This window comes from Phodopus roborovskii, unplaced genomic scaffold, assembly GCF_943737965.1.
Source record: "Phodopus roborovskii unplaced genomic scaffold, PHOROB, whole genome shotgun sequence".
NCBI classification, from domain to species: Eukaryota; Metazoa; Chordata; class Mammalia; order Rodentia; family Cricetidae; genus Phodopus; species Phodopus roborovskii.
Genome location: NW_026126434.1, coordinates 26,247,900 through 26,369,795, shown reverse-complemented (window position 1 = coordinate 26,369,795; position 121,896 = coordinate 26,247,900). Strand labels below are relative to the sequence as shown.

Genomic DNA, 121,896 nt, shown 5'->3' with positions numbered 1-121,896 from the left:
AGCCTTAAATGTCATCAACCAAGCAGGTTTCTGAGTCAGGCAAGCACATTTAAACAACCTTTGACAAGCCAGTAGAAGAAAACATGAATTGCTTTTGTGCCACGAAGAAGTCTGCAGGCCATCCTGAAAATATGTCTTGAAGCACTTTCTTGGGCGGAAGGCAGAGATATTTACTTTAACTGAAATAAAAAGAATGAAAGAAAAAGAAAATTCACTCCACGGACATTATTAGAAAAGGAATTTTATTGATGTGTTGGCTTCTCTGGAAGAGTCTTTTAACCATAAGACTGAGTTTAAGCTTTCAACTCAATGTTATGAAGTCAAGATTATAGATGCTCCTGGAAGATATTAAAACATTCTCTGCCAAGTGGTCGATAAGGAAGGAACTGGAAAATATGCCTTTTTAATATACAATTCTGGCATTTTTCTTTGAAAATTCTGGAAATATCTGGAACACCTCAGAAGTCTTTCAAAGCTGTTTTCACCTTGATGCTTCTTAAGTTGAACCATGGTTATGCAATCCACTTTGTTCTTATATAAAGGAAATTCAAAGTTCTTAAAGATATTGACTCGACTGATGGTGAATTCTTAATCTTAAGAGAAAAGAAATGCAACCGGCCTACAAAGATCCTGGAGAATTACTGTATTTCTTGATAAAAACAAAAACAAAAACCCCTAGAAGTTTTAATTCTACCTGTACAGTGTTATTTTTGAATTTGCCAAAGAGATCCCTACTTGTGACTATTGAAACAAATAAAAAATTAAATGTCAGGGTTAGAGAGATAGCTCAGTAGTCAAGAGTACTTGAGTTTGGTCCTCTGCAACCCACATTAGGCTGCTCACAAGTGTAACTCCTCCAGCTCCAGCCGATCTGATGTCCCCTTCCAGCCTTCATGAGCAATCACACTCATGTGTGCACGTACCCAGACAGACATATTCATACAAAAAAAATAAAATATTTCTAACTATATTGCTGGGCAGTGGTACTATACACCTTTAGTCCAGGCACTCGGAGGCAGAACAGTCTGTAGAGATTGTTGTCACCAGCAAAGTGGTTCCAGTTGCCAACTTGACATAAACTATCTAGATCCAGTGTCCATGGGGGACTGTCAGATTGTCTTGATGTTCATTGATGTGGGAAGACCCAGCCCACTGTGGGTGGCACAGTTCCCTAGGCTGGTGTTCTGGCTGTGTAAGTGTAGAGGGTGAACTAAGCATTAAGAAGCATGCATACATATATTCCTCCCTGCTCTTGACTTGGGTGTCATGTGACCAGTTGCTTCAAGTTCCTGATGCTTTGGCTGATCCCCAAGATGATGCACTGTACCTTTATGAACTAAAGTAAGCCCTTTCTCCCCTAAGTTGTTTGTTTTTGCCAGAGTATTTTATGATAGTAACAGAAAAGAAACTAAAGCAAGATAAAAAAAAAACAATTATTCATTTATTATGTATATAGTGTTCTGTGTTAGTATTCAGGCATCTGTAGAGGTCTGCCCTTGGGTTCTGACAGGATTCGCCCTCAGCTGCAGCCACCTGTGCACATTCACTATGTTCCCTTTTAGAAGGGCTTTCCTGCCCCCTCCCCACTCACTCTCTCACTGCTCCCCAGAGGCCGGTCTCCCCTCTCCCCCTTTTATGACACCTTTCCCTATGTGGTGCCATCTTTCTCCCCTTTTTAAAAAAATACAACATTCAGTCTTCATGCACGTCAGAAGAGGGCGCCAGATCTCATTACAGATACTTGGGAGTCATCATGTAATCTCTGGGAATTGAACTCAGGACCTCTAGAAAGACCAGCTAGTGTTCTTAACTACTGTGCCATCTCTCTAGCCCCTGGACCTCAAGTTTTTAAAAGACTCTTACAAAGAAAACTTTGAATACAATTTCTTTAGTAGATACAGGCCTATTCAGTTTCTCTATTTTGATGTGGGTAAATTACAGTAATTTGTAGCTGTTAAGGAACTGACCTAATCCTTTTGTGTATACAGGATCTCAGAATGCCCCTATTAAGGCATTAGCATTGCCCGGGCTGTAAAGATGCCCCATTGCATCCTGATATGGTAATTTGTAACCTTTTGTTGTCGTTTGTTAGGTGTTACACAGGGTCTGGTGTGGCCTAGGGTGGGGTAACACTTGCTCACAATGATGAATTTAAATTCTTGATCCTTCTTTCTGTGTCTTCCAAGTCACACCTGCTTTCCTCTTTGTTCCTTTACCTTCCTCTGTTAGAATCTCCCTGAGAATTACATCTCCAAACATAGAAAACCCTATCAGACATTGTTATATTTGCTTTCAACATACATACATACATACATACATATATATATATATATATATTTTTTTTTTTTTTGAGATGGGTTTCTCTGTATTGCTTTGGAGCCTGTCCTGGAACTCGCTCTGTAGACCAGGCTGGCCTCGAACTCACAGAGATCTGCCTGCCTCTGCCTCCCAAGTGCTGGGATTAGAGGTGTGCACCACCAATACCCAGCCATTATGTATATTTTTAAGAATTTGGAAGTATGAAAAATGACCCACTTTATGTCTAACTAGCTGGGGCATGTATGGTTTATTATTATTATTATTATTATTATTATTATTATTATTATTGACAGGGTCTTACAATGTAACTCTGGCAGGCCTTGAACTTGATATATAAACCAGACTGGTCTTGAATTCACAGAAGTTTTTCTGCCTGTCTCCCAATTGCTGGGATTAAAAATGTGACTCCTCCCATCATTTTAGGCAGACTTTCATTTTGTAGACCAGGTTGGTCCTGAACTCAATATGTAGCCCTGTGCTGCCTTAGACTTGCAGCAATCCAAGGCTACATAGCAAGACCCTGTTTAAAAAATTTTTTTTTTCTGCACCAGACACTTTTTTTCTTTTTCTTTTCTCCTGGGACTCTAATGTTAAATCTTTTAGTTTTGTTTTCTGGGGCTTTATTTTTGCCTGTCATGTTTCCCCGTCTAAACTTGAGTCTATATTTGGCTTTTGCTGCTCCATGCATAGTTAATTGTAACCTATCTTGATGCATAAAGAAATGTGGTGAAACCTGCGATAGCACCCAAGAAACTGATCTCAACCGGTCAGAGCAGCTGAATCCTCCACCAATCACAGACTGAAGGCTTCAAAACAAGTCCATGTGAATCGAACTTGGATAGTCCGCCAACTGAGTAATTTTGTGTGCCTTTTCTCCTTTTTCAGGGGACAATACAGCTTCTCCTGCTGTTGGTGGAGGCTTCCAGAACCATCTTCAGCCTGGAATGCTGTCTCACTCTAGAATAGTTTTCTTCCTTCCTTCCTTCCTTCCTTCTTTCCTTTTTGGTTTTTCCAGACAGGGTTTCTCTTCGTAACCCTGACTCTCCTAGAACTCAGAGAGATCCACCTGCCTCTGCCTCCCAAATGCTAGGATTAAAGGTGTGTGCTACCACTGTCTGGCATCAAAGGTGTTTTCTAGCAATACTCTTCACTGATGGAATCTTCAAGTTTGTGACTCTTCTGTCATCTTTCTTCTGCTGTCAAGCTCATTTTGTGAAAGTCTTTATTATTGTTTCCTTTCTCTCTCTTTTTTCTTTTTGAGATAGGTCTCACTTGCTGGCCTAGAACTCAACTATCTAGATCAGGCTAGACTAGAGCTCAGATCCACCTGCCTCTGCCTCCCAAATGCTAGGATTAAAGGTGTGTGCCACCACACCTAGCAGTTACTGTGTTTTCCAGTGATTAATTTCTCAATCCATTTATTTTTATATCTTCTGTTTCTTGGCCGACCTTGACTCTATTCATTCTAAGATTCTTTAAGGGTTTTTGCAATGGCTCTGAGGGTACTGGCCTTGCTGCCAAGTCTAATAACCTGAGATTCTTTTGAGAGCCATATGGTGGGAGGAGTACCCAGTGCCCAATAGCTTTCCTAAGCAGAGGTGGTGCTAATTAACTCTTGTGAAGTCAGGAAAGGTTTCCAAAGAGGAGAGTGCTAAATCCAGACCAGAGCAGTAAGTGGACATCAGCACCAAGAGGAGGGATGGTCCAGGCAGGGAGAGGACCCCTTAAAGATAAACTGTATTTGAGATGGACAGGAACAGGGTAATGAGAAGTGAGGGGACTAGTAGAAGAGAGCTCTTTGATACCACCCAGAGAATATTAGCATTGTCCTAATAGCAGATTTTAATCACTGATGGGTTGTAATAGGATCACACATAATACAAAAACAAACAAAAATAACACACTTTAGTTTCAAGGAGAATGGATTAGAAACATCTTGACCGGACACAGACATCATAATTTGGAGATTACTGCAAAAGCTTTGCTGGGGTGGGGGAGGGGAGAGAGAGGAAATTGGGGGGGGGTGTCATAGGAATGTGTGATAGGGCAGGAAGTGTTTATCAGACAAGTAGAAGGCGAACTCAAGTCTCAAGCGTATTGTTGGCTTCAGGGAAATGAAAAGGGAAACTCATCAGACCTCTGGTTGAATAAACAGGATAAATCATATGGTGCCAGACCCTTGGAAAAGGGCTGGAGGCTCAGGAGTTAAGAACACTCACTGTTCTTCCAGAGAATCGGGGTTCAATTCCAGCACCCACTACCATCTGTACTTCCAGTTCCTGGGAATCCGACGTCCTCTTTTGGCCAAGACAGGCACTGCATGCCAGTGGTGCATATACATCATACATGTTGGACACTCATACGCAAAATAAAATCCTTTTAAAAAAAGCACACTGTAGGAGAATGCATGGTGACATTTGAATTCATGGGATTTGAGACAGACACAGCTGAGAATGTCCAACAAAGTTACATTAATTTGAAAATGGGGAGGGAGATTAGAGATGACAGTCTGTCTCTGTCCATATGGTCAAATGCCATCTGTGGCATTCTTTCTGTCTGAGGTATTGGGAATCGAACCTAGGACCCGGTGTGTACCAAGCAAACACTCCTGACACTAGGCTACTCCTAGTCCACTGTCCTTTTTAAGTGTGGCCTGTGTGATGAGAACAATAGCCTCAGACCTCCTCCAGTTTACAGCTTCTCTGACTTTGTTCTTAAGCTATATAATGAAGATGAGATTGTAGTGAGCTACTGAACTATATGCCATCTCGTGAAACCATTCCTAAGAAGACTTTTTTTTTTTGGGGGGGGGGAAGAGGGGGTTGGGTCTCACTATGTACCTTTGGCTGACCTGGAACTAGCTCAGTAGACCAGTCTGGCTTCCGAGTCACAGAGATCCGCCTGTCTCTGCCTCTTGGGTGCTGTGATCAAATGTGTGCGCCACCACTGCCCGGCTCCTAAGAATACTTTTATTGCTGAAACTATCTTGGGTAAAATCTGGTCTCTGATCACTTAGACCAGCCCTAAATTCATATACAAAGCGACTCTAACCTAGAGGTTAACTACCTGATTTAATTGCTGTCTGTCTACTTCTGCAGATAACGCTTGCTTGCTGCAGGTGCCCAAAGCTGCCTTTCTGCGTACATCTCACTGGGGTTTGTTTTCTTTTGTAAGGTCTTTCGGTTCTTTCAGCGTCTGTCCTTCCGCGCAGGCGCCTCTGGCCTGAGGGCGGCTTGACCTGGGCTTTTCCCAGGACCCAAGCCTGAACCCGGCGGGGGCGGGGCTGGCGGGCTCGTGACGTTATCAAGCGGCGCCGCCCGCGGGGCGGAATCCGAGCGCGACCGCGCAGCTGGCCGGCCCTGAGAGGAAACGAAAGTGAGGGAGGAGGAGGAGGTTGCAGGGCCAGGCTCGGCGGCGACAGTGGCGGCCTGACCCCTCGTCTCCGCTCGCCGGCTGCTCGCCCCATCCCCTCAGCGTGAGTGCCGGCGCGCGGCCCGGGGGGAGCGAGCGGGCGGGCGCGCGGGCACAGCATCCTTCCCTTGAGGCGGCGACTCTGCCCGCCTTCTGGTAGCTTCTCTCCGCTCCTGCCCCCCTCTCCCCAGCAACCTCTCTGAGCCCGGGCCGCCTCTGCTGCTGGTCGCTGCGCACACAGTCTCAAACCTGACGTCCCCAAACGAGAAGCTCGGCCGGGGGAGATGGCGTTCCCTTCTATGCCCTCTGCAGACGGGTGGCGGTGCCTTCGAAGCCCAGGCCCGGGCAGAAGGCGTTTGCACCCAGCAGCGGGTAGAAAGCAGGCCTCGGTGCCATGCACTTGCAAGTGCCTGGTCACAGCGCACCTGCCTTTGTAGGTCACTCGATAGCTTTGTGGCCTTCCCCTTGTGGGGAAAAATGACAGGATTGGGTTGGATTTCCCGCGAGGTCCCAATAGAAGGCGAGGTATTCGTATCTGCCGCCTTGCCTTTCACGGAGCTGCTTCCTTTGCTCGCACCGGCCCCCAGCGCATCCCACGCTGAGTTCTCTGTGCTCTCATCCCCCCCCCCCCAGGACGGCTTAAGAGTTAAAAAGGAGCCCCCCTCTTGCGTGCTGTGGCCAGGCGAAGGCTGTGATGAGTTTTCCAACGGCTCACCTGTGGGCCATTTCGGGAGGCCTTGCTTTCTGTTTTAGTCTCCCGGTCTTCCTGCTTTCCTCTGATAGGCCCTGCCTGTGTTGCTTAAGGGATGATTGTACATTGGGTCCACCGGTTCGTACTTGGGCACGGAAAACGTGATCCAGTATTTTGCTAGGTTTCAGGGAAAGGATCACCAACCCCCTTCAAATTCCATTACTTTCTGCTTCAACTGCTGTTGATAGAATCTCGTTCGTTCTTTTTTTTTTTTCTCTCCCCCCAAATGTTTTGAAATAAGCTGTACTAGCTCTGATTTTTATATTACAACTCTGAGTAGTCGACTCACAGTGAAAACATGGTCTTTAAACCACCGTGTGTCTGGCAACATGCTAGACGTCCATTCTTGTATCCCTGCGTTCCCCATCCCCCGCAGGTGTCAGCATCTCTTAACTCTTCTCTCCCTTCTGAGTTGTTTGTGAATACACTACTTTTCCTGAAGATCTCGTAATTATCATAACATCCATTTTTGTAAAGATTATTTGCTTAAGTTGTGTGTATTTGCGTGTGGGTGCCTGCAGAGGTCAGGCAGTGTCTTATTTCCCTGGAGTTGTGAGTTGTCCAGTGTGAGGTCTGAAAATTGAATTCAGGACCTCAACACAGTTGTAACTGTTGAGCCACCTCTCTAGCTCCCCATCCATTTTTTTTTTTTTTTTAACTTTTTGCTTTCATCGTGGTACTGACTAGTGTAGCTTTATCTTCTTTTATTTTCCCCTTTGCAGTGCTGGGCTGGAACCCAGGGCCTTGCACATGCAGGGCAGGGCTTGCCCTGTGAGCTTCATCCCCAAGGTTTTTGCTGCAAGTTCTCTCAAACTCTGGTTTGACTCAAACTCAGACTTTGGAGTGCTGAGACACAGGCATACACCCAGCACTCCAGTCCTTATCATGGAGGCGAATTCCTAGTCTTAAAACTAATGTCAAAAATTTTTTTAAAAAGGAAAAAAATTAATGCCTTAGTGTCCCAGTGCTCCAGCTACCTGTTGTTCAGGGTCTTTCCCACTCTTGACTGTAGCCCAGCTAGTGCTTCCATGCTGTATGTACACTGGTATTTTCATAGATCAAAGCATGAAATAAACGAAACCCTAGCATTTTTGTCATATCATATAATACCTTGATCTGGCAAAAATGTTGAAAAAATAATTCTGTGGTGGTCTGTGGAAATATTGTGGCTATTACTTAGTAGGTCTCATAATTTATTTCCAATATACATTGTCATGAATAGCCACTATTGTCTCAAAAGTATACACTAACACGTACTCAAAGGCCTTTTTTTTCTCCTGTGTCTTGTTGAATTAATCTTTTTGGTATCTGATACCAATGGCCCTTGGGGTCTCTAAGTCTGAGATCACCTCATTTCCTAGTAAAATTAACCATTGTTGCTAAAAGCAGAGCTTGGCTAGCCTCCTTCCTAGACCTTACTGGGAGGAAGAGGCTGTTCAAGTGCTGACACGAGGAGATGCTTGGTGTGGTCCAGTTGCCTCCCACTGGAGGTTGTTAATGCTTCATTCCCAGTAGTTCTAAGAGCTGACTGATGGGATTTATGGTTGTAGTAACAATGAAGAGGAGAACCGACCCAGAATGCACTGCCCCCCTCAAGAAGCAGAAGCGAATTGGGGAATTTGCCCGGCATCTCAGCTCCACATCTGATGATGAACCTCTCTCCTCTGTCAATCATGCAGCAAAAGGTATGCTGGCCTGTGTGATATGAGGCCACTGGCCATCTGCTTGTTTGAATCTTCAGTGCTTGGAGTGAGCAGGGTGTAATTCACTGCTTCTTGGGCAAAATTAGCAAATTTGACAGAAATATGCTACTATTCTACTAAGAGTAGGGAAGCTTGTTTTAAATTTTAAAAAGGGGTGTGTGGGCCTTAGTTCTGTTCCCAGTGACATTCTCACTGCTTAAATCAGGGAGAAGTGGTAACATTGAGTGCTGTGGTTTTAATAGCTATTAATAATTTTAGGGCTCCTTTGTAGATGTGGGGTACAGCTGCCTGGTCTGACTCTGGTCCTTGCACACAGTTTTCTCAGTTCCTGCAGTTGTAATTAGAAACCAGCTGTGGTGGAGCATTGCTCTGATTGCCGTTTATATTCAGTTCAAAGATTTGGTTGGTCTGGTTGAAAGATGCTTTGCCTGTAATTTTAATGTTGTGGACATTCCCAGTGCCTGAATTCACTTCATATACCTGGCAATTAGAGTTACTCTGACAAGCCAGCTCTATTCACTTCTTTTTTTTTCTTCTTCTTCTTTTTTGAAATGGGTCTCACTATGTAATTCTGATTGTTCCTAGAACTCGTTCTGTTGACTAGTCTGGCCTCAAACTCACAGAGATCCACCTGCCTTTGCCTCTGCCTCTGCCTCTGCCTCTGCCTCTGCCTCCTCTGGGATTAAATGTGTGTGCCACTATACTTTGCTTCCATTCATTTCTGAGAGCCGTTCTAGCAACTCCAGTATGCTGCATTGCCTACAGCAGAACTGTGTTCTCCCACACTTCTGGTGGTCTCAACCAGGTTGTCATGTTCCTTATGAAGGCTCTTGGGAAGACACTCCCTTCCTTATTTGTGTAATGTCTGGTGGCTTACTGACAGTCCTTGGTACCATATAGCTCTAGTGGTAGTGTGTCTCTAGTTTTTGCCTCTGCCTTCCTGTGTATCTGTGTCCACATTTCCCTGTTAGGAGGTAGGCAGCCATTGGTTTAGGACTTGTGCCACTTTAGTGTTACCTTATTTTAACTTGATTATATCTGCAGAGACCGTATTTCTAAATAAAATTCCTTCTCAATTTATAAGTGACAGGAATTTTGAAGGGAGACCCACTAGCAGGCTTGCCTTGTCCACACTGGGTGATCACTGGTAAACTGGAAAGAAACATTGTAACAGATTGGTGACTAAAAAGATATGATGATTCCTTTGTGAGTGTTAGTTCATTTTCTAGTGGTGGACTCATGGAAGGACAGCTACACCTTAGCTGTTCCAGTGAAGCTGCCAGACTGGTGGTAAGCCTCATGTATCATGTAGGTATAGTGCAAGTGTGATCTAGGCTGGACAGAGACCCTGCTGCCCTTGCATGTGGAGGTACAGCTGCCTTCAAAGACTCAGTGGTGTTGAGACTGGTTGGTTCCTGTCTGTTTGGGGTGCTGACATCAGAGAGACCAAGTGAGATGAGGAGCTTGAGGCCAGCCTAAGCAATGTTCAAAACCCAATTACAAAGACATCTGAGCAGTAGCTAGGCAGAGGCAGGCTCTGAGTTCAAGGCCAGCCTGGTCCATAGAGTGAGCTTCAGAACAACCAGGGCTACACAGAGAGACTCTGTCTCAATAAACAAAACGAAACAAATCTGAGTGGATTTCAGGGTAGAAGAGAAAGTCTTTATGTGACCAGGGTCAGGAAATAGAAACAAACACTGTGCTGGTGCATAAGTTCCCTTGGTATGGAGAGGACTATGAGGGACAAGGGAGATCGTGCCTAGGGATTAAGTTGCTAGGGCTAAGTGGACTTTTCCTGTCAAATTTGCCATCACCTGAGTTGTATGGGCAGCCCTCGCTGCAGGCTGTTAAAGGGTCCTCCGCCTGCACATACAGTTCAGCTAGATGATTGAGAAATGCCCTTTGGGACAATCAGAAAATAGAAAAACAGTACTGACTATTCCTGTCTGGACCATGTGTTTTCCTCTTTTGCTGGAAGACGTGATGATTCATTAGCACATATAGTCAATCAGTTAGTTTGTTTTACATTATTCACAGGTAGATACATTGCCAACTCAGCATCTTGACATTTAGTTGGGGAAAAGAAGAAAGGAATATTATTCTGGGCATCTTGGCATCACTCTCTTTCAGGTGTTCTGAGAGGAGTTTGAAAGCATTTTCAAGTGTAAATAAACTTTTAGCAACTCAGAGTCAAATAATCTTCTTGAAGTAAGGAGATATAGTTGAGATCATTTTGTTCTTTTTAGTTGCTTCTTATAGGAAAATTGGTCTAGATCCTAAGAAAATGCTTGTTTCTCTTTAGCTATGCATTTTGGTGTGGGCTCATAATCCTCTTGTAGCAAACCAACCAGCACCACATTAAAAGCGCCTTTCCCTCCACCAGGTTTAATTTTTCCCTCAATAGGCTTTTGCCCTGTCTGTCGCTGTCCTGTCTGTCCAGATTCATGACCTTAATAAAAAACTCCCTTTATCAGTATCTGTTTAAGTTTCTCTAATGAGTTACTGTTTGTTTGGAATAAAGGAGAAATAGCATCTTTAAGCAAGAAGGAGTATTCCTCAGGACTTGTTAGGTAGGATGTAGTGTTTATTAAAATTCATAATCTATTCTGTTGGCCAGGATTGGTTGGAGCTGCCTCACCTTGCATTAATTACCACTTTCATTTTTAACCTTGGCATGCTTGTCCTACTGTTCTATTGCCAATGTCTAGAAAGCATGTTCTTTTATAAAGTCTGTCTTCTTTGGAATGACTTAGTAATGATTTCTATCAGGCGGGGAAGAAAGCCTAAGTGAAAATCCTGATAGTGTTTTCTTTGGGCTTTCTGGTAGACCTTAGAAGGAATGCTGCTTGGGAGGTAAATAGGGATGTCACCTAGCTTTGGCAAGTTCTTAATGAAAGTAATGATTTTAATAGACTGCTCTTATTAGTCCTGTTAACATATAGCCATTACTTAATTCTGTGCTCAGTGTTGGTTAAATTCTTACTGATCTTAGGAAGTAAAACCCCTTCAGGTCTACTACAGCCTTGACAGTTCCATTTCATCTGAAAAGGGTGGCCCAGGGGCCCGGGGATAGAAGTGAATAGTGGCTACTGCAGTCTTTGGACATGAGGAGCAATGTCTGAAACATTCTCTTAGGAAATGTTAAGCTAAGAACTGCTTTACGCACTTGAGTAAAAGAAGTAAGACGGGTCAGCCTTTCCATGTTCCTTTTGTCTCACAGGGAATTATGGTTCTTCAGCTTCAATTGCCCTCACTCTGAGAGTCTGCAGGTGTGCTGTCTGTGCAGTAGTTAGAACCTAGGGAGCAGGGGATGGAGTGGAAAGCTCTTCATGCCAGAGTCTGCTGCTAGAGCACTGTCTCTAATCCAGCAGTGATTTTCCCATTGGGTTTTCCACCCAAATTTTACTTTCCCTGTCATTATTTTGCCCAAAGAAGTCATCAAAGGAAAAAGAAACATGACTTTCTCCCAGAGAGCTAAGGGAGTTGAGAACCCTGGACATTTGGCAGTGGGATGTGTGGGACACCACTCTCACTGTTGGGCTCAAGCAAGCCCAATCCCCTTTCAGGATTTTACACTTCTTTCTAGTTCAGGGTAAGCCCATGCATGTCTGCAAGGCTAGTAAAAGGAGCAAGAACTGGTACAATATTGCAGCTTCTAACTAAGCCTGCATCACTAGATGTCCCAGAAGTGCCATAGGGCATAATCCCTGCCCCGCCCTTTCACTACTGAGCGGCGTGGGTTAAAGGAATGGAGTCGACGACCGTAGAAAGAGAACCTGCCCCTTGGAGCACCATTCCTTAGCATGAAGACTGCTGCAGAGCCTCTCTCCATATGGGAAGCAATAGATTGCAGCCTGGGAGCGTCTTGAGCTACTCAGGAGGCCTTGCCTCAGAGCTGCTGCCTGATGATTTCTCTGGAAAGGAACCAATCTCTTCTCAAAGCTTAGAGTGGTAATTCTTTATAGCTGCATGGTTTTTTACCCCAGTTTTCACAGGAAAGTAGAAAACAGAAAATAAATATCGCCTCATCTCTCAGTTTCCATGGTTACTTATTGTTAATGATTTGCTCTTTCCTTCTGAGTAGCACTTTCTGCCTCTGTGACATGTGCTACATTGGTGGATATAAGCGAGATACTTAGGAAGAAAATTGGACAGCCATCTTAATAGGAAGGGGCAGGTTTCATGGCTCTTAAACTAAAATTCCTTCTTGCTATCTGATTGGTTTAGAAAACACACTTTTGAGTCTGTTTCGAGTGGTATTTTTGGTCCACACATTTACTGACCTTTCTTTTGCAAAATGTTATATTCTTTAAAAATGGCTATTTTGCTTATCTGTTACATTTCAAAGTTCCATGACAGTTGTTATTTTTTCATAGAAAGTGTCCTGTTTTACTTACTATGGACCTTTCAGGAACAGATTCTGAACCAAAGGAGTTGTCTGTTCTAGACAAGCAGTGGGCTTTTTTTCCCTAATTAAATAAGCACTAAGGATCCAGTCCAGGCCTTTTGTGTGGCAGGCAGTACTCTACCCCGGCTACATCAGCAGCCCCAGGTGTGTCGGCTTTAGTTAGTAATGTCAGCATTCTGAGTTCCAGTGTCTCATTTCCTCTGGTCTTTACATTTTGTTATAATAATAATTATTTTTACATTTATTTATTTATTGTGGTGTGGTGGTGTTCTATTGTGGTGGGGGTTATGTGATGGCAGGCATGTGGAGGTCAGAGGACAGTCAGTCTGTGGGAGTTGGTTCTCTCCTTCCCCTGGGGTTTCAGTGATGTAACTCAGGTTACCAGGCTCGATAGCTGTCTTATTGGCCTCAGATATACCTATCCCATTTCAATCTTCTGGTGGTGAAATTGGGCTAAATCATGGTTTGAGGAAGGCCACATTCTTTATATAGTGGATTCTGTCCTTATCTTTTGAAGCCAGAACACCTGCCACTTTTTGTACCAGGAAATGGTTTGAGCTGTATACTCAGTAGCTCATCGGAAAAGATGATACTTGGCTGTCTTAAGTAATTTTTACTAAATGGGAAGCCTCACCCTGAGGGTTAGACATTCAAAGTTAGCTGTAGCAAAGTTCCTATTCTCTATGAGTAATCCTGTCCTTGTGGAACTGGCTTTAACTCAGCACAGTGAGGGCTTTGCTGATGGTGGGATGACTCATGTGTTGTACTCAGTGGACAGAAGAACCAGGTAGGCATGATGGGGAAGGTGCAGATGTGTGTCTTGCTGCAAAGGGGTGAGGTTGGTACTGATAAACTTTAGAATCACAATACATGTTTTAAGTTGTAGTTTGACCAATAGTCTGAACACCTGGGCTCAATACAGAGTTGTTATGGGGTCTTCTGCTCCTCTTTGGACTTCCCACAGCATAAGTCTCCTCATCCTCTATGGAGACAGGATCTCTATATGCAGCCCAGGGTCAACTTGAATTGGAGATATTCCTGCCTTAGTCTCTAAGGCCTTGGGATCAAGGGCATGTGCCACAGTGCCTGGATTTGGCCAGTTTCTTTTGTCAGCAACCTTCATTTTTCCTCAAGGATATTGTGCCACATTGCTAACCTAATTTTAAAAAAATGTATATTTTAATAAGTAAAGTGTATTTATGTGGTTCTTATACTTTTAAAAAGTATAAGAAGATAAGGGCGGGAGATAGCTCAGTTAAAAGCCATTTCAGGTGGCTCACAAAGGCCTGCAGCTATTGATCCTGGGAATCTGACTTCTCTTCTGGACTCTGAGAGAACCTGCACTCACATGTGCACATACATATGCCCACACATACACGCATGATTTAAGGATAGATCTTACAAAACCCCAACTACTTCATTTTAGTCTTTGTGATAGGAAACTGTTAGTCAGGTTTCACTTCTTTAGTTTTCTGCAGTCATTTTGGTATTGTTTCCAGGCCCCTGTCCCTGTGTGTGTGCAGAGTCTTTCAGGATAGTCAGTTTCATTGGTTTTATATAGCTTCGCTTTCAAAGCTCAACTATAATACAAGTACAAGAAATAAAAATACATGATTATATTTTTCTCTTACAACCCAAGAGTCAGGATGTTGTATGTATATACATATACACAAATACATACATACATACATACATACATACATACATACATACATACATACATAAGAACAATCCGGATTTGCCTTTTACTATTTTTGCTACTAACAGGGCTTGAACCTTGAACATTATGCGTGCTGGTTAAGCACTCTACCACAGAGTTACAACCCCCCCCAGTGGTTATTATTATTTAAATTTTAAAAGAGATTGATTTTATGTGTTTGAGTGTCTTGCCTACATGTAGTATGTATACTATATCTGCCTTGTGCACATGGAGGTCAGAAGAAGGTGTCAGATCCCCTGGAACTGGGGTTAAAGATGGTTGTGAGCTGCCATGTGGGTGTTGGGAACTGAATCTGCATCCTCTATAAGAGCTGCAAGAGCTTGTAACCACTGAACCATCTCTCCAGTCCCCTTTATAAATGCCCTTTTTAAAAAAAAAAAAAAAAAAAGTTATACTTATACATGATAATAAATTTTGTTATGATAGCTTCATACATGTATATGATGCATTTTGATCATAGTCACATATTCACCCCCCCCATGACTTACTCCTTTCCCACTTCACCTGATCACTACTTGCCCCTTCTACTTTTATGGAGAGACTCAGTGACAAAGACAGACAGACAGACAGACATTGATTACAGGCTCATGGGTGAGGGTTTGTTTACTGTTTGCCAGTGTCCACACCACAGAAGGAATGTCTCTCCCTCTCCCATCGACCATCAGCTGTGCATACATCCTTAGGGTGGGGTCCCATGAACAACCCTGCCTCTTATGATAGATGCCAATGGACCCGATCTTGTGCAGTAATCGCTGCTGTGAGTTCAAGAGTCTCAGCCACCGTCTCAGCATGAAGTCAGTGCTCCACCTCTCCCGCCTTCCTCTGGCTTTTCCATTCTTTCTTCCCCTTCTTCCAGGATACACTCGGAGCTTTCCTATTTATGGTTGATTATAAAAGATTAAAAAATAATTCTCTCTGTGGGTACGTGTGTGTGAGCACAGATTCCCTCTGTGCCTAGAAGACAGTGTTGGGTCCCTCAGAGCTGGAGTTAGAGGAAATCGTGAGCTTCTCTTTGAGGGTTCTGGGAACCTAATTCTGGTCTTCTGGAAGAACAGTGTGTGCTCTTAGCTGCTGGGCCATCTCTAGCCCCATGGCTGAAGTCACTTGTTTTCAGCACTTTGATCTTGTCTGGGCCTCTACTATTTATTACCAATGACCACTGCAGATAGAAGCTTCTCTGGCCAAAGCTGACAGCAATGCTACTCTGTAGGTGTAAACTGTCCTTTTAGCAGATCAGCAGCAACTTCCCCACTGGGGCTTGTGACCTCCCTAGCCATGGGATTTGATGGGGTTCACAGTATTAGGTGTGAATTTCCTCTTGTGGAGTGGGCCTCAACTCTACTGTCTATTATTTTTTTTGACAGTCTTGGTGATCCCTTTCAATGCATATAGCAAGTGTTCTTGGATCCTTACAAGAAACTCAAGTGGTAGTTACACTAACTCTGCGTATGTGAGTGCACATGCATGAGAAATCCATGCTGGGTGGTTTCTTCTTCAGTTGCTTTCCACTTGTTTTGAGATACAGCCTCTCACTAAACCTAGAGCTCATCAATTCAGTTAGACTAGCTGCTAGCTGACTAATAAGCTCCAGGATTTCTCCTGTCCTTCCTGTCCCTGTGCTCCCAATCTCCTTAGTTAACCAGTTACTACTAAGATGTGTGCACTGCTGAGCATTGTCCAACTTCTTTTGTTTAGTATTTGAGACAAGGTCTTACTGTGTAGCCCTAGCTGTCCTGTAAAACTGTATGTAGACCAGGCTGACCTTGAGCTGAGTCCCACCTACCTCTACCTCCTGAGTGCTGGAATCAGAGGTGAGCATCACCATGCCCAGCTCACTGTCCAACCTCTTTTTGTTGTTGTTTGGTTGTTTTATTTTTTCATGATAAGGTTTCTCTGTGTAGCCCTGGCTGTTCTGGAACTCTGTAGACCAGGCTGGCCTTGAACTCAAGATATCTACCTGCTTCTGTTTCCTGAGTGCTGGAATTGCCCACCTTCTTAAACCTTGGGATCAGATTGGACATCACCACCCTTATTGCCTGTTCTCCTAGTTTACTGCTGTTTGTACTATTTTTAGTGGAAATGTAAGAAATTCTTGCCCAAACTTTTGAGAGTATTTCCAGATCCAGGTGGATTTGTCTCAGAAACCGCTTGTGCTGGCTAGTTTCTTTTGTCCGCTTAACACAAGCTAGAGTCATTTGGAAAGAAGGAAGCTCAATTGAGAAAAATGCCTCCATCACACTGGCCTGTAGACCAGCCTGTGTCACATTTTCTTGATTAATGATTGATGTGGTAGGACCCAACCTACTGTGGGCTGTACCACCCTGGCAGGTGGTCTTGGGTTATATAAAAAACAAGGTGAGCAAGCCAGGAGGCAGCTTAAGTCTGTTCTTCTTTCATGCTCTTTGGTGGTCTGTGCTCTGGTTCCTGCCCTGACTCTGCCCTTCATGAAGGGCAGTAAGCTCTAAGATGACATAAACCCATCCTCTCCAGGTTGCTTTTGGTCATTGTGTTTCCTCACAGTTAGAGCTTTGCACCAGGTTCACCGGGTATTTCTATAACTGAGCTGACCATGGTGTTTCGGGGAAGACTGTGGTGGTGCTTAGAAAGCTGTTGAGTGCTCAGTGCTGACCGAACTGTTGTGAGGACCTGGAAGACAGTGCTGAGAGCCGTGCAGATGATGGAGGACCCGGCTTGTGCGGTTTCAGAGGGAAGTGTGAGTCCTTAAAGTCATTGGTGATTCATATGAAATTCAAGTCAAGAATCTGGACTTCTGCTTAGATATGACTGGTTAAGAAGGGGTCAGCACCACCAAGGTGAAACCTTTGCTTTATTGAGACAATTAATGCTGATTCACTGGAACTGAAAAATCAGTTATGATTAACAAGAGACCAGAGGTGAAAACTTCCTTCAGGATCAGCACACAGAAGCAGTGGTTAAGAGGTGTCCAAGGCTACAGCTCATGGTGGCTTTGATAATATGTAAGATTCTGTCACTTGGTACTGGTTTTAAAGACATGAAGGGATCATAGAGCAGCTGAGGTTTGGTACATTTGAGAGGCCAGGAGAGGCCATTGGAGACACCAGTACAATGTCAGTGACCACTGAGGACAGCAGCAGCTGTGGAGGGGAGTGGCCCTGAGCCTATGAGACAAGCTGCTTGTGCTGTGAATGGCAGAGCTAGAGAAACAGTGCTGCCTAGGCCCTTTGAAGCCTAGAGCATCATGAATGGGTCCCAGACACCAAGCTGAACTTTTTACATTGTTGAATTTTGATTTTCATTGTGACTGTGCCTTTGTTCTTTCCTCTTGGAATAAAAAGCATGTAACTTATTTTGATTTTACAGGATCCCACAATTACAAAACTCTCCCTCCACAACCCCAGTCCATCTTCCTCCATCTCCCCCATTTCCCTTCAGAAAAGAGCAGGCTTCCCAGTGATCGCAACTGAACACAAGCTTGGATATTTTTAAGAGACTGAACTTTTAAAGTGTTAGAATTTTTTAAAAGACTGTGAGACTTTTAAAGTTGTGTTTTATATTGTGATACTAATATTAACATGACATTTTAGGGACAAATGAGAAAGGAAAGATTATAGTTGAATAGTGATGTGCTTGTGTGTCAAGTTGACAAGTGGTCAGTTGTGCTAGCTAGGTTTTTGTCAACTTGACACAAGCCAGGGTCATCTGGGAATAAGGAATCTCAACTGAGAAATACCTCCATCACACTGACCTGTAGGGCGTTTTCTTCATTAATGATTGAGGTAGGAGGTGGTGCTATTCCTGGGCAAGTAGTCAGTAGTTTTTGGTTGTTTAAGAAAGCAGGCTGAGCAAGCCATGGAGAGAGAGCAAGCTAATAAATAGCTCTCTTCCCTGGTTTTTGCTTCAGTTCCTAACTGTGGGTTCATGAGTCCTTGGCCTGACTTCTCTGAAAAACAATAAGCTTTAAGATGAGATAAACTCTTTCCCTAGTTGTTGTTGGTCATGGTATTCATCACAGTAGAACACCTCCTGAATAAAAAAATTACTTTGGATGAAGTAGCCTTCAAGTAAGTAGATTCATTAAGTGCATTCAGTAAATATGGATACCCAGACCAAAAAGTATCCCAGCTTGATGAAAGGACGGGGAGCCCATCCTTTCTGGCTGCTGCTGAGTTAGCTCTTACTCGGAGTCATTTGACTAGGTTGGTGGACAGTGGAGAGAAAGGCTTGACCAGCTCAGGTGTCAGCCCCTCCTGTAGCATTTCCTGTCTCTTCTACTGTCTGCTGGAGGCTGTCTTCATCCCTAGCCCTCCTTTCCTCTTTTTCCTTCTCCCTTCCCCTGTAGCAGCCTTTTTCTCTTAGGCCACCAGCCAGCTCCCAAATCATGACACAAGACTTATTATATTAATGATGAAGGCTTGGCCTTAGCTTAGGCTTGTTTCTTGCTAGCCCTTATAGCTTAATCTGTTTCTCTTCATCCACATTTTGCCTTCGGGCCATTTTATCTTCTGTATATTTTACTATCATTGCTTCTCCTATGTGACTGGAGGCTGCCTGGCTTCTGACCTCAGGCATGTTCCTCTCTTTCTCCCTTGCTCTCTCCTTCTCCTTTCTCCTCCTGTTTATTCTCTCTGCCCATCAGCCCTGCCTATCCTTCTCCTGCCTAGCTATTGGCTGGTCACCTTTTGATTAGATCAATCAGGTGCCTTAGACAGGCAAGATGAAACAAATGCAATGTATCTTTACATAGTTAAATAACAGCAGAAACAATGTAACACATCTTTACATTAACAAAGGCAGCAGAAACAATGTAACACATCTTTACACAGTAATATTCTGGGGCAAAGACAAATGTTACACATCTTTATATAGTTATATAACAACACTTACCTCTTTCTCTTTGCTCTTTTTCTCTTCCTATAGCCAGCTTCCGTGAAGACCTACTCTCTTGCCTGAAAGTTTGAAGGACTATGAATGCAAAGAGAACTAACTAGGAGGTTAAGCAATCAGTATTTAGAAATTTGGGCTAGAAAGATGGCTCCACAGGTAAAGGTGTTTGCTGCTGAGTCTGAAAACTTGAATTCAGTCTCCAGTACCCACTTGATAGAAGGAGAGAACCAACTCCTACAAGTTATCTCTGACTTCTACTTATACTCACTCCCCAGTAACTTATACAAACAAACAAAAAAAAAGTGATACAATGAGAAGATCAATTTTTAAAAGAAATAGATGTTAAATACTGAACAGTAGCAGAAAAAAGTAACATCTTTACTATACACATTTCATTTGATAGTGTGCTTTCTCTTCTAGTATTGTAGTTTTTAAGCAGCCTTGTGAGGCTGGTATCACCATCTCAGATGATGCAAAGGTGAGGTAGGAAAATGATTATGTTTGAGTTCCTGCTGTGTTACATACCAGTAGGTGCCAGAGTCCAGCTTCTATAGGGTTATGGTCCCAAAGAGGAGGTGTGGATCTGAGCGTGAATCTGGATGGCTGCCTAATTATTGAAAAAAGGCGACACCTTTTATTCTATGTAATTGCACAAAGGATTAAACGGGAGAATGGGGCTTGTGAGGTGGGGTGTGGCTTGTGATCTCAGATTGAGGAAGCTAGCATTGATCTTGACAAGTTAATAGGCACCAATTATGTGTTAATGGAGGGGTCATAAGTTCCTTTTGCCAGAGAATGACTCCCTTTTTGCCAAGCAGGGACTTTCTTCAAGCCCCTGAGAGAATGGAGACGGTTGTCTAAATGCCTGATTTTGGGAAAAGGACTTTCTTGGGGGACCAGACACTCCATTGTAGAACATTGCAGTCATATTGCAGAATATCCAAGTAGCTAAAGCTTGAAGTAAGCAAAGAGGAATCTGAACAAACATTATTGTGAACCTGAATAGACCTTAGGAATTTATGATTATCAAATATACACCTTACTTATCAAGCATATGCTACTTATCTAAATTTTCTAACAGCGTGGTATTAACTTGTGTGGGAGTAAGCAGAATTACCATGGTGGTAGGAGGATTTTTTCCAAATGATTATTTTGTTTTAAGAGGGGCTGGAGAAATGGCTCAGTGGTTAAGAGTACTGGCTGCTCTTCCAGAGGTCCTGAGTTCAATTCTCAGAGTGTGATGCCCTCTTCTGGCATGCAGGCCTGGATACAGATCAAGCACTCATACATAAATAAATAAAAATTTAAAAAAGAGGCTACCATTGTATACATTCTCATTCTCTATTGAAGCCCACAAGAAAGCTTAATAGTAAGAATCATTAATGATGAAAGTAAAAGGGTGCTGGATAATTGTGATCCTGAAAGTCAAAATGCTGGGACTTCGTCAAGCAGCAATAGTTGCTACGGGGTCTGTACCAAGTAGGAACTTTGGTGATTTGTCCAAGATTATGCAGCTGGTAAGAGTAGAGATTTGACCCTGGGTCATGGCATGAATTCCATTCAGTGCAGACATGTTCTAGACATAAGCTAAATACTTGGAATGTGGATGTATGGAGCAGTTTTGTGACCTGGACTCACCTAAACATTTCTTCTCTTTTCCAGCATCTACTGCAAGCCTTAGTGGATCTGACAGTGAGACCGAGGGGAAACAGCCCTGCTCTGATAGTTTCAAAGATGCCTTCAAAGCAGATTCCCTTGTGGAGGGAACTTCTTCTCGCTATTCCATGTATAATAGTGTTTCCCAGAAGCTTATGGTACGTCATTGTTTAGAATGGATTTCTGCAGCTGCCCAGGAGGGTGAGAGAAAGAGGGGAAGTGTGTATTGGTGTTGGGGTGGGGCACAGTTGGCATAGGCTAGGTTGTATTTGCCTCTACTTTCTGGCTGTTGAAATTTAGTAGAGAGAGTGTCGCCTCCTCTCAGTAGACGTGTTTGTCATGTTGGAATCATCCGTGAAAAGTGCCAGTGTCTGCTGTCCAGCCCAGAACTGGATCATAGTTCAGTACCTTCACTACTTCATCATGCCAGTTACACGCATGTGTGGGTATGCTTCCCTAGACATGGGTGTGTCAGTAGTTGAGGTTCTCTGTTTTGCTGTAGTGAGTACAGCAAAGGATTCAATTCTTGTTGGTTCTGAGGTGCTGAAAATAAGTACAAGTAGCATGGTCTCTGTTCATAGAAGACCCCCTGGTCCCCTCAGCTTTCACATACACTTACAGGTAGCAAGAGGAAAAGGAAAACCTGCTCACTTTCCCCATTAAAATTTAGTGGCCATACAAATTTGAGAGAAGTCCATGTTTGTCTTCTGCCCAGCCTCACCCATATCATGGTTGGCTCCTGAATTTTGTTGGATTAGTTTAAGAATGAGATGTGCTCCTGCACATCAAAGGTCAGGATGTTATTGACGTCTATGGGTTTTGGGTCAGTGGAAGATGGGAAAGCTGATGACTTAGCCTCTGGCCCAGGGAAAGGGCTTGTGGCTACAATCCAGGGTCTGCCCAGTTCATGAGCGGCAGTGGCAGCTTTCAAACAGAATATAGACCTTCTAGGAGGAATTAGACCTTTGCATTAAAGTTCTTTGATTGGCTAAGTTCTTTGATTTGGAATTTGGGTTCCTGATCTTTGAGGTCTTGCCTTTGTCTGGTAACTCTGGAGTTTAGCATGAGCTTATAGACAGGACATTCAAAAAGGCATTTCTGTGCCAGGACCTTAAAGTGTCCTCCCCATCTGTTTTACATGAAGCAAACTTTAAAGTTACTCTCATAATTGCATAGGTTCCTGCAAGCCCACATACCTGGGCCAAGGGTAAGGTAGAAGCTACTGCTTTAAGCTGCTGTGTCCTAAATTAGGTTCTTTTTATCAGCTCTACCCTGGATCTCCTTTCTACTTAATATGTCAAAGTAACTGCAAGGGGGAGCTGTGCAAATGTCCAGTGAGAGTCATTAAGTATTCTGGGTGCTAATTACAGTTGTACTGTCCCCCCCTCTCATGTATCTAGCATCAGGTTGCCCTAGGCTTCACCTGTTGCTAGCCTACAGTGATTATTTATGCTTCTTTTCACCATTAGGCTAAAAGGCAAACCTGAGGCCTCACTCATGTGTTTCTCAGGGTTTATCACAGTCCATGACCTGTGATAGGGACTAAATAAATGTCTATTGATTGAATTAACTGTGCTTTGTTCCCTTTCCAGGCCAAGATGGGCTTCAGGGAAGGGGAAGGATTGGGTAAATACAGCCAGGGTCGGAAGGACATCGTGGAGACCTCCAATCAGAAAGGCCGCCGTGGTTTGGGTCTGACACTGCAGGGCTTTGATCGGGAGCTTAATGTGGACTGGCGGGATGAACCAGAGGTAAACTGAGGAGGGTGGAGGGGCAGCTATTGGTATTTTTGAGTGGCTGGTTCTCTGAAACCATATTTTAACACATTAAAACCCTGGAGAGGCAGTTTGAGCAGGGTGGTTAGAGGGGCACAAAGTTAGCATCTTAAATAGAAGGTGTGCTGGCTAGATTTATGTCAACTTGACCCAAACTACAGTTATTTTAAAAGAGAGAACTTCAATTGAGAAACTGGCTGGCCCTACCAGATTGGGCAAGCCTGTCGCCCATTTTCTTGATATATGATTGATATGGGAGGGTCCAGCTCACCATAGGTAGTGCCACACCTTGGCTAGTGGTCTTCTGTGCTATAAGAATGAATGCATGCATGCTGTGCTGGGTGGTGATGGCACATGCCTTTAATCCCAGCACCTTTGAGACAGAGGCAGACAGATCACTGTATCTCTGTGAGTTCAAGGTCAGCCTAGTCTAAAGAACAAGTTCCAAGACAGAGGGGACTACACAGAGAAACCCTGTCTAGAAAAAAAAAAAGAAAAAGAAAAAAGGAAGAAAGAAAGAAAGCAGCCTGAGCAAGCTATAATGAGCAAACCCATAAGCAGCACCCTCCATGGCCTCTACTTTGGCTCCTGCCTACAGGTTCCTGCCCTGTTTTTGTTCTTGCCCTGACTTCCTTCAATGATGGACTGTGATGTGGAGTATAAGGGGAATAAACACTTTTCTTCCTAAACTGCTTTTTGGTCATGGTGTTTGATCACAGCAATAGAAACCCTAAGACAGAATGAAAAGAACACTTGCAGCAGCATTCAGAGATAGCAGTTTGTTTCTGTTGTTTTCTAGAACTAAGACTATTAGATAGAATATGATAGAAGGAAGACTTAGGTTACACAAAGAACTTCTAATAGCTAATTGGAATATTCCTAGTAGCCTGTTAAACTTCACACACTAGGGAGTTCTCTCTCTGTTAGGAGGGTTCAACAGGTAAATGGGCACCCACTGCCCCTTAAGTATGGGACAGATCAGGAGCCTCTGACATTCTTCCATTTTCACAACTTTTGTTATCCAGGCTCTGAACATTTGTTTGCTTGTGTTCAGTTCTGTTGTTCTACATAGTTGCTTATTACTTGGTTGTTTATGTGGTGAGACAGAAAATTTTTTTGCAGTGTTGAGAATCAAACCAGTTCTCAACATATATCAGGAAAACACATTACCACTGTGTTATATCTTTAGGCTCAAAGAGGCTTTTAAAATTCATTCTTGGGCTGGAGAGATGGCTCAGAGGTTAAGAGCACAGGCTGCTCTTCTAGAGGACCTGAGTTCAATTCCCAGCACCCACATGGTGACTCAAAACCATCCATAATGAGATCTGGTGCTCTCTTCTGCCCTGTAGGTTATGTGCATACAGAACACTGTATATATAATAATACATAGTCAAAAGAATAATTAAAAATTCATTCTCATGCATAGATAGTAATGAAGTTTTATTTATTTTTACCTTATTCTTCAAAGGATTTGAAGTCAGTATAATAGAAATACCCCAAAACAATAAAAATCTGAGACATTAAGGTTACAGAGGTGAGGTTAGGAGAAAGTGTACAGTTGTCTGACTGTCTGTATAGTACCTGGTAAGCAGGTGTGACTCTGAATGCTGGGAAATTGCTACAATTGTGGCTACCTGAAGGCTTTTGCTTTTGGCTACCTGTAGGCTTTTGCTTTAGAGATTTGAGTGTTTTCCTTGTCCTCATTTGTGTGGAAACAAGTACTTAGAGGCTCTGGACCTTTGAGTGGGCCAGGACTTGAGTTCACTGTTATATTTGAAGTAATAAAGTTGATTGCAAAAGTCTCTCTTAAGGAGATAGGCTATTAAACAAAAACCCCCTTTTTTTATGGTGAAGCTGTTGCAGATACCAGTGGCCATAATTCATTTTTCTCAGATGGAAGGTGCCTTGTAAAGGAAGGGTTTGGCTGCACAGCCAGTTGGTAGCTTGTAGACGGAGTTTCTGTCCCACCTGGTCCCACAACTGTTTAGCCCCAATAAACATATGGAGACTTATATTAATTAGAAACTGTTTGGTCAATGGCTCAGGCTTCTTACTGGCTCTCTCTTAATTATTAACCCATTTCTATTAATCTACACACCTCCATGAGCTCTTGGCTTACCTAGTGATGGCCAGACTGCTTGCTTCCTCAGCAGCTACATGGTGTCTCTCTTGCAGCTCACTCTGAGTCCTCTCCCCAGAATTCTCCTCATCTGGTAGGCCTGCCTATACTTCCTGTGGCTACTGGCCAATCAGTGTTTTTATTCATCAACCAATAAGAGAAACATATATACAGAAGAACATCCCCCATTAGTAGCTGCTGCTTTAAGGCAGATGGAGCTGACTGGGCCACAGTGAGAAAGTGCTCAGGGACTCCTGGAGTGCAGTGTGTAAAGTTCAAGGTTTTATATCTCAGGCAAATCCATCGCCTGGGTAGTCTTAATGTCCAGCTTCGATGGGGTGATTGATTTTGGTTTTGTTCAACAAATGAATGTCCAATGTATATATGAGTTTTTTGTTGTGTACAGCTTATAGTTTACATTTGTGCTTAAAGGTGGGGATTTGAATGGGAGGAGAAACCATAACCCACTATCAGATTCACGCACAAAGACTTCAGCAGTTTCTTTTTACTATTCTGTCTTGGTGGTTGGCTTGCCTTTGAGACTTCGCATTGTGATACCATTATATGCCTTTCAGAGCATGTAACATTACCTTTAATCACACTGCTTCCATTTGCAATGGTGAATCACATGCTTGGGAAGCAGTCTGTTTAGCTGACTGGTTAGCTACCTGGATAGGTTTTAGAAGCCACACTTTTCTAGACCAATGGCATTTAGTGTGGAGTCACTGTACAATTCTTTTCAGACAATACGTTCAGTCCCCACATCAGACCAACCTCAACTCTGTGCTCTGAAAAATATTATTCTTTGAAAACTCTGCCAGGGGTGCTAGTATATGGCAGGTAAGAACCCTGTTCCAGTCTGTTTAGGAAAGCACTTGAAAAGCTAAGAGAAAGCAGACATTAGAGATGAATTTGTGCTCACCTACTCTTGTGGTTTAATAAGGATCAGGATAAACAATTAGGCCGAACAGATGTTTATTCAGGGAGAAATAACTCACAACATACACAGGTGAACACCAGCAGGTTCCTGCTTCCAAGAATGCCTCCGGAAGTCCTCCTGTCCCCGTGCGTTCTCCTGGGCCTCCTCTGTCTTAGTACCCCAGGTCACTTCCACCCCTGCCCCCCCAATGGGCGTGGTCAGTGCCACAGAAGGAGACAAAGTGAATATCCTACTACAAGGGAAACTATTTACTGATTTCTGGGTTATTCTGTGAACAACATTGGAGGTGTTAGCATTAGGAGGTAAGGCTAAGTGCTGTTGAGTCTTACCTTTTCAGAGAATTGTATTTATGTGATGCTGACTAGGTATTTCTCTATCCTTATTCTCTTATTAAATAAATGCCTTAGGTCAAAGACATGTCTCATTTTATTCTGCAGTCAGAGTGCCTACAATAGATATTCATCAAATAATACTGGGACAAATGAGAGAAACATTAAAGATTCAGAAATTTTCTTTCTCTCTTCCTCTCTCTCTCTCTCTTACTTTCCCCCCTCCCTCTTTCTCTCCCGCCCTTCTTTATTTCTCCCTCCTACCTACCTTCCTTCCTTTCTTCTGACAGGGTTTCTCTGTGTGGCCCTAGCTACCCTGGAACTCACAAAAGATCCACCTGCCTCTGCCTCCCAAGTGCTGAGATTAAAGGTGTACACCGCTACCAGCCAGCCAGAAATTTTCTAAAGGATTCAAAGGGATTTGGAGCTATCTTTCAGAAGCTGAACTTAAATTCTAGCTTTCATTTCTCATGTCTGACTATTTGTATTTAGCATCACCAATTGAGATCCTTCTTTAGCCTGTCTGAGTGTCTCTAATTGTTTTGGGGAAGCCCTGGTAAACTGGGGCAGAATCCTAAAGGCCTACCTCATTTGACTTCTCCACCTCTTTTTCATTTGTAGCCCAGTGCCTGTGAGCAGGTGTCATGGTTTCCGGAATGTACCACTGAGATTCCTGACTCTCGGGAAATGAGTGACTGGATGGTTGTGGGAAAGGTAGGAGTTCCTGCAAATGTACCCAGTTTCTGCCTTTTCTTTCCCTTGAGTCTAGTGTCTGCTTACTGTAGTTTTGGAAAATGTGGAAGCCATGTCACGGGCATGCCCTAGGAGATGTGGCGTGAAACTTGAAAAATAGAAAAGCCATTCATCTCTGCCCTCTGTGGGGATGTCTTTGGAGTAGCTTGTTACATGTCAGTGTGTGCCTGCATTCAGGTAGGTAAGAGGACACCATTCTGGTCTTCAGAGTGACAAGGGCATTGTCAGCAGAAGCGTTTATTTACTATCATTCTGGAAAACTGAGAATGTGTGTGGTGGTGGCTGATGACCCTTCCAGTGAGGTCTCTAGAAGCAGGATGACTTCAGGAGCTCCAGAAACACAGCTGCCTTCAGACACTGAGTGTTTGTTCTTTTCACTCTGACTTTCTCCATGTGTCTAATGGGGTTTACCAGAGGCCAGTGCCTGCCCTGTGACAGCCAGCTGAAGTGCAAAAGCAAGGCAGGGAACCGAGCCCCCTTCTTACTGCAGAAACTTTCAGAAGTGAAACTACAACTACTTACTAAACTTTGTTTTGGAAATAAAGTTGTTTTAAATAAAACAATTTAGCATATTACTCTTTTGAAGTAAAAAGAAATATTTAAGAATCTCTGTTTTGATTTCTTTGAATAAACTGCTAACTCATACAAACAATAACACCTGGGGGTTTTGTTGGTTTTTTGAGTGTTAGGGATTGAATTTGTACATGCTAGATAAGCACTCTGTACTGGACATAAACCCTCAGCTCCCATAGTGACTTTGAGCCAGCAAGATGACTCAGTTGGTAGAGACATCTGTATGCAAGCCTGAGTGATTTCTGATGTGATCCAACACCACTGTCTGCAGAGAACCAACTCCTGAGATTGTCTTCTGAACACCATGCCATGGCATAGGTGGGCCTGCACATACATGTACGCACACACATACACCCATGGGAAAGGCTGTTTTTGAGGTACTACCACTTGGCTGTGCTGGACCTGATGTCCTACAATGGCTAGTGCTGGGTCCTTGTTTTCTGTAATATTACCAAGTCAATGCCTAGTATCAGGCACTCCTGCCCATCTCAGAGTGGGCTTCCTGGATGAAGGACAGGCTTGTCACATGGGAGAACCCTGACCTTCTGCCTTTGTGCTCTAGGGGCAGACAGCTTGTATGTCTCCTTCCTGTGTGCTTTCCAGCCTCAGCATTTGGGCATGCTGTGACCATATGGTGTTCTACCCAGAGCTCCCAGCAGACTGCTCCATCTCACAGCCATCTGGAACCCAGCCAGAGGGATTTGGAATTGTCTTTTGCTCCTCAAGGATTGATGTTTCTTGGCAGGGACTTAAGCCCCTTCTTGCTCTGAGCACTCAGAACCCTAATCTCCCCACTCTCCAGTAAATAGTCACACTTGGTCAATGTTTATGATTTTCTTCTCCCTGTAGAGAAAGATGGTTATTGAAGATGAAACAGAGTTCTGTGGGGAAGAGCTGCTTCACAGTATGCTGAAGTGTAAGGTGAGGCTGGGCTGGGTAAGGGGAATGGGGCTTTCTAGTTCTTTTTGGTTCCTGGAGATGGGAAGTATCTGTGATGCATATGTCCAGGGTGCTATTTTTCTGATAATTATCTGGCCTTGGCCTGTTGTGCTGTCCATGTGGTCGTCAGCCAGCAAAGGACTCACTCAACCTCAGGGTGTCAGACCCTGCTAATACCTGAGGGGCCTGGTTAAGTGAAAGCTTAGAGTCATTTTTTTTTTTTTAAGCATCAAATAGATCCATATTTGAACCTCATTTCTACAATATTTTTGCTGTGTGACCGTAGGCTTATAGCTTGGGTGCCTCTGAATTTGTCTTCTCTGTAAAATTGTAGAAAGCACTTCTCTGGGTATTGTGAATGTTAAAAGAAGTCAGAAATCAGAGTGTAGCAACACTTGGGGAAGGGTTAGCTTCCCCTCACACCTTCTGGCCTGACTGCAGGTCAGGAAGCACACATGGCTTGGAAGGGATGAAGGCTACTTCACAAAGCCCTCTTCTTTTGGGTGGGGCAGACAGGGTTTATAGTATATTCATAAGGTGACTATATCTCAAGTGTAAGGAGTATGTCTGTTTCTAGAGACACCCCCTCCCGTGTACGTGTGTGTGTAGGAGACCCTGATTTGTTTGTTTATTTATTTATGGAGGCAGGGTTTCTCTGTGTATTCATGACTGTTCTAGAACCTGCTATGTAGACCAGGCTGGCCATGAACTCAGATCTACCTGTCTCTGCCTCCCAAGTGCTAGGATTAAAGACGTGTACCATCATCGACCTGAATGCCAGGACTTAAATCCCTTGGAAGGCTGTGGTGACAAGGGGGAAACAATTTGCTGTGAGAATTAGCTGTGCAGAGTTGGCTTTCTGTATAGCAGTGGTGCTTTTAACCACATTACTGCAGCCTGGCATCTGCTTCGTTAGGATTTTTACCACTTTGTAGGTGAGATAGTTGAGGGCCAGTGATTAAGCAACTTGTCAGGGTTATACAACTGGATAGTTCAGAGCTGAGATGCAGCAGGAAACCACTTCCTTGGGGGGAGGTGAGTCTTTAGACCTTGGTCGTGCCCCAGAGGGCCTGATGTGATGCTCGTTGCAGAGTCTCCTTCTCTTTTGGCAGAGTGTGTTTGACATCTTGGATGGGGAGGAAATGAGGCGAGCTCGAACCAGAGCCAATCCCTATGAGATGATCCGAGGAGTCTTCTTCCTTAACAGGTGAGCTGGACACCCTGCCTGTACCTACTCCACCTTCATCTGGGGCTATTTCTGTACTCGTGGGAATAACCCGTGCTTTCCATCTTGCTTTGTTACAGGGCAGCGATGAAGATGGCTAACATGGACTTTGTGTTTGATCGTATGTTCACAAATCCCCTGGACTCTAATGGGGTGAGATTTTGTGGTACTGAGTGGACTTAAGCTTCAGTAGCTCAGAGACTGCCATTTGTTCAGTACGGGTGTATTCCTGCTATGTGGCAGTGATGTGTTTTGCTCTGCATTCCCCAGATAGAGTCCTTCAGTGCTCCCTGGTCTCAGGAGTGTCCCTGTGTACAGGCCCTAAAGATCTGTGATTTAAACAGGGTCATTTTCTCTTTCTGCTACCCTGGACAAGCTCAGTGTGGGATAATTATTATGAGGCTTTGGTCTTTCTCTAGAAGCGATAGAGCAAAATGATTTTCTGCTCTGCTACATCTCATTTCTCTGAACATTGGCCCTCCATAGTGATAGAGGGAACAAAAAAGGAGATTTCATTCTAGAACTCCCTTTGGGATCAAAGCATTTTTACCCACTCCTAGAAAGCTAGTTTCTTTCACAGTGACAGAGCCAGGGTCCAGCCACCCCCAGACCTGTTTCTACTTCATGAACCCCCATTCTGCTAGACTCCCCCAACCCCATTACCCACTGACTAGAGAAACTTATTTCCAAGTTCCTTCATGTTTCAGTTCCACTTGCCTACTTGCTGCATGCTGGTAAAACAGGCATGTAGACCCTGCAGCCTTCACTCATTTTCCCTTCCAGGGCCCCCTCCCCATGTTCCAGAGCTAGCAGGCAGCACAAAAGCCTCTTGGATTAGCGTCTTGAGAAAATTAGGTTGATACAATGTTGATTTGATTTTTTAAGCTCCCAGTGATTTCAGTCAAAGCCCATGCCTAGCAGAGCTCTGTTAAGCTGATGGGAAGCCACAGCATTGTCTGGGCTTTTGAGTGTGTCTGCCCTCGGCAGCTTGTATCTGGTTATTGTCTTTTGCTGTCATGAGAATGAAGTAGGCACCAGGATTGTACTGTTCAGGTCGAGGGTGGATGTTTGTTACATAGGGAAATGCAGTGTGTTTGGACAGCTTCAGGCAGATTTTTGACCTGAATTGATGGTCAATTCATGAGAATGGCCCTGTCAGAGATGTGTCTTTGCACTCCACGATAAAAACTCGTTTCACTCTAGTGCTATTGCGTACTTGTTTTTCCATGTCCATTTTCCCTGAGGACCTGAGTGGAAGCCAAGCCTAGCAGGCCTGGTGTGTTTTCAGGGAGCGTTTGCCTGCAGAGCTGGAAGTGGCTGGAAGCGTAGGCATGCTGGGGTCTTAGGGATGCTGGGGTCAAGCAAATTATTGCCTACACATTGGAAAAATGGAAGCTTGGGGTGATGTGGAGAAGGAGAGAAGAATTCTGAGGTTTCATAATTGGTCTCTGGTGCTTACAGGTTATGGGAAAAGGCAAAAAGGGACTAGGGGAAAAGGAAGAAATTAGAAGCTATATATGTAATTGGAAGAAACAAGGAAGGAGGAGGGGTTTACATTCTTGAGTTATTATTAAATCACATGAGGGGTTTTGTGCCTGAGGATGTTGTTTAGGTAAGAAAAGCTTGTTTGGAAAATGTGATAGAAGAAAAAGTCAGTGTGGATATTTACTTTTTGGCCTTGATAGTGGAAATATGGCAGCATTGATGGTGACTACTTTATGTGCAATATTGCAGTTGACAGAAAAAAAAAAGGAAAAGACAAGAGTTTTGACTCCAAGGAAGTTGATCTAGTTGAATATAATGCCATCTTATATTTATGACTACTTTATAGTTTTAGAAAGACCTTTGCCACAAGTTGCATTATTTAATCCTATAGCAGCCTTGAGAAATACCTATATTCATCTCAATTATAGTTGAGCAATTGAGCTTCATAGCTTCAGATGTGTGCTTGTCCTTGACTGTACAGTGAGGAAATGGCAGAGCTAAGACCAGCTCTTTTTCTATGAGCAAAGACTCCTTGTTCTTATTTTGTGACAAGGTCTTGCTATGTAACCCAGACTATCATTGAACTCAAAATAATCCTCCTGCATCAGCTTCCAATTGCTGGATGATATATGGACACTTACTGTGCACCAACAAGCCACTGGTTTTGCAATCACAGGATGAGATCACATTTAGGCACCTTATGGAGACCGGATACTTTGAGTCCTTGAGTTTCCTGTTTTCCTTTGGCTAGAGAGGCTGGAACTTGGGGCTTAGGCCCCAGTGCTGAGAAACATTGTTTTCTTTCTGTGCTGCACACCTACTGTGCTGACTGCTGTATATTGGTAACTTTTATCTAAGTCTATACTTATTCCAAAGTAAATTAATTGAAGGACCAAAGGGGAGAAAGGAGCCAGGGAGAGAAGATTGAGGCTGTGGTGGAGGAAGGCAGATCTTGAAGCTGGGAGGTGTAGGCAGTGTTTCTCCTCAGAGAGAGCAGTCCTCTAATGGTCAGACATCTGGACTCTGGACTAGCTTTGTTCTAACTGCTGTGGGCAAGTTGCTTCATGTCTTGGTGTGTCCATCTACAATGTTCTGCTTACCAGGATACAAAAAAGGCACAGTGTAGTGAGGAAATAACCTGAGACATGGAAACAGCGCTCTGATAGGCACAGAGACACTTTCATTAGGAGTCTGTGTTGCCCTGGTTGTACAAAAGGTGTTGAGGATGTTTTGGGTGAGGAAGCTCCAGAAGGCACTGGTGACTGAGGGAAAATATACTGGGTGTTGAGGGCCTGGTGGGAGCTCTGGATCATACTTGTCAATAGTTTGTTTTTTTGTTTTTACCTCCTCTTCCCTGAGTTCTCCTTTCTTTTCCTTACTGAGTCATCTGTTTTTCCTATCTCCTTGTCTTCTACTTCCCTTTGCAGAAGCCACTGGTGAAGGACCGGGACATTGACCTTCTGTACTTTGCTGATGTCTGCGCAGGCCCAGGTGGCTTCTCAGAGTATGTGCTGTGGAGGAAGAAGTGGCATGCAAAGGGCTTTGGGATGACTCTGAAGGGTCCTAATGACTTCAAACTGGAGGACTTCTACTCAGCCTCCAGTGAGCTCTTCGAGCCATACTATGGTAGGGACATGGAGCAGGGTGGGGACTAGGAAACATGAGGGTAGCTTCTGTGTGGTGACTTGAAAACCAAAGCTATTACTACCTGTGCTCTTCCTAGACTATTAACCAGGGTTCACAGCCACTGGCTTGAGGGTCTTGGGTCCCTCTGAAGTGTCTTTTTTACCGAAGACCTGCACTTCTTTAGGCAGCCTCTCATCAAATCCATATTAATTCCTCCTTGTAGGATCGTGGTTCTTGTGTGGTGATGGGGATAATGAAACTGCCTGACTCCTAGCTGAAAAGTGGCAAGGTTATTAACAAACACAGAGCAGCCTGTGTGTGGTATGAACTATACTTGTTAGCAGTCAGCTAAGTAGCTGCTGCAGTCTCCCTGCACTGACAGACAGACCAGTCAGCAAATCCTAAATTCATTCCTAACAGTCCTTACTGGAGCTTGATGTTGACTATTTTTGTCTTGGTTTTGTTTGTTTGTGTAGACAGGGTCATTCTGTATAGCCTTGGCTGGCCTGTAAGTCACTATGTAGATCAGGCTAGTATCAACTCAGAGATCTGCCTGCTTCAGCCTCCCAAGTGCTAGGATTAAAGGTGTGCACCACCGTGCTTAGCTTGGACTTTTTGATGTTTAGAGAAGGGGGTTCTCACTTTGTGTTCCAGGCCAACTTAAAGCTCTCTGTATATCTCAAGTTAGCTTTAAATTTATGGGCAGTTCTCTCTTCAGCTTCCTGAATACGTATAGGCATGAGCCTCCATCACAGGTAATACTGGTTTTTAAGCATAAATACTTTGAAAAGGAATATCTTTTGCTTCAATTGATGACCCTTGGCCTATGAGAGCAGGTCTTGATTCTTGCCAGTCTGTGACCATAGGCAGGATGGGTCCTGGGTCTTGGAACTTACTTGGTATCTGTGCTCACTGTCCCTGAGAGCTCCTGGCCTAGCTCCCAGAAGCAGGTAAACTCATAGGGTTCTTGTGTCTCATCAGGTGAGGGTGGGGTCGATGGAGATGGAGATATCACCCGCCCAGAAAACATCAATGCATTTCGGAATTTTGTCCTGGATAACACAGATCGCAAGGGTGTCCATTTTCTCATGGCAGATGGGGTAGGTAACTGTCTCTATAAAGGTGCCTTAAGGATGTGTTGTCAATTTAGAGGGTTGTTTTTGTTTGCTGTGCTGGAGATTAAACCCCTGGCCTTGGGCATACTAAGTAAGTGTTCTGTTTCTGAGCCCTCCAGAATGCTTTGGTTTTTATTCCTTAGCTCCCACCATAAATGGTAACTTACTATTCATATAGTAGGGATGCACACTTATTAGATACATTGTTTTTCTATACTTTTTGTATAGCCTATACTATCATGGACACTTTGCTTGAGCTTACTTTGTTGACAAAGGCCTTAGTTGCTGAGGAACCGATAGGCATGGACTCCCGCTTAAATCAACTAGGCAAAACTGAATGGGAGGCACACTGCTAATACATGTTGTCTTGGTTGCTGCTGTTGGAGGCTGTTTATATGTAGCCTCCTGAATCTCTCATGCACAGACTTACACAGTAGCAGCAGCAGGGAATCCATGGAGGCCCTTGGCTGGTGGGAATGACTTTTCAGGGGCCTACCTGAGCAGCTACTTGGGATGCAGAGAGCTGACCACCACATGTTGAGCAGAGGCTCTCATCTAGTGATATTATGCCAGAGGTGAACCCTTCTGGTGTGAGCCACCACTGGTTTTGGAGGAAGGACAGACAGTATGCAGTATGCTGTAGGATCACACAGCTGGGGTTGAGAAGGGCCTTGTGAGTTCTTTGTGTATGGAAGGAAAGCAGAGTGTTAGAGGGATCTGATGGTACCCTGGTTCCCTGAAGCCCTGTACACAGTAGGACAGCAGATGGACAGGGTTGGGGCTGGCTAAGAGGAAGGGACTGCCCTGTCATGCAGGTGTGTGGGGTCTGCCAGCTCTGTCTTTCCTTCCTTTACTGCAGTGGGCAGCAAGCAGAGCTGTGTGTAAGCTCTAAGATTTTATGCTTTGGCAGCAGGAGGGCTGGCCTGGCCTTTTGATTTATTTCTATTACTGACTAATTTAAAATTTTCATTTTATATGGTAATGTGTCACACAAGGGTATTGTCATACAAGTGTATATTGTACATTAAACATTCCCACCCCCATCACTTTACCTTTCTCCTTTCTCTTATTTTTACATTTTCGTTTTTTAGGCAATTTCTCAAATAGCTCAGGCTGGCCTCAGATTTACTATATAAGATGAAGCTGGTCTTGACACTTGATCCTCCAGTATCTTTGTTTTTGAATATTTAATTAGCTCTATAGCAACTATTACTTTTATGGACTATATCAGTGAGATCAGCTTACTAGAAGCTAATGCTCTCACTGTCTTCTGTGTATGACAGCATGAACACAATTTGTCTTAAGTGTGCGGTATTACTGCCTGTCTAGTCACTCTGCTGTGCAGCTGGTTTCCAGAACTAAAGAGCAGTCCTTTCTCCCCACTGCTTGCCTCCTTTACTTGAGTGTAAGCTTGGTTTGTGGCTGGTGACTCCCGGCTGAAGGGAGATGTTCTAGGAATCACAACATGCATTCTTGGAGGGAACCCTGGCCTGAGACTGTGACAGCTGGAGGAAAGGGGCTCCTCAGCTAAGGGCAGAAGTGGGTACTGTAAGTAAATCCTTAGTCTATAATTCTCTTTTGTCAGAGCTGGGGGCCTTCGGAGGTCAGTGTGGTGGCAGAGCCCAGCAGAGGGTGCTCCTGACTTTTGCCCCGTCTTCTTAGGACTTAAATGTTTTCTGTCTTGTGGTTGACCAGTGATAAGCCAGTACTTTGCCTCTCTTCTGCCTTATTTGCCTCTGGGTTCCCATGTAAATCTCAAGATTTTCTGGACCATTTCTTTGGAAAAGCATACTTGGTTGTGTGGTTTAGAAATGAATAGGTAGGAAGGTAGCTCACGTTCAGCAGTTAGGGCAGGGTCCTTTGTTTTTGTCTGTAACTGACCACACTGCTTAGACAAAGAAATTGAAATGCGGACAGTCAGATTGTGGCCGTCTGATACCACCACAGGCTCCTGATGAAGATGAAGTCGGGATGTGATTCTGAGCCCTTCCCATTTCTCCGTCCACCCTTGTGTTCTCCTTTCAGGGTTTCTCTGTGGAGGGGCAGGAAAACCTGCAGGAGATCCTCAGTAAGCAGCTGCTGCTGTGCCAGTTCCTCATGGCGCTGTCTGTTGTCCGCACAGGTGACACTTCCTCAGCTCTCTCATCAAGGGCCCACTGCTGGGGCCTATCTAACAGGAGCATGTACAGGGTTGGTTATGAAATTTAAAAAAGAGACAGAGAAAGAAATCCTCTTATTGGGTGGCTGGTGGCTCTATGAATACAGGGAAGAAAAGGCAAGAGTCCCCAAAGTCCTCCCTAGAGTTGATTGTCTCACCTTGATTTTCTAATAGACTAGTCTATCTAAGTCATCTTTTCTGGCTAAGGTGTTTTGCCCCACATCCTGGAGTAGCCACTGATTGCCCTGGATTTTCTTCCCAACCCAGGGGGCCACTTCATCTGCAAAACCTTTGACCTCTTCACACCCTTCAGTGTGGGGCTCATCTACCTGCTGTACTGCTGCTTTGAACGTGTGTGTCTCTTCAAGCCCATCACCAGCCGGCCTGCCAACTCAGAGAGGTAAGGCCTTCCTCTCTTGGTCAGAAGTCAGCAGTAAACCCTGTGCATCTGTCTGGTGTAGACTCTCAAACTGTTGGAAACCTTGACTTTGGAGCTGTGATTCTCCTTGATCTGAGTGCTTCAGATTGCCACTGATAAGCTGTGTTTACCGTACTTCTGTCTGGGATTCTTAGCGTGGCCTAGGAAGAGTGTGACCACTAATGAGACACTTAGAGGGGATTTAAGCTGGGAACAGGCAAGGGGGCTGCCATATAGAGGCACTCAGGCATCCAGGTGCCCATATGTGAGGTAAGAGAAAACAAGCCAATCAGAATTGTCAGGTAGCCTGTTACAGTTTAGATTTCTGTGGAGAATTTGATTCATTACATCTGCAATTAAAAGCCTTCCCAAGTTATGTCTGTCAGTGCAGGGCAGTTGGGAACACCCCCATAGAAGCAGAAACGGTCTTGGGAAGGATTTTATATTTTTATTTTGAGACAGGATTTTATAGTACAGCCCTGGCTAGCTTGGACGTTACTACATAGACCAGGCTGGTCTTGGACTCAAGAGCTCTGTCTATGTCTCCCAAGTAGGATCAGAGGTGAACACCATGAATTCCTGTGAAAGGGAAGGACTAGAAGTGACATTTTTTAAAGCATGGTATACGTTACCCTTTGAGCTCAGACTTAATGTTGAACAGAAAAGCTGTTTAGCTTTGTGACTCTACAGGGTAGAATGAAGGAGTGTGTGGGGAGAAGGCTCTGAGCTTCTTGGAGTGACAGGATGTCTCTTGCAGGTATGTGGTGTGCAAAGGTCTGAAGGTGGGCATAGATGACGTGCGGGAATACCTCTTCTCTGTGAATATTAAACTCAACCAGTTGCGGAACACTGAGTCAGATGTCAACCTCGTAGTTCCCTTGATGGTGATCAAAGGAGACCATGAATTTAATGACTACATGATACGGTCTAATGAGAGGTAAGCCACTGGCTGTGTCTGCTTGTACTGCTGAGGTATGAAGGAAGCCTCAAGAATAAGGACCAATGACCAGCTCTTGGAACATTCTGTCATCTGTGTTTGCTCTGCTGGCTTTAGGACATTCTATGACTTTGAACTACTTTTTGGTTACTCTGTTACATCTGTTAGCATGTCCTGTCCCGAGGAGTTACAAGCAGTTGTGAGCTACTGAACCTGGGTCTTGTGCAGGAGCATTGTGCTTTTTTTTTTTTGGGGGGGGGGAGTTACTCAAGACAGGGTTTCTCTGTGTAACCCTGGCTGTCCTAGAACTTACTATGTAGAACAGGCTGGCCTCTAACTCAGAGGTTGGCCTACCTCTGCCTCCCAAATGCTATGATAAAAATGTGCTCCAGCCACTGCAATGTACATTGTTAACTGCTGAGCTATCTGTCTGGTCACTTCTCCTTTTCAGTAAAGCATTAGTTTTGTTTTTTTAATATTGAATTAAAGGGCTGTCCATGTATTTTGTACATACATACTTTACTAGACTTGGATATGAAATGTCTCCTGCCCTGTGTTTTTTTTTCACTGTATTATGTCCTTTGCACAGAAGTTTTTAACATCCATATGGCCTGGTTTACTCATTTCTTTTATTACTACACTTCTTTGTGAGGCTTCTCCCTGTGGATTTTTTTTGGGGGGGGGGGTAAGGTTTTATAAGTTTAGCCCATGTGTTGAGGTATTTATTTTTAACTATTTTTGGATGTGGCATTAATTAATGGTCCCACTTCATATTTTTTGATATTTTCCAGACTGCCTACTCTATGAAGTAGTCTTGGCGCAGTTTCTAGAACTCTTTTGTTATTTTGTTAGCAATGCTAATTAGTAGTAAATAAGCATTTATTTCTAGGCTTTCTGACTTGTTCCATTGGCATGTCATCTGTGAAGTAAGATAATTTTATTTCCTTTCCAGGTTAAAGATCTCAAATTTTAAATTTTTGATAATGAAGTCCATTTAGGCCTTCTCTTTTTCTGGTGGATGATTTGTTTTCTTTCCAGAAGGTCTTAGTTTGCATGCTCTGTGTAGCCGTGGTTGGTTAGAACTTATTGTCCCCCTGCCTCAGCGATCCTCTTGAGTGTTAGGATTAGTGTCTTACCCTTGTGTTTCTTGACACACTTCTTCCTGGAGAGCCCGGGGCCTGTCTGTAGTCATTCCCCTTCAGTCTGTTTTGTCGACTGGAAACAATACTTTCAGCTTTTGTCTATTTAAAAATGAATTTCTTAGTCAGGCATAGGCAGGAGGATCTTTGTGATTTCCAGGACAGGAAAGGCTACATGTTGAGACCCTGTCTCAAGAGAACAATCTATAAAAACAGACACTCCCCCCCCCCACACACACACTTTAAAAAAAAAAAAAAATCTTATTTTTGAGGAACATTTTAGATACAATTTTTTTGTCTTTTACCACTTTCAAGATAGTCCATGTTTCTCACATCCCCATCTTCTGATGGGAAGTTCACTATTAAAAAATATTATGTTCTTTCCAATTTTGTGTCTATGCATGTGAGTGCCATTGCCTGCAGAGGCCAGAGACATTGGATCCCCTGAAGCTGGAGTTGTAGGTGGTTGTGAGCCATTTGATGTGGGTGCTTTTAACCACTGAGCCATCTCCAACTGCCACTATTAGTTTTGTCATTATTTTCTTGTGTATCATGTGTCTTTTCCTCTGGCGGTTTTCAAGAGGCCAGAGATTGATGTCAGGTGTCTTCCTCAATTGCTCTCTACCTTATGAATTGAGGTAGGGTCTCTCACTTGAACCTAGAGCTCACCTAGTCTAGCTAGCAGGTTTGCTCCAGTGATCCTGCCTCCACCTCCATAGTGCTGGAATCCAGGTGAGCTGCCAGCGCTTGCCCAGCATCATTTAGGTTCTGGGAATCTGAACTCTGGTCCTAATGTTTACAGAGCAAGCATTTTACCTGCTGAGCCATGTCCCCAGCCCCTTAATAGTTTTCAGTCAGTGATCTGTCAGTGCTATTTGCAGTTGAACTGGGTATGGGCTTTGCTGTGGCGTATACCCGGTTCACCACTATTTTTGAATTCTTTAATGGTGGGATAAAAACCTTCCTTTCAGCAGGATTGTGATGCTGCTGAAGGTTCTGTTCTGCTCTGTCTTTGAGCCCCATTTAACTCACTAGTAGCTTCCTCACATATGAATGGTCACTGCTCTGGCTACACTTCTATGCTGATGTCGTGGTTTTTTGTTTTCTCTTAGCCATTGCAGCCTGCAGATCAAAGCTCTGGCCAAAATCCATGCCTTTGTACAAGACACGTGAGTGCTGCCCATTTCTCACCAATTTCAAAGGAGGCCTTTGCTTTTCCCACTAACTCTGTCTCTTTAACAGTGACTTAAATGCCATTCTTGTGGGTTCATTTTGCCTTGTGGGATATTAGCATATCAATGTCTTTGAGAATAGAAGATAAATCAGTATATGCTTGGTGGTGGAAGGAAGGAGGGCATCCAGGTGGTAGTGGCTACAGATGGTGGGAAGGGATTTCAGTCTATGAATCCTGAGCTGTTTTTGGAGATCAGTCCTATATGTACACTCAAATTTTCACTGTTGGAGGTGCCTCTAAGCAGTTGAGAAGGTCACAGGACCCCTTAGAGGTCTTAAATCTTGTTCTGGTTTTGTTTCCCTAGCACCCTGAGTGAACCTAGGCAGGCAGAGATCCGGAAAGAATGCCTCCGACTGTGGGAGGTAAGCAGCCCATTGTCACTCCAGACCAGGAAGCTCGAGATGAGAACAGCATTGTCACCTTAACCCTCCACCTGAAAGGGTGCCCAGTTCCTTGGCTTGTTGCAAGTTACCTTCTTGGCCCCCTTACAGCTTAGTCTGCAGCTGGGTCAAAAGAACACAGGTTGGGGTAGCCTGCATTTTGCCCTGATGGCCCCAAGTAGTAACACACATAGAAGGAAGGACTCAGCTTTGGGTTGTGTTGACCCAGGGTCTTGACAGGGAGTAAATGTTGTACTTCCAGCTCCCTTGCCAGGCATATTTGCTGCACGCCATCTCCTCTTCCCAGCCTAAATATGTCTCCTCACAGTGTGTCAACAGGGAGGGCACTTGAAAACCAAAGCCAGGGCTGGAGAGATGGCTCAGAGGTCAAGAATACTAGCTGCAAACTAGTTTGGTTTGCAGCATGCACATGGTAGCTCACAAACGTCCTGTAACTCCAGTTCCAGAAGATCTGATGCCCTCTTCTAGTCTCTGCAGGCACGCATGTGATGCACAAGCATGTAGGCAGGCAACATACCCACACACATAAAATGGAGGAAAAAAATTAAAACCCATTGGTATCTCTCTCCTTTCAGATCCCAGACCGAGCTCGAGTTGCTCCTTCTTCTTCAGACCCAAAATTCAAGTTTTTTGAGCTAATCAAGGTAAATCTGGCTTCTGTGGCAATATATTAGGGGCCTTTTTCTAGGGGTGGGAACCACCTGACTTCCATTAAGTATTGAGAAGGCATCAATCTTGGAACTAAAGGAGTGGACTAAGGTCTCCATAAGTGAGAGCCTTGCTGTATTATATAGGATTTCCCGAGAATACCTATGGCCAGCAAGAGTCTTACCTTAAGATGGGCTTGGGCCAGCATTCTGCCAACCAAAGGGTATGCTGGCCAAAAAGTTCTCAAAAATTCAGTCATAAGGGATTTGTTTGCACAGGAGAGAGGGAATGACAGATGCAAAGAGCCACAGTGGGTCTAGCCTGAGCTTAGCTTCTCTATCCTGTTTTTAGTGAGCTAGTATTCAGAGGTCTGGCATCAGCTTTTCCTAGGGCATTACTTCAGTGTGGCCTGGTTGTGGTCATTGTGCTGGTTTTGTGAGGTTCAAGATGCTTACACTTTTCTGAATGAGGTAGAGAGATTACTTCTCTACTCTCAGGCCAACTGTTGGGGAATCCTTGCTTTCGGTGTCACTGAATGTGTGGCTGCTCTATTTTGGTGACATTCCCCATAGCTCTGGTATATCCATCTGCACTTGAGAGACAGTGTTCTTTCCTTCCCTAGTTCTCCTAGTAGGTCCTAAAAGGAACACTGGAAAGCAGATGGAAATAGACCCTGTTTACTGATTGGCTAGGTGAAGAAGAGGGTGCAGGAGAGCCTGCTTCAGAGAGCAGATGTATATATTTTCTCTCCACAGGACACTGACATCAACATCTTCAGCTACAAGCCCACACTGCTCACTGCTAAAACCCTGGAGAAGATTCGTCCTGTTTTAGACTATCGTTGCATGGTGTCTGGCAGCGAGCAGAAATTCCTCCTGGGCCTGGGGGTAAGTTAGCAGCTAGCCTCCCATGGCCTTGGGGTGGTGGCAGTGTTCTCTGTGTGAAGGTGTGGACAGTGTCTGGCCACACTCCTGTGTGGGCATTCTGTTGTCATCACAGGTGTTCCTTGAATTGAGCTTGTCAAGTGTGATTCATTTCTTTGTGTGTGTGCTTCTTCCTCACTGCTGATCCTGGGTGGCCAGTTTTCTTCAATCCCACCCCCTGCCACTTCCTGTCTAGAAGATGCCCTTCTCCCTCCTCTGGGCGGGAGGGATTGCCTGTTAAGTTTACATCTTACTTGACAAGCAGATGTTGCTTTTTCCTACCCCTTGTCTTTCCTGAAGTTGACTCTGCCCAGTCACTTGTTTTGGGTCCGTCCTTTGTATTTTTCTCTTCTTCCTGTAATCCCAACCTCCACGTGTACATCAAACTAACCAGTAAGGTGGAACCCATCTCTACTCTCCTCTGGAGGAGAAAAGTGTCACAAACTTCTGCTTATAGTTACAAGTAAAAGCTCTTTTGAGGTTAGAGCCTTCCATCCCTTAGTCTCTATGCTGCCCTTCTTCCTGCCTGCAGAAGTCGCAGATCTACACATGGGATGGCCGGCAGTCAGACCGCTGGGTGAAGCTGGACCTGAAGACAGAGCTGCCACGGGACACACTGCTCTGTGTGGAAATTGTGCATGAGCTAAAAGGGGAGGTCAGAGGGTTTCTATTCATAGATGGCCCTGGGGTGAGAGGGAGACTGGCCTGCCTTCCGCCGTAGTGTTGTTTTCAGGGTGTGATGGAGTAATTTCCTCTATAGCAGCTGCCATGCACTGTAGGAGACACTGGGAAGAGGCAGATGGAAAGTCTCCACAGTCCTGACATCCTGCCAGCTGTTTTTAGTAGCCAATTTAAAGAGACCTGCCATTTTCTGTGAGCTTTGCATTACTATGTAGGGATGGCATTTAGAACATTCCATATGAACAGGCAACACAGTGGAAAGCCAGCCCTGGCTAAAGTAAGCATGGCCACGGTCTCACTGTGAGGTTCATGAGTGTGTGCCTGCCCCTAAAGTCAGTTTTCAAGTCCAAGCTACTCTTTGCTTAGGGTCAGCTGGCAAGGAAGACAGATACCACTTTTCCCCCAGCTCACTATGGATAGATGGAAGCCTGCATGCCACAGTAGGCCAGAGGCTAGTACCTGCACAGTGAAGAACATGTTTGTCCCTTGTAGGGGAAGGCCCAGCGGAAGATCAGTGCAATCCACATCCTTGATGTCCTGGTGTTGAATGGCAGCGATGTCAGAGAGCAGCACTTCAACCAGCGGTGTGCCTGGGCCCTAGGGGAGGGCGGGACTTCCCATGTCCACCACAGGCTGGCCCAAAGGCAGGAGAAGAGGAAAGATGCAGTTTGCTGAGATGTGGGCCTTGGCTGCCAGATTCTAGCACATTTCACCTTGCTACAGTTGCTCAGAATATGAGTAAGGGTGACTTTGTTTGAAGAGGGAGGGTCTCAGTTTGGGTGTCTGAGCCAGGGTGAAAGAACAGATGTGTACAATAACAGTTCTGGAGTCCTAGTGGACTTGAAGCAAAAGGCACACTTTAGTTAAACCAGCTCACAGGTCAGAATGCAGATGACAGACTGGGCTCTAGGGGACAAGAATACTGCCACTTGGAAGTTCTGTGTAGGTCCAGGTTCTCTCACTGATACTGTGAAAAAGCCTTGGGGCACAGGTGCTGGTGAGGTTCCCTGGCTTGCTCTAAGGATTCTGTTTGGATTGTAGAATTCAGCTTGCTGAGAAATTTGTGAAAGCAGTTTCCAAGCCCAGTCGACCTGACATGAATCCTATCAGGTGAGCAGAGCGTGCATCCTCCTCCCAGATGCCTTGGGGCTAGAGCTACACTGCCCTGTTAGTGGTTTGGGGATGCAGCTCCTTGTCCAGTCTGGCAGGATGGGTTAAGGTTTGTTTCCTAGTTTGAGAAGGACATGCCTGCCCTGTAAGTTACCCTTTCAGACTTGAGTATCTTTTGCCAATTGCATGGCCTCCTGGTAAGGAAATAACAAGGGAATGGGGATTTGATTGTGAGAGGAGGATGGCTAAGAGTGAAACTCATGCTTGAGGAGAGAGTGGGGCTTGTCAACAATAGGTAGGGTAAAGTTCAGGCTCAGGGCAAGAGGGAAGGGACAGAGAGAGTAGACTACCTTCTCCAGGTCAGAGGCTGTTACAGACAGCACTGAAGAGTGAGGTGCTTATTAATACATTAGCAGAATCATTGGTAGCGTTCATCTAAATAAACTTAGAAATTAGTCTAGCACTGCAGACACAGGGCAGTCTCAAAGTGAGCTTTGCTTGTGCTGTATGATGTCCTGCCTGCTGCTTTCAACAGGCAGCTCACCCGAGAGCAGTTCCCCAGGCAGATTTGGTGTCCTCAGGTGTGGAGGTCTGGGCCTTAAACTAGAGCCTACAGCCTGTATAGGGGCCTGTGACCTCGAAGTAATGTACTTGCCAGTACTGTTTAGATCTTCCTACAGCTGAATTAGTCTAAAGTCGATGTAGACAGACCCAGGCCTGCTGGGTCTGTCTGGCCTGCTGTGTCAATGAGGGTTACTCTTGGATGAGGGTGTTGTTAGAGAAGTTTGGCTGCTATCTCTTTTTTTACTCTCTCCTGTCTTCAGGAGTCACTGTTGAATCCCAGCTGCTGGTCTGGTACTGCTGCTACAGGCCCAAGGGGCTATGTGGCAGCTCTGAAGCCTAGGTAGCCTGTAGGATAGCAGTGCCACAGGCCCAGTGGCCTCATTTGTGGGCTGCTGGTTGCAGAGAGGGCCTGAGGACAAGGGCAGGTCTAGGGCCTCCTGTCATGCTCTTCACACACATATCCCAGGAAACTCCTCTCTCGTTCCACTCACAGGGTGAAGGAGGTGTACAGGCTGGAAGAGATGGAGAAGATTTTTGTCAGGTGAGTAACTCACCTGGTGTGGTTTAGATTGGTGGTGGGGTGCAGAGCCAGGTCAAGATTCATTCTATTTGCAGGGTGGGTTACAGAACTGGGTCCTGGCACTGCCTCACTCCCTGCCTTCCACTGACTTGCTGCAGTTTAGTCCCAGCTGAGAGCTAGCTCAGCACCTGTCAGGAAGGTACAGGGTAACTCTATGTCAAACAGTACAGACTCATTGATGCTGGAATTGTTAGGGTTGTCCTTTCAAGGGGTGGAGAAGCAAGCTGCTTCAAATACTAAAACAGTGCTGTGAGGAGCCTGGGGTGGGCAGAGGACAGATGTACCAACAGATGAGTCTCACTATGAGAGTGGTCTGTGGTCATCTGATGACCCAGGAACATCCCTGTTTCTAATATTTCTTTGTTGGTGTCACTGTAAAGCCTGCCCTGCACCTACTGCTTGACTGCCCTGGGTGGCTTGGAGCTGTACGCTTAAGGATCTGTGCTTTGGTTTCTTTTGCCAAACCAGGATAGACTACTAGGACTGGTGTCACCTTGAATTACCTAGAGACTAACATTAGCATGTCCCACTCTGTCCCCTGTGCATGTTTCCTGGATGCCCACCTATCTGGGGAACCAGGTTAGAAATGAAGCTTATCAAGGGCTCCGGTGGCACGCCAAAGCTCAGCTACACAGGACGGGATGACCGGCACTTTGTGCCCACAGGCCTCTACATTGTCAGAACTATGAACGGTAGGTTCCCCCTTCCCTGCCAAGGTGACTGGCCCAGACTTCCTTGTTGAGGTGGACAGCAGGAAACTGGCAAATTCTGAGGTATCTGTTGGGAACACTGCACCCCCAGATTAGCCTATTCTGGTCTTTGGCTGGGCAGGAAGAGAAGAAACTGCAGATGCCCACATGGTGTTCTCAGCAGGTAAGCATGGCCTCTCACAGGACCAGGCTAGGCCTTAGGGAGGTAATAATCTGCCACCCTCCTGAGCCATGGAGGCTGGAAGGGACAAGCAGGAGAAAGTTGTTGGCCATGGGTACTGTCCTCAGTGTCTGCCCTTTTCTCTTAGAGCCATGGACCATGGCATTCAGCAAGAGTTTCAAGAGGAAGTTCTTCTACAACAAGAAAACCCAGAGCTCTACCTTTCAGCTCCCTGCAGAGTCCATTGCCCCATTTCAGTAAGTAGCCCTCCACTGGCCTGAAGCCCTTCACTGCCATATAGAAGCTGTCCCAACTATAGGCCTAGGTAGAGAGCTCACTGGCTTGGGGGGTGGGGGTGGGGGAGGGCGGCACCCACAAGAAGGTTTGAGGAACATGTTGCAGGCTCCCAGCCTTGCTCCTTATGACTCAAGGTCCCATTCCTCTTCAGAATGTAGCATGTTGGTCAGACTGCTACTGGACATGGACTTTGGAACAGGCCCCTTTGGGATCTAATATTATCCACCAACACTTGCTTCTATAGCCAGCTAATACTGATCTCTTAGTGAAGCAAGTGAGCTAGAACACAAGTAGAGTTCAGTTGTGGCAGCAAATGTTAGTTCTTGGATGCATAGGAGGTACCTTCTGAGTAGATACCTTTTGGATGCCAGAGAGGGAATTCTTGAGTCATTGATAGAACCCAGTTTAAAAGCACACATCCTTGAAGTCATAGTTGCTAAGGGTGGTCCTGTGCCACCTAGGTACAGTACTCTGACTGACCCCTCCCCTTCCCAGTACCTGCTACTACAGTCGGCTCTTCTGGGAGTGGGGAGATGGCTTCCATATGCGTGACTCCCAGAAGCCCCAGGATCCAGACAAGCTGTCCAAGGAGGATGTCCTTTCTTTCATCCAGAGTCACAATCCTGGAGGATCTTAGGATCTCCACCTGATGAATGTCCTGTCATTCCCAAGGCAGGGCCCTGTGTCTGGTTCCTTCACCTCTTGGAAAGGACTGGGAATGTTCTCCTTGGTCATGAGGGAGATGGGTTTCTCTCCATTCCCAAGGAGCTCAACCAGGCTCTTCAGAGGACATATCCTTGTGGAACTCTGCTGCCTGAGAACTGGCCCCACCAAGAGGCAGCCTGAAAAAGGCAGGTTAGTGCTTAGGACTTGCCAGAGTGGCAGACTTTGGGCTCAGCTATTCCCTCTGGAATTTGTAGACTCTGTTTTCTGAGTTCCACTTAACTGCCCCAAAGGGTAGTCAGGCCCTGTTTTTCCCAACTTTTACCAGGCCAGCCAAGCAAGGAGGCCCACTGTCTTGTGCTGGCCAGAAGCAGCTGCTGTACAAATCAGAGTTTTATTTCTTGTCTTTACCACCCACATCCTGGAGTTCATCCTGGCAGGCCGGGAAGGAGCAAGGGCCCAGCATACCTGACACACTAGAGCCTTGGGTCCTGGGTGTGACTGCCTCTTGAATTGTAGGGTCTTCCAGGGTCCTCCTCTCCAGGTTAGGTGGAGCACCAGCCCTCAGGCAGTTTAGGCCACCTGAAGCTGGTGGCAGAGCTTTGAGCTAGTGCTAGCCCTGGTGTCCCCTCCTCTCCACTAAGAGGTACACACAATGTGGTCACTCCATTTCCTGTCTCTTTAAGAGGGAAGAAGGGCACCTGTGGTTGTTTTTAATGGGAAGTACCTCTCAAGAGATGTTCATACAGGTCCCTAGGGCTCCATGCCAGCATCAGACTGGTTTCCATGGAGATAGGGCACAGAGGCACCTGTGAGGTTGGAATTGACTCCACTGTGAGAGGTCCCTTCTGTCAGCCCCTTACTCCTAAGCCAGCAGCAACTGTGCTAGGAAGCTATATTTCTACCCAAATGTGGGCCTATCAGTGTGTCTTGCAGAATCTTGGATCATTAAACTTATTTTTATTGCTCATGTGGCTCTATGCTAGGCTGCTGTTGTCTACAGGGCTGTGTGGTTGGGGTCTGACTTTAAGAGGAAGGTTTGTGGAATCCAAGCTTCTCCAGCTCCTGGGCTGCTTGCTGCCTGGTAGACAAACGGGTGCGGTTCTGTTTGAAACTGGGGTTGGGGAATGAATGAGTCAACAGCCCCAGGAGGGTTGGGAGGCACCTTCCCTTTTTCACATAAATCACACAGCTCACTCCATGGAGGCACTGTGACAATCCATGATCAGTCTGTGTAAAATAAGAGGTGTCAGACTAATTAGTGTCACTAGACAAGGGACAGGAGAGGAAAGGATGTTTCACTGACCCTGGCCAGTGTTCTGCACTGATGGGATGCTCACCGAGCCTCCATCTGATCTCATCTTCATGTTTCAGACCCTTTACTATGTGTGAATAGAGTTGGGGTAACTTCTTTGTTAGCTGCTCTTGCTCAGCTTCCTTCTGATCAACCCCACCTTATTTACTGGCTGTTGTCACCATCAGTCAGTCTGGTCATTAATAGCTCTTGCTCCCCATGTACTCCTGGAGCCCTCCTTGGCCCTGCCTGTCTCTAGAAGGTGAGTTCATTCAGCATGCCCCTGGGACCTCCACTGCAATCCCAAGTCACCTTTTACCACACATGCTACATCTTCTTCAGTGGTGATCACAGGTCAGGACACTGGCCCCAGGGCACAGAATTTGGAGAAGCGGGTGGCACAATGCTGCCTTCCCAGCTGCCCTTCTCCCTCCTGAATTGTGCACAAGGGAACTTGGGAACACCCCTTCCTCTTTGAGACAAGAGTGCCTCCCTTGCTTCACCTCAGCTAGTCAGCCGGAGATATTTACTCACTAGACAACAGAGCTTGGTGCTCTTTATTGCCCTTCTCCTGAGCAATAGGAGAAGGCAGTGCCATGCCCTGCCGCTACAGCTGCTGGGCACCCATGGGGAAGAGGCCCTCCATCTTGACCTTCAAAGGTTGCTTGGTCCCTGAGTAGGGAGTGGAAGGAAACCTGCACGGCTGAGGATGGCTGACTCACATAGTCCAGTGGGCATAAAGTAGGGCGAGGAGGATGAAGATGGCCACTGAGAGTAGCATGTTCTTCCGATTCTCTTGCCGAAGCAGCTTTAGCTCCTTCTCTGGGAGGAAAAAGATGGGAACAAGACAGAACATTGAGTCCCGCCTAACTGCTTCCTCCTTCCCAGAATGGACACTGATGAAGACAGAAATGTCTCCTTCAGGTCCTTTTGTACCCCAAACCTGGCCCTGTCCTTGATCTGCCTATACCCTCTAATCATTTAGCTAGATTTAGACCTACTAGCAGTCTTGACTTGCTCAGTTCTTTCTCTGTACAGTAGGGTATGTGGCAAGGCCACCACCAAAGGGCTCATCTTTTAGGAGTCTCTTCAGCCAGCTAGAAACTCTGAGGACAGCTAGAGCCTCTTTGAGCTCACACAATTCCTGAATTCCTGCTGTTTGAAGGTACACTAGAAAGAGCCCTGATACTCTTAAGGTACATTCCTAGCCAGTCGTCACTCTGCAAAGGCTAAACTGATGTCCTAGCCACCCATCCCTACCTATGCAATGGACTGGGTGGACTGTCAGCCAGCTCTAGGCAGCCAGACTAATCCTGAGTAGAGAAAGAATGGGACACATCCGAAGGGCGGGCCGTGCAGACCACAGTCATAGCCCCGGGGCAGGGGCTGCTGGGCTCTAACTGGCTCTGCTGCCTGCACCCAGAAGGTGGCAGCATTGCTCCACCCACAGAAGCCCTCTCCTGCCCAAGCAGGAGCTGTCCTCTAACCACCCAGTGTAGGCTGTTCAGGTCGGTGGGGCATGGGATGCAGAACCGGCATCTGTGGATGGGAGACACAAATACTTCAGAGAATACGGACCCTTTGTTTGCTACTGTTTCCTCCCAGGGCTGGCAATGGGAGGGTATTTTCTTACCATACTTGGAGGCTTTGCTCATGAGTGTGGTTTTCTCCTTCTCCAGAGACCTCCTGTGGGGAAGCAGTTTATAGCTCAGACATTTTTTCCAGTCTTAACTAGAGGGGCAGTAGTTCTTATCTGTTTGAATAAAGGGGCCAAACACTAGGATGTTAGAGGGCAGGGGCTAAAGCCCCAAGTTAGGGACCCTTCTGCCTTGGCTCAGTTTAGATAGGGAACCAGGCCAGAGGGGTATGAGGCATTACCTGTCCTCAGGACTCAGTTCTGTCCTGTAGAGCTGGGAGGTCACAGCCTCCAGGTCCTTCCGACACTTAGACAGCTTCTCCTCAAGCCCATCAATCTAAAAGAGACAGGTATAGAGCGCTAAACTTTCCCAGCACTGGCACCCTGGAGGGGCTCACCCCAGGCCCCACCCTACCTCCCTACCCCATGCTTGTATTGGCACCCTGGAGGGGCCCACCCTGTTTGTCCTGGGCAGGGCCCAGCTTTGCTGTTGACAGAGGGCTTCAAATTTTGAACTGCCAGGCTGAGTCCCCGGAAACAAGGAGTGGATGAACCAGGCCTTGCACCCAGCAGAACCTGCCCCATGGTCGATTCAAGAAGGAAATGAGCATTGCAGAGACAGCACAAGGTCCCATATCTCCATGTGGGAGGAGAAGGGGTTAAATGTCAAGGGGCTAAAAAGTGGGGGCATTTTTCTCATAGTCATAATTCATCTTAATAGTGCAGTCTGTGTTGTCACGATAGGCATTTTTTTCTGAGAATCAATAAAAATTGGCGAAACAATGCAACTTAAAACCACTTCTCTTTCTTTCTGATGAGGCCCTTGCGCAGAACTGTTGCCTATCACCAAGGTCAGTGTAATTCGATGGCAAAGTGGCTAAGCTCTCAAAAGGAGGGCTGCCAGCCATGCCTTCTTCCATTTGCTGTCATTTCAGAGATATGTATGACCTTAAAGAAAATACCTGAGTTGTGTAAAATGCTGGGCTGGGCTATCTACACCTGGGGTGCCGATGCTGTGCACTTGGCCTTGACTTGGTCTCCAGGTATCTAAAGTAGCCACTTCTCTGGATCTAAGCTGGCTGGCTAGTGCCTTGCTTATGGTGGCTGGGTGTGTTGAGGGCTCTCTGGAACCCTATAATAGTCCTTTTCTATCTGACTTCAACCCTTACCAAGTCCCCAAGAGAGACAGCCAATGTAGCCAAATGAAAAGCTAGGGTTCCCTAGATGGAGTGGTTTTTCTGAGGAGTCACAAGGACATACTTCTGAGTTCCATTCTTTGTTGGAGCTACCTGGGAGAATCTGGCCTCCTAAGCATGCTGGTGAGAGTATGGATGTCCCAGGCCACTAGCCTGGGGTCAAGAATCAGGAAAGTTGCACTTGAGTCCCTGGGCCTCTGCCTTCTCCCTGGACACAGCAGCCATCTCAGACATTCCTGGAGCAGCCACTTTGGTGGATTGGAATGAAAGGTAACCATTTCCTGTGGCCCAGGAAAAAGGGCTCCATGTGAGGGGACAGCCCTGCAGAGGCAGGAGGTAACTGCATGGCTAACTGTCAGTTCTCTGCTGATAGACACCAGCCTCAGTCAGCAGACTAAGCAATCCCCAGAGAAGCCAGAAGTCTTCCCATAACTGTACTGTAGGGAGGGGAACACTAGAGAGCCAGACTTGGGGACAGCACTCTGATATAGGTACTTTTGACTGTCATGTAGTGTGCCGTTCACAGAATACTACCCAACACAGATGAATCCCTGAGACTGTATCCTCATGTAGCACTGGAGTGACACACAGCCAGAGGCCATGCTGGGGTCTACCTCTTTCTTATGCTCTGGCTGGAGGATATCTGTCCCTTAACTGGCAAAGTCAGCCCTTCCTATACTGCCCCTCCTGTTCAAGCTTTTATCTTTCCAGGCTGAAGCCCACAGACTGGCCAATTCTACTTGTGCCTATGACCTGCTTGGCCTCCAAGAAAGCCCACATCTGCAGCTCCTTAGGCCACCTGCCACAAGGCCTGGTCTCCTGCGTCTTTCTACTTGTGGCTGGAGTGAGCAGCAGCCTAGCATGGGTAGAATGAGGGTGAGGGGCTGGGAACAAATGGTTCAGGTTTATACAACTGATTTCTGAAATCCCTGCACTCACTAAAGGAAAAAAAGCTGTGCTTGCACATAGCTAAAGCAGCTTGCCACAGATGTTCAGTCCAGGCTCAGTTCTTACTGCTGCTTTTTGTGTGGGGGCCCTGGTTTGCAGGCCATGCTGGGGAGGGATCGGGTTAAGGATTTCCATCCCTGAATGCCTCTGGAAGGTGACCAGGTGCCCAGACAAGTGGTAATTGCTCCAGAGCAAGGCCAGGCACACTTGCTGGGCAATGTCTTACAGCTGAGGCTGTGGCCAAGCTGCTCTGCCATCATGCTCTGGACAGAGCCTGAGGGGCTGGCAGTCGGGGGCCTTTATCTGAACAAGCCCAATTTATTTGCAGTTACACTGAATATCCCTACTTTCATTTGCCACTTTTTAATGAGGCTTAAATGGGTGAACACAAATCAAGGTTTTAGGGACTCAGTTCTAACCTCCCTCTATGAATATTTATGTCCTGCTGACAGTTCTGATTCCCTTCTAACTAGCAAGTTCTCTTTACAACTGCCTGATGTGGGTGGGGGTAGGGGAGGCTAAACCAGACTCATCCTTGGAAGGGGACTTGAAGCAGAGGCCACTGTCAGAAACCTGAATAATGGGGCAGGGACTCGGGAACCAGGCTGTAGAGGAGGCAGGAAGGGATGGTCATAGTGCTGCTTTTAGATGTGACATAGAGCTGCAGAACAGAGTTGTCCCAACAAGACAGGTCAAATGGCAAGACAAAACCAGAAAATCGGCCTTATAGAAAGTCCCCAGTTGGAGTCTTCCATCAACTCTCAAGCGCATGGGCTATGACTATACAAGCTACAGGATCAAATCCGAAGGCCTCACTTCTTGCCCTCAGGCCAAATGCAACAGAGAGAGAAAAGCCAGGAGCAGAAGCTATAAGCTTTAGGGTCAGAATAAGGAGCTACATCTCAGGGTCAGAGCCAGGTCAGCTGTCACTTGTGAATGAATGGCAGGCTCATTGTGCCTGCCTATGCCTCAAGTGACATCTCAGAGTTGTGAGGTAATGATGTGCTCAGGACAACACTTCACAACAGCTGGGGTTTAGTAGCAGCTGCTGTTAGAGAATGGTACTCACTGCCTTGGCTAGAGTACACAGCAAGAGCAGCAGGGTTAAGGGTGGCCGGGAAGCCCTGCCTTCAGCAGGCAGCAGTGGGAGAGAGTGCCTCTGGCTGGTCCTGTGTCCATGGAGGGGACACAGGCAGGCAGTGAGTGGGTACAGAAGGTCCTTCACCATGGGTCAGCACATCATTTGGCACAGAACATGGCACACTGGTAAGCTACAGTCTTGAGGGGGATGGTGCTGAGGTGGGTTCAAGTGGCAGAGGCCAGGTATGGGGGAACCCAAGGGTGAGACCAACAGAGCCCTGAACAGAAAACTCAGTTGAGGCCCAGGGAAGCAGTGATCCTCTGAGGAAATGTGGGCAGCTGCTGGGGGAGCCTGGCAGTCAGACTTGTAGGTGTCTAAAGCACGGCTCTAGGGGTCCTGGCAGCCAGCAAGGCTGGGAATTGGCCTGGGTATCCTGGGACTGTGGCAGAGAGAGCTTCAAACAAAGAGACGGGAACTATTATAGTGGAAAGGGAAGGTTGCACTGTGGAAGGTCATGGAGTCACCAAGAGCACCTGTCTGGCAGAAGACTGGCCTGGAGTTAAAGGGGACAGCACGGCCCTGACAGAATAAGAACCATTGCTATGCTTACACTCTAGAATAAGGTGACATCAGAGGGAGACCCACCAGTAGCTGAATCAGGCTTGCAGGCTTCTGGGAGGAGCGGAAGTTTCTGAGTTAGCAAACTTCTGGCACCCTGCATTGAGAAGCTAGGAGGACCATGTAAGCCCCAGTCGTAGAGACTAGCCGGGATCCAGCAGTGGCTAGGCAGTAGCTAAACCTTGGAGAGAAGGGGAGGGCACAACCCTGGGTAAGGTGGAATACCGCAGGCATCCAGGAGCTGGTACTTAGAGAAGCCTGCATGTGAAGCTGGTATTGCAGTCTGGGTAAGAACTGAGGCCTTCCTTCTGCTGTCTGCACCTAAGCAGCACTCAAGTCAGGTGGGTGCCTTGGGGTGTGCTGGAGGTGGCAGCCAGGGATGCCTCAGAGCTTCCCTCCCCAGCCCACAGCTCTGAGCACTACTGTTTGCTCCAGGCCAGTCTGGACATCCCCAGCCCCAGGCCGGTGAGCAGTCCCCTCCCTGACTTGGATGTAGCCTTACTCCCAGAGCTTTAGCCAAGTGTCCCTGGGGTCCTATGCACCATAAAACCACTGTATTAAGAGAAACTGTAAAATTCTTCTGAAATCCCCAGGAGGCATCTTTTCAGAGGATGGTGCCTCCAGAAATCAAAGCCCTGAAGAGGCTCCTCAGAGGCAGGGAACTTATGCCACTTGCATAGACAGCTGCCCCAGCACAGGTCGTCAAGCCCTGCAGGGTGCCAGCTCTAGGGCTGCTGAAGGAGCATGGGCAGCTTTTATACCTCTGACAACAATAGTCAGCAGGAGCCACAGGCTCTTCAGTAGGACAGTGAGACAACTAAACACAGCACTCCCAGAACACCTAGACACCTGTGAGGCAGCTCCTGGTCCAGTCTCAGCCACTGCAGCTACCTTGAGGGCCAGGCTGTCTCCTGGGAAAGGTTCAAGCCCACACAGCCTACTCGTTCTGCTTTCTAGGTTGGCAAGAGGTTCCTGCCTCTCCAGGGCCTTGCTCCTGGGAGCTTCTGGCCAGCAAGTGACAGGATGCTGTCGAGGAAAGGGCTTGCCTGGGGTTAGGGTGGGGGGGGGTCAGGCAGTGATCATGGGGCACACCCCACACCTGTCTAGCCAGGAGCTGGCTGTGTACCAAAGACTTCTAACAATAAGGTATCATGTGTATGGATAAAGGCATGAATCAGGAACCCACAAAGTAGATGTAAAGCTGGAACACAACTGTAGCAATGCCCATGTGCCAGGTTCTGTTCTAGAGAATCCATACAGAGGAGGAGGCAGACAACTAGAGTCCATTTTATAGGCAGACTTTCAGGTCCAGATTGTCTCCTAACCCTGTCCCCAGTGACTCTTAGGCCAGGAGGCAACTTCCACTCTTGTACCCTAGGATGGGCAGCATATGCAGCAATATGACCTCGCAAAGGAGCTGTCACCACTGTGAAGAGAGCTAACTTCTAGCAGAGATGGTTAGAAACTTGGCTAACACAGCTAGGAGGTGGTGAGACTGGGTCCTGGACCATGCACTTTCCTCTGCACCAGTCTTTTCTCCAGCATCCTTTGTGAAAATATCCACAACTAACAAGACTACTGACTTTCAGAAACAAAGTCAAGCAGTGCCAGCTGAGCCTGTGGCAGTCTGTTGGTCTGGCTTCAACAGACCCTCTACTCTGAATGACCTTGTGCCTGGCTCTGCTCGGTCTCTTCTCACATAACAGATGTGGTGCCTGAAAGGGCCTGCCTGGAATCCGTGTGCTGGGAGACACAGGCGCCAAGAGCCCAGCATCTGTCTTCATACTAAGCCCACTCTCGCTTCACAAACACCCTCCCCCACATTGCCACACTGTCAAAGTATCCTCCCAAATGCACACAAAACACATCCAGTTTGGAGAAGGAAGTGTGTGGGCTAGCTGTGCCTGGTAAACCCTTTCCCTCCCCTCTCCAAAGGGCATCAAAGCTTCTTCCTCTTCTAATTCACAGCCTGGGAAGCTGGTCCAGGAAATCCACTCATTTTCACACATCAGGAGCCCTGGGATGTTTACTGTAATGGTCCCTGGCAAGAGCATTGGGACTTTCCATCTGGGGCCTCTAGGCCACATGGCCAAGTCACAGGGGACCATGTACATCATTTCCCAGGTGACCAGCCTTAAACGTAAATGGCTGATCCCCATTACACTGCTTAAGTGATGTTTTTGAATGAAGGAGGATCACAGGAATCTGCAGGGGTAGAAAACAAACCACCATGGCCCCCCCAAATCAATAGGCCTGGTGCAAAGTTTCTCTTCCAGGCAAAGCAGGTGAGGATAACAAGCCTTCCAGTGTCTATCGACAGCCAAGGAGACCACCCATCTGAACATTAAGCCCACCCCAGCTCATGAGGATTAGGTCTGCAGTAGTCCAGGACAGCTGCCAAGGTCAGCACAAAGGAATTATGCAGCTTTGAAAGTCACCTTGCAGGCCAGGCCTTGCCCTAAGCCTTCAGCTGCCCCAGGACAAAATGGTGTCTGGGGTTTGGTTTCTCTTCTTTCTCCCAGATCTATTTTTTGATAAACTGGCAAAAGCGTCTCCATCGCTGAAAGGCTCAAAGCACTTTTCAGGAGTTGGCACCCGCCCCGTGCCTTATGAATTCATTAATTAAGACGCTGGCAAACAGCCACTCCACACATGCTGACATCCAGCAGCGTTAGGTAATGAGGTTTTAGTCTCCTGACCCCCGTTAAGTGGAGCGGTGCCAGATGCGGGGCAGGAAGAATCACCTGCCCGATGGCGACCTGTCGCTCCCACCTGTGCAGGTGAGGCTCATTTAATGGTCAGCAGACCCTGAACAGTTCACATCTGCTAGACTCAGCCCCCAACTACACACCCACTTGGAATCAACAGTGCCTCCTACCACTTAGGCCAACTGGGTAAGTACTTCTTCCTTCCAGCCAAGACATTACCTCTGGCCCTGTTGCAGGAAACTGGGGACTTCCCCACAGCTTATGCAGAGCTCATCCTAGGACTTGTCAGCTGATTAACAGTGTTCACAGTTCATGCTGGCCAAACCATTTCTTTCCGGAAGCTTCCACCTGTCCTGAGTGGCCTTCAGTCTGTCTGTTGATAGTAACTGCTTCCCATGTACTTTTAGCCCTTACAGAAGACACTAGTAGTTGGCCAGTCCAGCACTGACCTCCCAACCCTTCCCCTCAGCTCACCTCCACTGTTACAGATGTTAGAAAACAGTTGACTGTCAAGGTTACAGACAACTCAGCTTTGGGTAATGCGGTGTTCCAGATGTCATCTGAGAGACTTCTAGGAGTTTATGCTTGACTACTAAGAGTCTTGATTTATGGCTAAATGTGATGACTGGAGCTGAGGCAGCTATCTTGTGACTATTGCAGAAACACAGGCCCTGATATTAAGTACTAACTACTGAACAAAGCTGAGCCAATGCAGGAGCTCCTTACCTATCATCCTCTTTGGGGAGAACAACATTCCCATGCACAAAAGTCATGGAGGCCATTCTGAAACTTGTAGACAAAAACTTTGTCAATGGACAGGATTTGTGTACTAAGGACCAAATCTAACCAAGTTATTTCCTTCAGCTGGGGACATGGCTCATCAGCAGAGCCTTCCAAGCACACAGGAGGCACTAGTGCCATAAAAGGGCGGGGGTAGCTAAGACCAATTCTTAATAAGTTAAGGCCAAGCAGTGCAAGCCTGAAGGCCAGCTACAAAAGAAACAAGTCCAGTAAGCACAATCTTATCAGTCCATTTGGGCAGCGATTTTTCATAGGATGATGGTTTGCTCTCATCACTCACAACAAACTTAGAACCTAACAGTGAACTGTTTCTGACTGACTCTCATGGGCCTCTGAAGGAAGCAAAGTTGGGAAGCCAGAAGGGGCCTGGCTGCCCTCGGTGACCACCTGGCACAGCTGGCCCATGGCCACCCTCAGAGTGAGGACCACCTGCTTGGTAATTGTTTCATTAAGACAAGTGAGGGCTGTTTGCAGGTGCTAAGATCTCTCGCTTGTGGGGCTTTTATTGCACTCGTCAGATTAACAAACATTTTTGATTAAATCACCACTTCACTAGCTCTGAGCGCATGACTTTTAATAAGAGGACAATATCTACCACTACAGAGCATTGGTGCACATTCAATACTCAGACCCGCTGGGGGCAACTGAAAAGGAAGCAGAGAAACAGCCAGATGCCAGGCCTTTGCTGAGACCCAGGGATACAGGTTTCAAGTCCTTGAATATCCCAGCAAAAAGTAACCGTAGAGACAAAGACTGCAGATACCCACACACTTATACAGTATTTACCAATATTTTAAATATCCATGCAAACATCTATAAAAGTGCAGTGCTGAGGGGGTGAAAATGGGCTGGGGGCACAGCTCAGTGCTGGACGGCTTGCCTATTGTGCTGGTCTCTCATTAAATCACAGTGGCTTCTTCAGTACCAGCAGACATAGAAAACAGCGTACAGTCAGCCCTGATCAAGTCTTGTCTTTGCTCCGAAACTGCCCATGCCATGCCTCCTCCATCATCTGCATTGCTCTCCGTTACTTTCCAAGCTCCCACAATAGCTCATTACACTTTGATCACTAATGGTATTTCCAGTCCAAGGTTCCAAACACCTCCACAATCCTCCCCAAACAACATGCTCAGGCCTGCCACAGCCCATGAACCCAATACCAAACTCCAATCTAGTTTGCTTTTCTATTGTTGTAAACAACATAACCAATAGCAACTCAAGGAAGAAAGGGTTAGTTGCAACTTAACAGTTTATTGTCCGTCATGAAGGACACTTCGAGGCAGGATCCTAGAGGTACAAACTAAAGCAGAGGCCACAAAGAATGTGAATGCTACTTAGTGGGCGCTCCCCATGGTTTGCTGGGCCTGTTTTCTTACACAATCCTGAACCACCTGCCCAAGTGGCACCACTCAGTTGATTGGGCCCTCCCACACCCAATCATTCATCAAGAAAATGCCCACAGACCAATGTGATGGAGGCAATTTCTTCAAGTCCCTTTTTCCTAGATGACCCTAGTTTGTGTCAACTTGACAAAACACTGACCAGCATCCTACCATGCACAAGGTTGCAAAATGGGTAGATCTGTTCCCATTTAAAGCACTAAAAGAATACATATGGCACTGACTCAAACACTTAACGTTCTGTGCTGAGGTTGAGGGTGTAGTTCAATGCAGAACACTTGCCTGGCAGGCAGATGGACCTGGACGCTAGCCCCACCATAGATAGATAGATGGATGGACAGACAGACAGGAGCTAATCCTTCATGTTACTGATGAGGAAACTAAAGCAAGGAGGGTTTGAACTCAGATTTTCAAAGGCTGAGGAGTGGCTGGCTGTCCTCAGCCACCTTATGCCAGGCACACTCTGGGCACCTGATGGCAACATTGTGAAGAGAGGTGTGATCTGAGGGCGATCTGGTCCCTATCACATGCCAGCTCCTCCTCCCATGTTAACAGGCTGTAGCTAAGCATGTGGCCCACCTGACTGATAAGTCCATTCCCAGGCTGTCCTGGCAGGTAGTGGGGCCATGCACCTCAGTTCTTAAAAATAGAAAAGTGGGTGGTCTGAGCCCAGGTCCTTAATGCAGTGGGTACTTCCTTAACAAAGAACACACCAGTGAGGTGTGTCCTGATCTTGTTGATAAGATGGCAGAACCCCCAGTCCACTAGATCAGAGGCTAGCAATCAAAGGCCTGTGGTCCAAACAGACTCTACTTCTTCTTACTAAGAAAGGGCATTTTGGTTTTTGAGACATTTCTCTCTCTATGCCATCCATAAACTCAAGAGCTTCCTATCTCAGCCTCCTAAGCACACCATTAGCTTCAAATAAGACTTATTGGAGCTGCCACGTTCATATACTGTCCTCGACTGCTTTTCTATTAAGACAGACTGATTACAAGGTAGCTATATTTTTTTGTTTGTGTATTTAAGTCAGGATCATATGTATTGTAGGTTGGGTTATATAATAAGGATGGTCTTGTGGTGATATATTATTTATGATCTAATAAAACTTGCCTGGAGATCAGAATGCAAAGCTAGCTACAGCCACAGAAGCTGGACAGTGGTGTCACATACTTTTAGTCCCAGGATTCAGGAGACAGTGGCAGATGTATCTCTGTGAGTTCAAGACCACCCAGGGCTACATGGGAGTGACTCAGTCTAAAAGAGAAACAGAGTTCACACCTTTAATGCCAGCACTAGAGAGGTATATAAGATACAAGCAGGGCATTCAGTATCAGTACCATGACAAGTAGTCCTCCAGCCACATTGAGGACAAGATTCCCCTTCCAGCCTTGGTAGAGTAAAAGCTCTCTGCTGGCTTGGCTGCTTTGCTTTTCAGATCTTCAGCTTAGACCCCAATATCAGTCTCTGGCTTTATATTATTTGTACTACATGGTCTTGAATTCCTGATCTTCTCTGTTTTCCAAGTGCTGAGATTATAGGCATATGCCACCATAACTGGCCATGATAGTTAATTTTTTTCTCTCAAGAGTTATGTTTTATGAATGTTTTTCTTACATGTTTGTGTACTACATACATTCCTGGTGTCCAAAGAGGCCAAAAAAGGCATCAGATCCCTTGGAACTGGAGATAGAGATTATGAGCTGCCTGCCATGTAGATAGTGGGGAGCAACCCTGGTCCTCTGCAAGAACAGCCAGTGCTCTTAACCATTGAGCCATCTCTCCAGCCCAACATCTGATTAGCAATCCTAAAGTGGGTTGTGTTTCCACAAAGCTGTGGTCAACATTTTCATCAACTAAGCCACACACAATGCTCTCTGATGCATGTTTTGTTAAAAAGATCTTATTTAATAAACAGATGATGATTCATCTGCATTGAACTAACTGGCCAAAGCATTGTGTAGTGCTGGGTTCCATGCCTGAAAGGTGGTTAATCTAACAAACCGACTGTCCTTATAAGGCATATCACAGCCCTGGAACACTAGACAACACTTTAGTGCTGTGCTTAGGGATTCCTTGAAGTAGCAAAATCACCAATAAAGAGCACAAAAATGCAAAAATCATGGCACTAGAAAGCCCATAAAAAGGACATTTGTTATGGCATGACAGCTCAAATAGGGCAGAGCCACACTTACTCAGCCTCAGCAGGAAATGCGCTCAGGTGACTCCAATGCGCTGCTGCTCTCTTTTGCAAACATGCTGGCACTGGCTAGAGGGCAAATTTGCCACAGCCAGGAGGCAAATTTGGAGTCTGTGAATGTCTGAGGAGAGCTGCAACAGAGGCATCCTACTCACAAAGTCTAAACCGGTAGTGTTCGACCTGTTGACCTCTTTTCCAGCTTGTTTAGCTAAGGACAGACAACGCTTTCATCAAAGCCTCTGAGTTTCAGGGTTTCTGTTACAGCAGCTTGCAGTGCTCTGATAGAGGTTATCACGTCTCTGCCCCAGTGCTGCATGCTGCCAGCTTATTTCACCAGGCAAGCTTTAGTCTTTCAGGACATTCACATTTCCAACAATGTCTTTCCCCCTCCTAAGCAGGCCAATACCCGATCACCTGCTCTTGCTAAAATTCTTTTCCAGGGGAGACAGAAGCAATGCCTACCCCTCCTCCTCAGGTCCCAATGGCAAACTGAGGTACAGGTCTGACAAAACTCTACTGAGTTTATGGGGCTTCCTTGGAAAATAAGTGAAGGGTTACTTACCAGGGTGGGGGTGCTCCTCCCCAACAGCCCACACTTGGAAGACCTTTCTTTACCCAACAGGGATGAGGGCTTCCCCATAGTCGCAGAGATGGATCCTCTCAGCTAGCCTAAAGACCTTAGCCCCATCCTGAGTCCAGGTGCACTACAACAGGCCCTGCGTTGCACACAACAGGTGGTATAGGATCACGCTGGACACTCAGGTGAGGATCTTATGACTCTCCTCAATCCTCCACGAGGTGAATGAGCAGTCAACAAGCACATGAGGATGACCCTTTTGCAAGCAGACCCAGCTGAACCTCCCTGGATGTTGCTTGGCTCCAAGGACAGCCATACACAACACCTGCATTAGCATGAATATAGATGGCTTGTTTTAAACATACACTCAGGGCCTACTGAGTTACCTGGCAAGAAATGGTTGTGTCTAGGAGGAGTCATTGAGAATCACCCAGTAGGTAGTAGGAAGCCCCTGGGAGACTTCTGACATTGATACATAATGCTGTCATCTACAAACATGTTGGGTCACACTGCTAGATGTACTGAGACACCTGTGGCTTAATATGCCTGCTATGGTAACCAAAAGGAAATGAGTCACCACTTCCGGGAAGCCCACCTGAGCATCATTCTCTGCTCACCTTCACCATTTCAAGCTGGCTTCCACTTTTTCTTTCCCCTTTTGGGGCACGGCCTTGCCCTGTATCCCAGGCTGGCTTTGAACTCAGTCTTACTACCTTGGCTCTCTGAGTCCTGGGATTATAAACGCACACTACCACCCACTACTTATAACCTCGGTTTCCCTCATCTATACAAACACGACAGGCACGCACTGAGAATGCAAGCGAAAGTACTCAATCAACACACATCAGTTATCTTTCTCTCCGTATTTTAAAGGCCTTCCCTAACACCAGTTCTAGAATCCTTTCCAGATTCCCAAAGATGCTCAAAGTTAATTTCCAAGCCACAAGCTCTGGTACCCCACAGGAAAAAACTCCCCATCTCTGGAGACGCCTGAGCCGCTAGCAATATCCTGGATGACAGACACATCCCTGGGTTCTGGCTTCATGACAGTCACCGCAACTACAGGTCCCTAACAGCTACAGAACCCACTCGTCCCTTAAGGCGACTTCTAAGTGACAAGTCTTCCCGCAGCTTCCGAGTCCCTCCCCTTAGAACGGCCTTTATGTCTTGTCTTCTCCAGGGTTCCCCTTCCATATCTCTTCTTCGGGGATCTCCTGGACTCTCTCTAATCACTCAGTGCCTTCCTCGTCCTGATCCCTCTCCTCGGGGCCTCTTCCCTGGCCCTTTTCCCTGCTCGCCCTCGCAGCCGCCGGGCCGACCCACGCCCCTGCGGCGGAGCACGGCGACCAGCCACGTGGCCCAAAACCGACTTCTCCCCTACCTCCTGAGCGACGCCGAGATTCTCCCGCTTCTTTTTAGTCATCTTGTTCGTCGTGTCCCCCGCACTGGAACCCGCCCATCAAGTCGCACCACGCACGCGCAAGTCCTCGTGCTCCTCTCGCATTGGCCGGCGCGGCAGGAGGAGGCGGGGCTACTGCACTCACCATCTTGTTGAGGGGCGCGTCCATCTTGCCGCCGCCATGTTTGTGAGGGGCGGGCTCTTAGCTGGAGGTCTCGGGATAAGATCTGGAGAGAAGCTGCGACTGGTGCACCCGAGAGTGGAGACCGCGTTACATATTGAGAACTTTTTTCTTTTTCCTCCCTCCCTCCCTCCCTTCCTTCCTTCCCCTTTCTGTTCTTTACTTTTTTAATTTAATTTAATTTCTTACATCTTCCTTCTTGCATCCATCAGTAACATACCTGCACAGTTTTAGGCTAATCTCATTCAAATTCCTGTAAGGCTTTGCTTGCAAGCCCTGCTCCTTCAGTCCTAATTTGAGCCGTTCTGCCCATTGCAATCTAATTATGGCCTTATACTGCTAATCCTCATGGTCTTGTATTCTTAGACATTGCTCTTGTTTTGTGTCGAGACAGAAACAGCCTGCAAATATCACAGAAAACATGTAGAAGGCAAACAGCGTGCAATGTTCACTTTTACTAGCTCCTACCTTTTTCTGCATATTTCTTTACGGGCTCGGTCATGCTTAGTATTTTAAAGTGTTTAGACCCGTGGCCTTTGAGATGTTTTAACTATAACCCACAGAACTGCAATCGAAGTTTTACAATTCAGTATGTTTAGCATCTGTAAAGTGATGTGTGTGTGTGTGTGTGTGTGTGTGTGTGTTTAACTGTCTATTTGGAGGGGGGAAAGACAGGCAATAGTCGAGCATGGTGGGACATACCTATATTCTCAGCTACTTAGGAGAATGAAGTGGGAGCACTATTTAGAGCCTGCAAATTTGGAATCAGCCTGGACAACAGTGAAACCTCAACAATGAAAGGGGGGAAGGACTAGCAAGTAGATGGATGTGTTTTAAAGAGTGGGGTGTGGTTCAAAAAACTACCTTAGGTCTTTTTTCCATGTCTTTGAGATCATGACTATTGATGCCAGCAGGTAATACATCCCATTCTTGTGATGGACATTATTTCATAGGACAGAACCTCTCCATGCATAGGGAACAAAGCAAGCATCTCTGCACACGCAGCTCTGTCGTTCTGTGTTCCTTCCTAAAGATAAATTTGCCCAAGTGGAATTACTAGGTCAAAGATGATGAGACCAGAATCGAAGCTCTGTGTTTCGTAGTTATCTCTGCACCAGATCCTTTTTCTCTGTGTGAATAATAACCCCATCTCTGTGTTTGGAGGAAAAACGTTTTCAGATCTGTGTTTTCTTCTTGATAAAGTCCTTGAGTGATGGGGCTGGAAGGGACCCGAGATTCCATCTCACTTGGCCACCTCACTGTGACCCACGGAGAGAACATGTAGTAAATCCTACCTGGGCAGGGCACAGGCTGTTGAAGTTGTTTAGCGCACTTCTCAGCTTACCACCTGGTGCGGGGAAATCTTACTGAGAACATTGTCTATCAGCTGTCAATCAGCAACACTTATCTTCCAGCACTGGTCCAAGTCCCAGAAAAGCCAGACTCTGCCTCCCAATTATCACAGGCACTGGCTCAGGAGAGGTGAGAAGGGAGGGAAAACACTGTGTTCCTTTAGAAGCGGCTCCTTCTGTGTTTCTCTGGCACCAAGAAAAAGCCACAGAGCTCTGGGTGTGCCTCATGCCAGTCTCATCTTCTCCCAGTCCCCTGCAAAGACAGAAAAGCTCTCAACTCTTTCCCTGAGCAGCCTCATGTTCTTTCAGTGAAGCCTCATCTCCTGGGTCAGGTGACAGGATAAAATATTCAAGATGAGGGGCTGGAAAGAGGGTATCCCAAGAGCATTTTAGCTCTTACACACGACCTGGGTTGCATTCCCGGCATCTATAAGGTGGCTAATAAAGTCTGTAACAGCAGTTTCAGAGGATTTGACCCCCCTTCTGGTCATTTCAGGTACTACATATACATGGTTCACAGATAAACCATACAGGCAAAACACCCAAGCACACAAATAGAAGTAAATCAATGCCACCTGGTCTATAGACTGAGTTCTAGGATAGCCAGGGCCACACAGAGAAATCCTGTCTTAAAGGGGGAAAAACAACCCTCAAAATGGGCTGAAACCAAAGTGAAGCTGTCCTGGATTCCAATCTCACCTTTTGTCATTTAGCAGCTGTACAAAGTAGCAAAGTATTTCAGTTTTCATATCTGCTAAGTGAGTACCTTGTTCCAGGTAGGGGAAGGACCTTATAGGAACAGCTAAGACTTAGCAGCTGCAGAGTAAGTAACCAGGAGAGACGTCAGGACTTAGGACTCACCAGCCTGTGAGGAGGTTTTGTGCACCAGCAGCTGCCATGTGTTTTAAGCCTGGTCTCTGCCAGGCTTCATGTTAGTATAAAGCATTTGTTGTTTGGAGTTAGAGGCAAATACTTGGGGTGTGGAGTTCACTGCAGACAGCAGTTCCAGCATGCACAGATGCTCTCCACAGAGGAATCTGCCCTCTTCTGTCACCACTTGTCAATCACAGTTTGATGTGTCCGGACAGTACAGAATGTGCTGATCCTTGTGAGGGGAGGCTGAAGACACCCCAGTAATCCACTCAGGTCTTTAGTCACCCCACACACCCCACCCTGGCAAGAACAGAGACCTGGCATTGATTCCCACAAGAGCTGTTCACTGAGCTCTTCTACAGCCTGGCCTGGCTATCCTGCCCAGAGCCAGATGGAGTCCTGGGGGATGGTGGTCTGCGTGTGTCTCTTCTTTGTTCCCTAGTGAGCTATGGGACCCAACTGTCTTTTTGATAGTTCTGGGGTAGCTAAGGCAAATAGAGTGTGTACATTGGCAGTTGAGAGAACTGGTTCACTTCTGGAAGGTTCTCATGGCACAACCATGGCCCGGGTCAGCTACAAAATAGATAGAGCAGAGAGAACCTTCCAACTTAGATGCCCCACCATTTGTTGTTTGAAGGGTGCCCAGACATAAGACACTGTGGACAGCTCTAAGGTAGACATATGCTGTAAGATGAACTCATTACCCTCAAGATATCTTTAACCTAGTTAGAAAGACAGACTGACAAAATGAAATAGCGAATTCCAGAGGCCTGGTGCATACTGCTGCTGTGTCAGGGGCTCTGGCAGAAGACAATGCTGGGGGCATCTGGGGCGGCTGGCTCGGCAGAGAGGGCATAGATGAGATGGTGGGGCAGTGATGAGGGGCACCCTGGTTGGCAGGGAATGCCAGGAGGAGCCCTCTCTAACTTTGGGTAACGGTACTTCAGAGGCTGGCCCCAGCCCAAGTTCCAGATGGTCCGTTCTGCCCTTCTCCACTTCCTGGACTCGCCTGAGCTGTGAGACCCAGGCTCTCATCCTCTGCGGTGCCCCCGGGGAGCCTTTTTCAGAGCAGGGGTGAGGGAGAACAGCATCGCTCACTGTCGAGAGCACTTCAGGCAGGAAATGAAGAGTTTCGAAGGTGGTTTAAAAATACAGTGGGAGCTGATTTATGTTTGAATTTTGTTCCAGGGCAGCAGATCACAGCCCGAGTTTTGAGGCAAAGGCAGCGGTGTCTTTATGGTCTGCTTGGATGGGTTTCACGACTTCGTGCTTTTTATGTTTCAGCTAAGCCAAGATGCTAGAACTTTTTTTTTTTTTTTTTTTTTTGTCCACACTGTACTTCGCTGAGGGAATTTCATATATACGGCTTAGATCCAGCTGCACTTTGATTCCATTAAAAAAAAAAAAAAAAGATTATTTTTTGGTCATTTCTTACTTGGTGTCCAGTTTCTAGTCAACTTAAATAATAATAATCAGGGGCAATAGTGAAAATAAAGGAATGGGGGATTGTTGAAGGCACAGAAATCCAGATGATTTGGTCCCACGGTATCCTTTCCTGAAGTTTTCCAAGACAGTCTCATGTAGCACAGGATGGCCTCTGGTTTTCTAGGCAGCTGGAGATGCCCTTGAAACCCTGATCCTCCCACCTCCACCTCCCAAGTGGCGTGCACTACCAAGCCTGATTTTATGCTTCAAACCCAGGGTTTCATGCATGCAAGGCAAACACTTTAGCTACTGAGCTACCTGCCCCCGCCCCAGTCCCTCACTGGCCTCTTCTGCAAATATGGCTGCGTACCCTGTGTGTATCTGGTGCCCTTGGAGGCCAGAAGAGGCATCGGATCCCTTGGAACTGGAGTTCCAAATGGTTGTGAGCTGCAGTGTGGGTACTGGGGACTGAACCTGGGTCTCCTGAAAGAGCAGCCAGTGCTCTTAATGGCTGATCCATCTCTTTAGCCCTACAGTATCTATTTTTAGCCCACAGTATGATGAACATTTTCACTAAGATGCCCAGAATCCTCTTTGGGAAACACAAAGGAATGTGAAGAAATCAATAAATACATCTTGTGTTTCTAAATATGACACCCTGTTCTTCCTAGAGCAGTTTCTGTGTCCATTAGTTCTGTGGGTAAGGACTGTAGAGCTGGCTTAGTCACCCCCATTTTGCAGAAAAAGGAAAGGGGACTTCTGTAAGTAATGTGGCCCGCAGAGAAAGGCAGACCCATTCCTCCTGCATAGGGGACCAGACGGAACCTTCTAAAGATGAAACAACTGATCAGGAGACTTTGAAAACATCTTTTTAAAATGTATTTGGTGTGTGTTCATATATGTGTGTGGGCATGCATGTGGAGGTCAGAAGATAACTTGAAGGAGTCAAATGTTTCTTTTCACCATGTGGGTCCTAGAGCTAGAACCCAGGTTATCACACTTGGTGTCAAGGAGCTTTTACCCACTGAGCCATCTCTCTCAGGCGGCAAACTTAGTGAATGTGGAGGTTGGGGGACGGCAGTAGTAACTTTGGTGCTGTCTGTAGGAAAGTACACAAGCTGGGATGATCTTAGAGACTCCTGAGTCTCAGAACACAGCACCCCACTATCCCACAGGTGGTATTTGACCAGTCTGTCGATCATAGAGCCACAGTTTCTTAGTCAGAGGGAGATCGTATAAACTTAACTGGGCCAATTAGAGGCCTTCCTTGAGAGTTCCCATCCATCTGTAGCTAGGTGAAATTCCTTTCCTGCTTGAGCCACTGAAATAAGATCCTGGAGCCACTCCGGTAGCTCTTGTCACTGGAAAGAGACAAGGTTCTGAGGAGGCAGGTGGCATGTTTGGTTCAATAGTGAGGCAGGGGATGGACAGAGCCCTAGTGACAGTAAAACTCGGGATCCTCATGTCTGCCTGGCCATGGCCTCTTCTACAGTGTACACCAATAAGCCCTCACTCTTATTTTTTGAGACAGGCTTCTCTCATGTAGTCCAGGCTGGCCTTGAACTCAACCATGTAGCTGAGAATGATCTTGAACTTCTGACCCTCCCACTGCCACTTACTGAGTGTTGGATTTTATAGGAGTGTGCCATCATACCAGGTTATGTGGTGCTGGGGATGGAAGCCAGGACTGTCATGCATATCAGGCACATACTTTCCCAATGGAACTACATTCCAAAGCCAATAGTGTGTGTGTGTGTCTGTCTGTCTGTATGTATGTATGGCTGTGTGTGTGTGTGTGTGTGTCTGTCTGTATGTATGTATGTATGGCTGTGTGTGTGTGTGTGTGTGTCTATGTGTGCTGCGCCTGTGCATCCAGAGTACCGAGCTGGCGGAGGGTGTCAGGATTGAAACACTTAAAACATCACCACAAGAAGTGAAGAGGAAGCTGCTGCCGTTTATTACAGAGAGTAATGGGCTTACACACCCAAGCCAGGGGATGGGCTAAGCATAGGAGGAAGTCATGCACCACCCACACCTGGGGTCAAGGCATGGGCACTGCACACCGGAAAGTTATGAGAACTATCTTATTTGATCAACCTTGAGAGCATGGGGGTTCTACAGCTGGGTGGGGAGGAAGAGGACTGTAAGGGACAAGTACTTAAATTTCTCAGTGTGTGTGTGTGTGTGTGTGTGTGTGTGTGTGTGTGTGTGTGTGTCAGTGTGTGTCTGTCTCTGTGTGTGTCTGTATAGTTTTCTAGATCCACAAGCCGGACCTCTGTGTTCAGGTTTCTAGTAGCTTGGACTTTGGGAAGTAACCGTAACAATGGCAGTCATACTTGGGGTGTAGGGGGAGACAGCTGACCCTGCTGTTCCTCAACTGTGTAATGATGAACAAGCCATTTAACCCCTGAGCCTCATTCCTTCATCTGTGAAAGGGGGACATTCAATAAGAGTTATTTAATAAGGTACATTGTGACACTGGGGTTAAAACCCAGAATTTTACCCATTAGGCAAATGCTTTGAGCTACATCCAAAGTCCTATCCGGTCCTTTGAGATGGGGTCTCACTCTGTAGCTAGGCTACCCTCAGACCTGCAATAATGCTTCTGCCTCAGCCTCCACAGTGCTGGCTTTATAGGCATACCACACTGCCTGGCCTTAATAAGGTTCTCGTTAGCATTCAGGATTGTCCAACCTGTGGCCTGTGGGCCATGAGCACCCTGGACTGAAATAGCTTAGAACAAGACCAACATAAAATCTCAAAGCATTAAGAGATATTATATATATATATATATATATATATATGCATTATGAATATATATATATATATATATATATATTCTTTAATCCCAGCACCAGGGAGGCAGAGGCAGACAGCTCTCTGGGAGTTTGAGGTCACCCTGGTCTACAGTGCGAGTTCCAGAACAGCCAGGGCTACACAGAGAAATCCATAGCACTGTGTCATGCTGTCATGACTGCCAATAATCATCACACCACAAATATAGCTCAATTATTTTGCATAACTTTGTGTTTACCCTCTCTCCAGCATCCCCATGAATAAGACAGACTGCATGTGTCTGGCAAAAGAAAGCTGGTGTTCTGCAGGGTTAACGGCCACACCCAAGCAAGGCTGTAAACACAGCCTGAATTGGGGATGTTGGAATCGAACCCAGGGCTGTCTCTTTAGGACTGCACTTCCCAAATGACACCAGGACTGGCTATTGCCAGGAAGTCAGTTTAGCAGCTTATAAAGGGCGCTGTCCCTGGAGGCACAGAGTCCATTAGACAAGCCAAATCCTTTCCGAAGGCTACTGGGTGAAGACAGAGATGGGCTCTGGAAAGCTGCCCAGAGCAAAGCCTGCTTAAGCTGGTGTGCCCGGGCACCTCCAGCCAGCGTCTACCCACCCTCCGCTCTTCCCTCCTGCCAGTTCCCAGCACCCATGTCTTACATACAGGAGTTTCTGGAACCCTGACTATCAGACCCGAGGGAATAACTGAACTTTCTCATCACTCATCCACTGAACACACATTTATTAAGCACCCATTGTGTGCCAGGCACAGCCAATGTAACGGCTTAATAGACATAAATCGAATCTCACACGTACATCTGAGAAAGACTGCTCCCAGGGTTGATGACGACTGCTTTCCGGGAGACTACAGAGGATTAGTAACTTCCTTAAGGAAGCTTCTAGAAAGGTCTGTATCCTCACACTCATCCTGCGCTCCTGAGGCTGATATGAGAACAACTTCCTGGCCACAGCTGATTGGACTAGAAGATAATAATTGACTGAAGCTGGGCCAATCAGGTTTTACCTTCCAGGAATTTGACTCAAGAAGGCGGGAGGGTCAAATATCCTGGGTTGGAGCTGGAGTTACAAGAGGTTGTGAGGCACCTGGTGTGGGTGCTGTGATCCTAACTCAAGTCCATCTGTGTGCACTCTTAACTGCTGAGCCATCTCCAGCCCCTATACATTAAGTTTTGACAGAGTATCTTTATGTAGCCCAGGCTGTTCTGCAACTCACGATCTTCCTGCTTGAGCCTCCTAAGTACTGGGGTTACAGATGTGCACCACTATACACCAGCCTTAAGAATAAGTCAGATAAAACTGCAGTAGCCCATCAGCAGGCAAAGATACTCGCTGACAAGCCTGAAGACCGGAGGTCAATTCCTGGGATTCAAGAGGTAGAAGGAGAGAACAACTCTGGAAGTTGTCCTCTGACCACACAAACACCAAATAAGTAAGTAAAAACAAAACAAAACACTTAGGCCCAACTTGGATTCCACAGAGGATTCCAGGAAGTCCTGTGCTTTTCCATCGTGCTAACTGGGAGGGAAGGTGGCCGCCACAGCAACCTCTCAGAACCTTGTCCCTCTCATACTATTTTTGAGGTGCCAGACATATTCCCGTTATCCAAAGGGATGCTCAGCACTACTGGGATGGGATCTCGGAGATGTGCCGAGTCCCTTAACCTCTAAAGTCATGGCCTAAAAGGTGTAAGTGATGGGCTCCAGGGAGTGGCATGGTGGAGTAGCTAAAGTGGCAGGCCCTTGTGCCATCCTGACCAAGCCAGTCGTTCCAGGGCCACTCACTAGCTATGTATCCTGATGAGGCATCACCCTGAGTCTCCCTCCTCTGGTTCTGGCCACTGGCCTCTGATCGCCTCTGGTTTTTCACAGCCTCCCATATGCAGAGTCCTCAGAGAATCATGAGGGTGATGTCTGTTCTTTTTAGTTAGCATTCACCAGTAGATCTTTGCCAGAGCCTCAGAGGTGAGCTTTCCCTCACATCTCTCTAGCCACTTCCATACTTCCATTCCCCTGAGATCCATCTACCTTGGACTGATCACATTTTTTTTATTCACATAAAAACAGGTTGTATTCAAAGCCTGTGTGGCCAGCCACACATAAAAAGGCGTCTCTGCCTTCGGACAAGCCTTGATGTGTGTGTTGTACCTTTGATGAAGTGTCATGTCTGTTCCAATGCTCCCCCAGGGCAGAGGCTGGGCAGCCGATTGAAGTTCTCATCATACATTCCTTCCTAGTTGTCACCTAAACACCTACTGTGTGCTGAACTCTGCAGTGGGGCAGAGACAAAGGAGCAGTTTGCAGCCAACCAGACAGACAAAGGGCACACAGCCCGCACATGCAGTAAGTCCATGGCAATGGCTGAGGCAGGCATCAAGGATGGAGACTGGGAAACACAAGAAGAAGTTGGACAGGCAATGCAATTTCACACCCATCAGCTCACAGACATCTGACAAATTCAAGTGTTGACAATGATGCGGGGCCATGAAAAGCCTGTGACATGGCTGGTGGAGTGCAAATTAATACAAAACTTTGGAAAACAAATCAGCACTGAAAAGTTGAAGGTACCAGGGCCTGGGGGCATGGCTTGGTTGGTACAGTGCCGGCCCTAGAAACACAAGGATCTAAGTCTGACTTCTAGCATTCACATACAAAGCATACTTGGAATCATGTACTGAGGAGCCAGAGACAGACAGATACCTGGGGCTGGCCAATCAAGGATGAGACACACCCCCACACACACACACCCCTTAACCATCATCACACATGCATCCATCCAAACACACCCATGCAAAACAAACTTGAAGATGCCACTTCATATATTATTCATAGTTGACACATGTAAACATGTTCCAAATTACAATGTCCATTATGTTAGTCAGTACCTAGTGTGATAATGCTGTGATTCAAACAGTCCTGAAGAGCCTCGGTGGCTTACAACAAACGTTCACTTGCCCACTGCATTGCAAGTGAGCTGAGGTGCCTGTGCTCAGGGAAGTAAGAGGGGAAGAAGAGGGAGGGCTGCTTAGGGTGCTGGTTGGTGGTGCTGTTTGGGAAGGTCTAGGAGATGCGGCCTTGCCAGAGGGAGTACATCAATGAGGCCATGTTTGAGGGAGGCCTCAGCCTCTCACCATTCCTGTTTCGCTTTCTCTACTTCCCGCAGTTCAAGATGTGAGCCTCCAGCTTCCGGCTCCAGTCACCATGCCTTTGCCCCATCATCATGGACTCTTATCCGTCTGGAACCCTGAGTCCAAATGAACTCTTCCTTCTGTAAGTTGTCCTGGTCAGCACAGCATTGTCCTGTGTTCCTTCAGAGCCCTGGAAAAGTAACTCAGATGTGTACATTGCGGCCAGTGTGTTCCACACATTATGCCAGATGTCCTAATTTCACTCTTCTTTATGGATAGGAGGGATTCCATGTGGAAGCTCTCTATTGGCCCCAGGAGAATCTTCTGTGCACATTTGGCAAAAAGAGTACAGCTTGTTGGGCACAGCACACTGACCTGTCAGCCCAGAATTGGGGTGACAGAGACAGGAGGATCATTGAAAAGTTAATACCAGCCCAGGCTGTACATTGAGATCTTAAGTCAAACAAGAGAAGTACAGCAAAGCAAAAACAAAAGCTTTGTTTTTACTGTTAGTGGCTGTGGTGGATGAGAGATGGCCCAGAGGTCAAGGTGTTTCTATAAAATCATGGGAACTGGAGTTTGGATCCTAGCACCTGTCTGGCAAACCAGGCATCTCACACATACTTGTAACCCCAGCTCCACAGGAGAGAGGACATAGAAGGATTGCTAGGACTTCCAATGTAGCTGAGAAAATATGAGCCATAGGTTAAGGGAGAGATCTGCTTCAAAGATAGAGGTAGAAAATAATGGCGGACACCTGCTGCCCCCTACTGGCCTTCACATGCATGCACAGCATACACACACACTGATATACACATAAACACTAAATAAGTAAACAACAACAATTAAAATACATTAAGAGCTAGAGAGGTGACTCAGGGATTAAGAGTGTTTGCTGCTCTTTCAGAAGCATACACACACACTGATATACACATAAACACTAAATAAGTAAACAACAACAGCAACAATAAAAATACGTTAAGAGCTAGAGGGGTGACTCAGGGATTAAGAGTGTTTGCTGCTCTTTCAGAGGACCCCCAAATCAGGCAGTTCATAAGCTACTTGTAACTCCGGCTCTAAGGGATTTGAAGCCTTCCTGTGGTCCCCAAGGCCACCTGCATACGCTTATCCATACAAGCAGACAAACACATGCATTCATGATGAATCTTTTTTGAAAATTATATTTATGCTATGTGTGTGTGCCTGCTTGTCTGTATGTGTACCACATGTGTGCATATGCCCTTGGAGTGTTAGATCCTCTAGAATTGGAGCTGGAAACCTCATGATGTGGGTGCTGGGAACTGAACCCAGGTCCTCTGAAAGATCAGCAAGCCCTCTTAACCACTGAGCCCTCTCTCCAGCCTCCCACCTAAATCTTTTAAAGAGAATAAATAACAAAAATAATGCTGCTTGGGAGACATCTTCCTGAAAATGCTTTGGGTCACAGCAACATCACTGGGGGAGTTGAACTGACCTCTGGATTTTTGTGTCCCTTGTTCTGGGAGTGTCAGGGATGCAGCTTAACAAAACTTGCCCCTGCTGTCTCCCACTGGTCACAGGGGAAGGGCTGGGCTCTGGCTCATTAGTGACTGGGAACTTGGGCCACCAGCTGGGCCAGCATGCAATACATGAATCCACTGGCTGCCAGACCTCATTAGTGGTCACCAGGTGGGGGTGAGCCTGTGGGCAGACAGCCCTGTGTGGATGAACTGCTGTCGCTGCACGAGACAGGTCACGTCCCCGTGCACTTGTGAGTCTTTCTGAGAGAGCTGTTTTCTTGTCTCCCCACTTGCTGGTATTGAAGTCTGGGCAGCCTGACAGCCCTGGCCAACAGCCCAGAGGCCAGTGCCCCAGGCAGTCCCTCTCTGCCTTCTCTTTCTGGCTTTGGTGGCCTTGTGCGATTGGGTGGCATTTGAGAGCACAAAAGGGAAGGGCGCCTCGGGCCTCCCCGCTGGAAAACCTCTCTGCTGGTTTATTTTCCGCATGCAGGCATTTTTGTTGAGGTCCTCAGCCTGGCCTTTTGGGCTGTGAAGGGTGGAGTTCCACCTGCCTGGGGACTGGGCTGGCCGCTGGACTGGGCTGGCCGCTAAACTGGCTGGAGAGGGTAAGGAAGAGTGAGGGTAAGGATCTGCCAGGCCTTCCTGCATGCTACCAGCTGCTAGGTGACATCACGGAACTCATCCAGGTACCACCCCAGGCACCTGATGTCCCTGGCCTCCCTCCCTGCTTTGGCAGCCATGCTGAGAACTGTGACTGGGCGCCTGCAACAAAGGCCCAGGTCCCCTGGGACTCCTTCGTCACTAGCCATCCACATCTGTGGGGTGAAGCTCAAAGCCCCACCCCCACGGCTGTTGGAGAGCCAGGGTTTTGGCAGGAGGGCAGCAGACCAGAGAGAGCAGGTAAGGGTGAGGGACAGCTCCAGACAACGGCCTCTGCCCCTGGTTGCTCCCAGCTTCAGCATCTGGAGACCTCTACCTCTACCCTTGCCAACCTGATCTCTGGTCCTAGAAGCCACAGGTTTTGAAAATTCTGTTCAGGAATAATGTCCCGGCTTCCAACATGTCTAGTGGCCTGCATTAAAAATGTTGGTTTTAAATCTGTGAGCCTGCATCTGGAGGCCTGGCCTAGCTCAGCCCCCACAGCAGGCAGCAGTATCTGCGTATCAATTTGTTTATGGATTTAGTAGCCTACATTTGGAGCTGTTCCTGGGAAAAGACCTTGGGGATGAGGCCCTAGCATCCAACCCTCAGCAACACCCCAGCATGGCCTGAAGACGTCACTGGCTGGATCCGATAGGCCCAGGGCCAGCCAAGGTACCTTTGTGCTGAGCTTTGTCACACTGGAGGGCTGAGTTTATATGCACAGGAAAAGCCTCCTTCCTGAGACACAGGGACACCACCGCTCACCAAGGTTTTTAGTCTTCAAAACCCCCAGATTCTAGATGAAGATGGCTTTCCAACGTGCTGGGATTAAGTAAACTGAGAGATACTTCCAGAAGCCGACTCAGCCCTTGCAGAATACTATTACATATTTTAAGACCTCAGAGGATGACTGCTCTGTCGTCTTTTGAAGGCATATGTTGGCTACAGATTGTGGCAGCAGGCTGGGATGGAGAGGGAGAGGAGGGAGGTGGGGGGAGGGAGGCAGCCACAGCTGAACAGAATTCTGTCATTCTGTCACAGATCTGGGAAGATTCCCCAGGGGAGTGGCTGTAGGTCTGAGGCAGCTATAAGTGGGCTTAGGCTGGTGCGGACCTGGATGGATTGAAAACTCCATAGTTGGTGAGCTGGGCAACCCCAGGAGAGGGACTTGCCTTCTCTGGGCCTTCAAGGTAACGGGGATACTAATGGGGAACTAGAAATGGTCCCAAAAAAAAAAAAAAAAAAAAAAAAAAGAAAACACACACACACACACACTCATGTCCTGGATGAAATATGACCCTAGAAATGTGACAGGGGCTCTGAGAAAATCCAGGGACTCCTTTTTAGCATTTTCCCGGTTCTGCCTCCTTGGGGAGCTCTGCCCCCTGGGGTAAAGGTGAAATCCCAGTGTGGTTAACCCTGAGAAGCAGTTTTCTAGATGCTCCACTGGGGACATGGGAGGCCAGGTCAGGTGAAGAGAAAGGGCTGAGGGTGTCCCTGAGAGGCTAGGTAGGGTCTCGGGAACACACAGGCTGAAGTTCCGCTGTCTAGGTTCAGGGTTAGCTCCACTGTCCGCAGCTGTGCAGCCTTGAGCAAATGGCTCATTCTCTGCCCTTGGAAAGGAGACCTGTGCTCAGCTCATGGAGTTGATGTTGAGGTTATGATGTGCCATAGAAGACACCAGGCATCTGGCACACATGCCCATGATTTCCCATGATGCCTCACAAAGCTCTGGTCCCATACTGGAGCCTTACCAGCTGCCCCTGCTACCAAGCCAGAGCCTTGATGTCTTGTCTTTGTGGTTTTATTTTGAGACAGCATCTCCCTACCTAGCCCTGGCTATCCTAGAACTCTATATATGTAGACCAGGCTGGCCTCAAACTCACAGAAATCCACCTGCTTCTTTCTCCTATGTGCCAAGTGCTAGGATTAAAGGCATGCCACCACTCTGGGCCTAAGCCTCAGGGTCTCTGTACCCGCTGACCCCCGCAAGGAGGTCAGCAAGGAGTGCTTCCTCCTAACTCAGGTCCTGTGAGGTCTTTCCATACCACCCAGAGCCTTGCTCCTCCTCCTCCACAGAACCTTCAGTCTCTTGGGACAGAGTTTTTTTTTTTTTTTTTCTCCCTCTCTGGAACATCCTGACACCCAACATATGTCTATTACAGCACAACACCCTCCTTCCCACCCCTCACCATCTTGTAATCCCTCCAGGAATTTGATTCACACAACACTCATTCTAGAAGGCCTGGAAGCCCCCTCCCAGGCAGGCTGTGGGTGCCCTGCTCACTTCTTTTTCCCAGAGTAGTACCCCTGTTGCCTCCTGCCTATTGAGTTGCCTGTCTCCTCGACTGTCTCCCTAGTGCTGTGACAGTATCTGTTGGGAGCCACGTGAACCACACTGATAAGTAGCAACCCCTCAAATGTTGGTTTACACAGTTTAGAAGCTTACTTTCTTTATTTCTTTTAAGTCTACAGCCCAGGGCTGATATGGCAGCCCTGTAGTCCTCTGGGAACTCGTCTCCTGTGTAATGAATGACTTCTATATGACGTCTATGACAAGGTCCCCTCACAGACCGACATAGCTGTTCTGAGTCCAGCCATTTTTATTTCATCCACCTTCTAACCACCTGGAGGAAGAATCCCAGAGGTTTTATCTGGCATTTTCCTTTACATATTGTTGCTCAGAATTTAATAACACAGCTGTTTAGCTGCAAGGGAAGCCAGGAAATATAGTTCTGATTGTGTGTGGCTATGTCTTGAATATGGCTAGAGAAGAGAGTGGGGAGAGACCAGCCAGCTGTGTTGACCTAAGGCCTCTGTAACCCCACCAGATATGGCTGCCCAGTGATGCCTTCCTGAACAGAATGGAGAGACCATACCTGGTCCTTCTGTCCCTTTTACCATCAGATGTCTGTGCTTCCTACTGCCTGGTGCTGTTCTTCATACAGGACACAGCAGTCCTTGCAGAGAGGGGAACCCAGACCTTGGGGACACACTCTGGAATTTCCATGACAGCCAGATGCTGTGCTCCAAGCCTCCCCGACCACCCACTTGCTGAGCTGGTTCAAACTCCCAGAACCTCCGGGCTTTTTGTGTTTTTCTTCTCTCTCTCTCTCTCTCTCTCTCTCTCTCTCTCTCTCTCTCTCTCTCTCTCTCTCTCTCTCTCTCTCTAAGAAGTGATCTCATTATGTAGCTCTGGCTGGCCTGGAACTCACTATGTAGATCACAGAGATCTGCCTGCCTCTGTTCCCCAGTGCTGGGATTAGAGATGTACACCAGACCCAGTATGCATATTTTGGCAAATAAGGAAGCCCAGGCCAGATGGGGCTGGGGGCTGAGTCACACAGTTTCCTAGTGACAGCTCTGAGACTGAAACCTAGGTAGGATGGCTCCTGTGTCTATACTCACCACTAGTGCCATGTGCCCCAGGTTCTGACCAAGATGTGGCTGAGCTCTTTGTGTGATTGTTCGTGTGTGCTGTGTTGTAACTGACTGGGAGGGTGGGGGTCAGACTAAGCTGTTCTGCCACCTAGAAGCAGTAGAGGACGCTGTGTGGCCTTGTTTGTCAGCAGTGGGTCTTTCAGGCTGGTCGGGAGGAGCTGGAGTCAGGAGCCCTCCCTCCTGCCCCCTCCCAGCTGTGACTTTGTCCCCAGCCTGGGAGGCTTGTCGCCAGCCCAGCTCCCTGGCGAGTGCTGAGTCCGTGAGCAACGGAGAGATATGTTTATTTCCTTTTAATATTGTTCAGGGTTCAATTTACCCAGTGGCACGCTAGTAAATAAATAAGAAAACCAAACCTTTGACAGGCGGAAATATGGAGTTTCCCCTCCTATATTCCCCTGTAATATCACAAAGCTTTTGTGACTCACGAGGGTCTGCAGTGTTTGCTAACAGAAAGAAAAGAAAGGGAAAAGGGAAAGAAAACCATCTCGTGTCATATATATTTACAGCAAGTGAAGAAGACTCCATAGAATAGAGCCCACCCCCACCCCAGGCAGACACCTGCTTGCCAAGGTCTGTGGCTGTGTCTGGGCCCATGGAAGTGTAACCTGAATAATCATGTCCCAGCCGAGGGCCCGTGTCCTACTGCCCGGAACCCATTACCCAGCAAATCTCCTGACACTAATCTCCCAGGCTCTGTGATCAGGGCTGGAGGGGTGGGCGGTAATTGTACAAAGCTTGTTCCAACACTCCTGCTCAGAATGCAACAGCCCTCAAGAAAGGCAACCGAGGGAGAGGCTGTAGCCAGCTAATGAAGCAGGGGATGGCGAGCCCAAGGAGGCGAGGGTGACAATTGTGCACACTGTCCCCTGTGTGCCTAGATGCCTGCAGAGACCCTACTCTGCCAGGTGAGGACATCACAGTTATCATTAAGCCCAGCAGTTGTGGCCAGGGCTTGACTGGGTCGATAACTCAGACATTGGCTGAGTACCTGGCCCAAATTGGATGCTGGGTCAAGTGGAGTTACCCTGTCCCCAGCAGCTAGGGTGCCCATCTTATGGAGATTCAGGCTCAAGGAGAGTCTGGTCACAAGGGATAGTTGGGAAGACCAGATAATTTACTTGTTCATTCTTCATTTCATTGTTATTTTTTTTATATACTTTTGCATTTTTGAGGCAGGGGCTCATGATGTAGTCCTGGCTGGCTTGGCAGTTGACTCAGAGATCTGCCTGCCTCAGCCTCCTGACTCCTATAGGCATATGCCACCATGCCTTATTTACCGTTTTGAGACAGGGTCTCAAGGAGCCCAGGCTGGCCTTGAACTCCCTATTTACAAGAGGATGACCTTGTACTCCTGATCCTCCCACCTCTACCTTCCAAGTGCTGAGATTTCAGGCAGGGTCCACCATACCCAGCTCCAACTGGTGAACTTTTAAAAATGGATTTTGAAGTTCAGATTGATGTTGGAGATCACAGGCTTGCCTCCATGCCCATGGGGATGAGAGCCTCCCAGCCAGGGTCCTCCCTGTGCCTCAGAGGGACCAATGGTTAATGTTACCAAGAAACTTAATAACAGGTTTTCAAGGGCAAGTTATCTAGTTTAGTTCACCTGGGGCAGATAAAAGTGTGTGTTGGGGAATAGGGAATATTATGGAGAGGAGAGGGCTCTTTGGGCTCATAATGATAGGGAGAGGGTAATGCAGGCAGATGAGTCGGGTGGGGAGACATCTGGCTACTTGGTCATGACTTCACTGGGCCTGTGGCATGTAGATCAGGAGTGGAGATCCCATGTCCCTCTCTCCAGGCTGTGTACAATTTTGGGGAAGGGATAGATTGGTGGGAGTCATCGAAGACTCTGCATTCTCACAATTAACACCAGGGGCAGCTGGGGTAGGGCGCTTCCCCAGGATCCTCAGTACACAGGCTGCCTCTGAGCATCACCTCCAATTCCCATTATCCCCACGTGGAAAGTATGGGCTTGCAGGCATATGGGGGAGTGCTCGCCATAATTCCAACACTCGGGAGGCAGAGGCTGGGCTACATAGTCTATCCCCCAAATCAGAGGGGTGTACGTGGGGACTGGCTATAATAATAGATACCCTGTACTGGTGTCTAGAATGGTTTGTTTTTAAACCATTTGTTAATGTGTGTATGTACACACATGCCACAGTGTGTGTGGTGGTGGGGGGGGGGTCAGAGGACAACTTGTGGGAGTTGGTTGTCATCTACCATGTGGATCCCAGAGCTCAGATTCTATCATCACACTTGGCAGAAAGAGGCTTTGCCTGTTGAGGCTTTTGCCAGCCCTTACAATTCCAATTACATTTATTTATGTATGTGAGATGGGGGTGGTGGCAACTGAGCCGCAGGGAAATACAGTCCCTCTCCCAGGCCCCCAGCTAGTATGAAGTGAGGACAGAAATCCCAGGAAATCTGGTTTGCTTCTCAGGTATTGTTCTCTACTATCCTGCCTTCCTGTGGGGTCTGTACCAGTTCTTAAGCTGCTGCCCAGATTCCATGGCACTCTGGGTACCTGTGGGGTGACCAAGCAAGTTTTCACATCTGTTTTCTGGGAGGGGGTGTTAGAGTTGGCGAGGTGAAGCACCTGTGGCCAGATTCAGAAAAAGAGGCAGGAATGTCAGGCTCAGGGTAGCCCCGTCACCAGATGTGACAAGACAGCCTTGAGGGGCCAGCAAGATGCTTGCTGCCGAGCTATCAACCTGAATTCAGCATCTGGGCCCCGAACGGTGGAGGAGAGAATGGACTTTCTCAATTTGTTCACTGACTTATACACACATGCACACACACTAAATGTTAAAGAAAAAAAACCTCCAGGGTCTCTGTTCTCCAGTCACAGCCATCAAGGCCCAGTGCAGACACACGGAGGGCACTTGGGAAGTGATATTGAGAGGCAGAGGCAGTGTGGGCACTCCCAGCCCACTTCCCAGCTGTTCTCTCTCTCTCCCTCTCTCTCTCTCATCTATCTATCTATCTATCTATCTATCTATCTATCTATCTATCTATCTATCTACCATCTATCTATATCTGTCCTTCCAACTAAGAGCCGAAGTGAGTTTGTCAGCAGCTTTTTCTGCAGAGCTGTATCACACAGCAGAGCTTGGTGCAGATTTTGCAAACAGCTTGAGATTACTGAATTAATTAGAATAAAATTAATCAAAACACCCACCACAAAGGAACCTGAGCATGTGGAGTGTGACTCGGGTGAGGGGAGGAGGCCCAGCAGAGAGAGGGCCTTGCAGGCTGCAGCTGGCTTCCTGCCCAGAGTCCACTCAGCTGAGATAGGCCAGGAGCTAAGGGGTAGTCTCCAGTCAGCCTGCACTTCTGCATGTCTCCAGGAGAGGACGCTGTCCCTCCATCTATCTGGTATATTCTGTGTAGCTGAAGCAGATGGTGGTGGTTCCAGGTTGAATGGGAGGAGGTGAGTGGGCGGGGCTGAAGCAACAGGCTGGAGGTCTCCATGTTGGAGCTCCAGGCTCCTTACCCTGCTTCCCAGGATGAATGGCTTGGACTTCATCCTCAGCTTGAGTCTTCAAGTCATATACAATGGACATTTGGATCCAGAGCTAGACTATCTAGGTTCAAGGCTTGGTTTTGCCACTTAGCAGCCGTGGAATGTGGAGAACTAACTACATGCTTTGCCTCTCTCTGAGCTTTAGTTTCCTTGCCGCATCCATCGAGCTAAGAGTCATGTCCTCTTGCCTTCAGCTTGCTCTCACATTTCCTTTCCTTCCTGCTGCCACTGCTCAGACAAGCCTTAATCAGTCTATCATTCCATCTATCCATCTACCTATCCCATCTTTCCATCCACCTACCCATCCCATACCCCCACCCATCCTTCCACTTATCAATTCATCCCATCCCATCCATGCACCGACCTACCCATTCATGTACTATCTGACCACCTTATCCCTCCATCCATCTACCCTTCATCCTATCCATTCACCTACCCACCCACACCTATCTCTATCTATCTATCTATCTATCTATCTATCTATCTATCTACCTACCTATCTATCTCTATCATCTATGTTTCTATCTATCCATCCATTATTTCATTCTATTATCCATCTGTGATAGTTTGAATGTAATTGGCCCCCATAAGCTCATAGGGAGTGGTACCATTAGGAGTGTGGCTTTGTTAGAGTAGGTGTGGCCTTGTTAGTGGAAGTGTGTCACTGTGGGGGCGGGCCTTGAGGTTTCCTTTGCTCAAGCTTCACTCAGTGTGACACTCAGACCACTTCCTGTTGCCTGTGGGTCAACATGTAGGGCTCTCAGCTCCTTCTTCATCACCACGACTGCCTGCATGCCACCATGTCCCACCATGATGATAATGGACTAAACCTTTAAAAATGTAAGCCACCCCAATTAAATGTTTTTCTTTATAAGAATTGCTGTGCTCATGGCACAACAACAGCAACCCTAAGGCACCATCCATCTATCCAAATATCTGACACTGGAGTAGTGGAATTTACGGGTGCAAAGATATGACCTAACCCCTGCCTCTAAGAATCCCTGTATGACTGGGGTTGTAATCCTAGTATGTATGTGTGGAAGGGAGCCTCACAGGGAGCTGCAGTACTTGGGGTCTTCACGGTCCTGAAAAGGCACTATGGGCAGGATAAAGTATTAGGAACAGAGTCAGCTTCCTAAATACACACATGATCAGTAAGGCAATCTGTGCCTTGAGAACCTATAACAGACCTGGTAGCTGCAATGGACACAAAGCTCTCTTCTGGGATGTCAGCATCCAGGATCCACCCCACTCAACCCCTTGCTCTTCAAATCGAGCTCCTTGCCTCCTCTAGGCAGAATTACATTAGCATGGTTCTTGGAAGATAATGAGTATATAGCAGGTACTTCACAAACAGCCCTGTCTCCTCCACCAACACACGTAGCTAGGTCTCTCCCTTTGCTTCACACTTGTACATAAGGCAGTAGCAGATAGAGTTCAGCCTCTGATCCCACCAGGATCACCAGGCCCATGTTATATACTGTCTTGGCCCAGGATCACTCTCTGCTTGTCCCTTATCCAGGGCTCTTCCTGATCTTTCCTAATAACAGTGAGATGGCTTTGGAGTTGCTCAATAGGGGGCACTGTGGGCCTTTGGGGAAGAATAATTCTTTGTTATAAGAGATCTTTCCATGAGAGGTAGGACAGTTGAATACCCATCTCCTTCCCTCTAACAAGCACAGGGCAACCAGACCATAGCTTTTGTCACTGTCCCAGATACTCTCTGTGCACCCCAGGGCAGGAAATTTCTCCTTTAAAAAGTTTTCAAAAATTACAAATATGCGTGTACGTGTGTGTGTGTGTGTGTGTGTGTGTGTGTGTGTGTACACATGTGTGCCACAGTGTACATGTGGAAGTTAGAGACCATCTTTCTGAAGTCAGGGTTCTCCTTCCACCACGTGGGGCCCAGGGATTGAACTCAGATCACCGGGCTTGGCTGCAAGCTCCTTTATACACTAAGCCATCTTACTAGCTTCAGAAAACATCTTTGAAAAACCTTTTATGGTCTGTCCCAATTCTGACTTTCACTAATCTCTGACCACTCAATTGTGGGCCTAATACATGCAGAGGACTTTGTTTCCTCCCCAGAGGAGTTTGGTGCACACAGAAGGCAAAGCAGAAGTTCCCGGAAGCAGCGGTATACCGGCTGGGCTCTACAACCACACGGAGGAATTGCACACTTGGCTGTGTGATGATGGGCAAGCTGCTGAACCTCCTGGGACCCTGACACTCAGCTCACCGGTGAAGTGACACCTCATGGTGTCAGTATGGAAGGTAAATGTGGGTGCGTGTAAGGCAGGTAGCCCACAGTCCATGAGATGCAACATTCAGTGGAAGGGCTTGCTGGGCAAAAGTGAATCTCAGGCTCATTGGTTAAAGACACTTCTACCCTTCTTTGGGGGATTGTGAGACTGAAGCTCACCATATTCCATCCTACATGAAACTGGGTTGGCCCTCAGAGTAACATACAACAGGAGTGAGTATAAATTAATCCTCATCTTTCCTCAGAGTCAGACTGTGAATACTCTGTCTCAGCACATTTAACTATAAACACACAGTCTAGGGAATTTTTCTTATAAATACATTTCCAAGGGTGCAGATTTTGTATAAGCAAAGATGGGGAATATCTTAAATTCTCTGCCCACCATGGACACTTACGCCACTCATGGGGCAGAGACACAGTGGAATACTACATAGCTATAAAGAGGAATGAGGGAATTCCCACATACACTCTTATAGAAAGATATATTATCTGCCCCCCCAAAAAGAAGAGGAAGTCTGAATGGTGGCACCTGTGTGCTCATAGCTGCATGGGATATCTCTAGAAAGATCCGTAGCAGCACTCTACCCCTGAGCAATACCCCATACACTAGGGTTTATTCAATCAGCACCAGCAGCAGGTGTCTTCAGGGAGAGTGGAGGGCTTGTGTGGGTTTGGAACTGTGAATATATAAAAGCTATTGGTAAACATAAAACTGCCAGGGACTGTACTCAGCCCCAGTCTGAAGTAAGGTCTCTGTGCTGGGGGATGATAGAACTGTGGCTCCTCCTGGCTTAGGCAGATGGCCCATCACACTTGCCATCAGCACACACTTCCAGGAGCCAAGGGGAAGCTCAGCTGGGGCCCAGGAAGGCACTGCAGCCTTTTGGGGGCCAGGCAGAGACTCAGTCCATCCCTGGCACATTGGGAGGCCTCTTTTCCCCAGTGGTTTTCACATATTGGCACTTAAACCAAGTTATACTGTTTAAATGTCTGATTGCTCTGCTCTGACCAGGGGTGTACCCCACAAGGGTTCTGGAAGCTTCTGAATGACTGGAAAAGAGGATATTTCCCATATGGCCCAGCTCCGTGGCCCTTATCCCTGTGTGAAGTTAAGTAGCTGTTCCGTAGCTCTGCAGGAAGGCACCCAGCGTAGCAGCAGCTCCCAGGCCAGGAGACAACAGAAGCAGAGGAGATGGGATTGCTGTCTGGGTCGCTCCAGAGCTCCGTGTCATTTAGCCTCCGTAGTCCTGTGACTTGGGGATAAGGGAGTGAACTTGGAATATTGTGAGAAAGAATAAAGACGGTGTTTATAAAGCATTCTGTGGCAAGGGCTAAGGAGTGGCCAGATCAGTAGAGTGTGTGCCTCGTAAAAACTTGGTTCTGGGTTTTACTCTAATGCCGCAAATAATACCAACTATGTTGGGGGCTTGGGAAAGTGTTTGGAGGGTGATCTTGAGGTGCAGGGGTAGGATGGGGAGGGAGGCCCTGAAGGGTATACTGACAATCGATTACCTTCCAGGGCCTCAGGCTCAATTCTGCTACATCTCACTTATCCAGGGACCACTCAGAACAAGTGTCACAGTCATTCAATAGAGGGTCAGCTGGGGCAGTATATGCCACCTCCCTACAGTTCCCAGCACCAGTCTGGTGCTGGAGTGAGGGAGGCTGGGGTGACCAGGAACCCCAGAACTCCAGGAGACAGTCAATTGACCATGGGTATGTCTCCTGCCTCCACTTCCCAGGTGCTGGGAATACTGTCGTGTACCACCATGCCTAGGAGACCCCTTCACTTGATGGAGACGCCTTCACTTCTTTTTTTTTTTTTTTAAACCCATGACCAGAGAGGAAAAGAAAGCCACTTAGAGCCTAGCAGCTCCTGAGTGACAGGACTAGAAACCAACCTGAACAATGTTGGCCCTTCTCCACCCAAGGCCCAGTATGTCTCCCAGCTTCCGAAGGGTATCAAGTCTAAGGTGTAACTGGGCGCAGAAGGTGGCTGGCTATAGAGGGCTGGGTGCTGCGGTTTGGAAGCGGGGGGGGGGGGGGGGAGCACTCATTGGCATGGAAGACGGCACGGAACACCGATTATCATCTTCAAGATGCATGCTTTGAATCTCTACATCGGGGAAGGAATCAGGACCTGGAGGAGGCAAGCAGTGCCCATCCCTGCTTTTAACCCCAGGCTGGCATCGAAGAGAACAAGATGAGCTGAGTTCAGTAGGGTGTGAAATTTCCTTTTTGTCTCCTGGGGTGGGGAGGGAGAGATGAGAGATTGCCATGCACCCTGTGTGTAATTAAAGGCTTTGGAATTTCTTGAGGATTATGTCGCTTAAAAGTGACAGTGGGCTCTGGATGGGATAGATGAGCCCAGGCCAGCATGCCTCTCAGTGGACTGAGAAGTGTTGGAGGCCGTGTGTGTGTGTGTGTGTGTGTGTGTGTGTGTGTGTGTGTGTGTGTTAGGGAGAGAGTAAGCAACAGACAAGCCATTACTTAACAAATTAACCCTTGTTGCCTCATTCTCAGAAGAGCCAAAGCAGGGGCTGGCTGGCTTCACTGGGAGTCTACTTTCTAGAAGCTTCACCCTTAGGTTCTTAGGAGCCATCTTTGCCAAACTTTTTAGTGGGTTCTGGCAGGACAAAGTGAGGCCCTGGCTTGTCCCTTCTTGCCTCCAACTGCCCCAGTTTTAACATTGAAGATCCCCCGTCCTGGAAACCCTCACACTCTTGGACAAATCAAGATGGCTAGTCACCTAGGCATGGCCTTCAGTTGCCTGCTGGCTCACCCCAGGGAGAAGCCAGTCGTTCAGGGCTAGCCGAGATCAAGGCCATAGGCGAGTGCTGGCCACTCATCTGGAGTGCTGGCCACTCATCTGGGCTTCCAAAAGTATCTCCCTCTTTCTCTTTTTAAAACTTTTATTCTTTAACAGTTTCATACATGAATACAATGTATCCGGATGTGCAAGTGACCATAGCTGCTATGAGTTCCTGTTACGAGTGCCATGCCATGCTCAGGGGACACCATGTCACAAGGGCCATGCCATGCCCAGAAGAGAGCATGTCACAGCTCTCCTCCCTGTCCTCTGGCTCTGACATTTTTTTCTTCACTCCCTTCTTCCACATTCCCTGAGCCTCATGGGCGTTGCTGTAGCTATCCCTTTTCAGGCTAGACCTCTCATTCTCATCTTTGGACCCCTGCTTTTATCCAACTGCTCCCCCCCCCAAGTCATGTCACACCTCTGTGAGGGGCCTTGTAGTTCAGGCTGACACTGTGTGCCTGGTGGGAGAGTTCAAGACAGGGGCTCAGGACAGGCTAAGTGCTGCATGACCCGGGAAAGTCTCTCTCCCTCTTTGGACCTTCATTGTATATCAAGGGGTTGGACCATATCTCTTTCTCATTTTCTTTGAAAGATATTTATATTTACATTATGGAACTAATGAAATTGTTTGTCAGAAAAAGATTAACAGTTAAAAAAAAAGATCTGCAATGAGAGGTTAAAATCCTCTCCTCCCTAGGGACAATCTTGTCAACAATCTCTGTTTTTCCCTCCAGACATTTCCTATGCACAGGCAAGCGTGTGAATATGTACAGCCTTTATTTAAAACATAACACAAATGAGATTGTACTTCACACGCTATTCTGCAACTTGCCTTTTCTGCTTAACAATATATCCTGGACATCTCCCCATGTCCACATACGCATAAATCTCCCTTATTCCTGTTGCTGTGGAATGTTCTTTCATGAGGGTGTTCTGCAGCTTGTTTATTCAGAACCTCATTTAAGGTTGCTGGTGGCACTCAACCCACACCCAGGCCAGCCACATCAGAACAGCTGGGGATGGGGGGCGTAGAGCTGGGGGAAGGTGCACACCAGCAGATTACCAGCTCAGGCCAGCTAAGAACCTGGGTATCTCTTTATTGCAAAAACATAAAGTGATTCGGACATAGGTGGGGAGGGAGTAGAAGCCTCTGGGCCCACATAATGAATGGATAAGGGCACCTCTAAGAAGTCACAAAAACCCCCTCCAGCCCCCCAGCAGCAAGGTGGGGTGGCAGAGGCGAGGTTGACTGCTAATGCAACCTGACAGGGCTGCGGGACTCTGATAAGTTTTTCTATTTCTTTTTCTTTCCTCGAGAGGAACTCATGAATATCACCCTCTAGGTCACCAGGAGCAGACTAGGGGAACAAAGCCTGCTGCCTATTTCCGGCTGGCTCTCATCAAGAAGTTTATCCAGGAGCCTGCAAACACACCACCCTTTATCAGATCTTCATTCCCAAATGCCTTCCCCTGGAGGGACCAGGGAAGGGATCCCTGCACAGGTTCCTGGGGAGGACCTGGGCAAGAATATGAACTGTCCCCAAGTCCCAGTGCAGGTGAGGAGGGGGCTGGTCTCCAAGGACTCGAATGCCTACAGGGACCACCTGAACTCTAATGAAGATATCATTAGACCACAGGGCACCTGGCTCACATCTGTGGGGCTTCTCAGACACCTGGAAGAGGTAGCTTTGGCTCCTCTGTGCCTCTCTCTCCCTGCTGGCCCACAGCATCCATTCTGCCCGGGTCTAGATGGATAGGACAATCTCTCTACCCACACCCCATTTGCTGGGAGACAGCCTGGGCTTCTGAATTTTTTATGGCCTCACTTAGCTTGGAGGGAATCCAGAGGTCAAAGCTGGTGCAGGCGCTCCAGTCACCTTGGCCCACCCGGGTGTGCAGCTTTTCTGAAACGGCCTCACCCACGGGGCCCTAAATTATGGCGATTACACTGCAATCCGTCTCGCGGTATTACTTTGATATGCTACCTGCGACAGCCAGGCCTGGGAGGCGTGCATTATTTACCAGCGATGCTCTGTGGGGTCCCTCCTGTCCCTGCAGCCCTTCCTCTGCCCGCCCTGCAGGGTCTCTAGGAACAGGATCAGGCAGCAACCCTTCTCTCTTGGAGTGACCCTTTCCTGACCACCCTCCAGTCTCTGAGAGGAACCAGTAGCCACAGTGGCAACTGACCAAGACGGTGAAGATGGGTGGATGGGGAGAAGGCCTGACCCTGTAGCTCCCCTGACTTTAAGGACACCTGTGACACTTTACGCCAGAGCTCGGAGTCTCGCCAGTGTGGGCTCCTGATCACATCTGGTTAACCAACCATCCCTACCAAGCTCGGGAGGTCTGTGGCAGAGCTGGGTGGGAAAGCAGGCTAGCTCCTAGCTTTCTCAGGCATGGTATCTGGAGGTTGAGCCGGTTTTCTCCATCCCTGTCCCTGCCCATCTCAGCTCCCCCATTAGCATTAGCATCAGCATCTAGATTGCAGGTTACTTCCGCTTTTATCCAAAGCTGTCCTTAAGGGAGATGGATTTCTGATTGAAATCTAGTCAATTGCCTCTGAGGCTTCAGCGCTCAGCATGAACACACTTCAGGGGAAATTGCCCTGGGTCTAGGAGGAGGGACAGCAGGGGAGGAGCCCCAAGGGGGCGGGGTGAGTCAGTGGCTGAATCTCCTTGGCTATCCCAAAGTCCTTCAGAGGGAATCCTCTCCCACTCTTCCCAGCCCCCAGCTCCTTGGGACCAGAGAGCCTCTGCCTCTAGTACCTTGCCTGCAGGTAGTTGTGGGTCAGCCAGGCCAGAGGGGGCCCTAGTGCTGTGGTGGGCCATAGTATGGCTTGGTAGGTGGAGGATGTGGTGGTCTCAGGCGGCCTGATTAAATTTGACTTGGTTTTCGAGTTTCTATCCACTCCTCCCCGCCCCCCCCCCTGAGTTTTCTGCCAAGGTTCCAGGGGCCCGGCTGGCAGAGGGCAGCACTGTCTGCTTATGTACTCTTCCTACAGTGTTCTCATCCCAATCCTGCCACAGCCTTCTTTACTATGGAGCAGCCTTGACAGCTCCTCCAGGTCCCTCCATTCCCAAAGACCTCTGTGTGGGAAACGTGGACCCTCTAAGAATCCTCCTTTCTAGCAGGGGTTCACCCCAAAGTCAAGTTCTCCTGGGCTGCACCAAGTCTTCTGACTTCCAGAGTAGTTGGAGGGACTAGGACCTAGGTTCAAGGTGCCCAGAGGCCCTGGCAGGAAGCCACAGGCACAGAGAGGGAGATTGCTTGGGAGGAAACCCAGACACCAGAAGACCTGTCCCTTCCATCCCAGAAGTGTCAGACGTCACTCACCCTGCCCTTCCAAGGCCAGCAAAGCACACATACATCATCCCTCTGCCCACTTTCGACCTCACCTGAGACAAATATTTTTTATAAGAAACTCCAGTTGCTGCAGGAGCAGATGGTGCTGTGGGGGCAGCCAAGGGCAGAGAGAAAGGGCAAGGGCTTGGCAGTTGGTGACTGTGAACATACCACTCCCCCTCTCTGCTCTGCCCCAGTTTCCCTCATGAAGGATGAGCAGGTCCCCATCCTCCCCTGGCATGGTGACATCAGACGTTATTCTGACCAGTAAGACAGAGTTACTCCTCAGCTTGTCCACCTCCTGGAGGAGGATGGAAGGTGGCTGCAGCTGCCCGGGAAGTGTTTGTCTCCTGCCTGAGGCAGTACACCTGATTGATTTGTGCAGAGGCTCCCTGGCTGGTCCCTTGTGGTTGTTAGGTGTGGGGGTGGATAAGCTGAAACATCAATCCATCATTGGCTGACAGGAGCTTAGTGACCACATGGTCCTCTGTCACCTGGTGCTTGGCGGTCCTCGGAAGCTCCACTTCTTGACGTAGGAGGCAGACTACCTCCCTCCCACTGGCATACTCTTCCGGAAGCTAGCCCAGCAGTCAAAACAAAGTCTAGTCAATCTTAGGTCTTCGTGGGAATCTGCACAGGAGAGGACCACTCAGAGGACAGCTTGTCTGAACTTCAGGGCAGCCATTTTGCCCATACCCCACCCAGTATTCACCACTTGGGTTATCTCGTGGCAGCAGCCATCTTGCCCCATTCCATCATTTTGGGGGAAGCCTTATAGTGCCCTCATATCATTCCCTCACGATGGCGACCATTCCACCATCTTGTCTGTGCTGCAGCATCCTGGGAACTAACCTTGTCCAGTGTCCTCACACTGCAGCCTCCCTGTCTCTTGGTGATCGTCACTATGTCAGGGAGTCTTACAGCAGAGTCCCTGGTCTTCAGGAAGCTCCGAGTTTGGGAGGAATGATAGAACCTCAAGGGTGTGGGGACTGTTCACTTCCACCTGGTATGGCTACTGTGGTCTTCCTGGGAGGTAAATGGGTTTGAGTGGAATTGTCCAGAGGGACTGGGAACTTTCAGTTACTTCAGAAAACAGCATCCCACCCTTCTTCCGGAAGTGGGGATCCAGACAGTGCTGAAGTGCTGGCCAAGTACCCTTCCCTTTCCTGAGAGGGAGGCAGGGAGGTGTAAGAATGGTCCTATCCCCTCCCATCCCGCTTCAGGGATCCCGTAGGCGTTGGTCCTCCGGAGCTGTCCTGGTGTGTCCTCGGTTCCCAGAGCACCTATTCATCCTTCTGACCCCCAGAAGCGACTTCTAGAGGGGCCCCTCCCACTATGATGGGTCCACCCCACCTAGTCTTCCCCGCTGCCCCAGCTAATTTATTATTAACTCTGGAACCGACTCTAAAATTATGGGACACCATAATTTTCTGTTCTCTGAGTCGCTTCTGGTTCCCACTGGGAGGAGAGCGGAAACGCCAGATACACAAATATGCCGAGAAAGCCCTGTGGGTTTTCAGTTGTAGCAAGGGGAGGGGAAGTAGTTTAATAAGCTGCAGTGGCTCGGTGGAAAGCAGACCTAGGAGGAGGAGCTCTGACCCTGCCTGCAGCCCCACCCTCCCTGGCCACCTGCTAGGAAACACTTGCTTCCAGGTTTCACCCAGCAGGTAGGTGGCTTTCTCCCTAGCCAGTCCTGTGATGCCTGGGTTGGGAGGGGCGGAGCATCTGTATCCTGCACTGAGGTGGAGGGTGGGCAAACATACAAAGAAGCTGCCCCCACCCTCTCCCTGCACCATTAGCTTAAATGGTGGTAAGAGAGGCAGATAGGGGGCCATTTTCATTTTCCTAGAGTTAAGGGGAGAAGGTTATTAGGGTTTCCTGAGGGATGAAAGGATCCACCCACCCCCACACTCCACACAAAAGGATTGGTGGGTGTTTGGCCTTTCCTTTCCCCTCCTCTGAGGAAAACCAGGAGCTTAAAGCTTTAAGTGGGGGCCCCACAGCGGCAACTGCATTTAGGTAGAAAATAGCCCTGGCTGCTACTGAGGCTGTGGAGGGAGTTGGTTCTAGTCCCTTGGCTGGCTAATGAACCAGTCTTTGGGCGTCATCTTTGGCTTCTAGTCTCCTTGAGAATTTAATGTCATGGCAGAGGGCCTACTAAAGAGTCACGGAACTGAGTGGGGCTTGCTGTCTTGAGAACTTGTGTGGGACCCCTGGAAAGCCGCCCAACCTCTCTGGGCTTCACGGATTGTTTGTATAAAAGGAGAATGGAGAAGTGTGGCCAGGGGCACTTTTGCAGGGACAGTGTGTCTCAGAGCCACAACTTAAACATCCTTCTCTTGGTGTCCTCCAGCCAAAGTGATGTTCTGTCTCCCACCAGCTCTGTCACTGAGAGTTCTGTCACAAGGCAAGTGTCACGACACTCGACAGGACACTTCTGATCTTTCACTTCTCGTAATAGTCTTTGTGACTTAAAACCTCAACAGTGAAATGAAGTCCAGTCGCCTCACAGAGTCCTTTACTCCAAACTACCCCAAGGTGCTGTCTTTTCCCCTGGAGAGACAGTGGAAAGGAGGGGTCTAACACATGCATTGTCATCCGGCCTCTGACACTCAATAGCTGTGCATCTGTGGACTCCGTCCTTCATCTCTCTGTGCCTCAGTTTCCTGGTCCATAAACTGGGGGAAATCCGATATCCTGAGATGATCATAAATTGCAGGGATTAGGGTAGTACCTGGCACATGCTGTGTGGGTATTTCTGCTGTCACCACAGCTGTAACAGTAATGCTCTGAAACCTACTTCAATCACCAGAAAAGCCTGCTATGGGGTGTGCTTGCAATCCAGGGCGAGGGAGGCAGGTGCTTGGCATTCACTGGCCAGCCAGCCTAGCTTCCAGGATGAGTTTCAGGTCTCAAAAGTCAGGGTGGATACCCCCGAGAATCAACACCGGAGTCTGACCTCTGGATGTCACATGCACGCATGCACACATGTTTTACACACACACACACACACACACACACACTGCCATACATAGCACTTGCAGCTAGAGAGATGTATGGGTTCTATTCTCTCCTGAATGATCATGAACAGTCTAATCCTCAGAGAACCCAGGAGAAGGGTCTCGTCACCCCACTTCACAGGCACGGAGGAGCCGGGGAACATGGAGTGGCTAAAGAGGAATGACACGGAAATGGAGGGTTCCCTCTGGTTAACTTTTGGGGCTGTGGGTAAGGGTCTAATGTGTCACTGGAGTGTTCCTCACGTAGTCTGGCCCATTTCCAAATTTCACTTGGTGATTTGTAGACTTTCCTTCATTTTAACAAAGAGTTACTGTGGGGAGCCGAGAAGATGGGGAGTGGTGGTTCATGGGCTTCAGGGTAGAAAAAACAGAGAAAGCACTAAGTCACAGAATGACAGCTGCAGAGGCTGTGAGTCCACTTGCCTTGGTCACTGACCATGATGACAGAGTAGCATGTCCAGCAGGGGCAAGGGCCGTCTAAGACCACTCAGTCACACACTCTTTCCCCTCCCCCAGCCCGCTGCATAGTTTGAAAAATATATCATATTCTTTGTGTGTATGTGAATACAAGTGTTTGTATATATACGCTGCACACATATGTACATGTGTCTACATGTGTTTGAGTATGTACATGTGTGCTTACATGAGTATGTGTGTGCATGTATATGTTGTACGTGTGTACATATGTGATTGTATGTGTGTGTATGTGATTGTGTGTGAGTGTGCTTGTGTGAGTGTGTACATATGTGAGTGTGAGTGTGCATGTATATGTGTGCACATGTGTGTACATATGTGATTGTGTGAGTATGTATGTATGTGAGTGTGTATGTGTGTGTGTGTCTATATATGTGAGTCTGTGTGTGAGCGTATGTGTGACTCTGTGTGTGTGTAGGCTGGAGGTCAATGTCATTTAAAGGATGTCTGCTATTGTTCCCACCTTATTTTTTCTGATATAATCTCTCACTGGACCCACAGCTCACTAATTCACAAGGCTATCTGGCCAGGGAGCCCCAGGGACCTACCAGTCTCTGCCCTCCCCCTGCACTGGGGTCACAGATGTGTGCCCACATCTGGCTAGGTTTTTGGGAACAAACCCAGGTCCTTGTACTTATGTGGCAAACACTTTTCTGACTGAGCCATTGCCTTAGCTCAGAGCATGTTTGATTGTATTAAGGGTAAGTAACCAACTGTGGTGTGCAGCCTGTGTTATCCATCCAGGGATACCACAGCTTAGAGGCAACAGGCCTGTTTGTCTCTATTTGTAAAGATGGCATACACCAAACAAGGGCTTTCTATAAACAAATTAAAAAGTAATAAAGTGGCCCCATCTGCATACTGGAGTGATGTGCTCCCATTTTAATGAAGTTTGCCACAGCAAAGTCATTTTGATGGCTTGTCAAATGCACTAAGCATTGTCGCAGCACGTGGAACTATCATTTGAAGGCACCATCTTTCCTTCCTCCAGCCATGGGCAGACAGAGGGCAAGGGCCTGGCCCTAGCTCTGGGCCATCTGCCATGTGTGCCAATGATACTGGTAAATATGAAATCAGACATCACAAGATGACCCACACAGCCAAATGGACAGTCATAATAGCGGTATTATTGAATCAGCCCATACCATATGTCCGGGCACTTGGAATCTTGTGTTTGCTTCATTAAATCGACTCTCTGCCACCCTCCACATGCTGGGTTCTGGCGGGGCGGCGAGGGGGGGGGGCTGGTGCTCAGGCTCTAAGTACTTTGGGCAGGTAGCATTGCCCAAAGCCAGGCATCGGTAGGAGATGGGAGGAAAGGGGGTAGGTGGATCAGGGTGGCCTTGGTGCTCACATCACCTGCCATGGCTCTGTCTCTGTGGTTGTTCCCTCTAGGTTGAGGATAGAAGCTCACCAGAGGGATCATCCTCTACCCTGCTCCAAAACTCTGCAAACAGCCCTTGGTAATTTCTTCTTGGATCAATGAAGCGCCCACATCAGACAAGGCCCCCGAGTGGAAACAGAGTGAGCCAAGCCCCTGTAGCTTAGCTCTCCTTCCTCAGGCAGCTGAGAGGGAATGGCTTACAGACTAGGAAGCTAAGGCCCAAGAAGAGGCAGAGCCTGAGCCCAGCCTGCTGTCAACACCCAATCAAGGCTCCTACACCTGCTGGAGAGGAAGCATGGTCCAGTCTGTTCACACCAGGTACCTTACAGAAGCAGGTGTAGGGCAGAGGCACACATCTCATCACCTACTATGAGCCAGGCAGTGGGACTCAGAAAGAAGAGTAGCTGCCCCCCACCCCTGGTGGAGGAAGCCACAGCCTGGATGCTCAGTTTGGCTACAGATTCATCCAGAGACCAGGAACATCAATGTCCTTTTGCTTTGGTCAATTTAACCAAGGTCTCTGGGAAAACACCCCCTGGAGAGTCTAAGATTGTCTAGGACCTGGGCTGGAGCCAGGCCTTCCCCTGAGGTCAACAGGAGCTAGAGAAAGGTCGAGGGTACTTGGCTGAGCTGGAGGGCCCAGAAAGAGTGGCACTGCAGGAGGGATCCAGGCTGGGGAGCAATTAGCTTGTGTCTGTGAAAATCCACTTAATGAATGCCAGAGCCAGAGCTCTGCCGACTCCAGTGGTCTCTGTAGCTCTTACATGGAGGGTGGGGCTGGGGAGTGTGTCTGCGCGTGTAATGCTGTGTGTGGGGAAGTGTGTGGGCATGTGTATTGCTGTGGGTCTTTGTGTCTCCTCACCTCTCCATGTGGCTGCCTAAATGTAATTACAGTGTCCTCAGCGTCAGTTCCCTTTCCCAGCTCACATCTGTTTCCAGGTACCCAACCTTCCAGGGTCCTGCAGGCCTGGTCCTGGATGCCATACCCTCTAGGTCCCAAGGCTGTTTTTATCCCTGGCCCAAGTCTGGAAATGCATCAGCAAAGGCCAGCACAGTGCACAGGCTAAGACAGTCCTGGACGTCACCAGAAGTATTGCACATGAGTCACATAGTCACCCATGAAGGCCGCCTCCTATCTGGTGCCAGGGAGTGACATCTTATTGTGAGGACGATAGTAACTATGTCAGGTTGCTGGAAGGCGAAGGCGAGAGAAGCCCAGAGCCATAGCCCTCTTGGGGAGATTACACAGCATCCTATCACTGTAGACTTGTACCACAATCTTCCTCATTGTCACCCTGGGGAGACAACACACTCTGCCAGCCTTCTGCATCCTGACACCAACTTCATGAGGTGGCTTCTACTATGAACCCCATATCACAGACCCAGAAAGTATCAGGGGGATGACTCACTTAAAGTCTCACTGGGCTTTGACCCTCAGCTGTCAGGGAAATGGGGGTGGGAACAGCTTGGTCTGGTCATGCAAACATGGAGGACATTGCTGGCCTGTGCCAATGAGGTGAGGGAGATGTGGCCTCAGCCCTGTCTCAGCTGGGTAGGGATCCAAGGCCTGCTGGGCACCATCCCCCTTGCCATCTGAGCCCAGAGGCCCTATAGAGGTGACTGTCTCCTTGCATAGAGGTTGACTGTGCATCCTTCTTTGTTGAGAATAATTAACTGGCTCCTTGTCCCCTCTAAAGAGGTCATTTTGTTATTCTTGGCTGTTGTTCCTCCAATAAGCTCCATCTTTATGGCCGACAGCAGACACATTGAGCCGGTCAGGGGTGCTCCCTTGCCTGGTGTTTGCCCAGCATCTAAGAGGAGGCCTGGGCCCCATTCTCCCTGCTCTGTCACTAGGCTTCATTCTTTCTTAATAGCTCCACTACGGGAGCCCAGTCCCCTAATCTCTTTTCCAATCTTTGCTTACAGCCTGTTATTAATTCTATAGCCATATGGTATGTAAAAGGTCTCCTGGTGCCTGGGAGTGCTGCTGGCTGCCGCACAACCCTAGAAGGGACAGATTCTATTTGGGGTGTTGTTGGGGTGATGATTCTGGAATGTACCACTCATTATGTCTCATTCTGGATGGGGCCACACTGAATTCTCCCAGCAAAATTCAAGAGGGTAGGGGCCTTGGCAAATCAGGCCATCCTGTGGGCCTTGGCTATCTTATCTGTAAGTTGAGGGACAGTAAAAGCCTTCTGAATATGTAACAGCCAAAGAGTCATTCAAAATCAGACATACCACAAATCTGGGGTGTTTCCTGGCCCTGCACACCCATGTGGCATTGTGTGAGTTCATTGTAGCCTTGGGTTCAAACCCACATAAGCTCCACCAAGTGCTGCCTGCATAGCCCTAACTCACATTCCAGGCTACTGTCTGCTATGAACTGCAGTGTTTTTGTTTTTTTTTTTTAACCATACACATACAGTTTTCTGTTCTTATAGAAACATGACGGCTTAATTATGGAAAACAAAGACTTGGTATTTTCTTACTGTCATTTCTCAGCAGGTAAATAGCAAATTAGTTTGTATTATGCTAGAATGTTTGGTTTAAATTTTTCTGTTAAAGTTGCTAACTTGAATTTCATTAAAAAAAAAAGTTGCTAAATGGATTTTTGTCTTGGGTCTAGGACAGAATTTCTAACCGTCTCTTCAAGAGCTCTGAACATACCTCTGTCATTTTGTTCTCTGTATTAATACAAAGGAACATCAATGATTATGAAATCAAGATGTCCATCAACCCTGAAAACACTGAAGATGCTCTGTGTCCTGGTTAGTTTTTATTGTCAGTTTTACATAACCAAGAGCTACTTGGGAAGAGGTGACCTCAGCTGAAGAATTATCTCTATCAGTTTGGTATACAGCCTTGTCTTGTCTGTGAGAGATTGTGTCTAAACTGATGATTGACATGTGAAGAAGACCCAGTCTTTTGTGGGTGGCACCATCCCTAGGCAGTAGACCTGGGTTGTTTATGAAGGCTAGCTGAGCATAAGCTTGTGAGCAAGCCAACAAGTAGCATTCTTCCATGGTCTCTGCTTCAAGCTCTTGCTTTGAGTTTCTACCTGACTTCCTTTAATGATGAACTATGACCTGGAAGCATAAGCCAAACAAACCCTTTCCCTTCCCTAAGCTGTTTTGATCACAGTGTTTTATTATAGCAACAGGAGACAAACTGGGATACTCTGTGTCCTTCAGTCTCAAATATTCAGCCCAGAATGAATTCTGAATGTAAAAATAAACAAATGCATCCATCTCATTAGTGTGCAAATTGGCTTTCATCTTTAATAAATGATAAACTAATATGTATGTCAAATAATTGTTTTCAAATAATTTTATGCTTTAGCATCAATAAGTCTTTGGTTTGCAGATCTGTTTTATTTACCTGTATATATTTCTGGGGTCGTGAAAAAAATTTCTCTATTGTAAAAGGGTTGCCAGAGACAAGTAGGATTACAGTGACAATGGCTTGTTTTCTTTTCCTTTTTCCTGTGTGTGTGTATGTATGTGGGCACATGTGTGTGCCCCTGTGGAGTTGATATCATGGAACATCCTCTGTTGTTTTTCCACATACCTCCTCAAGGCAGGGACTATAAATCGAACCCAGAGCTAAATGACATGGCTACTCTCCCTAGCCAGCTTGCTCTGGGGACCTGTCTCTGCTTTCAGAGGCTGGAATCACAGGTAGGCCTCCATGTCCATCAGGCATTTACATGGGCTTCTGGGGATCTAAGCTCCACTCTCCATCTCCACAGTTGCTTGGCAACTGCTTTAACCACCTGTCCATCTCCCCATCCCTGATAGTAGTAACAAGGGGGAAATGCTGGAAGAGACCCAGGGGGCTGGGTGAGCCAGGTCATGTGGTTTGGGGTCTAAATACATGGTTGTCTATCTGGCATCCATCATAAGCCCTTCACGATTTAGGGGAGGCAAAACCCAGCCTGGAGAGCAAAAGGGATTGCCCCAAGAGCAGTATGGCAGTGTCCCCTGTGAAGGACTTGAGCAGCAACAGCCAATGCAGGAACAAATCACAAAAGACCTTCCCTAGCCTCAGTGTCCATATCTGAAAAACAGGTGAAGGTGCTGGATGGACTTGAAGCAGCTCCTAGGCACAGTGAGCTCTACATTTGACTGACAGCTTGGATTTGTTACAAGTGTTGAAAGCTAGACAGGACCACTGTACCTCAGCCAACTGAACTGGTGACTGAGAGACTGCTCAGTTGCTAAGGGTTCACTGGGCAAGCAGGAGGGCCTGGGTTTGATCCTCAGCACCCACACCAAAAGTCAGGCACCATGGTGCACATCTGTGACCACAGCACTGGGGAGGTGGGACAGGAGGATCCTGGTGAGCTGAGGCTACTTGGTGAGTTCCAAGGGAAGGACAGAAAGCTTACTGAAGAGCGAAGTCTGAGGTATGCATGGGTCCCAGAGCTATGTGGTTCACAGACCCTTTTTGTTTGACCTCAAGAGTTGTTTTCTTGGTTTTGTTTTGATTGAGTCAGGATCTTGTTATGTAGCCCAGGCTGACTTCTAACTCATCCTCCTGCCTCAGCCTCCTGACTGCTGGGACTACAGGTGTAAGTCACCATGCCAAACTTACAGAATGTTGGATTTTTCTTTCCCATTTGAACTAGTCTGTATGGCTATTGTCGCCAGCTGATCCACCCCCCAGGCTCTCCCACGGGTCCTTATTCACTTATCTCCATGGGTCCTTGGTCTGTTCCAAAACCCCGATCTTCCAGAAACTAACAACTACCGACATTGTGCACATTGTGTGCAGTCTACTGAGCTCCTCAGGGATGCACACAGTTTGAGATGTTCGTATAAACAGGCTCATTCGGTTAGAAGTGCTCCTAACACTTCAGGCATGAAGTAACTTGGCCCACACCCCTCGAGTGACAGAGGCCCACAGCCTCAGACTGACATAATATCCCCGTGATTCATGTTCAGGCAGGCCAGTGGAGAACTGAGGTTTCTGGTTTTGTGTAAAACTGAACCGAAGGTTGGGGAAGTGGCTCAACTGGTTGAGTATTTCCTAGCATGACTGAAACCCTGAGTTTAATCATCAGTACCTCAGAGTGTGGGCATGGCAGCAGACACCTGTAATCCCAGCACTCAGAAGGAAGAGGCAGGATGATCCCAAGTTCAAGCCATCCTTGTCTACATGGAAACTTTGAGGCCAGCCTGGGCCACATTACAGCCTGTCTTAAAAACAAAACAACAACAGCCCAAGTCTGTCCAAGGTCAAGCCATTGTGGGGCCAAACCACCAACCAGCTCCTGTTTCCCACGTGACCACCTTGGGCTGGTTCTGACTTGGGAGTTCTCCTGGCTCACACTTTTAGGGGAAGAGAAGGTCAGGGAATGCGCACTCATCTATGCTCTTTCCGTCATGTGTCACGTACCGGAATTGGCCCCACTACCCCTGTCTTGGGGGTGTCCCACATCCTGAGGGCCCCAGAGGATCAAAACATCGAGTTAAAAGTGAAAATCTACGGCATCTTCGGCACAATTCCCTGTCTCTAGAGGAGGGAGATGCTGTGTTCATGGGAGCTTTTAAGTCACTGGGAACAGAGCCGAAAGCTTTCATGGCTTTTCCTCTGTGACCGAGGCCCTCCGTGCAAAGCGCTATTATTAGCCTGGCCTTCGAAGAAGTAATTAAACGCATTATTCCATGCACAAACGAGAGCATACATCTGCGTGGCAGCCTGGGATACCATGCTGGCGCGCCTACAAGTTTCCGGCTTGGGATTGCTTCTCATGGCTCAGCTGGGTCAGAGGGAGGCCCTGAAGCTCCTAGAAGATGAACGAGGTAGTTTGCTTTTGCGGTCTGAGGCTGCTGGCAGGGGCTTACAGGAAAGATGGAAGGACAGTGATGCCTGGACCAGGCCAGCCACATCAGGGCCTCCCCAGGTGAATGCCTGCCCTGGGTGGAGTCATATGTGGGTGGGTGGGCGGGGCCATGCTGGGGGTTGGGCAGAGTTGGGCTGGGCTGGTCAAGGTGGGAAGGAATTGGTTCAGACACTTGGTGATCCCGGAGAAGGTAGAAGGCAGCTACTGAAGTCTAGCCCTGGCATCCCCTGCTGATCTGGCCTTGACCTCTGACCCCAGCCCTCCTGAGCTAAGTGACACCAGGCAAAAAGAAATCATTAACCAGGGGCAACTCTATCCTACATTAGTAGGAACCAAGTCTTCCTGTCAAAGTTGTTCCCTTAGCTTCCTGGTTTGATTTACTCAACAGACCCAAGCCATCTGCTTTTCTCCCTGGCCACCAGGACCTTGGAGCAGGTCCCACTGTAGTGGCTAGACACACAGGATTGATGAGGGGGTCTGGGTCCCTGTCCTCAGTACACGGTCATTTGCCCTGTGACTTTGGACAGATTCCCAGGCACCAACAGTCAGATCTGCAAAGTGCCTATTTGAATTAAAATATGTATGCAATGTGGGACATATTCACAGTTTAAAATAATTCCTTGCTTACCCAAAATTCTAATTCGACTGCTCATTCTGTTTTATCTGGCAGCCGGGCTTTGGATAAGTTCCTTAACTTCTCAGCTGCCAAGTAGAAGGGATGGGGTAAGAATAGCAGAATTTCCTTCCAGGGTGGCGATGGGCATTGAAGTAGTTAAAAATCTGAATCTTGGAGCACGCACGTGGTGATAATAACCTACCCTCTCAGGAGAGTGGGGAGCACATTGCCACAGCGGTAGATGCATTGTTGATACGTTATTTTTGGTATTTCTTTTAAAACACTTGTATTTATTTAGTGTGTGTGTTTGTGTGTCTGTGGAGAGAGAGAGAGAGAGAGAGAGAGAGAGAGAGAGAGAGAGAGAGAGAGAGAGAGAGTTATGGGGTGGGGGAGAAAGTGGAGGCCAGAGGAAGAGTTTCTGTGTCTTGTTCTATCTATCACTCTAATTTACTCTCTTGAGAAAGGCTCTCACTGAACTTGGGCCTAGGCTGGTAGCCAGCAGGCCCCAGAAATCCTCCTGTCTCCGTCCCTCACACTGCTGGAGTTATAGGCATGGATTGGCCATGGTCAGCTTTTCCCATGGATGCTGGGAATTTTAATTCACATCCTCAGGCTTGGGCAGCAAGCACTTTTATCCACGAAGCCATCTCCCAGCCCCGTTTTTTTTTTTTTTTTTTTTTTTTTTTGTCTAGCTTTCTTTTCCCACCAATTCATCAGAGACAACAAGACAGCAATAGGCTCAGCAGAGGGAAGAAGCTAAGGGGAACACCCTCGTAGGAAGAACTGATGGTATTTGGACTTTGCCGTAGCCTGATGCTGTAAGGGGTGGTAAGGTGGATACATAAGAAGTCGAGATGGATGACAAGGCTACACAGTTACAAGCTCTGAGGATTGTGAGTTTGTTTGAGGCTAACCTGGGCATTAAGAAAAAATATGCTGTTTCAAAACAAGCAAGCAAGGCACTAGCTCCTAGCCCAGCAAGGGTGTGAATATCAAGGTGTGAATATCAAGAGGTGTGGAACAGGTGTTTCTGCAGAGGAGGTAGGAGGGCCTGGAGATTGACCTGGGCCAGCATGTTTCTGGCTCCATCTCAGGCCACAGTATACTTGCCAGCTCCTCCATGGGAGCCTCACTCTCTTTGACTCTCCTCTCACACCACGCCCTGCTCCTCTCTGTCCTTACCTCTCCATGGTAGCTATAGCTAGAAAGGGGAGGTGCCATTTCTCTTGAGTCAGCACCCGGCATCACCTGTTCATATCCAGACCTCACCACCTCAGGGCATTCATATCGAGACCTCGACACCTCAGATTGAGCATCTTCATAGCTCCAAGCTTTGGTCTCTCACGTGTAAAAAACGGTCTTGTGTCATGTTCCCACTGTGGCCAGGGTTTTCAGGCCCAGTGTCTGTGGGATGAATGAGGATGTGAGGTGGCCATTCAGTCCTGGGCAGTCTGGCCTTCTTTCCAGACAAGTCCCAACCTCGGGGGATGCTGATGAGGTGGTCATGTGGGCCAGCGATCTCCACTCACCCACAGTCCTCTGTGGACCCAAATCATGCTGCACAAGGGTCTCCCCACCCCCAGCTGTACTCAGGAAGAAAAGCATGGATGTGTATAGGAGCTAAGCTTTGGCCTCAGGCCCTCTGTCACTCCAGTCTCTTAGGCCTTTTGTAACCCTTCCGATGTCTTCCAGAGGGCATGGTACCCTCATTCCCACATTTTAAGAGGTTTCCTTTACCCCAGGCTCTCTCATTCCTACCTACTGACCTCTTGCTAGTATTTTTCACTCTGTCCTCTCCCACCAGGTACCTACACTAGCAATCCCAAGAGGATGCTGACACAGATGCCCGTGTCTCTTTCAGAACAGAAGCATAGTAGGTCTGAGAGAGGTCATCTCCTGAGGGACAAGCATTTTCCTTGCCTGTGTCTTGGTAGCCCATAAAATCCCTGGAGGGAGACGACAGCAAATTGGATAAAAATCACACCATGGAGATTCACTTTGCTGGGATTAGGCGACTTTCACGCTGGCCCTCTCCAGACAGTCTCTGCCCTGAGTCATTCCTATCCAGTCACCTGTCAGCACTGTGGGCAGCATTCTCCCTCCCCTGACCTCTCTTCCAGTTCTGTCCCAATTACCCAGCATCCCCAGCATGCCCTCTGCCCCTCAGCCCGCCCTCTCTTTCCACTTAAAGCCTGTGACTCCCACTACCAAAGCCTGACCCAGCCCTTTCTGCTGAACTTGGACCAGCAGTCATCACTTTGAGATTGTTTTCCTATCTCCCAGACTTTGGTCCCCAGCCTCTTCCTTGCCAGCTGAGGATGCAGCTCCAGTCATCTTAGGGATACTGTCAGAGTAGAAAGTGGAACCACCCCTCTCCCTCCAATCAGCTTCCCAAGAGCAGGCAAATATATCACCCTCAGGCTGGGTCACACAGCCCTTGCTGCCGATCTAGATGGCGCATAAGGACAGTGATGTATTCCTAGGATACATGGTCCTGGGAGACCCAAGGGGTCTCAGTTTCATTGCAGGGAGAGGAACAAGGCTCTGCAAAGGAACTGGAGCTGGATCGCCTATGATGTCTAAACAGGGTGGTAGAGATGGTGTCACAGACAGAGGGCACAATACACACAGGGCCCACAGAGCAAAAGATAGGGAGTGTCGGTCAATTTCCCAGCGCTGTAACAAATACCACAGACAAACCAACTTCTAAAAAATGAGACGTTCATTTTGACTCACGGTTCTAGAAGTTTCTATCCATGGTCACTTGGTCCCTTGTTGCTTTGGGCCTGTAGCAGCTCTGGGTCGAAGGGTGTGGTAGAGAAGGCCTGCTTGCCTCATGGCATCTGAGACAGAGAAGGAAGAAAGGGAAGAGGGGCCTCAATGTTTCCTCAGAGGTTAAAACCCTTGCAGGAGGCTCTCCCTACTTCTAAAAGAGCCACCGCTTCTCAATAGGGACACACCTGTGCTGCCCTCTGCCAAGCCTTCAAGGAACACCCCAGATACCAAGTGTATATCGGGAAGGAGCAAGTGTGTGTGTGTGTGTGTGGGGTGTGGTGCAGGAGGAGCAGGAGGCAGTTAGGGGGGCTTGACTGCTTCCACCAAAGAGGCCTTGCTTCATCCCCAGGAACAAGAGACCTAACAGAAGCTAAGCCACTTCTTCCCCACAACCCTCTTCTAGCATTTAGCTGGGAGAGCCTAGATTAGGGCCAGCACACAGCAGTGCCCAGCAGATACCACCCTTATCCCTCCCTGAATTTGAGCCAAGCCTCCATCATTTCACTAGTCTCGTCCCCCTTCACCGTGGCTTCTACAGGGTGTCCTGGATTTTCCTGGGTCTTGAGGTAGTGCCCAAACACGGGGATGTGTATGGATTTGTTGGAGGTCCATCCCGCATCAGGGCACATCCCCAGCCCCACGCAGCACCACACCTACTTTTCTTCTTGTTGCCTCAGGAAGGTTCTGAGCACAGTCTGGAAGAGCATGGAGTCTAAGGTGCTCCCCCTCACCCCCCAGCAAGTGGCACTCTTCCTTTTTGTAACACTTGGTCCCATTTGTTATGTAACTGCAGGGTATTCACAGTCTGACTGCAGCACACCTGCAGCTTCTAGGTTCCCTGGGTTCTGCAGTGTGGACACTGGGAGTTGGAAATGACCAAGGGAGTGTTGAAGGGTTGGCTTGAGTCTGCATAGACCCACAGCTCCCCGAAGGCAGGGATCTGCCTCTCTCTCAGGCCTGGCGTTCAAGCCTTCACTCCCATGGCTTCCTGCCTCTCTCAGGTCCCTCTAGGATCACCAGGCATGGCCAGAGCTAGAGCAGTGTTAAAATCCCTTCCTAAGAGGCACAATGCCACCAAAGTTCACCCTGGGGAACGGATGACTTTACTAGGCTTTACAGGTGAGGGGTTACTTGTGGGCATGTGGGGGGTCCTCTCCCATGATGTCACACCATCTTTCTGGTCTTCACCCAGAAAGGACAATGACTTCCTCATAGCATCACAGATAGATCAAACTCCACTTTCCTAGTCTGTCCCAAGGCCACATGAAGTTAGGGCAGAATTACATACAACAGGTGGTAGGGAGTGGCCAGACACTCAGGTGAGGGTCTTATGACCCTGCCCACCCTTCCACAAGTGGCTGCAAACAGCACACCCAGCTGGGATGATAGACTGTGAGTGGGCACAGCTGAATTCCTCAAGATGGTAACGGCGTGGCCCGGAGGACAGTCATGCACAAGCAGGCAGCAGAGACGAGGCTCAGGGGTTGGGTGCCATACAGCTCAGACCCCACCCACTCCCCTGACAGAGTGATCTCCAAGGATACCACCCCCACCACACACACTGGTGCCTCAAGCTGCCCCCAGCCTCATCCCAGCTGCTGGCTTGGAAAGGGCCACACCTCCTCTCTGGCTTAAATATACCCCAGGGCTGGTGAGCTGGCTCAGCCAATATGGGTTCCAACCACTAAGAATCAGAACTTGAGTTTGACCTGCAGAACCCATGAGAACTGATTCTCTCAAGATGTCCTGTGACCTCCACATGCTGTGTGTCTGTCTGCACTGCAGAGTCTTTCTGCCCCAATATACAGCTTATTTTTCCTTTATGCATACGTGTTTGTGCACACATGCATGGAGGCCAGATATTGGGTGAGTTTTCCCATTGCTCTCCATTTTCTTTTGTGAGATAAACCCTCTTTCTGTATCTAGAGTTGACTACTTGGCCACACTGTCTGGCCAGCAAGCCCCAGGGAACCTCTTGTCTCTGCCCCTACCCAGAGCTGGAGTTATAGATGCCTACCGCCAGGCCCAGACTGTCACATGGGTGCTGGAGTTCCAGACTCGGGCCTTCATGCCAGCATGGCCAACACTTCACCCACGGAACCATCTCCCCTGCCTCTGCACTGGACACCCGTTTCCTGACTCCGTCCCCTCTGTGTCACTGGCTCTCTTTGTTCCTGTCTGCCTGCTTTCCATCTGCCCCCAGGTCTTCTGGGCCTCACCGCCTGCCCTCCCAGCTCTGGCAGCTCTTCCATTCGTCACAAGCTCATGCTAAGTGAGCTCACAAGGCAAGTGAAGAGAAAAGGGAGGGGTCTCTAACACATGGGCCAGAAACTCGAAGCAAGTGTTGGGGGTTGTGAAGTGTCACTGAATAAACACACAGCTGTCTCTTTTATCTCTTCCTGGCAGGAGGAAGAAGCACCTGGGAGGGGAAGCTTGAAAAAATGAGTATAGAGCAGAGGTGGATGGTGGTGCCCAGAACCAAACAGGGGGGGCTGGGTGTGGCAGTTGGGGCCTGAAACAAAAGGGGGTGCAGGTTTCCCTGACTGCAGGCTCTTGGTTGGGGACTTTTGACCCTGACAGCTGGGCATGGGGAGTTGACAGGAGTCCAGGACTTAAAAGGATAAATAAGGAAACTGAGAAGTGTGTTGTGTGTGTCTGTGTGTACAGACACACACCTATTATATGCAGGAATGACAGTCATTAATGCAACTTGCTGAGTGCTGCTAGGTCTCCCAGATTCTAGGTAGCACTCCCTGACAATCCCTGTGATTGGAAGGGGTCGTGTGTGTCTCAGAGGCATGCCCCGCCCTCTGTGACTAGCAGGTATAAGTTGTGGTATTTCCATCAGCCTGGGTCCTGGGGCTACTGTGATGGGCCAAGCCTATGAGGGACCAGGATGTAAGCAAGAGCAGAACTTTGCAGTTTGTGCTGTGGAGGTTTTGGACTTGTTACCATAGCATGATTTTGCCTATCCCGCCTAACAAAGGATCTATAGGTATGGCTGTAGGTGTCTGAGAGTGTAAGGTGAACAAATGTATTTATTTAAGTATGCACGTGTACCCACATGTGTCTGAGCAGAATGCAGATCTCTGAGTTCTTTAAATTATATTTTAAAATTGTATTTGTGTGTGAGTGTTTGGTGCTGGCCTGTGGGTGGCAGAAGCCCTGTAGGTCCTGGGGATTGAACTCGTCATCAGCACCAGGGCTTGGTAGTATGTGCCTTCATCTGATGAGCCACCCTGCCCACCCATCTGCTGTGTCCTCTCTCTCTGTCTCTCCCTGTATCTGTCTCCATCTTTCTCTCTCACACACACACAGAGCATCGAGCAGATCAAAAACCCTTTCCCACTGCCATCCTCTCACTTCCTTCTTCACAGTGAACACAGAGCTCAGTCTTACTGCTGCTCCCCTCTTGATCCCAGGATCCTTGTTTCCTAAGCTGCTCTCTCTCTCTCTCTCTCTCTCTCCCTCTCTCTCCCCCCCTCTCTCACATACACTCCCCACCCTACCCCCACCCTCCCACAACGAGGGATTCTGAGGTGGTTCCATTTTTGACACCCATGTTGCTGCAGAGTGACAGACCCTGGGCTGGGAATGGTGACCTCAGAACCTTGCTGTTGGGACTGTCAGGGAAGTATGCCTCTTCCCTTTGGGATGGGAGACAGAGGGGCGGGTCTCACCAAGGAGGGGTGAGCCCTTAGGCAGAAGGATGCTGACCAGGAGGGAGAGACAGCAGGGTCTTGGGGCTGCTACTGCCTAATCTTATTAAAATTCGGCCAGCAGTCAGTGTGGGGACGCTGGAGCCTACCAGCCTGGGCTAGATTATCGTTGCTTGATTGGTTGGGAGAGGGTGCCATGGAACTCACTCTGTGGCTGAGGATGACCTTGAGTTTGTGATCCTCTTGCCTCCACTTCCTAAATGCTGGGATTACAGATATGATTCCACCACAGCAGTTGATGCTGTACTGGGGACTGAAGCCAAGCCTTGTGCATGCTTTGCAAGTTCTCCACCAACTGAGCTCATCCCAGCCTTGCCTTGAGAATTAAGTGGGTGGATTCATAGTGCTCAGGGCTGACAACAGCTGACATCCACCAGGACCACTTCCCAAACCAGGGCCAGTTGTATTTTTTGTTACAGTCCCTGATTATTGAAGTAATTCCCTCTTCCCTGGCTGACACAGTCTAAGAGGGTAGGGTTTCCCTCCTCCCATTTTTCCTGACTCAGAAAAACCAGAGGTCCCTTTCAGGGGCCAGAGAGACAGCTTTGTGGGTAAAGACACCTGCCAATCGAAGTTCAGTCACCAGAACCACATGATGGAAGGAAAGAACCAATTCCTAAAACTTGTCTTTGTACCTTGAAACACATGGCTTGGCATGTATACACAGACACACAGACACATAAACATGTAAGGTGTACAGTTTTTCCGCCCGCCGCCTGGTCTTATCCTGCCGCCATGCCGCCAGCCCCAAATAATGCACAGAGACTCTGTATTTGATACAATGCTATTGGCCAGGTGCTAGTTTCTAATTGGCTAGCTCTGTCTTAATTATTAACCCATTTCTATGTATTTCCACGTGGTCTTACCGAGAGCGGAGGAATGGCGGTTCTGTTCTCTCCAGGCTCTCCATCCTGACTCCTCCTTACTACTTCCTCTTCCTCCTTGTCTCCTAGTCCCTCCTATCTTCCTTTCCTATTGGCCAACAGTGCTTTATTTATTAACCAGTATGAGAAACTTATACAGAATGACATCTCCCATCATCTCCTCTTTTCTGTCTAAATAAAAAGAAGGGTTTTAACCTTAACATAACAAAATATATTATACAACAGTTATCAAGTAAGAATCACAGTTAACAATATTTAGTCCATTAACATTTAGCAAGATTTGAAGAAAATATTCCATCATCTATTCTATCTTTGTGTGTCTAAAGTCTAAGTAACTTATCTTTAATCCTAACTAATGAAAACTATAACCATAACTATCTGTCTTCAACTCCTTCAAAGACCACAGAAGGAAAATATATAAGCTCTAGAAATGACAGAGACATCTTGCCTTTTCAGTCACCCGAAGTTCTTCTGTAATCTTCCATCTTCAGCCCATAGGCCATAGTGTGTCTAGCAGACTCTTTAGCAAAGCGGGAAACTTTAAACCGTCTTCTTGTATTGGCAGTTTGTCAGTCACTTTTCTCTGTGTCATGCATACTGTCTTGCAGACTCTTCCATGAAGCAGGATCTCTGTAGCAATGTCCATCGTGAATCAGGAGTCACTTTCCTGTGGGTCCTGCATGTCCAGTTTATACATCACAAAGTCAAACAGTCCAGACAAGAGCAGTATCTTGTACAAATGGCTAGTCTTGCCATATTGGAAGCTCCATAACGAGTTTCCTCAATGTCCGTCTTCCTTTCTGGTGCAGGTGGTATTGCCAAGAGCAATTATGTCTCACTGTCACAAAAACCCTAAACCACTTTAAATGCCATATTCTGTAGGTCTTTGAAAGGTTTGAAGAATGCCTATCTATCTCAAATACATCTCTGTGTATCTTGAAAACCTAACTCACCTAACTCACCATGTGGAAATACATAGAAATGGGTTAATAATTAAGACAGAGCTAGCCGATTAGAAACTAGCACCTGGCCAATAGCATTGTATCAAATACAGAGTCTCTGTGCATTATTTGGGGCTGGCAGCATGGCGGCAGGATAAGACCAAGCGGCGGGCGGAAAAACCATACTCGTTACATAAACACACATGGACACACAACACACAAATAAATGTAATAAACACATTTTTAGACCCCTAGATTCTTCCCATGTCTTTTCTGGTTTTAAGGGGTGCTACTACACCAGACAGTGTGGTGGATACCCCCTCTTTGGTCTTCAGCTCCCCAGTTAACATCTCTTGCTGGCTTCCCTCCTCCCGGCCCACACCTCATTAAACTGTCCTTGAACGACTCCGATGGAATGGGTGCTGCTTCCACCAAACTGGATTATTAATAAGATGTCTACTGCCAAGTTCACAGGCACCTTCAGCGCTTTACATAGATGCTCTCGGCTGCGTTAGCTCTCCCCACACCCTCTGTCCCCTCTCCCTCTCTGTGACCTCACTATCCTGACTCCCAGTGCGATGGCAGGGCCTCCTGATCAGCTTCTTTCTGCCCATTCTGACCCAGGCTTAGTTCTTTCGCCTGGGTGTTGGCTCTGTTCCCACAGGGTCTTCAGTCATCACATAGGCTGTGAGTCCAGACTTGCCCCATAGACTCTGGTCAGCATTTCCTGTTGCTCCTGGAATTGAGGTTGGACATTCCTGGACACCTCAAACATAACACATTCCAAGTTGGAACTTCTTCCCTGAGTCCACTCTCCCTCTGCGTAAGCTCTCAGAGTGTGGCATTGCCATTTACCCCACACAAGTCTTTCTGGACTTCCATTTTGCCATTGTTTCCTTCCTGTTGGGTCCTGCCCTTTGGATCTTCAAAATGTTTCACTATCCCCCCCTTGAAAGAGTCCTCACCATGCTGGCACAGCTTGCTGCCATCCTCTTCACCTTGCTGAAGATCCTGAAGTAGCCTCCCAGGCTCTTACACCCCTGAAACCACGTTACAGATCTGAGCCTTTGACCCCCCCCCCCCAGTTCCCGTGGCAAACTTGACCCTCTGTGGTTTTACCCTATCGTCCTTCTCCTTGGTGGCTCCTCCAGCACTCTCTATGGAGCCATCATCTCCAGTGCCCACTGCATCACTCTGCCTTGGATACTCGGGCCTTTCTGAGCATTGCCCTTTCCACAACTGTGTCTCTCTAACCTTTGGCTCATCCTGGTCAACTGGTCAACCTTGGTCCATCTGTCCATCTCACCTTCTTTCCCCCTACCTCTGTTTTTGTTTGTTTTTTTCAGACAGGTTCTTAGTATGTAAAATAGGCTGCCTTCAAAGTCACAGAGATGTTCCCGTCTCTGCCTCCCAAGTGCTGGAATTAAAGGTGTGCATCACCATGCCTGGCATCTTGCTTGCTTAAAGCCACTCCAGGCAGGGGCAGAAGTGCTAAATAGTCTGTTATACTCTCCAGAGGAGTAAGGGGATGGTGAAGTGGAGGAAGGGAAGCCAGCTTCTACAGACTCCTAGAGCCTGAGCCTTCTCTTACAGTCTTCATCCCTTTCTGTGTTCACTGTGTGTGTGTGTGTGTGTGTGTGTGTGTGTGTGTGTGTGTATGTCCTTGGGTTTGATTGTAGCTTCAGGCCTGCAGATACCAGGCAGTAGGATGTTCAGCTGGCTGTGGTACCTCTCTGGGCCTCTCTGTAGAAAGTTCTGGAGTTCCCTGTATCCATGGCCCTGGTAATGAATTTCTCTCAGGTAGTGACTTTGTCTCCTCTACATGACTGCAGGTCTTACCTCCAGTCTCCAGGAGCTACCATGAAACCACAGACTCAGGCTCCAAGTGACAATGCCACCCACGGGACCAGTATTCTCTGTGGCCACCCTCCTTAAGGTTCTCTCTTGTCTTTCCCTTTGCACCCCATCTGAATCCCAGGGAAAATCCCCCAAGGATGTCCATTCTGGACGCTGCTCTTCCAACTTGCTGGCGGAGGGGCTGCCCAAGCGTGCTACTCTGTTGGAATAGTCTTGCACCCTCATGCTGGGTTCAGCAGCAGAAGGGCCCACCAGCTGCACCCACCCAGCTCCAACCCCAGCACCACTCCCCCTGGTATTGGCCTGTGCCCTTTCTAGCATGATAACTCGGCTGGCTATTTGAGAGAAGCACTGGAGTCTGGGTAGAGAAAAGGAAAGGATTTAAAGCATAGCCAGTGATGGGGAGTGGCTCAGATGTCCAGGCCAAGCAACTTAGCATGAAACCTTCTCTTGCCCTTCCTTGGGGAGTTTTTCAATCAGGAACATTATTTATGAATAAAAGGAGTAGGATGAATGAGAGGAGATCACATGATCCTGCCGTCATGGAAACCATGTTGGAGCTGGCCAAGAGGCCCCTTCTCTGCCTCTCCTAGAGGACCTCGACCGTGAGTGCCCTGTGTGGTTACCAGCTGAGCAGCACCCATGGCTGGGATGCCAGCCATGTGTGCTAACAGTGCTGGGGGTGGAGGGAAGGCAACTTGATCTCTCAGCAGGTCCAGCCATTCATCATCTCCAGGCACATACATCATCATCATCAGTCCATGACACGGTGCCTTTTCAGATCAGTCCCATCTTGCCATCTGCCACGGATGCCTGGACAACTCTTAGCTGTCACTGAGGGTTCTTCCTGCTGGCCCTGGGCCCAGGAAGTTCCCTTTCAGGGTCTTCCGTCTTGTCTCCCTGCCTATCTAGTCTGAAGGTATTTATCATGGTCTGGACTCGGTCCTTCCTGCTGTCCCATGTCTATTGCCTCCCTCCCTCCTCCTCCCTGCCTCTCTCCATGCATATCCATCCACACACCTATCACCTGGCAGCCGACTGTACATCATACAGGCCCCATTATTCATCATTTATCTACGTATGTATCATTCATGCTTCCAGACATCTATTATCCATCAGCTCCTCGAAGCCTCTTTGAAGTCCCGCACTTTGCCACCAGGGTTAATGCTGTCAAACCTGCTTTCCGAAGTCAGGAGAACAAAGACACCAAAGCGACTTAGAGGGAACAGAGAGGCCACTGGGGGGCTGGGGGAATTAAGACAGCTGGGGGTTCAAGTTTAGAGGAGAGTGGAAAGACAGACCAGAGACATGTCTGATCAGCCCTTCCCATCCAGAACTTTAGTCAGGGTCTCCGAGACTCTTCTCTCCCATCTGCCTAAAGAACAAGAGGACCTGGACGTGTTTTCCACTGGGGAGTTTCATGCTAGACACAAGTGGGACTCATTTGTCAAAGGGGTGATGCTTTCTAAAGGCAGAGCTGCAGCAAATGTAGACAAAAAACAGTTGTGCTTTGAGAGTCGTGGAGCCAGGACACAGGGACAGAGCTGTGATTAAGGCCAAGGGCCCCTCCAAAACATGGACACACATGCATTCGCATACTATGACAGGAGTGTAGATATTAAAAGCCAGAAAGTTTTTTTGAGACAAGGTTTCTCTGTGTGGCTTTGGAGCCTGTCCTGGAACTAGCTCTTGTAGACCAGGCTGGTCTTGAACTCACAGAGATCTGCCTGTTTCTGCCTCTCAAGTGCTGGGATTCAAGGTGTGTACCAACACGGCCCTGCCAGGGAGGCAATCTTTTAGCTGATGAATTCTTGCTTAGCCATCACAAGTCTCACCTCCACCTCTCACTGGTTTTATGTTTGCTCCTCACTGTGCTGACACAGGGGCCAGCTTACTCGCATCCCTCCAGCATGGTTTCCTGGTGGGACTCGTGGGTTGTGGCTCTTTACACCTTGGGCTCTTCCACCTCCTCAAAGGCAGCTCCTGTCAACTGCCTGAGTTCCTTCCTCCTGTCCCCCCTCGCCAGGCCGCTCATACTCCCAGAGTTAGCAGAAAGAGAAGTAGGAGGGGCCCTGGCACCCAGGGCGGAGCTCTGTTAGTGCCCATCTCAGAGTCCCACGTCTGGAGCACGATCAAGCAGGAGTGAAGTCTGCTAATCTGGCCAATCAGGAGGAAATGCCCCACCCCAAGAGACAGGGGCAGGCAGGGGGCGGGTAGCTCCAGCAGTGTGCCCCCTCACTTTCAGGACACAACTGTGGGCACCAGACTCCTAAGCTGTGCCTGTGAGTGAAAAGGTCGCTTCTGAGTGCTCCTACAGGCTTCGGGCAGAAGCGACTTGCTAAGAGCAAGGTTCCCAAAAAGGCCAGAATGGGGTTCAGCTACTAAGGGCTGAGTGAATGTGCTGGCTCGTTCTCCAGTGTACTTCCTTGGGTAATTTGCGATGAGACTGGGCTGTGGGTTCAAGGGATGCTGGAATGAACTGCTGTGGGTAAAGCTTTATTAGGTGAATTACTAACACTATAGACATACAGGCAGATTGGCACAGCATGCTGGCGGTGCTGAAGAGAGACGATTCGGGCCCATGTGACAGCTTTCTCTGGATGGAGGAGGTATCACAGCACAGTTGTAGCCAGACTTTCTGAATCCCAGGCAGGAAGCAAGGCAGGGAGGACATGTGGCCCCCAATACCTGCTTTGGTGTCAACTCCCATCCCCAAGTAAGAAACCCTAACACTTGGAAGTCTGTTAGCTAGGAACTCACAGACAATATCAGTTATCTGTGATGTAAGAGGCGAAGGCTGTCAGGAGGGCAGCCTGAGCACAGCTGGAGTCTTTTTTTGAAGTGTGTGTGAGTGTGTGTGTGTGTGTGTGTGTGTGTGTGTGTGTGCCTGCAGAGGTCAGAAGAAGGCAACAGCATCTCTTGGAGCTGGCATTAGAGGCGATTATGAGGCATTGGACATGGGTACCAGGAATCGAATTCTCATCTTCTACAAAATCAAGAGGGTGGCAGGTCCACCCAGCAACTGGATTCCAGCATTGCATTCTCTCTCCTTGGTTAGGGGTTCTGATGCCAAGCTTGAAAATGAGTTGAGGGCCTGGGATGGGAGAGGCAGGGGTGTCTACAGCTCCAAGGGTTAAAAAGCACTTAGCAGAAGCATATAATAAAGGGAAAATGTAAGAGAAAGAATATCCTAAGAACTTAATAAGCCACACACAAAATTATCACGATTCTTTTCCTAGCCAGTTGAGTTTTCAGTGATTAAGAAAATGCAATTTCCTGTAATTAAATCTTAACAAGGAATGTTATTAAAAACACTCTGTCCCCGCTCCTGTAATGATTGTGTGCTACCCCAGAACAGTAAACAGAATTAGACTTTGCCTCGCACATGCTAATCCATGCGTCATTTCCATCAAATTTGTCCTAATAACCTGTCTTCTTCTGAGACAGGGAAGGCAGGCAAGAGGCAGCCATGCCCGAAGGCCAGGCAGGACTCTGTTGTGGGAATGCTGGCTTTGCCCCAGCAGTGGGAGGGTTAGCCTTGCTGAGCACGTACCACACGCCAGACCCTGAGCTCAGCAGGTTGCATGTGTGACATGAGATTTTACTTGTTTCCTACTCAGTCTGAACTTGTCACACAGATGGAACCACAGAGGTCCCTTTTTTTCTTTTGTGATTTTTTTAACAGGTCTCTACATGGCCCTGGCCATTCCAGAACTCACCATGTAGACCAGGCTGGCCTCGAACTCACAAAGATCCACCTACCCTTTCCCTTGCCTCCTCAGTGCACCACACTCAGCCCTCAGAGAGTTTTTTTTTTTTTTTTTTAAACCTCCAAGATCACTCTGATCTTATCATGTTAGTTGACCCTGGTATGTGGCTGCAGGGCTCTCTCAGGACATCTGTGTCCCCTGAGAGTGATACTGGCCAATACCTTTGAAGACACATGGTCACTGGAGGAAGGACCTCTGACCCCAGGCCACTCTGGCCACCACAGCAGGGGTACTGGAGCCGCTGCTTTGAGGAGTTTATTTTCCCTCTGAAAAGGCCAAAGGGTTGGCGAGGACACTGCTAAGAGATCTGTGTGAGGTAGAGCGTTGATATGGGGTGGGGTGGGGGTTTATGGATGGCTCTGGAATTTAGCCATAAAGAAGATTCTAGCATGGTTCAGATGGGTTGAATATGGAAGTCAAAGCTGCTTTTCCTGAGCCGGGCTGGTGATGCATGACTATTAATCCCAGCACTTGGGAAGAGTAAGCAGGATCAGGTGGTAAGAACATCCTTGGCTATACAGAAAGTTTGAGACCAGCCTGGGCCACGTGAGATCTTGTTTTTTTAAAAAAAGCAAGAAAAAGCAATTAAATAAATAAAACAAAACCCTGCACTCAAGTGCATGTATGTGTGTATGTATGTGTGCATGTGTACTCAAGCACACATGTGTAGACAAGTGAATATGTGTGTCTATGAATTATTGTGAGAGCATGTGTGAATACAAGTGTGTGTGTGCTGAAGTGAGCAGGTGTGTGTGTGCTGAAGTGAGCAGGTGTGTGTGTGTGAGTGTGAATGTATATATAAGTGTTGAAATGTGCAGGGGTGTGTGTGAGAACTGGGTGAGTGTATCTAGTATGAATGTGTGCACAAATAGAATGGTTGTAGACAAGTGTGTGACTGTGTGTGTGTGTGTGAGGGTTGGCATGTGTGTGAATGTGTCTGAGTGTGTGTGAGCAGAGTGTGCTCTTGGGCCCTTCCCCTCTCTGCCCTGCCCATCCCTGGTGGACAGGGATGGCGACAGCATCAGCAGAGTCTAGTTCCTAGCACTGTCCCTCGAAGTACAGCCAAGTCTCCCTTGGCGGCTCGCTCTCCCTGTGTACCACCAGCCCGAAGCCATCCTCAGATGGCAAGCACACAGGCGCCTGCATCTCCATCTCTCACACCCAGTGACTAATTAGTGCATCTAATTAAATCCCCGCTGGAGAGAGGGGCAGGCTCTCTCTTTCTGATGCTCTAGAGACCAGGCAGTACAGCCTTGGAAGGCTCCTCCCCTCTTGTATACAGTTAGTGCTCCTGCTCAGAGTCTAGAAGGAAGGAAGGGGTGCTGAGGGCTCCCACAGGCAGGACTCCTGCTCCCCAAATGCAACACAGTTACTGTGTGTGGCTTAATGTACAGGACTTTCTGGGAGGAGGTGGGGCATGAATGGAGCAGGATAAACAGGCTTCCCAGTCTGTGCCTCCCCCATAGCCACTCTGCCTCCTAGCCTCCATTCTAGCCTTCTCTGTCCTTGTGACCCCAGCTCATTTCTGGCTGCTCATTGTCCCCTCCTGAAGGCATACAGCCTCTTTCTATTTACCAGTCCACCTCCTCAGAGAGAAATGAATGAGAAGACTAGAGTGATAGCTCAGTGGTTGTGAGCACTTAAGGGCCAGAGTTCAGCTCCAAGCACCCACACTGGATGGCTCCAGGGGACCCAGTGCCTTCTTCTGGCCACCTTAGGCATCTGCAGGCACATGCACATACACACTTACACACACACACACACACACACACACACACACGCACGCACGCACACACATTAAATCTTTAAAGAGGGGGAATCCTTTTATGCCAAAGACCTTGTTTCATGTCTGTACTGAGTCCTGTGGTCTGTTAGGTACGAAGGAAGGTGATGCAGTAATCCAGGGGAGCCCCAGGGAGGTGAAGGGACTACCAGGTCCTGCCCCAGGCTCTCGGCATGGACAATCCCTAGGTATTATCTTGACACATTTTCCCTGCCAATGGAGCCAATATGGAAATAACCTGCTTGTGATTCACTTTGGATGGAAACAAAGGAGAGACAGGACAGTCCCCTAGGAAGGTTAGGCATGGCGGAGACTTGACCCATAGGAGACAGGACACGGGAGCATGATCATTAAATGGCACGGGACCCTGGAGTCAGGGACTGGATTTTTTTTTAACTCCTCTCATCAGGCTGCCACTGGCTTCAGGAGCCAAGGATGAGGCCATGGAACAAGGTAGCTGAGGGAGTTTTCTAGAGCAGAGGCAGCTATGAGTTTTTGCAGTGAGGGCCGGATGGATAGGCCTGTATACCTAGATAAGGACAGCCCCCTCCCCACAGCCTCTAGTGAACTAACCCCCAGGTATGGCTTGTGACCCTGCCTTAGAAATAAGGAAAGTCGTGGAATCAGGATGTATTCCTGGTGCACAAAAGGACCTTGCAGACACATCCCCCATGGAGAGATACTGCCTTAACCTAGAGACAGGAGAGAAGTCCTAGTCCCTACTTCAAATGATTTGACAGGTTTACATGACCCCACCTGGATGGCATTGCCCTACATGTGGAATTGGGGTGGGGGGATGAGAGGGGAGGGTGGTCAGGGTGTATGTGAGGGGGGAGAGAGGGTAAGTGAGAGAGAGGGAGGGAACTGGGATCTACATGTAAAATAAAAAAGAAATAAGTAAATTAAAAAAAAAGAAATAAGGAAAGTCGATGCTAGGGGTGTGAGAAGTCTCATCTTAATTTTGCATCGAATGATGGTTATTCTAATGTGAATATATTCGGTGCTTTAGTCTGTTGGGCTGCTAGAACAAAAACCCTGCCAACACACAGATGCACAAGAGAAACATGTCACCCACTGTCCCAGAAATAGGGAAGGCCAAGAGCAAGCCACCAGCAAATCTAGTATCTGATGAAGGCAGCCTCAGCCTTCCAGTGCTGGGATCCCAGGTGGGACCCCATGTCCAGCCAGTGTCTTTTATAAGGCCTGATGCAGCCCTCACGACCCAGCCATAGCCTGAAGGCCTCATCTTCTAATGCTGTCACATCAGGGACCACGTTTCAACAGAGGTATCTTGGGGGATTCCGACCCTTGAACCACAGTAACCTGGTCCACGGTGTGTTTCTCCCATCTGGTCACTGCCTGGCTTCCCCTGCCCACCGTTAGCTGTGCTTGCGTCATCCACTCCCAGCACCCACACTGGCCTCTGCTCTGGAGAAAGAGCTTCCCCCCATCCCAAGACAGCAGCCTTACTGCCAGGGACCTGAACAGAGAAACAGGCCCATGGGAATTCTAAGCTTGAACAAAGGGGCCCAGGAGAGGGCTTTTGGGGTGAGGCCTTTCCCGGAGGCAGCTTGACAGGGTGGAGGAGAGGGAGTGTGCAGAGGAGGGTCCTGGAGGAGGCTGAAGAGCAGCCATAGAGGAGCAGGAGGACCGTCCCTGAGGCCCTGAGCCTGGGGCTTCCTGGAAAGGTGTGGGACCTGTCCAAGGCAGTCCCCTCTTCCTTAGGTTCCACTGAGGAAAAGACACTAGTCTAAGGAAGTGGACAGATAGTCTAAGGAAGTGGACCGACTCTCGGGCCCTAGGAAAGAAAACATGCCTGGTCTAAGCCTGCCAGGGAAACGCTGTCTAGCTTCACTAACAATTGGTTCATCAATGGGTATGTGACCCAGTTTAGGCTAACAAGCTGCAGGAAAGGCCTACTGATCCCTGGTACATCCTGGGATCAAAGCCTGCTCCTCCTTTCTGCTGGAATATACCCCATGCAGGTGAATCGGCCAAAGCTGTGGCGTTATCTTGTGACCAGAAGGCAACATGCCTGAAGATTAAAAAGCCCCTACCCAGGCCCCCCAGGACAGTCACCAGAGCGTCCAGAATCACATACTACAGGAACCTCCTTTCATCTTATTCTTTTTTAATGATTTATTTTTATTTTATGTGCATTGGTGTTTTGCCTGCATGTCTCTGTGAGGATGTCAGATCACTTGGATGGAACTGGAGTTATAGACAGTTGTGAGCCACCATGTGGGTGCTAGGAAATAAACCTGGGTTTTCTGAAGAGCAGCCAGTGCTCTTAACCACTGAGTTATCTCAAACCCAGCCCCCAAGGGACCTCCATTCTTGATAAGCTGGTCACTTACAGCAACAGAAAATGGATCAAGACAGGCCCCACCTACATCGGTAGCCAGCATAGCTTCTCAGATGTGAGCAAGCCTCATAAACAGAAATGGTTAGAACTCTGCAGTGGTTCCCTCCTCCCCAAGAGACCATGGGTGGATGGCCACAGGGTTGAGGGGACACGCCTGCTCTGGAGCCAGGTATACTTGGAAATTAATCTCATGCCCCCTGGGATTTCCTTGAGACACCCTGGACTCTATATTCATTGCTGAGAACATGCAGAACACACATTTGCCAGGCATGTTGGTGGTATATTCTTGCAATCCTAATTAATATTTAGGAGATAAAGCAGCAGAGGGGATCAGGGTTCAAGGTCATCCTCAGCTAGATCCTAAGTTCAGGCCATGTGAACTCCAGGAAACTCTGTATTAGGGTTCTCTAGAGTAACAGGACTTAGAGAATGAATCTGTACAAACACAGAAAGGGGGTTTATTAGACTTACAGGCAGTGGTCCGGTTAATCCAACAATGGCTGGCTCTGAATGGAAAGTCTAAGAATCCAGTCGTTGTTCAGTCCATGAGGCTGGATGTCTCAGCTGGTCTTCAGTATATATATGTGGGAATCCTGAAGAAATAGGCTCTACTGCTAGTGAAGAAATGGGTGCACTAACAAGGCAAAGGCAAGCAGGCAAAGAGCAAAAGCTTCCTTCTCCCATGTCCTTACACAGGCTTCCAGCAGAAGGCGTGGCCCAGATTAGAGGTGGGTTTTCCAAGCTCAAAAGATCTTTATTGAAGTCCTGTCTTCCTGCCTCAAAGATTTGGATTAGAAGCGGATCTTCCCACTTCACCAAAGTCCCCCGAGGTGTGCCCCTCAATTTGGGGGTTTTAGTTAATTCCAGATGTAGTCACAGACCCTGTCTCAAGAAATCAAACCAAGGCCAGCAAGATGGCCCAGTGTGTGAAAGCACTTGCCCCGACAGCCATACAACCTGAGTTTGATCCTCACTCTCATGGAGGTAGAAAGGAGAGAATCAATTCTTCAGTTTTCCTCTGACCTCCTGTTGTGTGTGACTTATCTTTTGCGAGGAACCACTGCCATCTTGGCAACTCAGCTGTGCCCCCTTGGGAAAGGATCATCCCAGCTGGGCTTGCTGACTGTTGGCGCTATCCGTGGAAGGGTGGGAGGGATCACAGACGACCCTCCCCTGAGGTGTTCCAACCACCCTGTTACGAAACTCTGCCTTAACTGCACTCGGCCTCCCATAGGAATTACAGTGTATAGGCTGGGAAGACTAAGGCAGGAGCACTCCATCTCTGCAGCTATTAGGGATCCCTCAACTCCACACCCCTGCAAGTAGCTGCTCGCCTATGTTCTGTAAGGGAGCCCATTAAACTCACTGGTTTATGAACTTCACAGGATCATGTCACCTTGGGAGGAGGGGGAGATATAGTTTATGGTTCCTCCTGGGAAGGGATTTATTGATACGTGTGTGTGTGTGTGTGTGTGTGTGTGTGTGTGTGCTACTTCATAACACTAATAAATACAAGTATATGCTTTAAAAGAGAAAATAAGCCAGACCAAATAGATGTACAAAAAGAAAACTACATGCATGTTCCTAATTGCTGGATGGATTAGAGATAGAAGCTTATAATAATGCCCATCAGTGAAAAAAAAAAGATTTTCCAGTTTCAATATCTATTTCAATATACCAATGAGAAAGGTTTTAGGACAGGGCTGATCAGATGGCTTAATGGGTACATGTGCTTGCTTCGTGGATCTGAAGACCCAAGTTCAATCCTCAGAATCTAGACATAAAGTGTAAAATGTCTAGCATTCATTAAAAAAGAGAGAGATAATAGAAACAGACCCACGGTGATCTAGATTTTTAAGGATTTTAATTAGCTATGATTTGCATGTTCAAGAAACCAGAAAAAATGAGTGAAAAGATAAGAATGCAACCTTCCATCAGAGAATTAGAATCTTTAAAAAGAATCCAGTGAGCATTGTAAAACTGAAAGTGAAAGCAATGAAGCTAGAATCCAACCCCCTGGGCTGGGGGATGCAGCTTGGTTAGTGGAGGGCTTGCCTTGCTGCACAAGACCCTGGCTTTGTCCCTATTAATGCAAACACTGGGCATGGTGGCACACACGTGTAATCCCACCATTACTGCATACACTAGGCATGGGGGCTGTCTTAGTTATGGTTTCTATGTCTAACAAAACACCACGACCAAAAAACAAGTCCGGGAGGAAAGGGTTTACTTGGCTCACACTTCAGCATTGCTGTCCATCACTGAAGGAAGTCAGGACAGGAACTCAATCAGGGCAGGAACCTGGAGGCAGGAGCTGATGAAGAGGCCATGGAGGGGTTCTGGTTACCGAGTTGCTCTCCATGACTTACCCAGTTCACCTTCTTATAGAACCCAGGACCAACAGCCCAGGGATGGCCCCGCCCACCAATGGCTGGGTCCTCTCTCATTGACCACTAATTGAGAAAATTCTTTATAGCCGATCTCAAGGAGGTATTTCCTCAGCTGAGGCTTCTTCTCTGATGACTCTTGCTTGTGTCAAGCTGACATGCAAAACCTCCCAGTACAGCTCCACACACATGTAATCCCACGTGAAGGAAAAAGGATTTGGAGCTCAAGGTAACCTTCAAGTACTTAGTAGTTGGAGACTAGCTCAGGTTACATGAGTCCCTGTCTCCTAGGGGAAGGGGACTCAAAAAAGCTAGCCTGGGCTACTAGCTAGCTAGCTAACTATATGGGTTTAAAAAAATATTAGGAGCCAGGTGGTGGTGGCACATGCCTTTAATCCCAGCACTTGGGAGGCAGAGGCAGGCAGATCTCTGTGAGTTCAAGGCCAGCCTGGTCTACAAAGCTACACGAGAAATCCTGTCTCAAAAAACCAAGAGAGGGAGAGAGAGAGAGACAGAACATTAGGCCAACAGAAAAGAAAATCATGCTATGTGCATAGGAAAAAAATCCAACTTGAAGTGAAGGC

The 121,896-nt window shown here is 47.7% G+C and overlaps 2 protein-coding genes across 3 annotated transcripts; one reads left to right on the top strand and one right to left on the bottom strand.

Annotated features, from left to right (window-relative positions):
- Positions 1 to 5,642: 5,642 nt before the first annotated feature.
- Positions 5,643 to 47,306, top strand: Cmtr1 (cap methyltransferase 1). The gene is made up of 24 exons (XM_051187066.1): positions 5,643 to 5,794; positions 8,032 to 8,166; positions 20,841 to 20,992; positions 22,427 to 22,585; positions 26,619 to 26,711; positions 28,173 to 28,244; positions 29,375 to 29,469; positions 29,568 to 29,640; positions 32,400 to 32,598; positions 33,580 to 33,698; positions 35,739 to 35,835; positions 36,139 to 36,271; positions 37,047 to 37,226; positions 39,478 to 39,534; positions 39,904 to 39,961; positions 40,576 to 40,644; positions 41,404 to 41,535; positions 42,104 to 42,226; positions 42,745 to 42,836; positions 43,294 to 43,362; positions 44,420 to 44,467; positions 45,086 to 45,198; positions 45,525 to 45,633; positions 46,169 to 47,306. The coding sequence occupies exons 2-24, from the start codon at positions 8,037 to 8,039 to the stop codon at positions 46,308 to 46,310; spliced, it is 2,514 nt and encodes an 837-aa protein (XP_051043023.1). The 5' UTR covers positions 5,643 to 5,794; positions 8,032 to 8,036; the 3' UTR covers positions 46,311 to 47,306.
- An 858-nt stretch (positions 47,307 to 48,164) lies between these two features.
- On the bottom strand, positions 48,165 to 62,268 carry Ccdc167 (coiled-coil domain containing 167). Of its 2 annotated transcripts, XM_051187094.1 has the most exons (4): positions 62,177 to 62,268; positions 49,509 to 49,603; positions 49,264 to 49,316; positions 48,165 to 48,452 (listed from the first exon to the last, which is right to left on the bottom strand). In XM_051187094.1, the coding sequence occupies exons 1-4, from the start codon at positions 62,216 to 62,218 to the stop codon at positions 48,349 to 48,351; spliced, it is 294 nt and encodes a 97-aa protein (XP_051043051.1). In that variant the 5' UTR covers positions 62,219 to 62,268; the 3' UTR covers positions 48,165 to 48,348. The 2 variants fall into 2 exon arrangements, with proteins under 2 accessions (XP_051043051.1, XP_051043050.1); XM_051187093.1 differs by lacking the exon at positions 49,264 to 49,316.
- Between the last annotated feature and the right edge of the window lie 59,628 nt (positions 62,269 to 121,896).

Coding starts and splice junctions, on each gene's coding strand:
- Cmtr1 (XM_051187066.1), top strand. CDS start 8,037: ATGAAGAGGAGAACCGACCCAGAATGCACTGCCCCCCTCAAGAAGCAG. Junction 39,962..40,575: donor AATGCCTCCGACTGTGGGAG/GTAAGCAGCCCA, acceptor CTCTCCTTTCAG/ATCCCAGACCGAGCTCGAGT. Junction 41,536..42,103: donor AATTCCTCCTGGGCCTGGGG/GTAAGTTAGCAG, acceptor TCCTGCCTGCAG/AAGTCGCAGATCTACACATG.
- Ccdc167 (XM_051187093.1), bottom strand. CDS start 62,218: ATGACTAAAAAGAAGCGGGAGAATCTCGGCGTCGCTCAGGAG. Junction 49,604..62,176: donor ATCTCGGCGTCGCTCAGGAG/GTAGGGGAGAAG, acceptor TGTCTCTTTTAG/ATTGATGGGCTTGAGGAGAA. Junction 48,453..49,508: donor GAACTGAGTCCTGAGGACAG/GTAATGCCTCAT, acceptor TTTTCCTCCCAG/AGAAGGAGCTAAAGCTGCTT.